Source organism: Varanus komodoensis, unplaced genomic scaffold, assembly GCF_004798865.1.
Source record: "Varanus komodoensis strain SLA01 unplaced genomic scaffold, ASM479886v1 scaffold4, whole genome shotgun sequence".
Classification (NCBI taxonomy): Eukaryota; Metazoa; Chordata; class Lepidosauria; order Squamata; family Varanidae; genus Varanus; species Varanus komodoensis.
The window spans coordinates 7,119,820-7,263,998 of NW_025335941.1; the positions used below are offsets into that span (position 1 = coordinate 7,119,820).

The window sequence follows — 144,179 nt, forward strand, 5'->3', positions numbered from 1 at the left end:
CAAGCAGACTTTCAGATTGTTAAGAAGGTTAAATATTTGGGAATTTATCTTACAGCTAAGTGTACCACTCCGAAAGAAGACAATTATGATAAATTATTTAAGGATATTAAGAGTGATTTGGAAAAATGGGCTAATTTGCAATTATCCTTGCTGGGAAGAATAGCACTAGCTAAAATGAATATATTACCAAAGCTTTTGTTTCTATTCCAAATGAATCCCATAAAAATTGATAGAATTTTTTTGATGATTTAAATTTTCAAATCTCAAGATTTACATGGAGAAAGAAGAAACCAAGGATTAAACTAAAAATACTTCAGGAGGCTAAAGAGAATGGGGGCTTTGGTCTCCCTGATTGGATGCTGTACTATCAAGCTTCTGTTTTAACGTGGTTAAAAGAAGGGATAACTTTAAGAAATAAGAGAATCTTGTATCTTGAAGGGCATGATTTGCAAATAGGTTGGCATGCATATATGTGCTATGAAAAGGCTAAGCTACATGGCTCTTTTTTAAGTCACTATATTAGGAATTCATTAATGTTGATGTGGGAAAAGTTAAATACAAAATTGTATAATAAATTACCAAGATGGCTTTCACCTATGGAAGCTCTTGTATATCCAAATGCATTGAACTTTGAAGGGTTCATAAGATATGACGATATTTTGGATAATGATGAAGGATTGAAATTGAATCAAGAAACACAAGAACAAGGATCTAATATTTCTTGGTGGCATAAGGTGCAGATACAATCAAGATATGCTAAAGACTATAACATGTGGGGCTTTTATAAAGATTTAACAGCATTTGATCAGGTGATGCTTAAATCAGATGAAAAATGATTAAAAGACTATATAATTTCTTACTCAATAGGAGAATGGAAGATGAACAGGTTAAGGAAACTACGATAACGTGGGTACAAAACTTTGGATATAATATTGAATTAGAAAAATGGCAAAAGCTGTGGGACAGAAATATTAAGGTAACATTAGCAACTTCGTATAATGAAAACCTGTATAAAATGTTTTATAGATGGTATCTGTCGCCAAATAGATTAGCTAAGATGTTTCCAAGTATGTCAAATGGATGTTGGAAATGTAAACATAAGTTGGGTACTTTTTATCATATGTGGTGGACTTGCGATAATGCAAAAAAGTATTGGATTAAAATACATAAATGGCTTGAGGAAATGTTACAAAAATCCTTAGCTTTTAAACCTGAAGTCTTCTTATTAGGCATTATACCTGTTGATATTAGTAAACAAGAAATGTACTTGATTTTACATGTAATTACTGCGGCGAGGATTGCATTTGCTCAACACTGGAAAAGTGAAGAACCACCCACCGACGAACTGATTCTAAAAAAGATCTTGGACTGTGCAGAAATGGATAGATTGACTTTGTCATTGAAGGAGAAAGAAGATACTGATTTCTATCAAACTTGGGACTCTTTTTGTTATTGGCTAGAGAAACGGGACTTCGCATAGATTTAAATATGTTTCTAAGTTATCATAAATGGAAAAAAAATGTGGGGACTGACTCAGCAGGTCTGATGTTTCTGATGATTGATGTTGTTTTTAGTTTTTCTTTGTTTTAGGATTATTTTGAATAAAACTTATTATAAAAAGAAATTGCTGTAAGACCTTTGTCTTGTATTTTTTGCTGTATTTTGTTGTTTTTAATGTGTTATTGGTTTTTTATTATCTTTTTATTGTGTTTTTATCTTGTGGTTGTGAACCACCCAGAGGTGCTGTGGCACAACTGGGTGGCATACAAATGTTTCAAATAAATAAATAAACAATTCTCTGAGGTAGGGTGAACTGAGAGTCTGTGACTGGCCCAAAGACACCCAGCTGGCTCCATGGCTGAGTGGAGACCTGAACCCAGATCGCCTGAGTCCCAGCCCCGTGCTCTTAACCACTACACCACACTGGCTCTCATTTGCCCTTCGGTGGGCAGATTCAGATGACACATCAACTCAGACTACAGCACAGACGCATACTGTGGTTAATGCCCCACAATATGCCTGACAGGTGATCAGGTGCACAGTGAGTTGTGAGCCTCCGCTTCCCCACTCAGTCCTCCTGTGGCTGCCGCATGGGACACTGTGGGAGAAACATGTCTCCCCACCATGCTCACAGCTTGCTTAGCTTACTAATTTTTTTATGTTGATCACCAAGCCCAGCTACTCAGCCAGCTACTGTTTTAGCAATCCCTGCTCCCACTTCTCCCTGCCATCATGAGGGCTTGCAGTAGTACCTTCCCCTTCCATCAGCTTGGCCACAGCCAACAGGTGGCTTAAGACAGATTTTATGACAGAAGTCCCTCCTAGTTATATTCATTGAAAGTCCATTTAAACACTAAAAAGGGGTTAGTTCTCCATGAGCAATAACAGAAGAGACTCTAATAATCAAGGGATGACTCTTCTGTTCAAGGAACAGTCTTCTATATTCTCAGTGGTACAAAGGTACCATGGAAAAAAGAAAGAATGGGCCCCACTCCTGTGACATTTACAAGAACACACCCACACCACCGAATATCTCAATGCATTCTTAGCACTGCTGTGCACATTAAAGATTCCCTACACAGATACCCTCCCATGCAGAATACCAATGGGAGAGCTGGCCCCCAGTCCACCAGTTACCAATCTGAGAACAAAAATGAAGATTGCAGTTTTTAAAGAAAAAGCATTCCCTATCATTCTTCACCCTACTTTATGTGTGTGTGTGTGGGGGGGGGTGTTAGGCATGAAACATCTGGCCCCTAATGCTCCCCTCCCCTCTCCAAACCACATGCTATAAATTACTCTGTATTCTGTGCAGGTGTAGTAATTTTAAGCCCAGAATTCCATAACAAGAAAAGCCCCGAAGGCCGCAAATAAGTTAACTTGCTAAGTCTGTTCTTCAGAAGGAGCCCACTGTTTCTGAAATTACATGTTTTAACTTGCTTTCAAGAGATTATCTATAAAAGTGAAATACCTTTCAAGCTGTCATAATTAAACTGCAACTGTAATGCAGAGCAGAATACCATGCAATTCATTACCTCAAAATAGTCTGGGGTGGGAGGAATGAGTGATCAATCAATCTCCAAGTAGGAGAGCATGTTCAGACACAGGAAACCATCATCCTTATCAAGTTTCATGGGAACTGTGAATTACAAATAGACGATGGGTGTGATTCAGAGTTCAGTTTCACATCTGAAAACATTTCTGCATCTGCCTTACTGATAAACAAAATTGAAAATTATAAAGAAATTCTGCACCTAGCTTTTGATCAAAGATATGTTATGTGACTAGATAAGGTATTAATGCCAGCAATCAATTGATTACTTGTATCAAAACAGCAAATCCTATATACTAATGTGTTTTTCTTGCTTAATAATTGACTTGTTATAGTTCTCTTTTATTGTGTAAAGTTCAGATTGTATTTGGGGGTGTTATCTACATCTATAGGTTTGCACTGCCTTCTTCTGGAGCAGACTGGGTATATATAAGGTTCTGTAGGGAACAGAACAACAAGAAAAGGTCCTAACAGCAGGTGTCCACTTGGACAGTGGGGGATTTCACCCAGGATCATATAGTTCACTGCAAACATTTCCATGTACCAAAAATACATCCAGAAACTCATGGATAACAGTCCCCACTCCAGAGACCTCCTCAAGATAAAAACTGTGGCATGCAGTCTATTCATTCCTCCCTTTGCTTGCTGTTGTTATGTGCTGACAAGTCATCTCCAGTGTATAGTGACCCTCTGAATGGAAGCTTCCCAAAATGTGGTGTCCACGCCAGTCATGTTCAGCTCTTCTAAATTCAAGGCTGAGGCTTCCTTTATGGAGTCAATCCATTTGTATGTGATCTTCCTTTTCTTCTTCTGCCTTCAACGTGCCCAAGTATGATTGTCTTCTCCAAAGTATGAGAGCCTCAGTTTTGTCATTTTTGCATCTAGGGAAAGCTTTGGCCTGATTTGATCTATGACCCACTTGTTCATCCTTCATCCAGCCCAGGGTATTCACAAAGCTCTCTTCCAGCACCACTTGTCATAGCATCCGTTTTCTTCCTTACATCTTTCTTCACTGTTCAGCTTTCATACCCATGCACAGTAATTGGGAATACAAAAGTGTCAGATGATCTGGAAAGGATAACTTTACATTACGTCTAAAATCTAAAGCTGGCTTAAGATCCTGGCTTGTCTGAGGGATTTAATCATAATCTTGGGTTGTGGCATAATGCAAAGCTATCCAGTGCTAGCTTGTTTACCTGCAAAATAAAAGTGAAATGACTCTGCGCACCAGAATGATCACATCTTGGCTTATCAACCAAGAATTCCTGGCTTAGCTTTATGAGTGAACATAGGTTACATACAAAGGGAGAAACTTAAGGGATCCCAATGGTGAACTACTTTCCTACCATTTCAAGTGTTAGCGTTTACCCAAAATATCAGTTCTTAATAAAGAGCACATGCAGAATGCACCCCTCTCATATTTAACAACCATCAGCCCACTCTACACATCTGTGGTTAGGAAGAAATATCTCCAGGAAGAAAGCAGTGCTACCTCCTAGATAACTATGTGAGCCCCACTGTAAAAGCACAAAATTCTGGACTTCAAGTACTACTTAGCTACATGTAACACCACACAGTAACATTTGTGAAAAATGGTTTTATGCAAGAAATACATAAAACTTTGGAAATGGAGTCTCTTGGGCCATATGCCATTGTTTAACGAATTTTGTGGTACTAGTTTAGGCACAGGAAAATACTAGGCGTGTAATACTAGACAGTTCCAGGCATGTCAGCAAAAAGATGAAATTAAGTACATAGTATTTATTGTGGCTATCAAGGAAATCTTCCAAATCATAATCCAAACTTTGCCATTATTTCTCCTTAAGAAATTATTCCAAATCTATTTTTAGCAATCTGGCACACATTAGTAGCCTGAGAATCCATTTGCTACATCAAAAGTTGCCAAATGGAAAATGTGCGCAGCCTCTATTAGCCATTTATTCAACAAAACTTTTGGAACAATGATGCTTGTATGCTACGGTTGAAGCCAGGCTATTTCAAAACTCTTACTTACACCATTTGGAAAAAAAGAATCAACTGCTATTAGGATTGTACAATTTCTCTTTCCAATTGCTCCCCTGCTGACATTTCTGCCTTCCCAAATAGTGACAATGCATATTTAGCACAATTTTCAGATATATAATTTTTGCTATTGTGAAATGCATTCAAAGTACTATGTACTAAATTGACTTTTCAATAGATTTGTCCTCAGTTGGATCCCCAACCAAGAAACCTAAAGTCCGAGTTAGCAAATGCTGTCTCTGGCTTCTAAAGGCAGAAAGCACAGAATGTGCCATCAAAACTACTCTTAACTGGAGTACTTAAAAAGCCAGTGGAAAGACCCTTACGTTGGAAAGATGAAAGTGATGATCATGGGATGCTGCATGGCATAAAGCCAAAGAAAGGTAAGACCTTTTCGTAAATTTATGATGACAAGCTGGGATCTAAAAAAATATTGCCATCATTCTTTATGAAGTCTTTTTAAGTCAATTGAGTGTAAACTCCAACATGTGTTTTCAGTTATGATGATACATTACAAATGCAATAGGAAAAATATATTTGGCAAACAAGCTGATTTTCAATTCTAGCTTATTTGCAAGAGAAGAATGAAATGATGCACAAGTCATACAGCAAGCAAGATGAAAAAAATTATTTGTGATACTCATTTTTAATGTTATTTGAACATTGTACCTTTTCCATTTTAAATGCCCATAGCTGCCAATACTTTCAGTGTAATCCATTAATATGAACAAACTATATTTTGAATACCACCTAGTTCCATATTAAGAAATTTGCACATGTGGAAACAAGCATTAGAATTTAATTGTAGTAGTTAATTGTAGTTTGCCCAGAGCAGTCCAACTTTTCATATTTCAAGGGCTGCATGAGTATTTCAACATGGAACATGGGGGTTGCACAATGAATTGCATTTACATATCACAAATTAAGGTGTTTTCAATATATTTATTTAATTTAATATACATAGTCAATATATTTAATTAACTATTAAATGAGGGAGAAAACCAATATATGGTCTCAGAGTTGGCTAACCTAACTGAACGAAAAAGAATGCTTTGTGGGCCTGTGATCTCTGGGGAGACCTCAGGCAGCTCCTTCTCCAACCACAGCCCAAGCACAATGACCACTCCTCTGGGATGGCCCATCCCTTTCTTCCCAGAAACCCTCCCATGTGAACCCCTGGCCCCTTCTTCTTTCTTGGAATTGGCACACTGAGCCTCTTGTTCTTGAGCCAACAAACTCCCCCCAGCATGCCCTACCTGCTCCTGAGCGCCTTTGCATTCATTAGCCGGAGCAGTGCAGGGAATGCTGGGGCAAGCTCTCCCGGGGCTGCCACAATTATGCCTGTTCCAGTGCTGTGCTTTAGAACAAGGTCCCACAGTAGATGGTGGCTCACCAAGTACAGCTAGTCTTGGAGGACACCAATTATTTAGATCCATTCCAATCTGGCTTCTGGTCTGAGTTTGCAAAAGAACCGAATCTGACCTTCTAGATAATGACTCAGAGCATAGAATGCAATCCTGTAAGAGAAGGTCTATTTCCTATTTAGGAGCAGAACAATTCTCTCCATGTCTACCCAAAGGTAAGCAGGGCTGGATTGCTCAGCAGTATTTCTCAAATAACAAGCCTCTGCATATCTACTCACAAGTAAGTAGGACAAATCTCAGACATAAACAGGGCTTAATCATGCTGCCACTTTCTTCCACGCCTTGCTCCCTTTCCTTTCCTTTCCTTTCCTTTCCTTTCCTTTCCTTTCCTTTCCCCAGAGCTCAACAGGCCCAAAGTCTTCTCTATGATCAGCCATTGACTGGAGAACTTTTCTTTGTCAGAAGAGGGCACAGAGCTTGCAGAGGAAGCCCGTGAGTTCTTCAGTCACCTTGGTCTTTAAGGTGACACAGGACCATGCTTTTTTTTTTTTTTTTTTGGCCTTGTGAGAAGATATACTTGGTCTCCTTACTTTCTTAGCCACTACACTCTGCATCTCTCTGATATCTGGGAAAAAGTTTCATCATACATGAGGCAGTTCTGAATCAGGACATTCATTTGGAGGAGTCTATATATACAGAACATTTAGAAACTCAATGATTTACACCCCATTTCAAAATAGAAGCTATGTTTCAAAGATAGTTCTCATGCAGAGAAGACCATTTCTCATCAGAAGTGGAAAGACAGTGGCAAAAAGATAGCCAAAAATCCTCTCAGAATTGCCAGCTTGTACTACAGTTCTCAGAAGGGTTGATCTTTGTGGTAAATCATAGAGGAGACATGCTGACTAACGCCAGTGTATGTCTTACCACCCCACATTGGCTAAAGTTTAGCCAGGCTTTCTGTAAATCCCTCAGAAGAACTGATGAAGTGTGTGGAAAAAGCCATAAACACACATAAAGAACTGTGACCTTGTTCTTAAGATGAATGTTCAAACGTTCTTTCCCAGTTAATTAACAAAAGATATGACTTTGTTTGCATGAATTACTTTAAGAAATTCTCTCTCTCAAAGAGGATAGAAGTATTCTGCCTTCTCCTCAAGCATTTTTCTTTAAGGAAGAGTCCTTACCCTTATCACTAAGCTATGTTTACATGGATGAAAAACTGTTTCTATTCCAGCAAACTTAAAAAAAACAAAACAAACTCTCTGACATTTCAAATCTGGTCAACAAATTCATCTTGAATCAGGAAAAAAAAATCAAATCCAACTGTCATGAAACAGGCTTTAGATACTTATTTTAAACAATAGTTATAATCATGTAAGGTGGGGAAAATGCACTCTGAAACAAAATTTAACTTATTGAAGTGGTACTGGTTTTGAAAATCAGAACAGGCTACTGCAGGAGTCCCCAACATGGACCACACCCCCATGGTACCCATGAGCACATTTCTTTAGCATAAATTTCCCATTAAATGTGCATAGATATATTTGTATGAAATGCATACTCTTTCTTGAAATTATGTAAAGATTCCAGCAAAAGCAGACCAACTATCTAAGCAAGTATCCATTTGAATTTGGAATCTATGTGTTAGTTTCTCAATTTATTGTGTTAGAGCAGGAGAGAATTTATCCTTATAATTTTGTAATGTCAGTCTTTTTCTTGTCAAAAGGGCACAGATAACTTCCCCTCTACTTGTTAATTTCCATGAAATAGGTAACTAACTTGGAAGATTCTGTACTTCAATAAATATTAAAGACTGTTCCAGTGCAAAATGCATTTGTGTAATAAACTCCTCCCAAGCAGAAGCAATTACTGGACGCTGCCAAAACATATGTTTAAGCATTAGCTGTACTGCACCACCAGCAATTTGTACATCAGACAAACCCTTATTAAAGAGACACCTTGGTGTCCAATAGACTTAAATATTTTTGCAGAATAAGATGCAGCCTAAGACACATAGACACAACAGATAGACACAAGAACAGCAATCCACTAACCAGGTATTACGTGATGTTGACTGCAGTTTCTCAAATTCCCAAATTGCTCACAGATCCAAAAAGGTTGAGGAGCTCTGTGTTATAGGGTAAATTTACATTAGGGCTCCTTTGACAGCATTTCTCAAATGCCTACTGGGGTGATAGAAGGATTAAGACAATACTGAACTTGCTTAACATTCTCAGCATGTCTATTCAGAAGCAGGTCAGAAGTTGGTACCGCTGAGTTCAGTTGGATTTAGAGCAGGTAAATGGGCATAGCAGCACTGATTGTGCATTAGTCACAATTAATTTCCATCTTTGGTACATGAGATGGCCACCAGACCATGTTTCCAAAAACTACAAAAAATGACCACTAGAATTATAGCACTTTCAAGATTGGGAAGCCTTTTCAAAATGATTCCATAAATATTCAACTAGCCATAATAAAATGTTTGGATGGCTGTGTAACATCTTTAAATGAATGAACTTCATATGCTATATGTTCGAGAGGGATGACCACGGTATTCCTCCAACTGTTAATTTGGATTAATTTCAACAACAGTGCTCCACCTTCCATTTTATGAAGAATAACATAGGAACAGAAGAATTTCTAGGAAATTGGCCAGCTGACCACTTTTACTTCTGAACATTTCTGGTAGTCATACTAACAGATGATAAATTTTGTTAGACAGGCTATTTCACCAGTCTTGGAGTGGTGTTTTGGAAGTGGAGGGAAGAAGGCTGGAATCACTTCATACCTGACCCCCTCAGTCTCCACCCCTCCTCCCCATTTTATCACTGTCCAAGGCTACTTTCCTCACCTCAGAGTGCAGCTGGTGCAACTTCAAGGGAAGGAGGATCATACCTCCAATTCCCAGCCCTGAGACTGGAGTACCATATCCAGCCTCAGAGCTGAGAATCTGAAAAATCCTATAGCCAATCAGGCAAGATCTAGAGGTCATAGGATTGCTCCATTAGTGGTTTTAATGAGTAGCTGAAGTATTCCTCAGATCAACCATGCAGTAGGAAGCACACTTCAGTGTGTGAAGCATGTGTAATTGCCAGTGGAAACTGAAACAAAACAAAGCACACATGCAAGAAACAAAGCCCAGCACGTTCAAAATAAAGTGATCTGACTGATGATGCTAGTTATATGTAAGCTGCTCAATACATACTGGAGTTCTGCATATTTGGTGTTCCACATTTTAAGTAAACCTCTGAGGCAAATTCAACAACTCAATCAGCCTCATGACAAAATACTATAACTACCTCATCAATAATACTAATCTCACAACACACAAAAATTGGTAAAATGCAATCCACCATATGTTCTGTGAATCCTAAAACTATTTCCACAGTGATTTCCAAGAAGTTCTTCTCGTTTTTACAGTAGCTCTTTTAGCAATCTGCATAAAGTTATCCAGGAACATAGTCCTATGCCTATTTAGACAGACAAATGTCCCAGAATTCTGCAGCCAGGTGAGCTAGCTGGGGGCTGCTGGGGGTTGCAGGACTTTCCTCTATCTAAACACCCACAGGATTGCATCCGAAATCACTTCCAAATGACCCACTTACCATGGCATACTCTGAGTGAGTCAAACCCTCACTTCCCACTGCAGGCTTCAGGAAAGAAAGCAATTGACCTTTTAAGGGAGGCACAAGATAAGTAGAGGGAAGAAGCTCAACAAAGACAACCTCAAAGACAAGGGCCAGTGAATTCAGACACAGAGGCATACATAGGTAGAACTCTGAAGCTGGTCAGCACCATGCATGGATGAGAACAATGCATCCATGATCTGTTCAGTAGCAACATTTTTTCTCAGCTGACTATTTCAGTGACCATGCAAAACATTTAGTATGTATTTCTATTCCACAAACCATATGTGTATTTAATATGGAATTGTCATGCTTTATTCACATACATTTTCTGGCAGGTTGAGGCAAGTAGCAATTATTCTTGCATGAGTTGGTGAATAATGGACCGATCTTTCAAGGTGGGAGAGCTAGGGAAGTCTTTTATCCGTACTCGTAGGTGCAGTATTGCCAGGGTACACCTTCCCCGACCAGAAGGGGACAACTAGCTTTTGCTGAATTTGCTTCTCCCAGCTGTTAGCGGTTGGGGAACACAGCTGCAATACCAGCACCAGAGTGAGGAAAAGACAACTGCAACAGAGTCCTGCTGTTTCTTTGGAATTTTAGTAATCTAACTACAAGGATTTTCAGGAGTGAGGCCAAACATTAGTATACAGCAAATTCCTATAAAAAGTCCCTACTGGCATTCAACTACAATGAATCATCAGTTATAAATTGAAGAAAAAGTGAGAGTTTTATGCTGTAAGTCAGTATAACCATCAATAATATCAAATACTATTGTCTTGAGTTTTCTGGGTGGGTTGAAGCATAAATATTAGTAAACAAACAGATTTAGTTATGAAACAATGTACATCTGTTTTCCAGCATCCTCGCTCTGGCAAGAAAGTAACTGAATCATTCCAACAAAAAATAAATAAAGAGCAAATTTTGGCCTGTGATCAGTTAACTGGCCAACTTTATGACCCCTGTGGGTAACTTTCCTTATGCAAGGTACATTTGCAAAGCCTAAACAACACAGTGTTCTGTCCAGTAAGCATTTGTTCTATGACAGTAGTGTAAGGCACTATAACATGAGTTCGATCTATCTGAATATTATATCTCTCTTTACAATTCAGTTGCAGGTACTCTTAACTGAACTGGTAATGCTCAATATCTTTTAAAACACTTTTTCCCTTTGGCAGGCATTCCATATTTGAAAAATATGCCATTTACATACACATTTGGAAAGGGTTTTTTTAATCAAATGAAGGCTGAAGCCTTCTAAATGAAACAAAGGTCAGTTATTTAAAAATTACGATGGTACTCTGGGTAGATTCACATTACTACTCCTATCCTCACACAAGGCAATTTATTTTAATCACCCAATGAAAGATGTGTAGAACATGATGTGGGAAAGGTGCAACATATGTTCAGCTTTTGGGTCTCTGTGCATTCAGAAAGCCTCAAAATCCGATTTGACCAGTAGATGGAGAGTTCAATATACATTGGGCCTTTCATATGTTTCTGTTCTACACAAACCACATGCCAGGTAGACTAAAAGTAATCACCTTCGGAAGGAGATTCCTTTAGTGTGATGTCATCCTGGCTGCTTTTAAGGAGAGAGAGGCCATATATAGGCACTAGTTTAGATTACTAGCTTCTCTCCTTCTAGTATGTGCGTGTGTGCACACACACCCTTAAAAGACAAAATTTAATAGATCATATTCATTCAGACACTAATTGGCAGCATTCCCTTAATGAACTTAAGGTGAAAGGCTAAAGGAGAAGAAATTACTAACAACACTTTCATATATTATAAATAACACACCTTTTTGTAAGCTACTATATACTATAAATGTTATCTTCAGAAACAGCAGTTCTTAAGTTGAGAACTGGCCTGACTGATCAAGAAGTTGGTGGCTCACTATAGACAGGAGAGGTTTGCTCACCTACTGAGGTAACTGAGAATATGGAGATGTTCCTCATCCTAGTTTTGTTCTTGGAACAAAATAGCAGACATATACTTCACTACCTCATTTTCATGTGCCAGCTTCGGCCAGACATGGAGAAGCATGACTTTGCCACCTGAGATACATGCCTTCAATTTGGATCAGCCTTTGAAAACTATTTGAACATTTCAGTTAGATGAATTCAGAACACAGTAACCTGCTTCTCAGCAAGCAAACGGAATACATAGGATTGATAATGAAATAACTCCAATACCTACCAATTTTTATCCATGTACAATTCTAGGTGCTATTTTAGCCACAATCTGGATCCAGATTAAGGATGTACAGATTTTGTTAAATCTGTGTTTCTGTCTTTTGTGACTTGTTGGATTTTTTGTTCTATATTCCATTCATTGATTGAATTGGTTTTTAGAAATGGACATGGATTTCATTCTTGATTATAAATGTGCATAGTGAAAATGCACATCTGCACAAATCCCCCCCCCAATAATAACAATGGTCAGCAAGTCTGTGCAAATTTGGAAAAAGATGGTTCACCATGAAATCTGCAGGTTGGTTTCACAAAACTTGCTAGCCCACACTAAAAGCACAGGAAGCATTTGGAAGCATCTTTCGTGTGAGCCTCCCTACTACTAAGAGCATCAGATGAAAGCTTACTCCAGATTCAATGTGTATCTGAAATTAGACAAGTAACAGGCCTGAGACAGTAGTAACACCAGTGCTACAGAACTCTCTCCCAGTGAAGTTCTTGTAGGGTCATTGCTATTTCAAGCAAGCAATTGTAAGTTATTATATGATTGGTTTTAAACTGCTGTATTACCTAATACTGAAAAGTGTTCTAGAATGCTTTATTTAATGTTTAAGATGATTTCTATTGTGTTTTATTGATTGCTGGTTCATGTGCTGGTTCATATGCAGAAAGCTATCATCAGATGAAGGATAAATCCTAAAACAATGTATGCTTTTTCCAGAAAATAAGGATAATTATAAAAATGCAGAGTCACCAATGTACGTAAAGGCAATAGAAAGTATGTGAAACAAGTGATGCAGCATTCATTTCTAGACCACATAATACCAAGCACTTTTGCAAATAAGGAGATACTGTGTTGACTTGCAATCCTCCCCCATCATTGCAGTTCCTTTAAAAAGAGCTGACTTGTCAGTGAAACAGAGAGAGCCACAGAACACTACTGGAAAGTGCTGAGGCCCCTCTCGCCATTCTGCTCTCAGGCTGCAGAGGGACACTTATAGACACTTCCTAGAGAGTAACTTCCACTTCTAAGTAGGCATGTGTAGGATTGCATTGCTACAAGTTACCCCAGCAAGAGAGAGGACGGCAAGCTGTTGGGCATCAGTTCAAGTCCCCGGTAAGCCTCTCAGTTTCCTGGAAGAGCTATGAAAGAGGAAGTTTCTCAGTTTGTGCCAGATTTATACAGCCTAGTCCCACGTCAACAACAAACAGAAATCTGAATAAGAGGAAAAGCCCCTTAGAATTGACCAGCAGAAAGGATATCAAAGCACACTGAATGCCCAATGCCCATCATGACTACAGAGGCTAATAAAAGCTTCATAGCCTACTTAGCACTTTTAACAGGCAAAGCATTTTACAGTTTTATTTTGTTCATCCTTATGGAAACCTTATGGAATTGTTTTTAATTGCTTTACCATTGTTCTATTTTTATTTAAAACTGCACTGGAGCTTCCCTTGTGCAAAAAGCAGGAATAAAGTTTAGTAAAGAAAAACAATTTGAAATTCTTCATTAGAATCCCAATTTTTCAACTACAGACACTTTCCTAGGCTTGTCCAAGGAGCCTGCTATTTGGCAGAGATCTGAACTCAGCATGTAATCCATTCAACCACACAGCACCAGACAAGATGTTTGGCCCAAGCAACCCTGCCTTTAGTGTGTGTGACCAACAGGATCCAAATGCACTGAATCAAGAAGAAGCTAATACCCTGGGCTTATTCACACATCTGGATACGCAGCAGCCACAGAAAAACCAACAGAACGCATTGGCACATGGAAATTTCTGAGCCTTGATTTAAAATGTGACCTTGGGAATCTTGAAAGTGGGAATCCTGAAGGGATTCCATGTGCACAGGGTGCTATGTGCAAACTGGGTTTCCACACCCTACACGTGCAACATAAAAGCGATCTGGCTAGCAGTATGCAGTGCTGGAGCACTAACACCTCACAGGTTGATGCAACAAGTTAATTTGGACACAGCACTGGTAATCAGGTATGCTTTTCACAACGGGCCTCACATTTAAAGTAAGGGCTAATACTTCAGCCAGGCAACAGGTGAAGATGGCCATGGGCAAAGCACTTGCCCACGCTAAGTGTTCCAGGTATGCTCTGCAATGTGTGGACACACACTAACAACATCCTGGGATCCGTGCCTGTTCAGAGGGAAAATGGCAGCAGCACACCCGCCTGGTACCGCAACTTTGCACGCCGATGCCCCTCTCCCCCCGACCTGCGTGTTACACCGACTCTGCCAAGCACTTCAGCCACGGCTATCAGCCACTCGCCACTAGCAGGGCGCCAACACACACAGATTTCAGCTTTACATCGTTTTCCTACAGTCTCCGTGCACTTTTGGGCACTCATGTTGCTCCTCGCACCAGGACTGCCAGATGCTCCTTAGTTGAAGCGATGCTCCCGATGCCGCACTATCACAACCCCACGGCGGATACGCTGTTTCCTCCATCCCGGCAGGTTCCGCGCCAGAGGCCGAGGGGGGCGCCGCTGCCGCCCGCCCCACAGCCACTCCACGCGCTTTACCAGGTTGCTGCCGTCGAGGACCTGCGGCTTCCTTCCTCTCCCTTGCTGGGCACCCGGAGCCGGAGGTGTCTCTCCTCCGCGCCCCGGAGAGACCCGCACACACAAGCACACGCACGCACGCACGCACCCCCATCGCCCCCTTCCCTTCCCTTCCCGCAGCCCCTACCTTCGTATGCGAGGCTGAAGCGGGCCCCCACCGCCAGCAGCAGAGCCAAGCCGACTGATGGGCTCCCCATGTTCCCCGCCGCCGCCGAGGCGTCCAGCTCGCGCCGGGAGGCTGCCGAAGTGCGAAGCGGGGGCAGGCAGGGCAGAGACCTGCGCCGAGCAGGCTCCGGGGCGCCCCTCGATGCTCCGCCCCTCCGCCTATTCCCGCCGGCGAAGCGCGGGGACGCTCCCCCGCTCCCTCCGGTTGCCCCGTCCGCCACCCGGGACGCCGGACGCCGAGCAGAGTCGCTGGGCAGGCTGCGAGGTGGCCTCTCCGCCGGGGCGGACGGGGTGCGTGGCTTCCTTCCTATCTATCGCGCAGACGGCCGGCTCCGTCCCTTCTCCGCTTTTGTGCGGGACTGGTTTGCCTCCCCCCTCCCCCCCGCTACCGCTTTCCAGGGAGGTTGCAAAGGTATTTTTCCTTCCAGGACTTTTCCTCCCTCTCCAAAGCCCGTTCCTTGATTTACGAGCGGAGCTGCCGAAGCGGAGGAGGAGAGAAAGCCTCGTCGAGCTGGGAGTGGAGGAGACCAGCAGCTCGCCGCCCGCCACCAAGGCACCGCTCGGGACCCGCTGCTCTTCCCTGCCTCTGCGATCCTCCTCCCCCCGCACCCGCCCGACTTGTAATCCAGACCGCGGCGGTCGCACACGACACCAGACAGAAAGGGGGACTGGGCGCTCCAGCGCAGGCTGTCTCCGAGAGACTTGGGGCCTTTCCAGACCAAAGGGAAAGGCCGCCTTTTCTCTCTCCAGTGCTTGCCCTGGCCCAGCAGGAGTTGCGCAGTATCCTGCCCCCGCGCTCTGGGTGCAGCTACCGGGAGAAAGGGCCCTTTAGCACCCCTGCCCTTTTCCAGAGGGATGCGCAGGCCAGTGCTAGGCAGAGGAGAGGAGGCAGCACTGCCCGAATGTGGACGCGGGAACAGGCAAGACATAGAGCCAGCTAGCTTTGTACTACTTGCAGTAGTAGTAGCAGTAGAAGTGTAGGTAATTTTCGTATGCATGCCTCGAAGTAATTCTGAGCTGCCTAGAGGTGCTAGGGCATGCTAGGTGGCATACCAGTGTTTTAAATAAATACCTGCCTATGTGGGTCAGTGCCCACATATCCTGCTTGTAGGGCCGTCTAGGTGGCTGCTATTGAAAAAACAATGCTGGGCGGTAGAGGCCTTTGGTCTTACCCAGCATCTCTTCTTATAGATGCTCCTGTCTTGGAGTACAAGGAACCTTTGAAAGAGAGTTATTTTAAAGGCACCAAATGGTAGTGGGTCTCTACTGCATATCAAAGGAAATTTGGAATCCCACACAGGTAATATCTCTGTTTCTGGATGAGAAATCCTGCTAACTAAGCACACTTCTGTGTTGTTTCTTCACCTTCATCAAGCCCATCGCCATTTCTAGGCTGCTTTAGAAACCTGCCTCCCTATGCAATACTTTAGAAATTTTCACTGCCTCCCTGGATTAAATTGGGAAAAAAAGAAAAGTGACTGTCACCAGCACCCTGATGACAGACTTCGCATCCCAAAATAATGTCCCCCAAAATTTTCAAGTAGTTGTTAAACAGCAGAATCTTGTGGGATGCCACAAAATGAAGGCAAAGTGACAAGCAGCTATATACTAAAGCACAATATACACTGATGGTACCATTGTCCTCATCACCATCCCAACAGTGACCAGGATACACAGCCACAATGTATGCAGCACTCCAAACCAAAAGATGTATTAATGGCATTCTAACACTTATTTCCTGCAAGAGAAGTGATTACTGTATGTGGCTTCTTCACAGAACTGTATGCATATGACTAATAAAATGCTGGTCTGGGAAAGACCTGAATAAATTCTTTCTAATTGCAGAATATGTTGTCAGAATGATCAAATATAAAGAGCATCTGACTGTAGGAAGAAATAATACATTGCCAGGGATGCTATGAGGGAGCTCAATTGGCTGGCATGGAGACTGCAAAAGGTATTGAAACCAAATGGATAACAATATTGGACTTCTAGAAATGCCTTAGGAATTCAGGTAGAGCTGAGAGCAACACATATCAGGGGCTAATAGTAACGTGCATTAAGTACGGAACTTTGAATTTCCACAGTACAGTATTGTTAAGGTTAAATTGATTTTTTGTAGGTCACAATACCTTGAGTCAAGCTAGTGTTACCACTGTTATCTTAGGGTTAGGGTTAGACAATACCTTTGCAAACTCAAAATGTGTTTTAGATTTTCCATGTCTAATGGACATAAAATATTACTTACACTTTCTAGCTCTTATTCACCAGTGAATATGAAGTACTTTGCCATGTTTGTAAAAACATCAGCAGTTGTGATTATGGAGGAAAGATGAGACCCAGGTAGTAATTAGGTCCAGTGAGTTCTGTGAAGGGTCTTAGTTGTTCTTCCTGTTGCCTAATAACAGTTGTATGGGGATTAGTCACAGATGGAGAATGCATTGTGGGAAGGAAAAGATCAGTTCTGTTTAGTAACTGCAGAACTCTACAATGATTTGGCAGTTTGAAGCTTTTCCCCGCAAGAAAGGACTCTCCGATTCTGTTTGCATCTATTTTAATGCACATATCTGATGGGAAATGACTTGGTGTGATTAGTGCACATTTGGGAGTCTTCTGCACGTGGGCTTCTGTTATTTTCCGAAGCAGCATGTGTGTTTGTGTACAGAAAGGATTATGTGGGCCGCAGCATAGGAAGTGCTGCACTAGGGCAGGCATCAAAAATGTTAGAGGTGGAAGTCTGTTTTCACAGCTGTCAGTGTTTGCAAGGACCACATTATAGATGACATGTTGCCTCCAAGACGATGGTATATGTGGAAGAAAATGCCATGTGTAAATCAGCCCAAAGAGACTGGAGCACGAGATTAAAGTGCTTAAGTAAACCATTAAGAGATATGTAGAAAATGTGCTTAAAAGTTTAGCAAAGCTTAGTAGTATTTCATACTTAAACACTATGAATAGTGTTTTCTTCATATTCTTCGTAAGTAGGATATTCTATCCATAAGTAGGATAGAAAATGAAGTGTTTTCTTCATTTTCTTCTTAAGTAGGATATTCTTCTGTGTATATATATTCCTATTTTGCCCAGGTGTCTAGCTGGTTTCTATAGCACTTTTAAAGTAGTACATTCAAACTGCCAAACCAAATTCCAGCAGCCGCAGCAACAGTTATGCAACACATCTGTGATATCAAGGATGACAAGTAACACTTTCTCATAGATGCCTCAGGGCACAATTCTATTCATGTTTAGACAGAAACAACTCCTATAACTCCCAGCATATGCTATCTGGCATGGCTGACTGGAACATGCTCAGGGTTGTAGAATTTTTTTCATAAACATACACATGATAGTCCCCTTAAGGATTTTTTAAAAGTTTCTTGAACTGCATTTTAAAGAACAGAGAAGGATATTCACAAGTATATGTGGAGCTCATGAAATCAAAGACACTGTGCAAGACTAGGTTCTCCAGCACCACTAAGGGTTCTTAGTACTACCTTTTTAAAAGCTAAAAACCATCAAAGTCAGAAGCAACAGCACTTCCAGTCTTACTGCCCACCATCCTCTCTGGCTTGCCATGTAGAAGTCCTGCTTGCTATAATATATGAGAGATATATGAGGACAAAAGGCAGGAAAGTGCAGGGCTTTTAAAGGGACACATATCTGAGGAAGTACCCAGCATCTGTATCTCCAAAGCAGCACTCTGCCATTCAAATAACAATTACATTTCTAAAAATTGATTGGCTTTACTAGTATGCCTTCCATACAGTGCATTCAAAGATTTCCTACCAACAGCAATGTTAATATTTTTTCTTATATAGGAATCTTGTACTGTACTTTAAAAAAAGGAAACTCCTTTATGAGAGTTTCTTGCTCACTTATTGTCCACTTGAAGATTGCAATGATTAGACTAAGAGCTAGTGCCAGAATTATGAAAGCAGAAGTTAGTACTACTTTTTCACTTCAGTGAACTCCTTTCCTCCTACTGGACTCAGCTAATACAGGGATAGTTGTAGGCCAGGAGTGGCCAAACCAAGGCTCAGGAGCCGCATGTGGCTCTTTGAGCTTATTTCGCGGCTTGCCGCTTGCCACCCAGGGTGCCCGCAGGCACCTGCTTGCCATCACCCACTGGCAGCCACTTGTGGCTTTCAAACATCTGACATTTACCATATGTGGCCCTTCGGTTGAGCAAGTCTAGCCACCCATTATAGGCTATCCAAACTAGTTCAGAGATAGAGTCATAGTAGCACTAACCATCCAATTACACTTACAGAAACAATATGCTAAGTTACCTTGCTAAAGAGACACAGAACATTCAAATACTTGAACTTTGGCTCTGAAAGTCAAAACAAGCCAGACAATAAGCATTCTAAATAAACTTTCTTCTGGCTCTCTTCCTGAATCAAAAGAACATTTACAGAGTATGCTAGCAGTTGTAGAAGTGCTTAGGAAACAATAACATGCCTTTCCCAACTTTTCATGTATAAAAATATATTTTTATTAAAACACTTAAGAGTTAAGGCCACAACACTTCAGTGAGACTGTGATAGCCATAGCTATTGCAATAACTAGAGTTACAAATACAAATAAATACTAGGAAGTTGGTCCCAAATTGAAATAAATCAGTCCAAACATGCTAATTTTGCAACCCCCATCATTATAATCATTACATATATGCCATTATTGTTTTCAAGTATAAACTGCAATATTTGCTTGCAAATTGCCAACTGTGGCATTGTATATATACAAGCATCATATATTTCAATATTAAAGTATTACACAAGTAGAGGATGCTTTTCTGTCCCTATTTCCTCGTGGTGGCTCATTTTGATTTTCGCTGGTGTGGTTCTGGTTTTCATCTTTACTCTTTTCCTCAGATATACCTGTTTGATTTCCAGTTTCTTTCTCACTGTGAGGTAGCTTTTCAAGTTTGTTTTCATCACCGCTGGGTGCATTCTTCTGCTTTGAAGATTTTCGTTTAAAGAAAGAAAACTAAGAGAAACCAAAAACACCACTCATAAATTATAACCAACCCTAAATATAGTACATTAAAACTTCTTAAAAATATGCAATAGCCAAAAAGGAAACAGTCTGATAGGAAAGATAATAGGAAACAAGAATGTAACAGTTTCTCAGCATTAAGTCCAACTGATTTAAATAGGACAAACTTCCAAAGAAGTTTGCATATTATTGCATACCAAAGTGATTTAACTACCATGACTGTAGCCAAGAGAAGTAGGCTAAAGAAGTAACATTCCTAATGAGTTATTGTAGAACAAACAAAGCATTATGCAACAGTATGATAACTGATAACAGATGTGTATTTATATCATCTGAGTAGACTGCAAATGGCTATTCTCACAAAATAAACAAACTTATTTTGCCTACCAACAACTTATTCTGCTTTCAATATGAAAAACATATTTGGTATATAGTAATATTGGTTGTAAAATTATCCTACCTAAACAAATTATTGCCATTGTTTTTCACCTCAGTGAAGCTGGCTAACTGTCATCCTAAGCACACACAGCTGGAAAAAAAAATCAGCTTTGTACATCTGTAAAGTTTTCTAAAGGTTTGCCAGGATTACAGTATCTTGTACATTCACAGATCACACACCTGGTCATATAATTCTTTTAACTTCAAACATATACTAATATAAATCAGACATTCCAATGTATCGTGTGTGTGTAAATGTACTTCAGGGAAAGTTCCAGGCCTAAACTTTTCTTCCTAACATCTGTTTCCCACCTTTCTTTCAAATAAAATAAAACAAAACAAGGAAACAAACAAGAAAAGTAAAAGAACATCCAAATAAGAAATCTCCCCACTGGAAGTCAGAAGTTATATGATCCAGAAAGTGTTGTACTATACTGTTTCTACATGTTTGGACTGGCTCCAAGTGAAGAGAATGTAGCAAGGAACAATCATTTTAAACAAGCCAAAAGTGATAATAGCTTGTATTGAAATAAATAACAATGCTCCTATATCATGTAATACTTTCATTAGATTCATTCATATTATCATTCAACTGCTTAGGGCCAACATAATGCAAGGTACTATATAAGCAACCATTGTTTCTTGGAAAACTATAAGTTGTACACTGGCAATAACACCAAGTTATAAAAAATTGAGAATGGAAGCAGATTTCTCACTGCACTTATCCAGAATTTATGTGCACCAGAAAGAGATACAAAGTACACAGATACATAAGGTATGCCCCTTCCTAACCTCCCTACTCAGTGACTATACCAGATCTTTTTCCTTGCCCTGTGTGTGATTGCAAGATCTTCTATATGAACTAGCAATGCACATATTTAATACCTTTAACATACTACCTTGCTTCTATCATTTGATATAATGAATATATCAAATAATACAAAATACTTTACCTTTCAGTAAAATATGGTAACATGCATAGTTTATGGTAGATAATTGGATAATGTGTACAGTGATCTTAGTTTACCCAATATAATGGCTCCGTCCTTTCATATGGAGAAAGTAATCCTATGGCTTTCTATGGATCCTAAATAGAACCCTAACCATCATGGGGCGGGGCAGAGCGGGGGCATAGAATATGCTGTATTCCCACATCTGACCTCTGAAACAGAGATCCAGCCTTGGAGCTTGGGATCTGTAGTCCAACCCTCCTCACTGCACTGGGATCTGTAATTCAACCCTAAATTCCCAAGCATCACATCCTGTGTGTTTGGGAATTTAACTTCCAAGAGTGGGGGCATCTAGTGGGTAGGGAGAGGAAGAGACCATCAAGGTCAGGATATGAACTATCCTGCATCCTCTGTAGTGTCTCTCTCTCCCCTTCTGAAATCCATTTTCAGCCATCCAGCAAAAATGCAGAGTCGGAGGTGCAAAAAGGCACCAATTGTCTCTGCCTCTTGCTCTGCACAGGATGTTTCTACGACTCTGAGTTTCTACCCTATTAATACTCTTGTTTCAATATGATTTTTACAATGATTCATGACAAAATGTGCACATTAAAAAAAAGTTCACACAAAACTACATTACAGCAAGAAAAATAGTTGAGGTAATGTATATATTTGAAAAATGTGCACAGGAATGCACATATTTGGAAAAATGCACATAAAATGTGCCAAGTTCCTTTCAATTTAAAATAAAATTTGGAAACCTGTACAGAAACAGGACAGTACAAGCTTAAACCTGAAAATTTGTCAGTCCCAGAGGGAATTAATAGGTCCATCTGTCCTTAATTATAGTCCAGAAAAAGTGATTTTAGTTTGAACATGCAAAACCCCATAAAAAGGGGACAGTCAAACACCCTGGGTCATGACTGCTATGGCCTATATACAGTTGTGCTACTAATAATTCACAAGTACAGATTAATGGCTGTTGAGGTGCTGACCCACTGCTACATGATGTTGTATATGACTCTCAGGAAGCGGTCTTGGTCAGTCATTAACTCAGGCATGCTTACTATTGGGCAGCGAGGTGCCCTTCACCAAATAGTACCTGAATGTCAGTGAGCAGCCTTGCTAAACTCCCCAGGACTGAGTGAAAGAGACATTTTGGTTAACTGCATCTGTCCTTGCATGCCACTTCTCTAGTCTGCACTATGGAGCCAGAATGCATGCCAGTAGGAATCATATTTGTGTTTGCCCTTCTTATTTCTCAGAGTTTCTACTTTCATGAGCCAGCCTCTCACACATTTTAGCAACAATGCACCAGAAAGGAATGAATGAATGAAGGAAGGAAGGAAGGAAGGAAGGAAGGAAGGAAGGAAGGAAGGAAGGAAAAGGAAGGAAGGAAAAGGAAGGAAGGAAGGTGTCCAATGAAGAAGATGAAACAGTATGGAGAGTTGTTTACATGATTCCAGGTATGTGTCAGATGTACTAATAATAGTTTGCTTCTGTGTCAATCTGTACAGGATTTAATTCTATTATTACTTTTTTTTTACCCTTTTTGCCTTCTCAAGGAGTCGTCCAGATGATCTGTCATGAGTGTCTGTAACGGCTTGTGAAGAATTGCTTGCAGTATGGACTTCAGCCTTCTTATTCTCTAAAAATAACATAAGTTAGCCACCATTTTTAGAAGTTCTCTTTTCAACAATCTTAAAAACCATGAGCCCGTCTTCTTAAATGTGGAGGTAAATAGGATTCAGTTAAGCTGAAATTATGCAGCAAAACCTCAAGAATTGTAGCTTTATTTAGCTCATGCCTATTTTCAGTTATTTTTATTGGACTCCAGATGCTAAGACAGAAGAATAGGTTTAATATTGATAGGCATGTAAAATGTTTTGTCTAAAAAACTTACAGGCGACAGAAGGCAGGATATACTTTACATAAAAGCAAGACAATAGGAAATAACCCACCCAATAAGGTTCTTTGAGGTTTCTGAGCTTTCTCCTAGCAGAGGACTATTCTGCAATACTAGGAGCACCTCCACACAGCACAGTCCTCCTCTAGTTTTCTGGCTGCCTGACCAAGTAAGTAAAAATAGTGTCTAGGAAAGAAGTCCCTGGCTCAACCCTTAGAATTTGAGAATTGTCTGATCAAAAATAAGAAAGCTCATCCTTGTTTCCTATAACAACTCTCATCCTGGATTTATATAATGATTTGGAACCCAGTATGGACAGAATAGTAAGCTGCGGTTTAAACTTTAAAGTAAAGTAACCACTGTTGAAGTGGGGAGGGCCAAAGGAGAGTGTGCTTGGCCTGATGCTCATTCCTAGATTAATAAACAATTGCTTATAAAGCTAGGATTGCTACAGCCAAACCAGACCTATCTGTGCACATGGCAGGGATCAGGTGCACCGGAACAGCATACCCAATGCAAAACCTGCATGGGCACTCTCCCAAGATTGTGTTGGTTTATCACAGCTTTTATGAGCGACACGTTGCCTTCTCTTGCTAATGCAGCACTTTCTGTGCAGTGCCTCTTTGTAAGGAAGCATACAGTACAAGTAGAACAGAAACAACCAATGACGTGTACTTGCTCACTGTGCAACAATACTATGTACAGTGGTACCTCAGCTCACAAACTTAATCCGTTCCACAACTCTGGTGGGAGCCAAGTCAAATTTCCCCATAAGGTTCAATGTAAATAAGGTTAATCCATTCTGCCCCTTATGAACGTGGTCGTGAGCCGATTTTGGTCACGAACCATGTCAAATTTGCCCATAAGGTTCAATGTAAATCAATGTAAATAAGGTTAATCCATTCTGTAAATATTTTTCTAATCACAAAAATTTGAAACAAAGTAACGAAGAACAACGAAGTACAGTACAGTAGAGAACACTAACCTAGGTGGGTGGGAGGTTATTGTTTGGAGGGAGAGTCCCCCTCCATAAGGGCATCGGGGAGATCTCCTTCAGGGGTTTCCTCTGTTCTTTGTCTCTTAGCTGCAGGGTCAAGTTTGGTGAAAAATCTGCACGTTCTGGACACCTCCATTACCGCTCTGCACATTCTTTTTATCCCCATGCTTGCTCTGCACTTTCTTTGGAGCCATTATTCAATAAGCTTCACAGCAAGTGATCACAAGTCTGTCTGCGACCGTGAGCGAGGAAGATGGCCATGATTGTGATTGTGTTCTTGCGGGAACATGGTGGTGACTGTGGTCATCACCCGATGTGGAGTTTGTGACCTGAGGCAATTATTTTAAAATTTCTGTTTGCAACCTGATTTGGTCATGAACTGAGGTGTTCGTGAGCCAAGGTACCACTGTACTTGCTTTCATGTGCATCAATGGAAGGACATAACTTGTCCGCAAGGAAAACTCAATGCAATTAGGAAGACACTGGGGCTGGAGGCAAAATATGCTCCCTTACATTGGGATCACCAGAACCTGGGAAAGGGCAAACTTTTCCCCCATCTCAATTGTATCCCAAATTACAGTAGGTTATCTTGTTGCACATCTTTTCCTGCCTCATTCACAGAACTTTACCAGATGATGTTTTCATCATGTTATGCCTCCTATTACTTCTTCTGTCTTTTTATTTAAATACCTCCCCAAAAAATATCAGAGAGGAAAAGACTGAAAGACTGCATTTTTTGGATAGAAATGCAAGATGCCCTCTATCTGGAAACACATCAATAATCAATGGCTAGTCTCTACACTCTTTCCTTGGCTCACAAGTCACTGAATGTAGCTTTTGGATTCTACTGGCTGGTCTGTAGCACAGATAGGCACATCTTAGAATGGCACGTGCCTGGAGCTGGCTTGTTGACTGCACGGACAAAATGGTTCCCTCTTATCCATTAATCTTGCTGTTCCTTCATACTTTCTTTACCACAAGGGAAACAGTTTTCAAAGACTGATAGCTCCGCAAACTGACACTAGAAGGATCTTTGATATATAACCCCACTGCTCTGCTCCAAAGATTCCACAGTTCCACATTTGGAGGATAAAGACTTTAGTGTATTCTTTGATGTTGATGTTTGTCATCAACCAGGACAGATATAGTGCTAGTGCACTAAAAAAAGTGACAAGAAGATCCCAAGAGTTAATGGGGATCAAAGCTTGATGATTCAAGGGTCACATCATCTTCCTTTCTACAATCCCCTGTCCCCAGGATTTATGGATTTATTTCAAGCCTAGATTGTATTCTGTGTTCAGTCTTTGATTTTATTTGTAAGATGAAAAACAGCAAATGAGATATTTCTTTCCTACATAGGAACAGGTAAAACAATGTCAAGGCACTTCTGTTATACAGCTTTTCTTCCATTTTAAAATTACAGCTGTGAAGAATGAAATAAGATCTAAGACAACTCTGCTATTTACAGAACGTTTCCTGCAACTGGCCTAGAATTTTATGTTGTTAATATAGTTGGCATTAACAGTGTTTTGTCTCTCTTTCTAAAATTGGCAGACCTCAGTTCTTTTTCTAGCTGACACAAAGCAGACCACAATGACAGCGTGGCAAGGGCAGAGGGGCATGTAAATCTTCTACAGTAACTGTAATATTAAGGGTAAAGCAGAGTCCCCTAGAAGGAAAAAAAAATGCTAATCTGATCCAACAAGGCTACCTATCTTAATGCATCCAAAATATTAATGTATCACCAGCTGGACAGGTACCAAAAAAAAAAAAAAGGGAGGTGTGAAATACCAAGCAAATGGTTCATATGCACTACATGGAAAAGGGCTTTTCTACTGAATTATCCATCAGTACAGAGTTAACAATCAGCAAACATAACATTGGACCAATTGACACAAGGCAAGGACATGTACCTACAATAGACCAGGAGCAGCAGTCTGCACTTCTCATCTTATTATTGCATAAACAATATATTGTAGGAAGCTTAAAACACAACCGCACAAGGAAAGACAACGGGTAAGTTGGAACAACAAACTACAGCACCCTGCAAATAAGCTACATAATGTGAGTTGTTTGTCTAACAAACCACAGCACACCCAACAGATGATCAGACTCACCTTGGCTTGTTTTTCCCCTCCTTCCTTCTCAGTCCTCTAATCAATATTTCAGGGTTCTTCATGGCAGAACCCATCTTGTCTCCCCCACCCCACCAATTTGATAACCTCCCCTTTTCATTCACTACTATTTCTTAAAAAGAAAATTAGACAGTTCAAACATGCAACTGGGATTAATATTTTGGCAACTATGTTAGTATTTTTAAAAATTACTATTTTTGTTGGTCTGTCACAGCTGGGCAAGTACACATTCATGGCTGTATAGTCTCACCTTCTCAATAGGATTGTGTGGTGCAGTAGGTAATGTAGAAGGAAACTGACAAAGTAAAACTTCATGTAGCTGTAAACTGAAGAAAGGAAAAAGAGAACGCAAGTGCACCAAAAGTGGGTAGGACAGTATCAGCCCTGAAGCAATGTAATCCTCTGGCTTTTAAGTGTTAAACTGGGAGTTTTCAGTGGCTTCCACCTCTTCAACACTTCTCTGGGTTTCTAGCTACTCCAAAAAAGGGACTAATTAAGGAACTAATATGAGAACCCATGGTGGGTTAAACAACACCTAGAAAAAGACATGGGTTGGTCAGGATGGTTTGTTGCCCCAAAATAACCTGTGGGGAGTGGCTCATTATGGGTTATTAGCCATACTGGCTTGTTGTGACATGTGAATGTAGTCAGTGTGGTCCAGTGGTTAGAGTGTTACACTTTGGAGAATTGGAATCTAGTCCCCATGAAGCTCACTGGGTGTCTTTGGGCCATTCGCCAATTCACAGCTTAACTACCTCACAGGGTTGTTGGAGGTATCACTTTATCCGAAAAGCTGTGCTTTGAGAAAAGAACTGCAGCTGAGCCATGGAAGCCCAGAAGAAAAGGTAGAACATTACACTTAACAATCAACAAAGGGCTGGAACTCCTTTTAGAAACAGAATTCTGATTTCTGAACAGAAGCCAACATTTCTCAATATCATTTCTCAAGAAACAGGTGAAAATGTTAAATGTAGAAAATAAACTGGCACATTTGTTCCCACCTTGCTTAGTTGTGTCATCCTCTGGAATAGCCTCTTCTTTCTAAAAGTGGAAGGAAGGAAGGAAGGAAGGAAGGAAGGAAGGAAGGAAGGAAGGAAGGGTGGGGAGAAAGAAGGAAATCGTAATGTTAAAACATATAAAACAAAATGCTTAGGAATATAAGAAAAGACATGCTGGATCAGAGTGAGTCTCTGTCTCAGCATTTTATTCACACAGTGGCTAACTAATTACCACTGGGGAACCCACAGGCAGGCAGGGCTGCCTGCAGAATGCTCAGAGTATCTTTTAAAAAATCAGATTTGACAAGCAGTTAATTTTGTTTATTGAACATATCAAGAATTCCGGAGCAATTATAAAGCACAGGATGGCAGGGTGCATTGAAGAGGCAGGAGAAGTAAAGAAATGTGAGTCACCTGATTCACAACTGGAAGCACTACATATGCATGACTCTAAATCCCTGCCCCAGTAAGACATCAAGTCCAGGGTCTGCACCACTCTTCTTGCCTCCGAGTCCTCCTCTTTCTCCCTCCCCACCCTGTCCTTATATCCTCATACATGAAGATCTTCACACTGTCAGCTTCACTGTCCTCCAAGGATCAAAGATCTTGCTGCACCTCAATAGGCTTCACCTTTCTCCCTTGCCACCCCGGCATGCATGAAACTGCTTCCCAGGGCACCCACAGGGCACCACCTCTTTCCTTCCTTCTGAAGTCTCTTCAAAGCTTCCTAGGTTCTCATGCCTTAATGAAATGTAGCCTGCAACCACGCCTACAGGCATGCCACTGAAACAACTGCATGCTGCTTCCTTGTTAACCCATCTTCCCAACCTCTGTTAAGTTACTGATGGATCATAGATAAGCGGAGGGCTGTTGCCCCTCTGTTCTGATGCTGCTAAATAAATAAATAAATAAATAAATAAATAAATGTGGTAAAGTCTACATTGCACCTCTTGAATTTGTATGTTTAATGTTCTATTGAGCAAATTATGCCAGAGCAAATACGTGGCTCCATTCTGGCATTTTATTAACAGTATGATATGATAGGATATAAACTACTGCATGCCCAAGAGATACCAACCTGAAAACAGAAAAATGGTTTACCTCTATTGTTTCTGTAGTCATAGGATTCTTTTCCTCATTCTCACATAATTTTCTGCTGTGTCCCTCATCCTCAGAAGTTTGATCATCATGTTTTGCTTTATCCTTTTCTTCCTGTTTGTCTGTATCCTTTTTTTCACAATAGTAATCATCAATGCCATCTTCCTCCTCCTCGTCCTCAACCTCTTCCTCGTCCTCATTAGATGACTTTTGATCCTGTTGTTGAAGAAAAAAATTTATAACCTTTGTTCAGGTGAATTAATTAAAGCTTCCTAGCCCTATATCAAACTTTCAGATACTGCAATCCAGAACTCCAGTATTTAAATCAGTTCTTTAAAAGAAGTCTAAGAAGTTTGTTTACAGAAAAATCTGAAAATGTAGCACATACATTGCAAAACTATCTTCAGGACTATTGACTAACACTGATATGGATAATAAGATATTTACCATTACATTCCCAAGAAACTTGATATGAATTAATGGTTTACCTCTATTGTTTCTACAGCCGTCAGATTATTTTCCTCACTCTCAAATGATTTATTGCTCTGTTCCTTATTTTCAGTTGCTTGATTATCAACATGCTCTGCTTCATCTTGTTCTTTCCTGTCTTCATTGCCAATGCATTCTTTTTCTTCATGGTCTTCTTCTTCAGCAGCATCACTATCACTCTCTTCCTCATCAGATGATTTCTGATTCTGTGATATCATTGAATACATGTTTTACAGCCCATGATCATCAGAATGAACAACAACTTCCTAATTATGTAGCAGTCTTTCATACCAGCCAGACAATGCAGTCCAGAATTTCAAAATTTAAAGAATTTTTCTAAAGGGACTGAAAACCATTTACAGAGATTTCTGAGAAGTGATGGAGCAGCAGAAATATTGCAAAACTGTCCTAACCAATGACCTCAACTGAGTTCCAGCTCAGACTGCAGACTGCCACATTAGTGAGTCTCGAATTCATCTCCTTATCTCCCAGCGAGCATCTCATATTGCAGCAACTCCTCTATATTTTACAGGAATTTTGCAAATGCTATTGTAAAATATGCAAGTCATTAAATTAGGGCAGGTTTATACAAAATTCCATAAACATTGCAGTCAAGCCAAGTTAAATCCTCTCTGTGACTCTAAAATACAATGCATACTCTGACATTTGCTCTTGAAAGAAAGTAGTCCTTTAACTCAATACAAAAAGGTTTCAACTTTTTAAAAAAATAGATACCAGCTTGGAGATAACATGAAAACGTCTATGAAAAAATGAAATCTCTTGCTGTGAAATATCAGGAAAATGTAAAGAAACCATTCAAGAAGCACAATAATAACTGCATGTCCTGCAGTTATAACAACTCAAACGAAATTAAGTCTGAACTGGAGGCAACAACAGAATCCCAATGGATTTGCCAGAGAATGGACTCTCCTTTAGTATAAGAAATACGTATGACATTTTCAAAACTATTCTTCCTCATACAATGATGCAGATATTAGGATCCTTTTTTAATCTAATCTAAATATATGTCAATATTTAAATTCAACAATGCTATAAAACAAGTTTTGCGGAATGAGGAAATATACTTTGAAATGGGTTAAATGGCACAGCTTAGGGATAGAACAAACATCTGAAGGTATTTTAATCTGAGCAAGATTGCCATGGTAATTATTTGCAAGAAACCTGTGTAACGATTTTAAGGCTTGTAGTGCTGTACACTGGGAGCACTGAACGTTTTTTAGCCTGAAGGCCACACTCCATTTTGGAGAACTTCTCTGGGGCTACATTTCAGTGCAGCATCAGACCAAAAACACAAGTGCATGTGGTCACAAAATACCAACATATTTTACCTAAAAGCTCTTACAGCCTGTAATTAAACCATAGGACAGGTGTTGCAATTTTACTATGCTTGTACAGGACTGTGCTGTAAGTTTCGTAAATGTTTCCCTCCAGGTAGTCACCTTTATTTACAATTATATGTGCATGAATTAAAGACAGTAATATTAATTGACATGAACAAATACCTTTCAGTGACAATTGTATTAGTCTTCAGAATAGATACCATTCATTTGTGATAGTTGAGATATAAAGAAAAGCTAATCCAGATTTAGGGCTTTAATACGTTAAAGTATTAAGTCATATCTGTTACATCTGCTTTGAATTAATTAACAATCTCGCATAACCCCCCATATACTCAATATACTTTTAAATGTTACATGATTATCAGAGTAACCACATGCTATTAATACAAGTAGAAGATCTCTTTACTTTTGACTGTCGGGGGAGATGAAGAGGATTATTGCGTAAAATCAAAAGCTAGTTTATCTTTCCTGATTAAAACAGAAACTAGATCCAGTTTTTCAAACTGGAGGATTTCTACTTTAAACAATAATGACAGCAAGTAATGACAGAAAGCAAACTAGATGTGCTTGTTTCCAAGAGTCCTGTTATGAATACAATACCATTACAGTTTTTCAGTGGTGTGCTGTAATGCAGTTGCTAAATTGTCACAAAAATGTCAGTGACACACATTACCCACTGTTATTCTTTGAGATAGTAAGTTTCGGACTATTTACTCTCCACAAAATTGCAGGACTGCTGTTGCTACTGTGTTTCCACTGTGTTGCACCAGCAGGGCCCATCATTAGTATGACAAGAAGCTAGCACTTCTTAGCCAGCACAATCCTGTAAATAAGCTGGAACACTCTTTTCAGAATGAAACATGTCAGCAAAACTCTATTCTGAGGGCTCTGCTGACCTGTTTCTTTCTGGAAATGAGCTGTACAACTCGTCTCCACTTCCTTTACAAAGCACTAGCTTCTTGTTGTACTAGTGGCCATGTGGGCAGCACTGAATACTGTCCATGGAATTGATCACTAACTATCCAAAAGAACAATGTGAGAAATTTAAAAAAATAAATGAAAGTTCTAAGTTTGTATTGAGGCAATTTCCAAAAGGGCAACTGCTTTTGAATTTCAAAAACTTAGAACAGTTTCTGAGGTCTGTAGATAGAAATTCTGCTTTCCTCAGAGTGCACACATATGCTCTTTTATCCTAGTTTGTATGGATTCTGTCCCTAAATTCAAGTCTTTAGCAGGATGAACACACTCCCAATTTTTTTCACTTCTAAAATAAAGACAAAATATAAGCCAACACAACTATTAATACCACAACAAACTCTTTCTAGTTGTTTAAAATCTCACTATAAGCAATTCAAATAAAATGCCCTGAAATTGTACACTTTTCTTTTTCTCTTTCAATTTAAAAGGAACTATAATCTATATTTTGCCATATACCATTTTAGCAGCCTCTCAGCAAACAAATAAAAGCATATGGTTCTTCCCCTCACTCCAATTCCCTTCAACTGCCCAAACATTACACTGTATTTACTAAATAGGGATGCCTTAATTCTAAACACATTCACATACAAGACCCATTAGCAGCAATGAACCAGATGCACCCATCAGTGCATACGTATAAAATGTTTAAGATTAGAATAATTGCCTATTTTTCAAAATATCAAGAAAATATACGGTTTGTCTCTTCAAAGATGTTGCTACATGAAGAAAAACATTTACTTTTGTTAATTTTTGTTATTTAGTCATGTTTACGCACCTTTTTAATTATTTATATATTTTGCAATATTAACTACCCTCCCTTCCTATCACTTTAATAGTCCCTCTTTGACCCTGTTACCAATTTGCAGAGGCAACTTCTTCAGTCCCCTGCGATATGGAAGCAAAAAAAAGACGAACAAAAAGAGACAGTACCTGCAGCAAGAACTTGAGTTAGTAAGATATGTTTGGAAAGGAGATTTCACTTACTATTCCGGACTTATTTTTCTGGATGAATAGACCAACAAGATCTGTCAAGCAGTATTAACATTCACTTAATTCTTTTAACTATGTAAGAGCACTTTGGCTTAATGGCCAGTTCATACATCCCTTTTCCTTAACTTGGGCACGCCAGCCCAGGTTGTTGATTTTTTTATTCCAGTGGATTTTAAAAGGTAACCCAATTTTGGAAATATCCAGACCAAGAAACATCACTCCGTAATTCAACTCATACTTCAAACACTTTTAAGACATTGAGTATTGTGACCTGAACAGAGGCAGCAGCTGCCTTAAACAACATGACAGAAGTTTGTGGCAATGTCATTGAGTGGTTAAGCATCAGTGAAATGGGATCCTGAGAACAGAGGAGCAAGAACAGAATCAGGGGCACTAGTTTACTGCAAGATGATGGCTGTACTTTAATATGGAATTCATATTTCAGTGACACAATCGGTATGCTTATCCAGGGCAAGAAATTCCATTTTAGTTAAAAATAGCATAAGGCCTCAATGCTTATGGTGGGATAATAGCTTTCAAAAATAAAGTGTCTAGAAGGGATCTGTAAAACCAAAAGGGCTTCATTTTAATCCTCTTTTTCCCATTAACCCAAGCTTTAGCAGAATGAACAGAATAGGTCCTAGTATGCCCCCTCTTAGAAATTATTAAATTTGGGACTGCAGGTGGCGCAGTGGTTTAAACCGCTGTGCTGCTGGGCTGGTTGATCGAAAGGTCGCCAGTTTGAATCTGCACAACGGGGTGAGTTCCCGTTGCTCCGTCCCAGCTCCTGCCAACCTTGCAGTTCGAAAGCATGCAAATGCAAGTAGATAAAAAGGTACTACTTTGGTGGGCAGGTAACAGCATTCCGTGCACTTCGGTGTTTAGTCATGCTGGCCACATGACCACGGAGACTGTCTGCGGAAAAATGCTGGCTCCCTCGGCTAGGAAACAGAGATGAGCACCGCCCCCTACAGTCAGGCATGACTGGACTTAACGTCAAGGGGAAACCTTTACCTTTACCTTTACCTTTATTGTGTCTTACTAGCCAATGGTATGTGGTGAGATGTTGGAATAAGGTTCCACTTGATACAGGCACACCACTGAAGGAGGGTCATAAAATCCTGACTTCCCCAAGGAACTCAGCAGCAAAAATGCTCCAGTGAAATAGACGGAAGTTTCTGTAGGAAGAGGGAGCCGTTCCATTTGCGGAAGGAGGACTCTGGATCCAAGCCACCGATTCTAAGGCACTGAACTCTAGCTCAGTAATGAAGATGCCATTATTCTCTTAGATCTTTGTTCCTAACAATATGGCAATGATTACACGGAGTTATCTTACAAAGCTGCTGTAGGGATTACAAGTCAAACATATCAAGGATATTAAACACTTTGAAACACTGCATGAAAGTGCTATTGCAGTCATACCTGTGGCCAGTAACAAACATGAGCTAGTCAGGTTCTCTGCATACACTGGATCTAAAGTAGGAAGACATGGGTGATATGCAGGAGGGGTGTGACATGCAAAAAATCCTGCACCAATTCTGTTTCTCTGGCAATGCAGGCAGCAATGCTCCAAATAGTTACACTGTGATTGCACTAATGTGCAAGGCAGACACTGGGAATGAAGCCACATCACATCACTTGGTTTGGATTCACAGCGTGTGATACGACAATTGTTTTTCACAGGCAGAATTTAAGACAGAAATTTCCAAGTGTGTTAAGAAAGTGTAGTAAACTCTGAGCCTTTCTGAGGGTTACTTTAGTGTCAAATAATGGGGAAGCACATTGTTCCAAAACTGTTGCGAATGTTGTAGGCCATTTGCCACACATTGTTTAGATGTCACTCTTTGTTTAGAGCTTTTAATTTTACTGTTTATCTCCTGTTTTCTTCTTTTATTATTTTCTTGATGTTTATGACTTAGGGTTTTCCTGTGCACTTCCTGCCTTTCCTCTTCCTCTTCCGCTTCTTCATCTTGCTCCTCTTTAGAACCTGATGTGGTTTCCATCCCTTCCTCCTCTTCTGACTCATTTTCATTTTCCTCCTCCCCCTCTTCAATATTTTTTTCTTCCTCTTCTCCTGCTTCTTCCATCTCTTTCTCTTGCCCTCTCCTCTCCTCCTCCTGCTCTGCTTCTTCCTCCTCTTCTTCCTCATTCTCGTTTTTCTCCTCTCTCTCTTCTTCGGCAGCATTATCTTCCCCTTCTCCTTCCCCCTCCTCCTCTTCCTCACCCTCTTCCTCACTCTCTTCCTCACCCTCTTCCTCTTCCTCACCCTCTTCCTCCTCTTCCCCTTCTTCTCCCTCTTCTACTTCCTCCCCTTCTTCCTGTTCTTCCTCTTCCTCACCCTCTTCCTCCTCTTCCCCTTCTTCTCCCTCCTCTTCTACTTCCTGTTCTCCTTCTTCCTGTTCCACCTCCTCCTCCTGTTCTTCTGCTTCTTCCTCCCCTTCTTCCTGTTCCTCCACCTCCTCTTCCTGGTCTTCCCCTTCCTCTTTTTCTTGTTCCTCCTCCTCCTCCTCCCCTTCCTCCCCCTCTTCCTGGTCTTCTCTTTCTTGTTCTTCCTCCCCCTCCTCCTCCTCTCCTTCCCATTCTTCTCCCTCACCATCCCCTTCTTCCCCCTTCCTCTCTTCCTCCCCTTCCTCTTCCCCTTCTTCATCTACCTCCTCTCCATCTCCTCCTCCCTTCTCATCTTCCCTTTCTTCATCCTTCTCTTCCTTTTCATTCTTATTCCCCTCCTTTTCTTTTTCATTCACCCAATCATTCTCCTCTTGTTCCTTCTCTACTATACCAATTTCCTCCACAACTTCACCCTTCTCTGCATTTTCAGATTTTTCTTCCTTTTCAACCTCATCTATAATTTCCTCTTCTCCTTCTTGCAGTTCAGCACCTGTGTCATCTTTCTCTTCAGTATGTCTTATTTCGAGATTCTGTTCCAATACATCTTCCATCCTATCACCATTTTCTACTTCAGAGTGTAATTCATGATTTTCATTTTCTTCATCATCTACAGCACCATCTTCTTTATAGTCCTTATCAGTTTCATTTTCATCTTCCTCTCCTACAGATTTTAATTCATTGTCAGTGTTTTCATCTTGCATTCCACCTTCACTTTCCACTTCTTCCCCAATCATTTCCTCATTGCCTGGATCACTTTCAATATTCTCTTCTTCCACCTGAGCATCCTTCCCTGATATATTGTCTATATTTGCCACCTCTTCACTCTGACTTTGCATACTGATTTCTTCAAAGACCTTCCTTTCTTTATAGGCATCTTGATCTTCTTCCCACTTAATAATTTGGTCTTCTGTATCCATTGCTCTTGTTGCCATATTTCCATAATTAGACTGGTTTATCTGAATAATATAGTTTGCTGAGCCATTATCTGTTTCCTCACTTGAAGATGATGACACAGTTACTGCCATTTGTTTCATGAATTTTTCTTTATGTTTAAATTCTCTCTGTTCTTCAGTGCTTTCTTTACCTTGCCCATATTTCCCATATTTGTCAGGTTTCACTTCTTTAGCCTCTGCTTTATTTTCCTGATGAGCCAAATGTAGTTTTTCTACCTGATTATTATTTGGAAGGCTGCATGGCATTGTTTGCTGAATTGATCTAGAATGTATGTGATCCACTTTTCTCCTTTTTGGTATTTTAAATTTTCCTTTAATAGTCTGTTCAGTGCCAGACTGCACTGGACCACCAGTAAATGCCTGTTCAGGTTTGCTTTTTGAATACTTTCTGCCAGCCTTAATTTTCCTCATGAAAGCATGATAGCAGCTTTTTTCTGCATGAGGATCGTTTCCAATATACTCTGAATGTATAGGCTCCACCTGAGGAGACATTTCATTTGATTCCAAGCCCTCCTGAAGTTGGATAAGACCAGACTCTTTCATTCCACCGTTACCATGAATATTCAGTCTCACATTTTTATTTTTCTTCTAGTCCACATGAGAAGCAAGAAAGAAAAGAAAGAAAGGGAAAAAAGTATTAAGAAAAAAATGAGAATGAATGAGAATACAAAAACTAACACATAAACAAAGAAGAACATGAAAAGGAAGGTAAGTAACTTGTCAGATGGAAAAGAGACTTAAATATAGAAAACTTAAAAGATAACAGAATATGGGCCAGATTCAGATAAGCATGACTAGCCCTCCACTTGTCCAACAGATTCTCAGCACCCTTCCCTCCGTTACAACCCTCCATGCCCCATAAAAGACTGCTCCTGAGGATCAGAGGTCCATCTGCAATGGGGCAGAATTTGCCACAGGAGATCACAATGGGAGGGAGAAGTTGGGGTACTTGATGTGGGGAAGCCATTGCCTTTCAGCAAGTGGAAGTGTATTTTCACTTGTACAAGGCACTTTTGGATATAGCTGAGTAATTCCCATGCTATACTAAATATGTTCCTATTGTTTCTGTAGCCATAAAATTTGTTATAGTAATATGCAAATTGTTTGTGAAATTCACTTTTTCTTGCTATTTGATATTACACACCCCAACATGTGTATACAACCATCCACTTCTGAGCATGTACACTACCATCCTGTAACTCCCACTTTTTTCAAAATTTCTTTTCTATATATATACTGTGTACTTCTCACAGCCCCAGTACAGATTTCTCATGTGCACACCCACTGCACACAGTTCTGTCCACACATTCTGTTGCTCATAGATGCAATGGTGAAGCTCTTTTAGGTGGAAGAAGTCCAGAACCATAAGAAAAGAATGAACTGTAGATTTTAATCTAGGATTAGTGGCCACGTCCCCCCTCCAAAAGAAGCTATGTTATTAATCATCCTTTTGTCCTGCACATTTACAAACTGCATTTAAACTTTAAAATCACAACACAATATTCTGGACACAAACCAGCCATATATACAGATGTTTAAGCCTCATTAATATTCACTAGGAAATAATGATGTGCTTTGCTTTGCCATTGATATGAATAAGGCTCTTTTTAGGCTAGATCATGGCCATTGTTCTTTAGGATTTTTCCCAAATAAAATAATACAAATTACACTTTCCTTCAGTGATAAAGAAATCTTTATAATGCGTAGGAACTCTACTTGAGAAAAGTATAAAAAAGATTCTCTTGATTTGTCCCACTTTCCCAGCATTACTTAAATACTTTTTGTTCCATTGGAGTACATTCAAGAGTCATTATTTTAATACCTAATGCACAACCCCTTTCTTCACTAAAAGGAATAAAAATGAAGTCCTATAATACACTGACTGTGCCCCCATCATTCCATATAAGTTTGTATAAACTGAAGCAACTGTTTTGTATATAAGCCTAAATGCATTGCTTGAATCAAAGGTTGTCTATTATTTGTTTCATGCAACTACTATTAAATGCAGTGAAAATTCAGCTGTTTCAAAACGGCATTTAATGGATCAGCTGGTCTACTATTTATTGTCCAGTTAACATTTTTGGCCATAGAAAAATTACACATTTTTAAATAAAAGTCATATATAGAGGGACAGTACCTTTTGTTTTTGAACTGGTACCAGTTCTAAAGATTGGTCATTGGGATTCAATCTCATCACATGAGTCTGAAAAATGTTTTGATAGTAAGTCAGTAACAGCAATTAACTAGTGGTTATGAATTACATACGAACAGCTTGTTGTTTCTAATTGAAAGATCTCAAAGTACTTTTCAAATAATTAGCTTTTAGTCTGAAGTACCAGAATCACAGAAGAATAGGAAGCTGCTTGATGCCAGGTTAGACAATTGGTCTGTCTAGCTCACTACGGTCTACCCAGAACTAGAAACAGCTCTGCAGGATCTCAGGAAGAAGCCTTTCCCCCTTGTCTGCTAACCAAACTCTTCCACTGGAGAAAATTATTTATGCTATGGTATGCTATGCATATACCAACTTTTTCCTGCAGGGAACCCATGGTAATTTATATACTTGTGCTCCTCTCCAATTTATCCTCACAACAACCCTGTGTTGGAGATTAGGCTGAGAGTCAGTGGCTGGCCCAAAGTCACCCAGTGAGCTTCACGGACATGTGGAGACTAGAATCTTAGATCTGCTGGGTCCCACTTCAACAGTCTAGTACAATTCACTGTCTCTTTTACAAGAGATGTGGAGCAATTTACGCTAATCCAGAATTAAACAAATTGGGCATTTTTCATGCCACTTAAGCCAAGAAGACCCAGTAGAACCACAGTGGAGTCACTAACCTCATTGAGATACAATGCTAATTTACTGTATTTCTGTGAGGCTGCAACGTGAATGGAAACCTTACATTCTGTTTTAAATTAATCTCAGTTTAGTGCTGTATCCAAACCTGGCCCAATTATGTGTAGTTAGTTTACGTCACCAATTTTGTCACAGGGTTTACAAGGTTGGGTTTTTTCAACAAACATAATTAAGTTTAGCTGCAGTTTAGGGGTTGGGCACAATGCAAACTGTTGCTAATCGAAAATGCATGTGAAAGTTTCTGATCTCCCTATAGCAGCAGCAGAGGAGAAAGGGAGAAATGCATGAACCTGAGGACACTAGTGTCAAAATAAGGCTTTGCTGGTAACAAATATAAAGAAACCAGTTGAGATGCAACACTTATGAAAACAAACAGAACAAAAAAAAAAAGATACCTATTAAATGTATGCATGTCTGATAAGCTTACATGTGGAACTTCCTATCCAAAGCTTACATGTGGAACTTCCTATCCTATTCCTTTCTACCAACTGTCTTTCAGATCACATTATTATTCCTTCAGAGCATTTATATCTTTGGTTATCCTGAAGTATAAAAATAATCACAGAGGATTCTTCTTTTTAAAATTAATGTGGGCCATCTCATACTGAGGAAGTTCTGGATCCTGAACAGAATTCTGGCACAGAAGCTGTAAACAGATCATATATCTGTGTAAATGAATTTTTAATTTGTTAATTTTTCAAAACTGCTTCCAATATTGAACAAATGTTAATAGTAACTTTTTAAATCTCTCAGGAACAAGGAACTGTAACTCAGTGGCAGAACATGTGCTTTGCTCACAAAAAACACTCAAATTCAACCACAAGCATTTCCAGATACAGCTGAAAAAGACCCTTGTCTGAAATTTGGAGAATCACTTCCAGTCATGATATTAATAGCAGGCTAGATGGACCAGGGTCTGACACTGGATAAAGCAGCTTCCAATGTCACTCATTATTTGACTAAAGGCACTGAAACGATTATTACTGTTAGCAGAAAACCCATATATTGGTAATTTTAATGAACACAGAATAAGATGGCTTGAGGAGAGGAATGTTGGGAACAACTACCGATGCATATGTTAACATAACTTGAGCTGGGACATTATTGTAGAGAATATGCTTCACTTGGAAAAATTAAACAAGATAGACTGTCCTACACTTTGAACATTACAAGCAATGTATGCCGTGACAATGTTTCAGATATCAAGAGGAGGCATCTGATACCAGCCTATAAAGCCAAGGCCCGGAGACTTTCATTGTCCTAACAGTGTCCATAAATTGAGACTGATACAGCAGACTCCTGTGGATGTTACACGGGTAATGAATCAGTATGCCAGCCATGCTACAAGAAAGCACCTCTTCCACAAATCTATGGAAATCATAAAATTACTAATAGATGAGTTACCATATTCAAGACATCTGTGGTGTCCCCAAGAGTTTTGCCCTCGTGTTCATCTGAATCATCCTCTGTTGAACTCTCCTCTTCAACATTCTCCTCTTTCTTATCTCCTTTAAAACAAAGCATAAGGTATACAGTAAAAAATGGTTTATTTTCTGTAAAAAGCAAGCCTAAAGAGTCATATAACGACTGAAACTGAAATGAAGCATGAAGACTCTTGTCAGTTCTAACTGCTGTGAGAAGTAATTTAGTTTCAGTAAGTACAATGTATACAAATGAGTGCAGAGTTCCATAAGGGGTACCTGTTTATTTGGCTTGCCCCATGTGATCAGCAGTGGACCGAGAAAATGGGGGTGCAACTTTGATCATGACAACTCCACGTCTTATCTGCTGTGCTCCTAACATATAACTTAACCCATAACCATTTGGGTAGCTCTGCCCAGGATTTAGGGAAGTACAGAAAAACTTACTGAACTTATCCTGTCTTTGTGTTAACTAGTATCACAGTTAATTCATCAAGCAGCAGTCCACTATTCAGCCATTACCTCATAGCTTTAAGGACCCTTAATGTTCTGTAAGCACAACCAATTCAGAGGGACAAAGCAGAAAATCAGTGAACAAAATGTAGCTCACCTGTTTCATCATCCAAAGCAGATTCAGTGTCTTTCTTTCCATCAGCTGCATCAGGATCTGGACTTTTGGCTCTGTGTATTTCAAGGGGAAGAGTGTTGCTGCTGACACATGGTACAGGTTTTGGGGAACTTTCTCCCAGTGGAGGAAGTGTTCGTACCAGTCGGTTGAACTTTTCTGGTGATTTTTCCTTGTGAAAGAGTTCAAAGAAAAGAGAGCAACTTTTAAGTCACTTCAACAGTTAGCCAACAAAAGACTGTGCACATTGGCTGGTAGGATGAGACAGCATCTGCTTTTCAAAATTAAATAGTTATGGCCCAGTAATCAACCAGGCTGTGTAAACATGTCAAACTAGGAACATACAGCAAGAAAGATGCAAAGAATCAGCATACAAGGGGAGCACCCAGAGTAAATACAGTAATAGGAAAATAAGTAATGATTTAACAGACTGTTAGCAACTGAGAGTATATTTTAAAAAGTTTTTAAGACAGCTAAAATAGCTCAGTGGCCTATGTTGTCATCTGCTGAGATAAAAGACTACTACTTCCCTAGAGCCAATGTAATATAATAAGCAGTGAGGCATGACAGAAAATAATCAGTCCCTGCCAATAAGAAAATGGTTTTGTTTATACAGGAGTTATCCCTGATACTAGATAAAGGGGATAAAGGTACTAGATATTTAGGTTTTGATATAAAGGATATGTCAAAGAAAGCGAACAAGATCCTCTACCTACTGGCACCCCACTGGACTATGTAGTTACATCCTAACTTGGCAACTATACCAGCCTTTAATTTCCATTAACTGCAGGGAGGTTTAATCTGCATTTGGTATGGGCCATCTAAACTCTATGCCTCTAAATTGCAGATTATTTAGTCTTTGTTTAGTTGGAACAGTTTTCCCAAATCTGGTGCCTTCCAGATGTTTTGAACCCCCGGAGGCATAGCTAAGTGTCAGAAACATGACGAATGACAGTCCAAAACAACTGGAGAGCACCAGGTTAGATATGGAGAAGTTAGAGAAAGCTAGAAAGGAGAAATATCAGTCAACCATAGGCAGCAGAAAGGAAAACTGACTATTTTATTTTAGGTACTTCTTTACCCCTTCAATAAAAATTCCCAGAGACTTACAAAGTCAAATCTTGAATCTCTTTACTCAAAACCTCTGTGCAGGTACAGCTGTCTGGAGATTTTAATTTTTTAAGTAAAGTAGGGATACTCCAAGGGTTTCACCTTAGCTCTTTCTCTACATAGGTCTATAGTGGGAGGAACAATCAGGCTGTACCTGTTCTGGTGCATACAGAACCTAAACTACACCTGACAGAGATGTGCAAATGTGTGTGATCACTATGTCACCATGGCAGGCAGAGAGGCAGTGGAGTTTATTCCCATCACTCCTGTTTACAAGGTTAGAATTCATTAAATGCCTACTTTTCAGTGAAGTATTTTTTATTAAATGGAAGCATTATAAAACAGGAAAATAACTATTTATTTTAAAATAAAAAAAGAATCCTGCTCTCCACTTTCCTTCAGCTAGTGTTCTGCTTAAATTCAAATCACACTTCAAGTCCAGAAAGGTACAAACATCCCCCTAAATTTCATCAGAAAATTTTCTGAGACTTTTTAAAAATTGCTAAGGCATATACTTGATTTTTCCAAACACTTACTTTCTCTCTCCGTCGCAAACGTGCTGATAACGTTTGATGAAAAGTATCGATCACTAATGCATCTCCAGCCATTTCAGAGGCTGCAGCAGACAAACTGTTTTCATTTTGGGGTAATTGTATTGTTCCTGATTCTTTAGGCCTTGGTGTGGCAAAAACTAGCATGTGACAACCACCACAGGCAACCTGTAACACAAACCCAATGGAAGTATCCATCTCTGTAGGTAAATAGTATGAGGTAAGGTGAGCACTAAGCAGAGAATGTTTATGAATAGGTTCTTCAGAACTTTCTGAATTACGGAAGTTTTATAAAGCATTCATACATACCATTTTTCAACACATGCAATAAGTAAATGATTTTCAAGGCAATTTTTGCATAGCATTCTGAGCAAAGTCAACATGGAAAATATATGATAAGAAGATAAATAAACCACCAAGCAGTGTAAAATTAAAATCTTAGTTTTAAATTTAAGGGTTTTTTTTAAACCAATGGTACAGCTACGTAATTGAAATCCAGTGTAGAGCAGTGGTTAGAGTGTTGGACCTGGGACTCCATGAGATGGATTGACTCCATAAACGAATTGGAATTTAGAAGAGTTGAACAGGGCTGTCCTAGACAGGGTATTCTGAAGAGCTTTTATTCATAGGGTTACCAGAAGTCAAAGACAACCTGTCAGCACATAGCAACAACAAATAAAAGGAAATAGCCAGACTAATTGTTACTTAAGCAAATTTGGTGGCAGCTTTTATTTGAACTGCATACATGGAGATTTTATCAATGATTACAATGAGTATATGATTACATCACAGAGTGTATGGATACTGGCCTACTGTTCCTACTGTTCAGGAAAACTTTGGTGGTTTGCTTTGTCAGAGTAATTGTTTCAGGGGTTCTTAACTCATTCAGCCTTGCTCTGTCCCTACAGCAACCATGGAAAATCAAATCAGGATTGGAATCCATGGTGTACTTGGGTGAAATGAAACAAGAAGTGAACAGGTGCTCCATCCTGCCCTCCACAACTCTATAGATTCTCTCTTGTTAAGTCTTACAGCAAAATCCTGTCCAAGTCTATTCAAAAGTAAGTCCCACTGAGTTCAGTGAGATTTACTTCAGTACATCAAGGATGCCGCCTCAGAGTTAAACAGTCATCAAGCAGGATAGGTCTTAAAGCCTGAGTAATAAGAACATTACTGTATGGAACAGAATATTATGCATCCTAGAAATTTGCTTAAAGACACATTGTTTTGAACTGTTCTCAGCTCAACACACTGCAGCATTTTCACACAGAACATCTCATACAAATCTATTTGATGATCCAAATAAAATAAAAGAAAGAAATGATAAACTAGTAACCAAAAGAATTTCAGATTTCTTTAGTGCTTATCTAAAGTTACAGTATAATAATGCTGTCCCTTGCATGGATAAACTTTAAACAATTGTGGTTTCTCTAAATGCGACTTAAGACATACTGAACAAGTATTTCAAAGCACATAAAAGAAGTCTTACCGAATGTACAGTGAATTTTAAAAAATTAGAACATAATGTAGGTACAAATTGATTTGTATAATTTTCTTCCCCAAGTCCTAATTTGCCATGCCGTCCATCTCCAAAGGTGTACATAAGACCATTCTCTAAGTGTGAAGAGAAATGTTTATTTACTAATGTGCAAAGCAGCAGAGTGTTAAAAGTAACAAATAAAGGAATCATCCAAATAACAACTAAGTTAGCAAAGAAATCAGTTCATTTCCAAGATCCGAAATTCTGAATTATATAATTTCAACATGCAAGACAATGTTTCACTAAATTGCAAAAGAAGCAAGTTAATCAGAATAATATAAAAAACATGAGAAAGGTCTTTATAACATTCTTAAAATATTTATAAATTAGAAACACTCCATGTAAGCTATCCCTACTGGGGACAGCAGAAACTTGGATTCACATCTTCAATACTCCAAGTTTACCCTAAAGTTCTAATTTCCATTTAAGAAGCCAGAGCTAACCCTTCAGTACTAAATACCCCGTGGCACCTAGGTTTATTAAACTAGGACAACCGTTAGAGAAAAATATATTTCTAGTAAACCAAATCCAGTCTGGTAACTAACGTAAGTGGCATTCTGAACTCTATTGAAAGATACTTCTATTAACTAAGACTGATTAAGATTCTTGTTTAGTTCACATTTTTAGAATAGTTTCTCCTCAAATCAGAAGGACTCAATGGCCTAGTTCATGCAAGTACTTTGTGAACTAATTTCAAACTGAGGCTTCTGTGTCTGTTATGGAAGGAAACCATGATTTGATTGAACCAGGAACTGAAGGAAGGAATCAGATCTGGAGAAACACTATCCATGGTTTTGTCATTGCACAGAGACTAAACCACTAGACAGATTCTGTTTGCTTTTCTAAATGGTGTATATTTAAGGATTGTACTGAAATCTGTTCAAAACTATCATACGCCAAAAAGTTCACATGGACTATCACCTCAAATACTATTTAGTCTTTGGTACTGACTAAGATTCATATTACCCTCACCCGAGCAAAAAGACACATTTTCCCACTTCCTGGAGCAAGCACAAAAGCAAAGCCATTCAGTCAAATAGTAGAAACTTTCCTCAATTTTCTCCACAGAGTTCCAGATTAGGTAATCTGCCCTCACTTCAGATCACCTCCTTCAGGATGGGAATCCAGAGCCCTTCTTGGAGAAAATTTAATGGATCTTGTCAAGTTTAACTAATTTAAGTCCTTTTTTCATTTCAATGGGAGTATTCTAAATTACAATGAATATAACCCAGAGTTTCATATTAGAAGATCTGCACAACTCTCCTGCCCCCAGCAGATTTAGAATCTATACCTTATACCTGAAAGTACATTAATACTACTGCAGCTGTATGCCATAGCTAACACGTACATACCTGTTATTACAGCTGTATGATTTTCCCCACTTGCAATATTACAAATTTTATACTTCCCCAAATGATCCACAACCTTTGGTTCAAAGGTTTCAAAAGTAAATGTGCCATGTCCAAGCTGCCCATATTGGCCAAGACCAAAAGTATAGACTTTCCCTTCTGAAAAAAAGGGACATGAAGTTAACTTTCTGTATTCAGCCAGCAATAGTCCAATGATTCATTCAGGGATAAGGGAAGACTTCACATGAAAATTTGGCCTGAAGAACTGTGCATTAGAAACAAAATGAAACATAAAATGACAAATGAGATTATTGCTGCCATTGAAAAACAGACATAAACACATTTGCATGAGATAGGAAACAATCAGCTATATAGCTTATTCATGAAATTTCAGAGGACAAAAATAAACAGACTGATTGCCCTCCTCACATGTGAGTTAATAGAAGTCCCATCACTGCTCCACATATGTGAGGAGGGCAATTCTAAAGTCTCCATTTGGAAATGTCCCTGTCATAGTATTGAGTAGCTTTCCCCAGTTTGGTCCCCTCCAGATGCCTTGGACTTCAACTTCCATCAGCCCTGCTCACATGGCCAATGATCAAGAATGCTAGGAGTTGTAGTCTAATGCATCTGAAATTGAAGGCTGTTCCTGAAGATGATCATATTTCAATGCATCCATTATTTATTGCAAAAAGAGAACATTAGATCGCTTAAGGATGCAGAATTCTGAGCATGGTGTAAGTAAAAAACATTTAACTGCTACTTTCATTCTAATTATTTAACTTGCTGGGTTCAAAGAATCAGAGGAACAATTTACGCTGGCAAGTGCTGACCCCTGTTGTGCATCATTGTGAAGCACTGTTGTTTGAATTTTACAGCAAGACTTTTTAAAGTTCTCCAACAATTTTACTAACTAGCACTTTAAAGTGCTGGCTTAACCATGTACATTAATATAGCCTTTAAAAGTTGCTTTTTAAAGAAATGATGTATTTTAACCCAGGATATAATAGTCATTTCATTTAAATTTAATATTAAAGCTCCCTCTGCTGGAAAGTGCAGGAGCAAAGTAAAACCTGCATATTGGGAAGTCTTGGTGAGAAGGCGAGGTGTTACACTAAACGCCTTTACCTGCACTCACTTTTGCAAAGTGTCATGGAACTCCCAGATTGGTTCAGGCAAGACTGGAGCCTCCTCCCCCTCCCTAGTTTGAGCTAGAGGCCCTTCCAAAATAAAAGCACTTGCTACACAAAAAATATCAATGGGAAGCTTTATTATTTTGCATACAGGAAGTGGATACCTTTATGTGTTTATTAGATTTCTACCTCACCTTTTTCTTTTTTAAAGAATTCAAAGCAACTTACATCATTCACCTCCCGCTGCTCTCAATCTACCCCCACAACAACAACCCTCTGAGGGAGGTTGGGGAGAGGGTCTGTGACTGGCCCAGAGTCACCCAGTTGGCTCACTGGCTGAACAGAGAACGAAACATGGATTGCCTGAATCCCAGTCCTGCCTCTTAAGAAGTAATAATAAAGAACAGTGTGAAATAAAATGTTCATTATACTCCTTGGCATGCCAACTTACCCTGATTGGCTAATAGTTTAACTACTGATGCAATTTATTTCGCTTACTAGGGTAAGGAAAGGATATTTACTTTCTTGCAGTGGAAGGCAAGGAACATATACATTGTTGCTTTGGAACACAAGGAATATTTACATTTGCTGATACCTACTTACTGGTTATCAACAAGTATACTTTATAACTCCTTCTTATCTATAGGTCACAGTAACCAGTACATTCTTTAGCATTTCCTCTGTTAATGCTTACATTCTCTTGTTAACCCTTTCTTTAACCTCCTAGATGGTCTTTTACTTGACACAGAGCATATTCTTACTGTCTCAGCCCTAGCAAAGTAGTAGTAATGAAAACTGACCTCCATATTGTATTTTTATATCCACAAATACAGTCTTCAATGGTGAAAAGGAGTTTTATTTATTTCAGAAATTGGACAGAAAAAAGGTCTAATTCAGAAAAAAGGTCTAATTCTGTTCAAAATTCATTTGTTTCAGCTCAGCAAGAATCTGAAAATCATCTGTAAGTCTATGGGATAAGCAAAACAGGCATAACATGCCTTACTATGGCATAGTAAGAATTCTGATTCGTCTTATGATTTTACTCCCTCCACCCAAGCCACCAATTTGTTTCAAATTTCAATTTCCTTCCACAATCCTCTATAGGAATCAGAGAATGGAAGAAATTTGTTGTGGGATTAGCAGCTATAAGTAATCAACTATTTCAGCAAGACCTCTTTCCCCATCTCCCTATGATCGACCCTTATTTTGGAATAAGGAAAGTAGTACGTGTTTACAGATTCAACTTTTCTGCAGCTGTACTACATTTTTGTTGTGCTAATATTAAATGCTCATTTGTCTTACATTCTCCCTCACTGGAAAGTTTCCGTATTTCCATATTTAGCCATTAACACAATTCTGATGTTCACATCAAGTAGGAAGTGAATATATAACAGGATATTATCAAGACTCAAGATCATGGCAGATCCCGATCTTAGGATTTTCTGAATGCCTAGGGATTCAGTCAATGCATCTCCCCTTTCTGGCAAGAGGAAGGAACTGAAGAATCTTCAGATAAAGACGTATGACAAAATTGTAATGTCCAGGTCAGTCCCCTTTCTTTGACAGAACAAAGTCTATTTCTACTCTCACACACTTTGTTCATAACAGTGCTGAAAGAGACATACACCCAGTTAACTGTGCACTGGCTTTTGCTGCAAATTGTAATAACCATCTCTCTGAAATTATATATGAAAGAAATGTTTGCCAAAAGCTATTCATTTCCCACTCCTTTATCCTTCTGAGTAAATCCAGAGAAGAGGCCTCTAACTACAGTCTTTATTCTGTTAAAGTGGGCCACCCAGGCTGGCATTATAAACAAAAGGAATATTGAAGAAGCCCCTATTTATTTATTTGTTTGTTTGTTTGTTTGTTTGTTTAAAATTTTTCTATGCCATCCATTACTAAAAGTACTTACAAGGAACAGAAAACCAAGAACAAAACCATAACACAACACACAGCACACTGCATCTAAAATAGTAGTAAATCAACCATCAAGTGAGGAAGGCAGCTAATTAGAAAAGATACCACTCATACCAAGAAGTTGATTCCAAATGAATCCTTCTCCTCACCGAATGGTGTTTCTTCCACCTTGTGTGCCCAAAGGTGGGGATGCAAGACACTACTCAATCAGTCTGCCCTCTTGAACTGGCACTAGATGATGGGGCTGATTATGTTACATCGCTCCTTCTCTGGCCCTGCCTGTTCAATAGCATCCTCTCCAAAATCAGAGATGATCTGGTTCTCACCGACCACTGGGTTTATTTGGGGTCATTTCAGGCATTTCAGTCATGAATTTCAACACTGCCTCTTCTCCCAGAATGAAATATTTTGGGAAAAGTGAGTCTAGCCCCTACAATGATTTGAATGAGTTCTACATCAAATACATCAAATATCAACATAGGTTCCCATTTAGACTGAAGCTCAGACCAGTCTGGTTGGTAGATTTTCACATGATCTGCTACATGAATGAGTGGTATAAACTCAGCACATGCAATCATCCACCACACATGTTTACAGTGTTCTACCTGTTCCTCATCCCCATTGCTAAAACTTATAACCCACTTAATATGAGAAAGCTATAATTGATTCTGGCAAATTGTGTCTGTTCCTTAACTAATCTTACCCCTTCTACTATAGGAAGAGCTGTACTGGATCAGACCAAAATCAAATCTACTCCAGCACCCCATTTCCCACAATGGTCAGTCAGATATCTACAAGAAGCCCATTACAGGACATGAGGGTAATAGCTAAGTGAGCTATTTATCATCTCTTCTAAAGCTCCCCCATCCTTTTTAACACAATGCATTTAACACAAAGAGGTACGTGGGTATACACTATGTTAGCATGGTGGGGATAAACACATGAGCCCACAAGTGGAAGAGAAGGAACTTCTGAATAAAAGATCAAAATAGAAGCTCCACTTGAATACCTGCAAGTGCTACTGTATGCCCTCCTCCACAGGCAACCTTATTAACTCTGCCAGAAATGCCAGAAACAAGTTGTGGAATCTTGTTGTTCTGCAGCTTCTCAGGGGACAAACCAAGCTTTCCATTCTCGGGCTCCCCAAAGGTATAAAGCTCCCCTTCACCTGCAGAAAACAAAGCAGTAAGTTGGGCACCAATACCAGAAGCAGCAAGGTTTCTTTGAAATATATCACATTTCCTTCATGACAAGCATATTGTGGCACTGTATGTAAAAGGTTTTTTCAAATTAACGATGTCATCCTAACCCCAGATCCATTGTTTGGAAGCAAGGGTGGTGCATGCATGCCCCTTCACTGGCAAGAAACAGCTCTGCCACAGAGACCCTCACTGTACCAGAGAGCTCTACAGATGTGATTCTCTCATGGGCATTAGCTGGAAATCTCCAAACTGGGTGGACTTGGGGCAAAGCAGGGGTACCCATGGAACTGCTGAATCTAACACCACTTCATTTACTGGGGTTGAAATTGTCACTCCCATTTATGACAGCCTAGAAATGGTGCTATTAATTTATCTCCCTTGGAAGAGGAGCAAAGGTTCATAAGACAAGGAGGGGAAAAAACCTTCCTGCTACGTTGTGTCCTAGCTGGTAAGTGGTGGACAATACAGCATTTCATTCCCCCTCCTCTTCAGTCCCTCTTATAATTGCTGTGCAAGTCATGGACTGAAGATCAAATTTAATAAAGGAAAACACGAAGCTGCCTTACACTTAGTCAGACCATGGATCCATCCAGCTCAGTATTCTGAGCCCAATTTAAAGTGTTGCTTTTGACCACTAAAGTCTTAAACAGTTTGGGACCAAATTACTTGAAGGATGGCCTTCACCCATATGAACTGGCCCACATTTTAAGATCAGCAAGACATGCCCTTCTCATTTGTCCAATTGTGAGGATAATTAGGTAGCTGGAAACACAAGAGAGGGCCTTTTCTGTAGTGGCTTAATACCTCAGAACTAAGTTGTCACTGGGAGTCTGCCAGGTCCCTAATTGTGGGCTTTTAGGAAGGCCTAGAAAGATCGTACTTTACTCTGGCTTTCCCTTGATTAGGTTTTATCAGAATGGGTTGCAGCTGCAGTTTTATGTGGTCTGTGTTGATTTTGTGGTGGTGTTTTAAGCAGCTGATTTTAGGATGTTGCTGCTGTTGTTCTTTCTACTGTTTTTAATTACCATACTGCTTTTAGTTAGTTTCATCATTTTATAACACCATAGGAGGGTTCCTGTCCTGAACAGCAGCTAAGGAATATTTGAAATAATAAATAAAATGTTATGGACAGTGACTGGCAGAAGCTGTTAGATTTCATGGAGGAGCTTTTCCAGCCCTACCTGGAGATGCTGGGAACTGAACATGCCAATCGGAAGTCTCAGCTAGTAATGATGTTTCAGCACTGGGGCCCTTCATTTGACTGATGGTCTGTCTACATCTATTTATATCTCTAGACTTCCGCACTTACGTGTTATTAAGGCAGAGTGGTAATATCCACAAGAGATCCAGGAAATAGGTTTTCCAACATCCACTTGATGAGGCACAAATGCATTAGCTTCATTGGCCAAGCCAATCTGTCCTTCAGAATTGTCTCCCCACATAAAAAGCTGTCCACCCTCTGAAAACAAAGAGTTTATAAATGGAACCAAGGTCAAATTATTGCAAGTTTTTTAAAAAACACAGCAAATATGATTCAGTGGCTATATAGTATAACTATAGCCTTCAACTGCATGGTCAGACTTTTTAAACTTGAGGAGATTAGAGGAATTATAAAATCCTCCTTTTAACACAGCATCCACCTCCATCCTGGTGCCCTCCAGATGTATTGGACTGCAAATAATCAATGTCCATGCTGGATGGAAAAGATGGGAATTACACTCCAAGCACATCTGGAGGGGCACCAGGATGGGAATGACTGCAATACAGGTTGGAAGTGGGGTAGGGTGAAGAGGCCTAAAGTTCAGAGAAAAATAGCCAAAGCTCTATTTCATGCATGATACTTCTCTCTGTGCTTTTCAACCAGTGAGCTTGATTTAGAAGCAGACTAATAACTGTGTTGTCCCTGTATTTAAAATATTTTCTTCCTCCTTAAGCCAGACAGCAAAAGAAACTAGACTACAACAAAGAGAGATTTACAAGCATTTCTCACTGAAAACTAGGACTATCAAATTGCTAATGCCCTGTAAGGACAAGGTTAGGGTAAATATAAATATAAAGTTGCTATAAGCCTTAGTAAATTGAAATTGTGAAAGATTGTGTATACCTTGGTCCAGTTATCAATTCAAACAGATACTGTAGCCAAGAAATTAGAAGGCTGAGATTTAGAGGGACAGCAATGAGGAACCAGAAAGGATGTTTCACTTGAGAGAAAGGCCAAGAACATCCACACTATTCTTTCCCAATCATTATGAATAGGTGTAAAAGCTAAATAGTGAAGAAAGGAATGGATATATTTGAAATATGGTGCTGGAGGAGAGCTTTGAAAAGACCCAGGAGAGACAGAAAGATGAACAAGTGGATCTTAGATCAAATCAAGCCAGAACTTTTCCCAGAAGCAAAAGGGACAACACTGATTAAGGATGTTGCTGAAACCTTGTATCACATGGTTGAGAGTTAGCATTTTTACACCATTCTTAAAACATATTGTCATAAATATGTGGCCTTGGAAATGAAAGGCAATTTGATTTCAGACTGCCGCAAGTGCCAAATATGAACTATCAAAGCCAAAATAAATCCCATTTGCCATAACATGTGTTAGCGCCCAGACTCACCAGTTAATGCTGCCGATGTGTAGGATCCAGCTGCCAGCTGTATGATCTTGTGCTGGTTGGTAAAAAAACTAACTAGATGAAACTTGCTTCTTTCCTCTGTGTCACCTAATCCCAACTGCCCTTCACTGTTACCTCCAGCAGCATACACATTCCCTTGTTCTGCACACAGAAGAGCACATACAGAGTAAAGCATTTGAAGCAACAGCAAAAATAAAACAAGCCCTCTCGCTCAAACTCAAGCTAACTCATGTTTATTATGTACAAAGCATCAATCTCTGTTGTCCTCAGTATTCCAAAACCTGTCCGTAAAAATGACTAACTCCTCAGGAATCTTTGCTGTACAATGGAATACTACTTTGCAAAGGTGTGAGACTAGAACATGGATAAAAATAGTAAAAGCAATTTTTGATCAAAGATGAAAGTAAATATTTCAAAATTAGAGTAATTTGTGTTATTACTCCTTCACTTTTACATCAAAAAAAGAGGATTTTGGGCGTACTTACTGAAAGGTGCTTATAGAGTAAATAGCTTCAAACATTAGCCTGCCTGTGTACATTTGCATGTGCATATGTACACACATATTCTAGTATCAAGAAATTAAGTTAGAAACCTGCTTTGTGCAGGTACACTGACTTCCTGCCCCCGACTCCATGGAACTTTGTTTTGTAATAGCAAAGTCACTTCAGTAGTTTGCTAGACGTAAACGAAGAAGGAAAATAACTCATAATATTATTAACAAAAATGGTGGATTAGTAATTTCTGATCATTTATTACACCCTGGATAGACAGATATCCTCCCTTATTTGCAGTACTGTGTGTGCACAGGTTACGTCTGTCATCCACGGAGCACTCCCACTCTAGCACCAGGAAACCTGGATGCTTTTGCACCTCATTATACAAGGTTTCTACTAGAGAAGTTCCTATTCATCTATGCAAGACAAAAATAAGATTGTCCTCCAGTGTTGAGGATTTGATAAAGAAGGGAGTGGCTGGTCTTAGTTTACCAGATCCCCACTTTACTCAATGAAGACATAATGCTGATTTCCTAAGAAAGTGAGGTTTGCAAGAGATGGTCTTGCGAATACAGACTCCATTTCCCGTTCTCAGGGGAAAAGATGAAAACCTCAAGAATATAAATCCTATCCTTTGCACTTATGTGCACTGATCATTCAGGATCATGACCACAGGTTGGAGTCCTATCAAGTTATATAGGATTTGCAGAAGATACATGCAGACACATACTAGACAAGATACTATAGTACTATTTTTTTCCCCTGAATATTTACTTTCTTTCAAGGTACCTGAGCTGTATTACAATCCTCCTCCTCTCCATTTTATTTATATGTCATTGAAGTAAAAGGGTTGGGTAGCAATTAGAGTCAATTAGCATGTGTGGTCAGGTCAGGTTTAATTAACTATAATATTGTTCAAACAAGCAAAGCACAAATGTTAATGACGACCATAAAATTAATTAGCTACAACATGTTTAACCTGACACCCTAAACCCACTTTAAAATCCATTTATAATCTAATGACAATGGCTTATAATTTTCAAGGGAATGCAGACATAAGAATACTAAGGCAGGTAACTCATTTAAACATCTTCAAATTCATTCATTTCATGACTTTATTGAAAAGATTCAAGCTTTCTCTGATAAGGCAACACATTCAACACATATTAAGAGCATTGCAAGAATGTATCTATAAAGACCTCTTGCATGTTCCCATTTTCATTTTTGCTTCCTGAACGTATAAAGCTACCAATGTCTCCACCAATTTATATAGATTAACTACACTGAACAGGTTGGCTACTGCTATCAAGATCTTGGTCATTATGCATTTTTTAGATATTCTGCTCTAAAGAGGATATTTGAAAATATATCCAGTGAACAGAAGGGGATGGACATAGCTCAGTGATAGATACTGAATGCAATCCCAGGCCTCCTAGGTTAGGGCACAATACTATGTATTTTTAGGCAGGAAAAACTAAACTCTGACAACTCCCAGCATGCCCCAGTTGGGCATGCTGGCTGAGAATACTTGGGAGTTGTAGGACTTCCTTGCTGTCTAAACATGCATAAGATTGCACCCTTAAAGGACCTCAGGGAGTACAGCAGGGAAAACCCTTCTGAGAGCAAAAAGTGACTAAGGGCAAGGATAAAAACAATTAAAAATTCTTACAATAATACAAAACAGGTGCACTACTTTGCATGCTTAAACAGAAAAAGGTCCTACAACCTCCAGAATCCCCCAGTCAGCATGGGAACATAAGGATTGAATTCCAGAGTCACCAAAAAGGCCATCTCCCTAATCCCTACAATGATGATGATTAAAATTAAATACATCTCAGATTTTGGGCAGCAGCTGCCAATCAGAGCAGACAATTTCTGAGCAGAGAGACAAATAGCCTGGTGACCCGAGGCGGATTCTGACCAGATCTGCATCTGGGTGTGACTCCGTACACTGAAGAAGACCGAGAAAGGGACCCAAGAAATCCAGGACTGGATTCTGGCCCGGATCTGGATCTGGCTAGCATCTCTGCTCAAAAGAGGACCTTGCTAAGGACTGTGGCACCCCAAAATTGAGAAAGACAGGACACCCTGAGGGGATTCTGACCGGATCTGCATCTGGGTGTGCCTCCCTACACTTAAGAAGATGGAGAAAGGGGCCCAAAAAACCCGGGAGGGCAGAAATGTAGGAAAACCCGGGCCTGGATTCTGGCCTGCATATGGATCCAGCTAGCACCTGTGCTCTGAAGAGGACGTTGCCAAGGACCCTGCAACCCAGCAGCATAATATGTTTATAGTGTTAATTTTGTTTTGTTTTGTTTTATATCCTGCCTATTCCTTAGGATACCTAGAAAAATCTGTCATACGGGGGAAATGGTGCAACAGATGTTACATAAATTACATACCTGTATAAATCACAGTATGATTTCTCCCACAGGCAGCTAGTTTTACTTTTTCTGGTTTTAAAGCTATAGATGAAAGACACAGTGGTTACCATTTTAGAAGATATTGCTGTTGTATGTATTCAGTGCTAGCTTTACAATGATCATGGACTGATTAGATGACTTGCAGAGAGAATATGCTGGCTTTTCAAATTATACCTCGATCATAAAAATTGAACATATTCAAACAATACCATACACACCTACTTGAGAAAAGGTCCCATTGAACCAAATAAGATTTTGCTCTAAGGTCTAAATCCAACATACTTTTACTTGAAGAAAGCTAACTAGGGGAGCTTTGCTGCCTTTCCCATTGCACAAACCCAGCAAACAATTTTGTAAAGCAAAGACCTGCAAGTGATTGCTCAAGTGGAACTTTAGTTAGATTCTTTTTGTGTGCATACCTTGGAACACTTTCTTTGTACTAGAGGAATGACACTGTTGGATACCCTCTTTTGGATACACACTGTTGAATATACCCTTCTTTTACTGTCTTCAAAACAAAGCTAACACATTTCACGTAAGTCTTCACTGTAAAAATAACAACACCCTATCCTAAACTTACTCTTTTTCACAGCTCATCCTCTGAGTTTAAATTGTAGAAAATAGCAAGTGCCCCTATATAAAGGATAGACATAGAAGTTATCTTCAAATACATCTTTTTCTACAGTTCTTGGAAAATAAATCTTGGTTTGGCAAATACCTGAAAGGTCAATATAAGGAGAAATCTAAATATAAATGAGAAATCTAAATCTTCATTTTCTTTAGAAACCTAGATTGAGATTGGAAAGATTTAGAACAATTATTATAAAGGCAAATATATAAGACAAACCTTTTACACAAGTTGGCTTGTTTACAGTGTTCTTTGTTCCAAATCCTAGTTGTCCCCAGTTGTTGCTTCCAAACATGTAAAGTTTTCCATTTTCTACAAAATGCAGATAGAAAAGAAAACAAGCAATCACTACTGTATTCATTTTAAGATAGTCTGGAACACTGCAATTACTTTAACTGGTTATTTGTCATGCCACCAAATATACGTTGCAGTGAACAGCCAATTACAAACAAAATCAAAATGCTACTGAAGCACAGAAGAATTATAGATAAAATGGCTACTCTGAGAAGTACTGATGGGAGAAAGTATGGAATATTTTTTTTCCAAAGGGATGCATATAAAGCTTATGCATCTCAGCACAGGGTGATATCTGAAGCTTTCACCTCATATAAACAGGAAGCACAAGTCACCATGCCTCATCTATTGCAGCATCCATATAATATCAACATTCTCAGGACTGAGCCTTGTCATGAGACCTCCAGCCTTTACCAGGTCAATTTCACAACGACTATTTACTAACTTCTGCAAATGAATCCATACACCTTCCTGCAAAGCTACTACAGCTACATCCTGCTTTAGAAAATTGGATATTGGAAGATCATGGTCCTTAAATGATTAATACTAACCTGTTACAACAGAGGTATGTTCATCTCCACATGATACTTGCAAAGGCTTGTCATTTTTAAACCAAAACTTGCTAGGCACATTTTCTGCAAATTTGCTTCTCCCAAATGTGAATACAGCACCTGTTTCTAAAAAGAAATAGCTTAAATATTAGCTTGTGTTCCATTGGTAGCATCCTTTTGCAACAAACATCTCCAGAATTCTTGGAACATTTTCCCCTGCAATGGCCTAACTTCTGCTAAGATATACAAGCAAATATTCTTAAGCTATGTATCTGATAGCATCATCAATAGACAATACATCAGTAAAGGTGGACTTCCCTATCTCAGATTCAAAACACAAGCAGCAAAACAAATAGAGTTGGAATGCATGTTACGCATGTCTAGACAGAGGAAAAAAAGATTACACTTGCCTAGCTGAGTAATGTTGGGTGTTGTAGGGCTTGTTTTAGTCAAAAGATGCAGCCTTAAAAGCTCACCCCAACAGCATGCGGCAATAAAAGGAAAACAGTAGTATCACACTGGGTTCTCAGGCTATATATTTGCTCTAACAATTGATTATCTTTTCCTAGAAATTGGCCACAACATGCTATTTCTGTTAAGACATATAAACCTATCCTCACAACAAATCCTTCCCATTTGAAAGCAAGATCTGAGTGCATTGCATTTACAATTGCAACTTTTAAAACATTCTGTTTTTATTTAACACTTTACTTAGCCACCTTCACAATTACATTATATCCCACATTAGCTCCCTAAAATGTCCAATGAGAATCAAGACACGTCTTCAAAAAAAAAAAAAAAAAGGACTGCAGGATCTGTGCAGTCTCCTTCCACACATTTATCTTTACAGCTTTTTCTAAAATCAATTTCCACGTATGTATTACACAGTTATCATGCTCTGCTCATTTCATCCCAAGGTGTGTAAGATAACATCTTGTTTTTCAAGCAAATCAAGTGATCAAAACATGCACAATCCACCTCATGTTGGAACTGTACACCTTGTAAGCCCTACTGCCCCTCTTCAGGTTCCTTGTCTTAAAACAAGCCATTTCTTCCAACTGTATGGATAAATAAAGATGCTTTCATAAGCTTATCTATGCATGCAACAATCACTGCCTATTTATTTACAATGGCACTCCTAGAAGCATAACAAGGGCAATTCTGAACTCATTTTTTCCAAAGAGGTCCGCAAATGGCCACCATGGTACAAAATGACATATATGCCTCTCAGTCTGTATGTGACTGTGACTGTGACTGTGTGTGTGTGTGTGTGTGTGTGTGACAGAGAGCGAGCGAGCGAGCGAGCCCGCCCAAAGAGGTTACTGGTGTAATATAGCCCTCCCCAGCCTGGTGCCCTACAGATGCAGTGGACTGCAACTCCCATAATCCCATGGTTGAGTTGCAGTCCAACACACCTGGAGGACACCGGGTTGGTGGAGGCTTAACACACGCCACTGTCCTTTGTGTTGTCGGGCTCAAAAGCCCGAAATCCTCAAGCGCCCGTTCATTGGCGGCAAGTCCCACGGAAAACAAGGGGATTTACTTCCGAGGAGCACGATTCGGTCGACACTCCGCTAAGCGTGAAGAGGGCGCGCCAGTTCTTCCCGACCTACATTGATCGATGCAAGGTGTGGGGAAGGAGACGAGAACAAACGGGGGTGGGAACCGCGCCACGCGGAGACCGCGGAAGACAACAGGGGCACGAGCGGGGCGCCGGCACCAACCAAGCGACCTCCCGAGACGGGGGGCGACGGGACTCACCGGGCACCTGCTCCTCGGCCTCCCCCATGACAGGCCGGAGGGAGGAGGGGGAGGTGCCTGGCACGCAGATGGAGCCCCGAGCTGCCTCGAGCCCGGAAGTAAACAAACCGCCTGCCACTAGCAACGGAGGCTAGCTCCACCATAGAGAGCGCTGTACAAGCGGGGTAGAGCGCACGCGCTGGGCACCATAGAGACTACCGACAGGCCTCGGCCCGCAACGGCCCGTCTCAGGGTTAGGTCAGGACAAAGCCTTAAGACGCTCTTAGTCGGCGCGGGGCAGCTGTGTCGTGCGTTGCACCGAGAACGGCCTGAGATGTGTTGTTCTTTTAATCTCTTTTCCTCCCAATAGCCGAAGCTCCCCGGCCAGTTTACAACAGTTCATAAAACAGGCAATAGAACAAAACACCCGTATTTTCCAAAAGGAAAAATTAAAAAGAAAGCTAAAGCACCTTAGGATGCAGCGTAGGCCTGTGAAACGCCTGCGATTGATAGCCCGTGAATATGTTTAAATGCCTTCGCACAGAGGGCCGTCTTAACCTGACACTGAAAGGTCCAACACGTTTATTCCACCATAAACTTTCCTGGACACTGAAAGCTCCTCTGCACACTCAGAGGCACATACATTTTTTAAAATATTTATTTATTTATAAAATTTGTACGCCATCCAACTACTAATGTCTCTGGACAGCTAACAGCATAAATAAATTGATGACCCACTCTGGCTGCAATTAATAAAATACAATAATTCGATATTACAACTTATTAAAATATTGATTAAATTAAAAGGTCTGAGATCTTGTGTTAAAAGAACTGAAATGCAAAAAGCACAGACCTTGCGTTAAGTTGCCAGAAATCACTGAATCATATTCTAACAGAGCTTATGCACAAAGTTGTAAATTCCCTCATTAGCTTATGTAGTCAGAATGGAGATGTGAAGTGCAAACTCAAAGCAGGAAGGTGACTTGCACTTGCAGAAAGCATCATGCCCATGGCACACTTGGGTTGCCGGATTTAATGGGGGGAGGGAGTGGAAGGGCTTTAACTCGAACTTCCCCAATTTGGGCCCTTCCTTGTGTGTTGGTATATAGCTCTTATCATGCCTTGGCCAAATTGGCCAATTGCTGATGGAGTTGGGGAAGGCAGCAGCACACACCTTTTTGTCAGCTGACAACATTCCTTTGATCCTCTCCATAACAGCCACAAATGAATTTTGCTGCTTGAAATGGAGGCCCAACCACCCCCCACAAAAAAATTGCATTACAATATATTACAAGAGATTACAATATATACAGTCTTCTCTCTCTCTCTCTCTCTCTCTCTCTCTCTCTCTCTCTCTCTCACTCAGTTCAGAATATTGCAAACAATAACCAATGAGATGCGATCGCAAATGTAATAATCACAAATTCAATCACAAATTTAATACCAGATTAATGATATTTGCTATATTTTTATCCTGAGGCCAACCTCTTGTTCTGCTGCAAATACCAGAGCACCTTAGAGATAAATAAATTTATTCTGATATGAATTCTACAGACCAGTGACAACGTCTTTGATAAAGTGGACTCTAATCCATGAAAACATATGCAATAATAAATATGTCAATCTTTATTAAGCTGCTATGAGATTGTTTTTATTTTCTGTTCTTGCTTATCCCTCAAGGAGTTAAAGGCAATATACTTGTACATCCTTTACTGTGTCAATTCCTTTGATAAAGAAATAGCAGTTTCCAAAAGGTTATTTTTAATTTTTAATATACAAAATATTTTCACGTGCTAAATATCAGGTATAAACTTCTCTGTTGCCTGATTTCTTTCAACATACCAACAGATTAATTATTCTTCCCTCCACTCATTCTGAAAAACTAGAACTTCAGTCTAATAGCCAGGGAGACTGCAGACTCATCTAGTGTAATTGGTAGAAACGACAGAAAAATCTTATTTGAAAACACTGCCAGAGATCCTCTAGGCTTGCCTGTTCTGCCCTATTTTTTGGCGTTATTTTCTTCGTGCTTCCACCATGAAGGATTCTACCTAGCACAGGAGAAGCTCTCTAACTGGACAGGGTAACTCTGCAAATTGAGAAGGGTAAATCCCCGGTGCGACCCTATTCCACAGGCCTTAGAGCGCCTCCTACCGGTTAAATTGTGCACACCAGGGAATGGAACACACTGTCTCCGCTTCCGTAAGGTGCGTGCCCCTTACGAAGCTCTTGGGCATTCGTGGTTCGCTTAGAGCCATTTCCCAGGGCTCAAGCCTTGCTCTGTTAATTTTTGAATAGCGGGGATCCTTTATGTGCAGTAATAAGGAAGAGAATGACGCTTCTCTGTTTGTAGAAATTGCTTTCTTCTCTCTACTGTGCTACTAAACCCAATGGGGTTTCTTTTGTTGCTATTTAGCAGAGATCTTGTGCAACGAATTGGGTAAGAAGCTGAGCTGGGAATCAGGAATTCCCTGGTTTTAATCTCAGCAACGTCCTCATTAGATGACCTTAGCCTAGACACACTGTTCTGCTCATTCACACACACACACCCTATTTGCAACTCAGTTAAGTCAGTTAATAATAGTAACTTAATTTATAAGGTTGTTGCAAGAATTTTAGCTAGATACAGTATGTGCAATGCTTTGAACACTTAAAAGTGCTATATGAATGTTTATTATTATTGTTTTCAAATTGCCAGTTTCACGGTAGCAGATAGCTTTATAACAAACATTAAAGCATTTCCACAGATGATTTTAAGCTTCTATTAGTGCCTAAATCAGGATGTTTACATACTATAGATTTTTACTTCCAAACACACAGCTCCTAGCATAACAAATCAGAAGACAATGTGCAGTTTTTTCCATCTCTGACTCCAAGATTTTAGTTTTGCTTTGTTTTTTGGTGGTTAAAAAAAAAGATGGGAAAACTATAGGGAAAATGTGGGACATTTACAATGGAAAATGGTGAGCAGCTTCCAGGCAAGACTTTTATGGCATTATTGTTATAGCACATTCACAGAGATTTTATGGGTTTCTCCCCAACACATACAGGCACACACACATCATTTCTTCCATCTTTACTCTTCTTGCAAAACATCTATCAAGAAAGAAAAAGATTTAATAGCGGTGCATGCCTTCTCATCCGCAGCACTTCCATATGGAAGCATCTGTTGCTTAGATGCACATACATGCAATAGAATGTCCCCCATGAACAAGGCCATGTCCAAGTAAGGAACCTTTTCTTAGCTGGAAGATGATCTTTTTTACTTACCATTTTTTGGGGGGCAAACTGAGTCGGAAAGTAAAGTGAGCTTTTGCAAAATTAGCTTAATCCAGAGTCTATTACAGGAATGTAAAGTGACAGTTCCTAGGATGTAGATTTTTTTCTCCCCCAGAGTCAGTCTTACAATCACAGTATTCCTGTGTAGCACGAACAGAATGCAAGAGGCACGTGCCTGCTTTTCAGTGTCAGATATGAACAGGGCTTACAGAGGCTTCCTCAGTTTCTCGGGGTCTGAGGAACGGACATACAACTTTCTCACTCCAGAGAGAGCCATGTAGCAGCTGCCACTGTATCATGCGGTGGAGTCATGGAGTCAGGGCAAGGTCAGATTACCATTTTACACAAGGGCACCATTGTGTTAGCACTGGGGCTTTGCTGCCTGATCTAATGAGCTGCTAAACCTATGCAGCTGCTCCACAGGATGAGACCATTTATTATAATAATCTCTGCTGTTATTGAGTTTGATTACCTGATTGCTTTTAACTGTGCTCTTTTAACATGCTATATTTTATATATTTTAATTCATGGCTAAGTTGTGCATTAGTCACCCTGAGAGCATTTAGCTGGAGGGCAATATATAAATATTTAAATTAGATAAAAATGTGGCATGTTCACAATGATTTCTACGGCTCAATGATTTACAGCATCCCCCAAGCTTTTTGGGTTGATGGGCACATGTGGGATTTTGAGAGAGAGTCCTGGGTGCACTCACAAAACTGCTGAAACAGAAGCCTGGTAGGTGCCAAGAGAGGTATCCACAGACACATTAGAGATCCCAGCCTTAAAATAATGTTACGTTGTACACCTGATTCAGTCATTTGCTGCTATGACAAGTCTTTGCTATAGTAGATGTGTGAGTGCATCACATATAAACTGAACAACAGATCACATGTGTGCCTGATTCGTGTGAGGAGGGAAGAATGCATGAATGAGTGTTTTGCGTAATCCTGTGTCTGTGTGGCGAAATGGCATTGCACAAATTTATCTGTGTGGTGGAAAGGAAAAGATGTCCTTGCTCTGTCACCATACAAGACCCTGGGCAGCCAGGCAAGGGCCTGGACTAAGCCATAGATATTGCTATAGTGTTTCAACCTTGTCTCACATGCTTAAGGTTTATAGGTTTTGCAACTCACCTAACTAATGACCTTTACCTATAGTGTTTGCATAAGGACAGATACCATGGGAGGCCTGAGTTGGTCTCACAACTGCTCTGTCTCATGACTGTATTACCTTTGCTCTTTCACCGAAAGCCAGCACATACCTTGGTTCATCCACGTTTCATGAGCTGACTTTTCTTCTACAAATATATTTTAGCATTAGATATGCTTTTTAATTTTAGGTTGCTATTCAGTGCTGCGAGTGCAAACAAGACCCGCAAACATCTCATACAATGTATTCGGTAAGTGTTTAATCTAAATACCTCAAGAGAGCTAGATGGGAGGTCCGGAACCACCTAGTTCAATTCTTAGCAGCTGCTGCAAGATTTCTGAGAAGGCAAATCTATGCCCGTTCTTGTTGCTTAGCAGCATCCATTCATAAGCCAAGAAACTAAAGCAAACAACCCCTATAGGAAATTCTCTTTGTAGATGTCGTCTGACGATTTCATGTACAATTTTATGTATTTTTGTGTCTTATTAATTACAAATGGCTTTGTCTTTTCCCTCTCTAATTTAGCTGAAATCAGGTGAGGACTGTTTTCACTAGTGGGTGTATTAATGGCAGCAAAGGTGACATTAACTAGATTCTGATACACAGCAGTTTCTAACTGGTGTTTTGAAAATCTTTAGATATAACAGATGTGGGAAAATCGATGGATATGATATGAAAGAGAAAAGGTGTGTGTGTGCAAATTAATTTAATGAATACCTGACTCTCTTTTTATTATGTAAATGTGCATTGTAGAAATCTGGATTACACACACACACCTTAACGGAAATAGAGGAGGAAATAATTTTCAGATGATTAGCAGCCCATTATTAATGTGTTAACACAATACCTACAATTACTATAAGTGGTATACTGGGGGGTGGCAATAGAAACAAGGTAAGGTTTTATTATCATTCTATCATTCTTTTATTGTATGCTGCCATTGTTGCAGTTCTTGTATGATACTTTCCCCTAAAAGACTTGTAAATCTTGAAGGCAGCAGTCCTAGGCAGCATCTCAGCAGGCCTAGCATATTCTGCATTCCCAGTTCTGAGACTGGAGATGATGCCCCAAACTCAGAACTGGAAATCAGAGGGCAAACCCCTCTCTCTTCTCCTCAGAACCAGCACGGAAACAACCCACACTAGCAGCTTCTCTGAGGTCACAGAGAGAGGGAAAAGGGAGTGTTTCAGTGGCCAGGTTGGGGGTGAGACTGGAGAAGCCAAGATATGAACTGTTCTGAAGCTTCTCCAGCCTGCTTCTCATCCTCTCTGAGACACTTCTGCCAAACAAGAAGAAAAATTGAGCAAATATTTGGGGCAAGAGGACAGGAAGCTGAAAATGTCCTTCACTGTTTCTCCTTTCATGCATAGGATGCTTGTAAACTTCCAAGTTAAACAGTTTACAAGCATTGATGGTACAGATGATAGAATTGCATCTTTAATTAGATAAATACAATATTGCAAAGGCCATTGGCACGGGTGGGGGTGGACAGAGTCCATCTCTATATTTCTAATATGACCCTACATTGGCATTTCGCACCTTGTGTGGCATCTCTTGAATGAATACTTGGCACATCCAGTTGCAGAAGGAGGGCAGAATCTGCTTCACCCCCTCATGATGTCTCCAAATGTAGTTACTTATATTTTTTCTACAGCGGTCATTCACAGATACAAGAAAAAGTAAAAGGTTACCATGTGTAGAACAGGAGAGGGTTTCACCCTCCCCAACATCTTTGCCAGTTGAATTTCATTTGCTTTGCCCCATATAAACCACTGAGAGCCTTTGACTTATCTGGGGAAAAGTTTAAGAACATGGCCACAGAATTCTGATACCAGTTGGTATCAGAATCAAAATATTCTTCTAAAATATGTCTAATTATTAAATATTTGTGCACTGGTTCATACAAAAGAACAATATGTTGGTTTATTATTCCTAATACTAGTATTATTTACCACCACTTCTGTCCTGGTGCCATGCACTAGAGTGTGATGCCTCTTGATTCTGTCTTGACTGGGGGTTGCAGCCTCACTGCGAATTTGTCAAACCCTTGAGCCATGAATTCCATGCTAGGATTAAGTTTAGCTTTTTGCATTCATAAGATAATGAGGAACAAACTAATCTCAAGCTCTGTTTCCTGTAGCGTATCTTCATTTATTGTGCATTCATGATTACTTCCTCGTGCTTATTTATGGATTCCTTAGGCAACATTGTGATCCTCCAGTATTTCTAAGCACTTTGGCAGTGGTCAAAATAGAGGAAATGGGCTCATATATTTGAATGGGGAAAATGGCACCATTGCTCCATGTGTACTTGAGCAATGCCCTTATAGCCCAGCTCCAACTAGAGGTCATGTAGTTGCAAAGCACAGTTCAGAGCGTGATGCAATGAAACCAGAAGTGGCTACTGAACAGTTTCATGTAGAAAAGTCATCAGTGAGGAGTGCATTGGTGTTCGTGGCAGGGATGTTCAACATGGTGCCCACAGGCACTTTCTGACACACAAGGATCCCTGGGCCTCCCTATTTCTCATTTCTTGTTTAATAAGAAAAATACCTGGGAGGCTGCAAAGTGAAGTGCTGGCCTCCAATGTCAAATGCACTGGAATTCAAAAGTGTGCTTTGTGTTTCAGTGCTCAAACCCTAACTCTGCCTTGTAGTTAAGTTTTAGGGCAAGTTGCAATTGCATTTGTTTCACTAGTAAGCCTTCTGGGAAATCAGAATTTTCTGACCAGCCATGCTTATCACAGCAGCCATTTTATGAATGGCCAAACCTTTGGTGAGAACCATTTTGGGAGATAACTTGCTTTTGAAAATTCCAACTTTTTGGTACCAACTCAGCCCAAAAGTTCAGGGACTCCTGACTTATGCTATTATCTTTCTTACCATCCTTAACTTGTTTTCCCTGAAGGAAATTTGAAAACAGGCAGACTTTTGTAAACTAAAAACTTATTTCCAGACTTTTGTAAACTAAAAATTCCACCCACCCTCTCCTCAAGTCTAGACTAACCCTTTCAAATGACCAATCCCATGAATTCCTTCTCCAATTTCTGCCCTTGAGTCACCTGTCATTTGCTTCTTACCTTCCCATACCTCCTTCAAGCAATCCCGCTGCCCTGCCCCTGTCAAGTTATATGCTAGAATCCCTTTCACTGTCCTGAACTGATTACTCAACAGTGATTATTTTGGAAGTCCATATTCACAATTTTGTCATTTTCCTTGGAGTTCTAGACATGGGCAACCTACTAAGTCTCCCATCCTATTGAAAGGCTGTGACCTTCTGACTCTTCAAAATTATACTACTGAAGAAATCAAGTATTTACTTTGGGTTGCAATGGATCTGAAGGAAAGAATCAAATGCAGAGGGGAGGTATGCAACATTTTCACTATGAATGCTCTTCTCTTCATGTCTTGTATGGCTTTCTTCCCTGTAAAGATGTGTGTGACGAAGCCAGCTTCCTCTGTGTTGAGAGATGGCATCCATCTCATCTAAGGTGGTGAGTGCCGGGAGAAATAGAACCAAAGTGCAGCCACTGAAAATACAAGAGGATGATGCTGGCATGCCTGAGGGACCCTGGGATTTGCAGAAGAATTTAACCTGCCCCCTCCCTCACTGAATTAGGATTGAACATGCTGAGTAGCCAGGGAATGCTGAATGTCCGTTGAGGGCAGGGGAATGGAAAACTGGGTTCCTGGTGGTGGAATGTCCTTTGAACTCCTTTTAGTTTAGAGCATCTTTGAAGAGGATGTGACTGCATGGCAGGAACTCTGAACAGGGGCACTCCAGCTATGAGGGGAGCATGTAATTTGTTGCCACTCCCACTTGCTTCACAGATTGGCAACCATGGATGGCATAATGGTTGCAGCATCTTTTGTTTCAGCAAGCCAGATGATTATATGAGGGCCTTACTTTTTCCATGCTTCAACAACTGTATAGCTTTGTCCCAGTGCCACGTGCGAAACCATGAATGATATAATGGAATGTGATGCTCTGGAATGCTCTGAGCATCATGGAGAGTAGGTTGGGATGTAACTTCTGACAGGAGAAAAGAGAAGGGGCCAGGTGATCTGCCGGATAAAGTGAGGCTGTGTCTCCCAGATGGACAGCACTGTGTTTGAGATGTTCCTGGAGTTATTCGCTGTTAAATTAATGAATGCATGATGTGTTCCAGAAATAACTGGAGCTGGAATAAATGATAAGAAAAAACAGCCTAAGCATTTGCTCCTCAGAAGTAAATGGGTAAACGAATCGAACAGATATCCTAAACCAAACATATGTCAACATTCCCAGTTATAGATTCTGTTGAATTTAGGCAGACAGAAAAAAGTAAGGGCAATTGTGCCACATTTATGCCAATGCACACCTGTGGCCTCCATGGAAGCACAGCTCTCAGCATGTGGGAGTCAGTAAGCTGCAGCAAAGGGCAATCTCACGTGCAGGGTGATTATAGAGGGATGGGAAAAAGCAGCGGCTGGATCATCCCCAAAGCACATAGGTACTTAATGTGTCCTCGCCCAAGCAGGTGTCCCAAGGTTGCGCTGGCCTGCAACTCCCATATTCCCCAGGAGCATAGCCATTGGCCACACTGAAATATGAAGCTATAGACAAACACATCTAGAGAGCATCATGTTAGCGAAGGCTGACTGAATGTAACCATGGTATGGAGAGAACAATCCTGTGCTTCTGAGAGAGCATCCCAGGGACCAGGGGACTCCTCACAGTCCCTGCTGCTGATGCCGTAGAAACTGCTCCGACCTGGAAAAAGGTTCCAGAACCCAGTCCTGTCCCACCTGCTTGCACCCATCCTGGCAAGAGCAGTGCCAACCTCCTTCTGAGGCTGCGGAAGGTGCCTGGGAGGACCTTGGAGAGGTCTGAAAGGGGATGTTGCAGCAAGCAGGTAGTAGAGGGAAGAGGAAAGTATGGAACATGGGGTTCCCTATGGTCTCCAGCCCCACTCCGATTCCCAGCTGTGTAACCACTCTAAATGGTCCATCTAAAGAAATACTTTTCCTTTCCTTTTTCCTTTTTCAAGGTTTATATGGAGATGAAAATTGCCTCCTTTGCTCCTTCTTCTCTGTCATCAGCTACTGTTTGCAGCATCCCTCAAGGCAAGCTGTAGCATTGCACCCTGATTTATTTAATCCATTTATAGACCACTTACCATAGCTAGAAAAAAAATCTCAATACACTTTATAATACATGATCGAGAAACCAGACATCAAAATACAAAACCTTATGACAATATAAACAACTGATGAGTATTTTAAACATACAAAAATGAGAAAGTCAAAGTATATTGTTATTGCCTTAGAATTAAGCAAGTTAAAAGTAAGATTTTTTTAAAAAATGAACTCATTAAAGTAAAATATAAAACAAAATGTGAACATTTTCAATATTTTACCAGATCTTGAATATATACAGATTTTTGTTTCAGTTGTGTAATATTGTCTAGAGGGTCTAAGAGTCTGGGTCCAAGAAAGATATGCTTCCTTGAGTACATTTTAAGCAGTGTTATGAACTAGTAATTTAGAACCTAAATGCTACCTTTCTGTCTAAGGGCATAACTGATCATGAATAAATAACCCCCTAAATAGCAACCATCTGAAAATGGCACCGTAGCAAAATTATTCTTTCAAACATAAAGCAAATATTCATTGTGCTTAACAATGTGACAAAAGTTCTTTTCCATCCTGCTTTTTCAGTATTTGCCTTTGCTACAAGGAAAATCTTTAGCCATGATTTTTGAAAAAAGGAGCACGAGGACAAGATTATCTACAGAGACAGGTGAATTTAAGGTCAACCTCATGAGAGTAAATACATTTCCATCGGTGTACTGTATATTTGTCTGATGAAATCACGATGTAATTTGAATCCAGAGTAGTAAAGAGAGGGCAGGACAAAAAGAAAAAGAAAAGTTTGAAACCAGGCACCATTGACTTAAGTGTTCTTGTTGCTTATTTTAGCCATTCATAACTTTCTTATCCTTTTGACAAAGGTATAAGGACCATTATCCTTTTACTTGATCAAGTAAAATGGAATTTATAACTGGAGGCAATCTGACCATAGTTAGATCAGTAAAGTTTACTTTTGACTTGATCATATCTGATATGTTTATCTATTTACCCAAATGTTACCCATTTAGGTACTATAATATCTCATTCTGCACATAAATTCTGTGTTTTATTAGTGTCTAGAATGTAAGGTAAATTGGTTTGGCAAATGGATTTCTGTGGGTTTGTGGATATCTAAGCTTTCTGTTCCACAAAATATCATCAGCCAGTTGAGAATGGTGGCAAATAATAAAGTTTTGTTCTGTTTTAGCAGATAAAAAAAAGTTGTCTGTTACTGAAATGCTTTCTAGCATTAACACAAGCAGGAGTTAGTCTAATCTGTTGTCAGCTAATGAAGTAACTGTGCCACCTGTTATTAGAAAAGTCCTATCTGAGCTGCCCATCACCAAGGAATCTGTCAGGAGTTTGCCAGCCCTCCTCCCCCTTGTTTGCAGGCCTGGGAAGGCTCTGAAGACCTGCTGATTTTCATGGTCCTTTCCATGATCTGTGAGCTACAGCTTTTACTGGTGTTATCTCTTAAAATAGCATTTTATTGAATATATATTTCTTGGTTTTACATATTGTTTTGTGTGCATGCCATCTTGAGAGGATTCCACAGTTAAAGGTGGCCTGATTTCTAAAATTAATTTACTAATTTAAAAAAAAAAAACATTTTTGAGCTTAAATCCAGCAATCTTGTAAACTAGTTTAAAAGGCAGAAGAAAGAGATCTGTTTTGAATGCAATACTTGAGAGTCCAGGGATTAATAATTCAGATGTAAGAACATATGCTTCATTGTCATCACAAAACAACTGAATCTTGAACACACATTATACATTATTATATAATATGTGTGTACTTTAGGTAGGAACCTACTATTGCACTGGGTCAGACCACTGCTCCATTCAGCCTAGGATGCTTGCTGTAGCTAATATCAGTCCTCCAGCTACTCGGGCAGAAGTCTTTCCTGGCTCCGTCCCCTGAATACTTTTAACTGCAGGTAACAGGAACTGAACTGGGGGACTTCTGTATGCAGAACTAGTGCCCTGCCGCTCAGTTGTCACTCTCTCTTTCCCTCCAAAGTCAGCAGCATTTACCAAGTGACTGTGCTTATGGAGACACCCATGTCTGCAGCTTGCAACAGCATAGCACCACCTTCTTCAGCCTGGTGTCCTCCAGATGTGAGGGACTACAGCTCCCATCACCTCCAGCAAGAAAGGCCACAGCACACTTGGAGAACACTACGATGGAGAAGGCAGGCATAGCACCTCAGTAGCCAAAGAGAAGGAAATCCCTTTTTGATTACAGCATGTTAGTTCTGTCCTCTGTTGCACCTGCTCACTGGAACATGTCACTGAAGGAACAGGAGTTTGCATTTACAAAGCAGGTTTAATTATTTCCAATATTCATGAAAGCCTCTGGAAATATTGGCTTGCATAGCGATTCCTCCTCGCTGTCTCTATACCTTTTCTTATTGGCAGTACTTTAGGAACTTTAGTCACTGAATATACACAGGACCATTGTAGCTGCCTCAACTGTTGAGGCAATAATAGTAGCCATAACGTTTATAGCATAAACTTACTTCCTGCTGCTTTTATAGCTTTGCAGACTCTCAAAACATTAAGTTTATGGCAATGGCTCTTGCGCCATCTGCTGGTGAGAGTTAAGCAGATTGCATATGATGAGGGCCATTGCCAAGACTACTTTTATCACATAGTTTGGCATTGCAGAACCATTTTTCTTTAACTAATGGGGTGGGGTGCTGAGATGAGCCAGATCAGGAGCAGGCTGTGAGAACTGGGAGGCTATAACCCTTTGTACCCTGCTGCCGTTCTTCCTGATCAAGAACATTCCCTTTGCCTGCCCTTTGCATGGTGAGGAGCTCCCATTCGGAGCTTTTCTATGAAGGGTATTTATTGTGTCCTTGTCATTCAATATTCATTAGTCCCTTAGATGATGCTATGACTCTCTAGTTTTGTTCCTGTTTTTAAAGAGCACTTCTGAGAGCAAAATTTTAAAATTTTGAGCAGGAAGAACACAGTGTTTTTGTGTGATTCTGCTATTCTCTGTTGCCCCCTAGAGATCATGTAGCAGAAAATCAGGAAAGTGCTCTTCTGGTAGTACTATCATCTCAGTTCTGCAAAGAAACTGAAAGTCAACAGCCTTGTGTAGAAAAACCTTTACTCTCTGTACAGGTGATGGAGTTTGCATTGTTCTCCCATCTCTTTCTCTCGCTCCCTTCCACCTCCCGCTCTCTTGCTGCTGCATCAACAGCAGTAGCAGCACCCTAAAACAATGACTGCTCACAACTCATAGTTCAGGAAGAGAAGACTAATGGTACTAGCATAGTGAGAATGTGACATTAAAGTGGAATAAACTTTGAAACTTGACCATAGTCTTTTTTTTCCCCTTTTAGAGCCAGAAATAATACACAGGTCCTGTTTGTTAATTTATTTATTTTACGGAAACTATTTATATCCCACCCCTTTTCCTGCAAGAAATAAAAGGCAGACACATAGTCTTTTCCCTATTTTATCCTCACAACAACCCTTTGAGGTAGTTAGGCTGGGAGTCAGTGACTGGCCCAACGTTGTCCAGTGGACTACATGGCCGGCTTGGACCTAGAAGCCAGATCTCCCAGTTTCTAGTCTAAGACTCTACCCATGTGTGACACTGACTCTCGTGTCCCACAATTTGCCATGTTTTTCTGGGAGAGCTCCAATACTCTGCTAACAGCAATATGACAGTTTTAAAAAGCAACTACTCGAACTACCTTCTATGCTAGAGTCTTGATATGTAGAATTCTGACTTTAATGGGACAACAAATTATTTTTCAAAACATTTTGGAACACCTAACTTGCACAGTTAATATTCTTAACAATTTTGTATGTATCTTTTAGGATTTGCTCTTCTCGGAGGACATCCTTGTTTCCTCACAGTTCAGGATATTCACCTGGGCATCAATGAAAACATCACCGACACAGCACGGTTTGTAGTTTATCCTGGAATTGTTCTGCTTCCTTTGTATTTTAGGGTCTAAAACACTAGAAGTGCTTGCATTACTCAGTGTTAAACTTTAGGCTGCATGAAGATGAACATAATTAGAGTGGTGAGCTCACTCTGGAAGCACACCCACTGCAAGGGGTATTTTTTAATCATTCCTTTAGATAGAACCTTAATTATAATGAGTCATTGGATACAGAGGAAACCAAGCACAACTTCCAGAATTAGGCTTTCCTGGTTCTGACACACACAAACACGCATGCACACCACAATACCCTGCAATACCCCCCCCCCCAAAAAAAAAGAAAGCTCTTCCTGGAGCTCAGGGGATCTTCTGGAACAATGTGTGATAGCCAACAAAACAGCGGTCAGTCCTGAAGTGCATTATGATAATCTGTGTAGCAACAGCCCCAAGCAAAGTCCAAAAATGGAAGAAACTTCATTATCTACAACAATGGTCCAGTGTGCACAAAACCCACAGTCCAGGATTGTTTAAACAGGTGAGTTGCAGGATGTGCAGGTGGCCATTTTTAATATTCAACCCAGGCAGGATACTCGTATTGCCATGGTTTGGTTTGGTGGGTCATCCAAAACAGGGTGGCAGGTGTTATTTAAGGGTTAAACAGACTATGGATTATTCAAAGGCTATTCAGCCTCAAACAATCCTTCCCACATGTATTTGCAGGACATGACATGTTGGTACCTGTGGGTGCTGCAGTTTATCATGACTTAAACCATGGTGGCCTGCAGTGATGGTGTGAACCATGTCAATACATTCTTAGTGGGAAATATCCATGTATCCTCAGCTACTGTGAGCACTTTAGCCAATGCTCAGAGGCCTTGAAGACAGGTGTGGGATGGGTGATATCATTGGCCCTGATAATCAGTAAGTCCTGGGGCTCTGACACTGCTGAGAATGAGGCACGAAGAGCTGCAACCAGGCAGGGTAGTCAAAGGATTCCGGTAAAGCTGCCTTGCTCATTATATAATAATGTGTACTGTGGTTGATTGATCGATCGATCGATTGAATTGGTGGTGATTCATTTCATGAAGGTCTGATGAAGGTGTTTATCCAAATACACTCGGCTTTTTGACTATTTTATTTCATTTCATGATTTTTCATTATTTGAGGCTTTGCCTCTTTTTTCCTTTTTTAAATTCAAAAAAGCATATGTTTCAAAGTACACTGAAGGTGGACGCATGAGAAATATCTTAGAGATTATTGAGCTGTATAAATAGATGAGGTAAGATATGGGAAAGTAGAAGGCTTTATGCTTCTACTTTCCCATATCTTAGGAGGCTTTATGCTTAAGTCTAGATCTTCAGGCCTGATTAAGAAGTAATGGGAAAACTTTGATACTGAATTTAAGATTTTAGTGCAGTCTATTTTCTAAGAGAAAACTGACATTTGATGAGTCAGTGCTAACCACAAGATGAGCTTCCTCCACAAATGTTAAATTTATCTTTAAAAGGTGTTATTTCTAGTCTCTATTTTGAAGCTATGAGCCATCAGTAGGGATTTCCATTGACTTTTTCATTGACTCTGTGGAAGTTAAATGAAACTTCCATACACAAATTGTTTAAAGGAAATAATCAAGGGAAATTGTATTAAATAAGTTTAATGAAAGGAAGGTTTGCATTAAATAATCTGAATTGCAAGAACAGTTATTTTCTGCTTTGTAGACTGTAGATTATGCAACAAAGAATCTATTTATTTAGGTTCTTTGGGCATGTTTAATAATGACACCAGCTGCTTTTCCATTTGGATAGAATACTTTACCTGTATACTGATTAGCTTGTGCCATTTAAAGAGTGTGTGTGTGTATTCTCCAAGGGGTTAACTATTTTTAATAAATAAATAAATTTGTGCAAGCCCTGGCAATTATTCAGGCAGCACAAAATGATTGAGCATGATTGTACTAATGTTAATGATATATCAAGTAGACTTGTACACTTAGTAGACACTAAGTAGACACTTATTTTACTTTTTTCCTAGGGTGTTGTCAACCATGACAGATGTGATCCTGGCACGTGTGTATAAACAGGCTGATCTAGAGGTGTTGGCCCAAGAGGCCACAATTCCAGTGATAAATGGACTGTCTGATTCTGACCACCCTATCCAGATTTTAGCTGATTACCTTACACTTCAGGTAATATCGCTTTATTCATTATTTGCTTTTAGAAAACTGTGTCATTGTAACAGTTAAAATGTAAATCCTAACCATCTCAGATGTGGAAGCCTGCAAATCTGTACAGAGCATGGTATAGAATTTGAGTTGTAAGATAAGAAATCCTTGATTTAAATGTCTCTCCAGCCACAGTTTGACTGAAGGCAATATTCTATGCAAATCTAGACATAAAAGGGGTTTGCAATTCCTAGGGTGCCCCTGCCAGCGTGCTGAGAGATGTAGGCCTTTCTTCTATCTAACCTTACACACAATTGTGCCCCACATGACCTTCTGCAAGCAGATATTTCTAGCTTATACCTGCTACCTAGGTGTGGGTGAGATGACAAATCATGGAAACCCCTCATTGGGCACTAAATATCCAAAATGACTACCTGCACATGCTGCAAATCACATGCTGTGATTTTGCAAACCAGCTCAATGATTCCAACAGTGAAGGGAAGACCACCTGTTGTTTTCTGAGAGAGAGTCTGAGAATGGTTATGCAACCTTCCTAGGCCAGACAGGTCCTGGCAAGTTTGGGCTCTCTTGTGCAGAATCTTTGATCCTAGTGAAGATGTTTAGATCTGGGTTTGTAGACTAACCCCTCACACTCTCCCGTACTTCCTCCAAATTCCCAGCTTCACTCCCCAACATTTCATCAGACCCTGAAGGCATGTGAGCTGAGCTAGTTTGAGATGCCGACCTCCCTGGAGCAGGGCTTATCCTCCATTGCCCACAATCTGCAGCTACCATCTAGAGTCTACCATGCCTCATTGTCCCACCTTAGCTCCTGAACATCAGAGTCTTTCCATATGTGCCCTCACTCTTGTCCAGTATGGTGGACACCCATTTCTTTGACTTTATTTATTCACATCAATAGCAAGCAAGAGACTCTGTGGTGGTGTGTGAGTTCAACTCTTTGCCTGTAAGCAGCTCCACGTTATTCATGCTAACTGTGTTTATGCCCAAGAGCACTGCGTGCACCTTTGATACAGAAACAATGTAAATCAAGTGTTGGCAACTTGTGACTGTCTAAATATTTTGACTGAGAAGCCCTATCAACTCTGCCAATGAAAAGGGATCATGGGAGTTGTAGGCCAAAGTTTTGCACACTTTAGATCAGGAGTTGACAAAGATATTCATCCTTCCTTAAAAACTCATGTACATGCACACCAGCACTCTGACTGGGTTGCCCCTCCCCAGCTTGTGTGCACAGGAAGTTAAGGATAAACATTGATCATTCAAACTTCCTTCATTTGCTGTGAGGAAACAAACGTATTCTCATAGCATAATCATGTACCATATATGCTTCTTCTTCTTTGACTATATGTATCCTACAGGTTAAGCTTTGAGTGGGTGTTTTTCACTGCACGTCAAAGAAATGCAAAACTATCCATGTAGGCACCGTAAAAAGTTTTGTGGGAGCCATGCATTGTGCCTAAATGACTCTTCTCCTACATTTTATTTCATGGTTTTTTGTCTTTCTACTCAAGAGCTAGCAGAAGAACTGCACAGAAATGGCCAATCTCTGTCTGAAGATGTGAAACTCTTAAAAGGCTGGTGGTCGGTCAGTCTTTGTAAGCGGCTTTCGAAGATGTAGCACCAGGAGTCCTAATCAGAAAATGAAATCATGGTTCCATTACAGTGCAGAGTGAAACAAATCACTGTTGTCTGTCTTTCTGTCTGATAGCAACCCCCTGACCAACTGCTTTTACCTTCAGAATGCATGTTATCACAAAGAATGGAAAAGTTTTCAGTAACCACAAATGACTCACGGTTCTTATATAATAGCTCACTGCCTGCTTGCCAGATACCTCATGGGATACTTGCTTAGAATACTTTGTTATCATCCCTATTTCTTTCTTTCTTGGCTTCTGTGGTTCAGAAAGACAAGGCAACAGATGGGAGTTAATACGTGGCTTCTGTCATTTAATGAGCTATGTCTATTCTCTCTGCAAAGATTCAAGATACTTAGTTGATAATAAATACTTTATAGTCTGGATAGCAGGTTATTACCACGGGGCTTCTTCAGGGCTATTCTACCCAGTGCTTAGAAAAGAAAACATTCCAGTCAATGCCGAGAAAAGCCATATTTTGTAGTCTGAATATATTATGCAATTGAAAACAAATGTATTAGCTTATTTTGCCTAGTTTATTCTATTTCTAGTAGACAAAAGCACAAAGAACTATGAAAAGTCTAAGAGACCCTATCCTGTTTATTGGAAATAAATAAGCCCCATTATTTTTGTTGTTTTGGTTTTTGAGACTTTGTTGCACCTTTTCAGGTTTATCCTCAAAAATATTAGAATGTTAGAAACCTGCTTAAAACATGTCACAACTTATGCCAGGGTACATTCCTCATCTGAAGGCATTTTGTCGGTAGTGCTCTATGATTACACGTGTGGAATACACAACTGCCCTGCCATAGTTCTCAAATATATAGATGCACAAACATGTCCCCCTTGTCTGTAACAAGGATAATGCATTGACAGTGATGTTAACATCCTGAAATGTTAACATCAGATTCAGTTAACAGGAGACAGATTTGTACAGGTGACTCATGGATCAGGAACAATCCTTGCTGCTAAATCCTAGAGGACCAAGTTACAGACAAAGAAACTCTTCAAAGGTGGCAAATACTGATTGTTATGCAATTGTGATAGTACCGCTGGCCCTGTCAGCCATTGCCTTTTAACCTCATGCTCCCTGTCTGTCATCACATTGTGATAGAGGTGTGTATCTATCTATATTGGCTAGGAGCACTACGGGTCTCTGAATGGATTGACCCTCAGCTGGATAGGTGATGGAAATAATGTCCTGAACTCCATTTTGCTGAGTGCTGCTAAATTTGGGATGAATCTTCACGTTGCTACTCCAAAGGTAAGACAATCTTGTTGCTGAGCTGAAAGGAGCTCTCATTCTTTACAGGTTCAGTGTTGTTGTTCCATATTTTTGCAAACTTTAAAGTGGCCTGATATAATGTAGGATATTGATGTGGCCCTGATTAAATCCAATGTAATGAGTCAGCAGCTTTGACAAAGTTACAAAATAGCAGCCTTACTATTTGCTAAACAGAGTTGCCTCTTATATGAGAATCCAAAGCCAGATTGACTTTGCCTTAGAAGTCCATGTCTCCATAAAGTCATTCTTATTGGAAACACAGTTTAATGCAGAGATGGGGAGCCTCAGGCCTGTGGGCCAAAACTGGCCCTTCTGGGGTCACTCTGGAGTTCTCCAGAAGTCTACTTACTCATCCCCTTGCCCATCCCTTTTCTTCCAACCACTCATTTTTGCAATGTTCCAGATTCCCCTTCTGAAAGGTTGAATGCCTCTCCTGATGCTTAGTTATCAACTGAAGCTGAAGCTGAATATGCTGGATATTTTTGTGGCTTTGACCCCACTCCTTTTGTGTCCCCCTCCCCAAGCATCTCCAAAATAAATATGACCCTCCAACTGAAAGAAAATTTCCACCCCTGGTTTAGTGGTATAAAATGTCAACAAAACTAGTCTGCTTTCACCCAGAAGGAATTTGCTTAACAGTAAGGGAATGGTTCTGTGGAAGAGATTCTTGGAAGGAGGAGGGAGAAAGTTAGCCTGAAGACAAAAGCTGATGGGTCATTTTGCCTAGGAGAATAACATGCTAGAGAGAAATCTCTATCTGCAATATAGACTCCACAAGCAAAAAGATCCCTTCTTAGGAGAGGCCAAAATGTAGCCTCATGAAGGGTCCCTGAACACAAGAAATGTCTTTTCTGAGGATGAGGAGTGACTGTACCATACAGAGAGCAAAAGTGAAGAGTGTTAACTGTTGGTTTGGCACAGGAGGTGATGGGTTGTTGGGGCATTTGACCTATCCCATGTTTTGATCCCCTTTTTAAAGTTTGAACCATTGGATTATAGCCTAGTTAGAGAAGACACATTGAAATAACTGGGATGTAAGTTAGCCTAATGGTGGACACAACCCTCTGAGTTATTTTGGTTGGTGTTTACCTAGTGGTGGAGGCCACAGCTAAATCTGACAGTATCTAGACTTAACTCAGGTCCTGCTGATTCCTTGTTAAGTGTAGAACTGTTCTGGAGAAAGATTCCAAGTGCAGCAGGAACAGGTGGGAAGGGGGACCTGGACCCTTCATCACCCACTCTTTTCTCCTCCAGAACTGCTTCTCCCCAGCAATTTTTCTCCCAGCAGGGATTACAGCTTATCAGGGAGCCTTGCTAAGAGATGCACAACTAGGAAAGAAAAAAAATTCTGAGTGGGGGGAGAGCTTCAACTCTTCCTTCCTGTTGCACTTTCAGTCTTCCTTTTCCATCTACTTCTATTTCATAGGCAACTGTCACTACCTAATATTAACTCAGTGCAGACATGTAATCTGCTTCCATTTTGACCAGTTTGGCCCAAGTGTTTGGTCCTAATCATACAAGCCCCACCTCAGTGTCTGCTTTTTAAACTCTAATGCAGCCTTCTTCATCGGGGGCCCTCCAGATAGTTTCTTTTGTACACCACCCTGTGAAGAACTGTTGCACTAGCTCCCAGGAGTGACGTGTCCACCTTGGCCTGAGCCAGGGGAATCTCAGACTTCACAAGACACTGGTGGGGCATTGAAGCAGCAGCCCAAAACACAACTCTCTGCTTCAAAATCCTGGTCCCAAAACTTTCAACAATAACAACCCAGCAGAAAGCACTAGACTGAGTACCAGAACTTACTTGGAAGGAAGTCCCCACAATACCTGGGGGGACTTTTAAGTTTATTTATTTCTAAAAGGAGAATAAAACCAGAGCAACATTTGAAAACTTACTTGAAGCAGAAAGTAAAACAAACAAACAAACCAAAATCCCAGGCAGTGATCCCTGCAAAGCAGCAAAGTATCACCTCCTGATGATACACTTGAACCCCAGAGAACTCCAAGGTGGTCTTTCTTAGCGATTCACGGGCTGGCTGGCATAGTTTTACCAGGCTCCAAGGGAGGGAGAGTAAGAGTTCCTACAGCCAAGATCACTCCATCTGATTAACTACTTTTGCTTTGAGCCTGGGGCTAGAGACAACCTCCGACTGACACACCTGCAGCCTCACTTTCTACTATGTGCAGCTTCAGCCTGGCAAAATGGAAATTTACAATCAACTAGGATGTGGCAAAAGAATTGGCGCTCTTGACACACCTCATAGGGTGGTTCACAAAGTAAGACCTAAAATCATACATGCTCATGCTTGCCTATGCTGGGTATGATGGGAGTACTGCATTGACACATCTGGAGCATGCCGAGTCGAGGAAGGCTGTTCTAGGGATGGTTTCCAAAGCACGCGCTTAATCCAGGTTAGCACCAGTTGCCAACACAGGCACTGTGCTGTAATCGCAGGATGGCCAAATGGTGGTCCCTTCTGAGGAAATCTGGGGAGGAACTTGAGAATTACGCCCCTTCCATGCCCTTCTGTGTATCTCCATGGTCTCTTTACAGGTATCTGCTATCACTTGATCTGAATGAGGATCCCAGACCTGTTTGGTTTTTTTTAATTTAGTTGAGCAGAGACAGAAGCAACTCCTCTCATAGCACAATCTGTTGTTCCCTCCCTCCTTTCCTTTGGTCAAACATGTAGCATGGACACAAAAGAGTGGGCCATCCTCGGACAATTTGTTATTAGCTATCCAGTCAACACTCAGTTCCTCCAGATGTGCTGAACTGCAACTCCCCAGCCAGCCACTGATGTAGAGGAACAGATGTTAAAGGCACAGATGTTGTATGGTCAGCATGGCTTCACAGTAATTAATGTCCTAGCAAGGACAGAATACATTTTAATACTGTTTGTCTCCTTTGACAGGGTTTTGAGCCAGATCCCATGGTAACCAAATTAGCTCAAGAATATTCCCTAAAGGTATGAAAATGAGGTTTTAAAATGTGCTTTCTACAATCTGCTCAGCATGAATTTAGCTCCCTTTTTCTCCTTTGTTCATATTAGTACCACACCAAATTGTTTCTTACAACTGATCCTTTTGAAGCTGCCCAAGGAGCCAATGTTTTAATCACGGACACATGGATAAGCATGGGGCAAGAAGAAGAAAAACTAAAGAGACTGAGTGCTTTCCAGGGTTATCAGATCACAATGAAGGTAAAATACAAGGGGTTTCTTTTCATTCTATGATCAGGAAGTTCAGGAAGTTTTATTCTAGATTCTGTCAGGAAGTTTCAAAAATATATTAGGCCCATGTATATTAGTTTTCCTGGGGGGTTTATGGTACTTGTTCATAAATTCTTTAAAGGACAGATATTTCAGAATATTATAGCAACTCAGAAGTAACTGTTAATCCTAATGGAAGGCACCAAGGACAATCCCTTTCTTATGATGAAGACCGTAAGAGTCATGACAGGCCAAGGGTCTTTGTAGTCCAGCATTATGTTCCCAAAGTGGCCATCCAGATGCTTGTAACAAGCCCAAGAGCAGAACATGAGTGCAACAGCCTCTCACCCATGTTCCCCAACAACGGGCATACACAGGCAATCCTCCTCTGATACTGGAGGTAATATGTAACCCTCATGACTAGAAGACATCGTAGTCATATGTGCTGTGTGAAGGCGTACTTTTATCTGTTCTGAATCTCCCACCATTCAACTTCACTGGAAGAATTTGAGTTCTGGTATTATGAGAAAGGAAGCAAAACATCATCTTATCCACTTGCTCTCCAATGTGAATATTTTTATATACTTCTACCATGTCATGCCCATGCTGGCCTTTTTTCTAAGTGCCCCAAATGGAGGTACAGTGGCCTGAACTGTGCACAGTATCTCCATACCACATTTTAGATTTGTATACTGGCATTATGGCATTGGCAGCTTTATTTTTGATTCGATAATTATGCTTAACATGGAATTTGCCTTTTTCACAGCAGCAGATCACTTGGTCTACCAGCACCAATTTGGATCCCGTCAGTGGGATCCAAAATGGGAAGTTATGATTTCTTCCCCACTCCCGTTGTCCCCACATTGAGTGGTATGATAGTTGTTGAAGAGTCGCACTCAGGATTCTGACCCTGTTCCTGTCAACTTTACTTTCACTGCTCACCTGTCCTCAGCAATTGTGCATGTTCCTTCTTCACCCATCTTTTTTTATCACAGGAATTGCCTTGTTGCTTTCTTCCTTAACAATGTCTCTGATTTCAGTCCACAGTTCCTCTGCTTCATGGTCAATTGAGTTCAGTAATGAAAATCTGGTATGTGGACTTTAAATTCCTTAGAAATGTTATTTGAGTTGTATTTTTTCACTCAGAGATCTTTTCAGTGATACTTTCAGCTTTATTCTATTTTGATCTGAGTAGCTTATGGTCACTGCCACAATCCACTCATGGTTTTGTTTTGGCATTGAGACTACAGTTTCTCAGCCTGTTACTTCCAGTTGCATAGTCTAATTGATTTCTGTATTGGCTATCTGTTGACATCCATGATGTGTATAATGGTCTGATTGGTTGCCTGAAGTATTTATTTGCAATAAACAGATCGTTGGCCCCACATAATTCTATGGCTCATTCGCCTGCTTCATTTCTGACCCTAGGCTAAATTCTCCCACAGCATTTGATTCTGCTTTGTATCCTACTTTTGTGTCCCAGTCAGCTATGATTCATATGTCTCACATTCCATATTCCAATGGTATGCACTAGGTAGCATTGGACTTTCACATCGTCAGCATTGTTAGCTTTCCTTTCAGCTTTGATCTAGTTGTCTCATTAGAGACTGTGCTGTTCATCCTTGTCTTGTTCTCTTCTCCGGTAGCTAATTGAGTGCCTTCAGAACTGGGAGTCTCATCTTCTGGTGCTATCTCTTGTATCATCTTGGTTTTTTTCATCATACAAAGAAATAATAGTCAGAAGCTTTTACCAGACAAGGTTATACAAATCTAGGGCTCTCGGCTGAACTATTTTTAGTATAGTACCTGTAGTTATCTTTTAAATGTCTCAGGTCTTCTGTTATCCTCTAAAAGGAGATAACTGAGAAAAAGAGATTGTTTGCAAGCCATATAACTGATTGTGGACCTATTAGGAGAAGTATCCTATTCACAAAGCAGACACAATATGGGGAAAATGTCTTAGTAAGATCAGTAAGTAGATGGGTGTGTGGAAAGCATAGAGGGGGGCACAGACTTCTATTGCAAAGAGAGGGAAAAGAACACGGATAGCAAATTTCATCCCTAACCCACTGCAAAAGCAAAATGTTCTTCACTTCAGAAGCTTCAGTTTAGTTTTAGCATCATTGAAACCCAGACAAAAATTATATTTTACATATTCATTTCTACATGAAGCCCAAGTTAACTTCTTTTCCTTATTTTATGCCATCCTACTGCTCATCTTCTTTAATGAGGTTGTGTTTGCTGTCTAGTCACTGGACTTCTGTTACAGGTTTAGGGATGTTTGTTTTGATATGTACTTTATCAGTTTATGAAATGGTCTGCAATGAAATTTTCTGCTCTCCTTTGCTAAGTTATCAAATATTTCTTTGACTAAGCCATGCTAATGTGCTTACCAAAAATAATAAAAAGTTTCACATTTATGTATGGAAAAATCTGAAAAAAGATGAAGCCATTTGCTGAACTATTTCTGATGGGAACTTCTTTTTAAAAAGAAAATAGAATCTAATAAAATATTTAAAAATAGGTATATAAAAATCCCATTAAAATTAATTAAGGATGCACAGATTTTGTAAAATCTGTTCCATCTGTGTTTTGCAGATTGTCAAGGATGTTTCATTCTGTCATCTGCTGACAGATTTTTTTAAAGAAATGTACAAGAATCTTATAACACTTGTACCAGGTAGCATTAGTGCAAGTACAAATCTGTGTTAATGTGCATTTGCACAAATATGATTTTGTGCAAATACCCCCACCCACAAAAAAGTAAAGAACAAATTCATGTGACTTGGAAATAACTGTTTCGCTATGAAATATGAAGGTCAGATTCATAGAATTCTGAACTCATTTGAATCCCTTGTAGACTTTTCTGACATCCCTAGAATCAATACATTAATTTTCCTTATTTTAACTTCCTTTCCCAGAACAGTAGCAACAGACATGTTCGAAACTGCTTATAGTGCTATGAAGCTTTGTTCATATATTAGATTAATATATTATGAGTTATTGATATAGAATACTCGATTGTGGCCTTTCAAGGCATGATTTAATAGGCAATTATTACCATTATAAAAGCAGTGCCTGGGCATACACCAAAGCAGTGCAGGATGTATCAACATCTTACCGTGATTCACTAACATTTTTAGTCTGATGCCAAAGATTAAAAGCCATATCCAATACTCTTGATTACACTGCCATATATTTAGAGCAACTCCAGACGTCAAGTCTGCCATTGGTTGAATGACTTATTGGTCCCAGCTGCCCACCATAAGGGAAGTGCTGATCAACAATTGTTTGACTGTGATGGTGTAAAGGAGAGTCTGGGGAGGGAGGAATGTGCAACAGGAAGAAAGTGCAAAGCTAGATGTACATTCAGGGCACTAGATGCAGGAATGCCCTGGCAAATTTACTGGAGAAGGCTGCATTCCAATGACACCCAAAGGGATGAATGTTTAACTCAAATATTGATCCGTGATTAGACAGGTCATCATCAAGGATTATGATAGTACTGGCCTGTAGCATATGGAATATTCTTTAGCTTACCTATTTGCACAACAGGTTTGCTTTCCCTTTCTGCAATGATTTATTTGACAAAGGAGCCTGCAAACTTCACTGTATAACTAGATAAAAAGAGGAGGGGGAATACTTTGTTGCAGCTATATTATTTTATTATTTTATTTTATTATTTTTATTATTTGCATCTATATACCACCCTAATAGCCCAGAGGCTATATGAAGTAAGTGGAAGTCAGTGAATGAAAGTAAGAGAAAATGAGTGGGTAAAAAGACTGATAAAACCAAGTCTATATATTAAAAGTTGTAAGGATACATACATACATGCTGATGTTCACTGATGTCTTGTTTTAAGTGCTTTACATGTGCACTTTTTTGTGCATGGGGCAGGAAGAACATTTTTTATAGTAAACTCGATAGACCTATAGCGTAGCAACGACTTGCATATTAATACATTAATGTGCTTAATACATACAAGGTGAATGTGTTATCTGTTTATTAAAGTTCTTGTCAATATCATCAAGACTACTAACACATTTTTTAAATCTCACATGCCCCATATAAATCTATATTTTCTTAATAACACCACCAGTGTTATTTACAAGCCCCATACAATTAATCCTATCCTCTCTTAATATACTCATATTTGCTGCTTAAAACAGAAGCATGGCAGGCACCACAAAACATGCTTCAGGGTGTTACTTTCTCACGTGTGGATGAGGATACATGGCTGTCAAGCCATGTAATTCCTTCCAAAGCATTAGGGATGCAGGCATGGTAGATGAGTAGCACTCACCTGGGAAGTCATGACACAATCCGGTGTAATATGGTCTATTAATAAGGTAGGGTTAAAGTAAGACTATCTTTTGTTGTTTCTTGATGGAACATTAATATATGAATTGGGCCCAAGAGAATGAGTTATATGAATTTAATTTTCCCCTTACCTGCACTAACTTTGCATGTGCAGGAATTTTATAAGACAGTATATGTATACCTAATGCTTTTTTAAATGGGATTTTGGGATTCTTTTTGGCACTTAGAGAAAATAAGTGAAAGCTGAGTACAGAAAAGCAGAATAAATGCTCCCTAGCACCTAATTAGTCTGCAAAGCACACAGTTTAAAGCAGGCTGCTCAGAACTCATACAGTGGTGAGCCAGAGAGCAATTATATAAGAAGATGGAGGATAAAAGAACCAGAAGGCTTACACAATTCTTTCAGCTTATTAGACCTTTCCACATTAACATGACCCAAGCAACATTGCCAAAATTGAAAACAAATCTTACAAATGCAGTTGGTTGTACATCGTTTCAATTGTCAGCTTTGTGTACGGCCTTTAGTTCATCAAGCAGCAGAGCCTCCCATTCAGTTTCTCATGCATATGTTTCTTTTCAATCTTTTAGATGGCAAAAGTGGCTGCTCCTGATTGGACATTTTTACACTGCTTACCCAGAAAGCCAGAAGAAGTTGATGATGAAGTGTTTTATTCTCCAAAATCACTGGTTTTTCAAGAGGCTGAAAACAGGAAATGGACCATTATGGTATGGGCATGCTAACCCGACAGATATATAGCTCTGATGACACAAGAACAGTTACCAAAATGCCTTTGGGATGACACATAAATTACCTCTAGTCCTGCCCCCATCCCAGCCTTCCACTCAACTCTGTTCACATAATGGTTCAGCAGACTTCCACAGAGCTGTGTCAGGCAATGCTGGCTGATTCTGCTGTTGTGTCACCAACACATCCTTCTCTGCTAGCAAATACAACATAGCAAGTTGTATAATAATCGCGAGTTGCAATGCTGAACTAACGCCATGCTTCTTGCACCTGATCCCTTCAAAGAACTGATCAATTATGAAAGACAAGCATTACTCATTATGTGTGCATATATATTTGATTGGTTAATAAATGGCACTCTCATGAGTGGTTAGAGTTGGACAATGTCAAGGCTCAAAGAAATGTACTGCCATAGTCCCTGTTTGTGATTATGTGTGTGCAGAGATCACCCCATGGGTGCTCCTGGCAGGACATTTGTGCCAAGGATGTAAGAAATATATGAAATAAGAGAGATGCTGCTTGGAAATAAGGACCATTGTGCTGAAAACTGTTACTTTTTAATCAGATATTTTGAGGCTGGCTGTAGCTATGCAGTAGCCAAGGAAAGCACTTGGGAATTCTCCAGCTCATCATCTCCTTTCACTATACCTCTATACACTTAGAGTCAAAATGGGCCAGGAAGGAGCCACTGACAGGCTCTTGCCCAAAGGGCCACAGAACCTGTTGCCATCTCTGAACTTGGAACTACCTCCTTGTGTGTGGGAGTGGACAATATAAGACAGAATATCAATGTGTAGTTCTCAAACTGTGCGGTGAGCCACCCGTGGAAGGCAGAGCTGCCTCTACTATTAGGCAGAATGGCTTGCAGAATTAGGGTGCAGTAAATTGTTAGTAACATCATTGTATTTTTACTGCCAGGGATAGGAAGAGGTGTTTGTCTGCCTCATGTGCCAATACCACACGAGTGTCTTTAGGCACTGTCAGCTTGACTAGGTTGATGATGGTATGGATGTCATTTGCTGTTCAGGCCAGGCAGCAAAATGTCATGGCCTATCCATGTTAGTGGGACTGAGACACCTGAACCGCAGTATTTATTTATTTACAAAATTTGTATGCTGTCCAATTATTAACGTCTCTGGACGGCTAACAGAATAAATAAATTGATGACCCACTCTGGCTGAAAGTTAATAAAATACAATAATAAAATTCAATATTAAAACATATTAAAATATTGATTAATTAAAAAGGTCTTAACCTGGTGCCAAAAAACATATAATGACGGCGCCAGGCGGACTTCTCTGGGGAGCGCATTCCATAGACGGGGCGCCACCGCAGAGAAGGCCCTCCTCCAGGTACTCTGTCTCCTAATATCTTTCACAGAGGATTCCCGGAGGAGGGCTTCTGTTGCCGATCTGGGGTGGGAGGGCAAATAGGGAAAAAGGCGTTCCTTTAGGTATCCTGGTCCCAAGCCATTTAGGGCTTTATAGGTAATAACTAGCACCTTGAATTGAGCCCGAACTTTGATGGGAAACCAATGGAACTGGTAGAGGACTGGGGTTATATGAGAATAATGCCCAGTCCCTGACAGCATCCTGGCAGCTCTATTTTGAGCCATCTGAAGTATCCAGAATGTCTTCAAGGGCAGCCCCATGTAAAGTGTGTTACAGAAATCCAACCAGGAAGTAACCAATGCATGTGTTACTGTTGCTAGTCAATTTTCCTCCAGGTAGGGATGCAGCTGATAGATTAGCCAAAGCTGAAGGAAAGCACTCCTTGCCACCACTGTCACCTGGGCTTCGAAGGACAGCTCCAGGTCGAGGAGCACTCCCAAGCTGTGGACCCTGTCCTTTAGAGGGAGTCCAACCCTGTCCAGGGCAAGGCCCAAGTCACTTACCCAGGAGCTCGAATCACCCACCAACAGAACCTCCATCTTATCTGGATTGAGCTTCAGTTTATTGGCCCTCATCCAGCCTATTACCTCGGCCAGGCACCAGTTCAGTACAGCCACTGCCTCACCTGGACTAGTTGAAAAGGAGAGGTAGAGCTGGGTGTCATCAGCATACTGATGACTCCGCAGCCCAAATCTCCTGATAACCTCCCCCAGCGGTTTCATGTAGATGTTAAATAGCAAGGGGGACAAAATGGAACCCTGCAGTACTCCATGGCGAAGTTGCCATGGTGCAGAGCCAAAGTCCCCCAGCACCAGCTTCTGGAATCGGCCGTCAAGGTAGGAGCGGAACCACTGCCAAGCAGTGCCTCCTACTCCCAATCCCAACATCCTATCCAGAAGAATACCATGACTGATGGTATCGAAAGCTGCTGAGAGGTCCAGGAGAACCAACAGGGACGCACTCCCCCTGTCTCCCTGCATAGGTCATTGTACAGGGCAACCAAGGCAGATTCAGTACCGTACCCAGGTCTGAAGCCAGACTGAAATGGGTCCAGATAATCAGTTTCATCCAAGAGTACCTGGAGTTGTCCCGCCACTGCCCGTTCCAACACCTTGCCCAAAAACGGGATGTTGGCCACCAGTTTATAATTCACAAGGAACTCAGACGCAAATTCTTCACCCTCAAATCACCCTCTTCCTGCCCTGTAAAGAAAACCAGATCCAGTGTGTGACCATGTTCCTGGGTTGGGCCTATGACAGTTGAAAGAGCCCCATGGCTGTCATGGGAGGCCATGAATTCCTGAGCCGCCCTGGTCAGAACAGTCTCGGCATGGAGATTGAAGTTCCCCAGGACCAACATCCTTGGGGTCTTCAGCAGCAGGTCCGAGATGATCTCCGTGAGCTCAGGCAGGAAGTCTGATAGGCAGAAGGGTGCACAGTACACCAGCAGAATCTCCAATCTATCTCGATCACCCAGTGCCAGGTATAAGCACTCTAGACCTGGTCTTGAGGGAACAGGAAGCCTCGTGAGGGAAATAGAGGCTCAATAAATTAAAGCAACCCCCCTCCCCTCCCCTCCCCTCCTGGCATGACTGGTGCTAAACTAGATACCCGGGCGAGCACAGCTGAGTGAGGGCTACATCCTCACCCTCTCCTGCCCAGGTATCTGTAATGCAAGCTAGGTCGGCTCCCTCATCCACAATTAAGTCGTGGATGAGGGATGTTTTATTATGGACTGACCTGGCATTAAGCAGCAGCACCGTCAGGCCCGAGGGGCGGTTGATAAGCTTACTCAGAATCTTCCAGTTGGAGGAATAACCAGAAGGGGGAACAGGTATCAACCATCTGGCCCTCCTTCTTCTATGCCATGTTAATCCCCCAACACCATATCTTCCCTTGCCCAACACCAACCCAATGGTGGCGCCCATGCACTCCACAGGCAACCCCATAAAAGCAGCAGCCAGACGTGGAGTCACTAAAACAAATACAATAAAATACAATTTAAAACCCTTCTGGGCAAACACAGGATCCTGCAGCAGGGAGGGACTTGCTGCTGTCAGGCTTTCTCTTATAGATCCCCTGCTTCCCTGCTCTATTTCTTGCTATTAGTATACAGTGCTTAATTTTTCTAAGAATATGCCTGCCTTTTGACCTAGGCTCCTATTCCCTCCTGCCTGATGTTTAAGGCTTGGAAATAAATTCATTATCACAGGGATCCACTCACTTTTAGCTAGTTTACTGTCTATTCCTCTTCCAAGGACTGGAAGGATGCAAGAGGCAACTACTGGGGCTCCAAAGCTCTTGCCTTTCCTTCCCACATCTGCAAAGTTGGACATGATTTCTTCAAGGCTCTGCTTGGCAGTGTCTTTTGCCCACTCATGGATAAGAAGGAAGGGATGGGGTATCACTAGCTGCTCGTCAGGGTTGCATCATGCTACCTCCAGGATCAGAAGCAGCATGCCTCTGCTTCCCAGTTCCTGGAACAATGGTGGGAAAGGAACGTTGCTTTCCTATCTTGCTTTGGGAGGTCTATGGGCATCTGAGTGGCCACTGTGCAAAATGGGATGCTGAACTCAGTAGACTTTAAGTGTGATCCAGCATGACTCTTTATTTTTTGAATGGAATGATTACTCAGTAGTGAGAAAAACACACTCCTCATGTGCATTCTTCTTTCTTAGTTGTTTATATATTCCTTGCTATTGGAATATTGAGCTGGCTGCATTATTTGAACTTAGGCTTACTGAAATCAATGGGGTAACTCGATAAATGACTTAACCTGAGCTCCAGTGATTTCAGAAAGGACCAAGTTCAACTTTACTTAGTGTGGCTAGTTATTTCATAATTTATTCATTTTCTTTTCTAGGCTGTCATGGTTTCACTGCTGACAGATTACTTGCCACAGCTGCAAAAGCCTATGTTTTGATTTGGGAGCTTTTGCCAAGAGAAAATATTCCTCACCAGCAAAATGTTCTGCTCCATGAAATCTTTCTCTTTCTCTCTCAGAAATGCTATCAAAGCAATGATAATTATTTAACAAGACTCTGGAAGCTTGTAGCATAGTTTTATTCTGCATCTGTTCCATTGCTTACGAATTGCAGCTGCATTTTTTCTAGTTGTGCTGCAGCAGGCATATTGATTAGTCTCTAAATAGTCACCATTTAACAAATGGATCAGTGAGAAACATAGGCAATGGTTTGACATTTCAATAGTAGAACTGATCTCATGAATGTGTCCTGGAGCTCTGTTTTGTGAGAATCACTGCAGTTTTCTCAAAAGCTGTTTTCCTGCTGACCTTGGTTCGCTCTCTCCCTCTCCCTCTCTCTCTCTGTGAGAGAGAGAGGGAGAGTGCACATATGCCTTTTCTCTGCATATCCCATGCACACTTCAAATTCAGCTGCAATAAATCTGAAATATTTTGTTTCACTATAAGTTTTGAGTTATCTGCTTACTTATTTATATTTGATATTTCTTTACTGCTTAAACATACTAAAATCTCTATGCACTTCACATACAATTGTTAAAGTCAGATCTAGAATACAGTTAAGAAACAATGTTAAAATGAAGTCCATTGCAAAGGCACCGAGCAATACATGAGCCAGAGTTGACGCATTATGCCTCCTTTCACACTGGCCTTTCCAGGACAGAGCAATTTCTCTGGTGTGACTAAGAAATTCAGTTCAGGGAAGGTTACAGAATCTGAACTTCGGGAAGGTTGCAGAATTTGAACTTCGGTGATTTTTATGACCTAATCTGCTCTTCCCAGAATAATGTTTAGATCAAAATATAGTTACTCCTTGAATTCCATGCTTCCCTGAGGTTTGTAATACATCACTTGGCTCAAAGATATAACATATGCTTTTAAATGTAAATTAAAGCCCTCTATAAAGGTAGCATTTAGATAAAATACCTCAAATTTTTTTTTTTGAGAAAATGCATTCCAAAGTACATATATAAATAAATATAAATGAACCTTCATGTACAGTCTTATATACCAATGTTTAACTTATCTCTGCTTTCAGGTTTATGGCAGTCTCCTTGCATAGTGCTTTACCTGAAACAAAATACATGATTAGCTCTTTGTATGTGTATCCCAACTAGGCAGAACCTTAATGTGAGTAAACGTTATTGCACACAGCAAAGGCCTTTACAAAATCTCTCACATTTTGTCCATGTATGATTTTATCCATTGACAAAATACCATGTACACTGTGGTATCCATAACATATATCACAATCAAAATTCACACAAGCAGAATATCAGTGGAATATCAGTGCACCTATACAACAATTCACTAAAATCAAATGTTTTCCTTTCCTAGCAAATAGACTCTATAAGTAAATAATTACCTCAAAATCTTAGGCTGTTTCACCTAACTACTTTTAATTTTTTCTTTGGTTCTGCATATAAATGGATAGTATACAATATGTTCAGCCAGTTTACATCCAAACTGTAGTATATGTATAGCATCCTTCAATAAATGTGGAAGGCATTACTTGGAACCTGAGTTCTGGGGGAAAAAAAACCTTCTTAAAAGGAGAGAAAGTAAGGCAATGAAGTTACGGTGTCCTTTTATCCCATTCCATGATCTTAAGATACTATTTAGAGTGAGGAACCCATATATGTTTAAGTACCCCATGCTTCTGGACATCATGACCACAAACCCCGTCCCTCTGGATACGGTCATGGTGTATTACCCTTAATAATCCTTAGACAGCTAAGTTAGTTCCAGTTGCTCTAGCCAGCTACCCTTAGGGCACAACACTGCATGTTTAGGCAGAAAACAGTTCTGCAGCAGTCCTAGCCTGTATGGTTGGTTGAGAATGCTGGGAATGCCAGAACTTTTTTCAGTGTAAGCAAGCATAAGATTGTACCCTTAGAAATTAGTTTTCTTCATTCCATGTATTCTCTACAGGTCTCTTATCTTAGGTAAGCAGACTCCACCCCCTCACAGATATCAGGAAGCATCTGTGGAGGAAACCCAAGGAGCGTCCTTAAAAATATATCCTAACTGGACATGTCCCCATATCTGACTTCCAAGACTTTCCCTCACTATTTTGCTTTTATCATGCTTGTATCAAGACTTCTCTCGAGCGGTAGTAATAAATTTTAACAGCCATGAAAGAGAAGAAAAATAGTTACTTTTTAATTCTAATGTTCAGATTTTAATAACACAGATACAGTAACCCATTGGGTGATACGAGACTTTCAGAAAGAGAAGAGGTTCCAAAAATAATGAAATAATATCTTTGTGCCCCTGAAGAATTGTTGAAATGCCAGTTTTCTCTCTTTAGTCAAATAAGTGTAAAGAACAAGATAGGAAAGCAAGTGTGGGTAAGGAGATGATGGGAATAAGTTTTTGTGTGTCAACCAAAGAAGGAGTCAAAGTGTCAAATGCTGCAGTTTGGAAGCTATTGTTATGACCAAAGTTCACCTGAAAACCATCCCATATACAAGGCACAGGCAAACATTTTGGGTCTGAAGGCACATTCATGGTTTTTGTCCAGACTGGAATCATATAATTTGAAATACTGTCCATTTTCTTCAGGAGTGCCTCACCCCGTCCCCAATTCTCTGTTTCCCCATTTATCCTTCTCCATCATCTTCCTTCTTGACACTCACCCCTAATGAGTGAGTTGTTGACTCAAGCCAAAGCCACTTCTGCCAGCAACAAAAACAGACCAAGTTTTGTTCACACTGTAGAAAAGAATTGTAAGTAATGCTTAAGGTTACAAAGCGATTGGTGAACACTAAATGGAAATTGTGAAAGGCCTTATTGTGCCCTGCAGGACTGTCATGAATTCATTACATGAAATAAACAAGGGATGAATAGAGAGCAATAGAGAAACAATAAAATAAAAAATGGGGGGTAATAAAGAAGAGCTCCCAGGGGTCAGTGCTTTGAGAAGCAAAAAATAAAAATATGGTTGATGGGAATCTTGAACAGCTGAACAGTATCCTCCATTATTCTGATGTTTCTCTCAATAAAAGTGTGATTATCATTGTTGAGTGTGTTTTAATTATAATAGCAGTAACGTTTTTCCTGAGTGCTTGAAGCACTTGACATTCATTATCTGAGTAATTCTCTCAACAGAACTATATTCATATGCCCATGTCTGGAGAGCTAACATGCATGCATTTATTTACTCTGGTAAGATGACTCCACACAGACATGCCTGTAACATACAGAGATACGTATGAATATATGCAAGGCAGAATGACAGCCATGATTCCCCAGCAGTTCTACCAGCTGTTTATATAAACAGGTGTTCTTTTCAAATGTTTCATTAGTTCCCTGGGAGACAAGTGGGGATTTTGGCAGTGAGCAAAAACAGGCTGAGGCAAACCGGGTTAGCTGATTTTTCCTAATGATTGACTGTGCATTGGCTGCAGCGAGCTAAATGTTGCCTTTGTGGAGACATAATCTTTTTTAAAAAAAAAATCTATCTTTTTGCCTAGATGATTGAGTAATCATGTTTCTAATTCAGAGAGATAAAGCAAGCTGATCACCTGCAGGCCTCCCTATCTGACCTGCCAAGACTTTGGCTGAGACTGTGTTCCTCTTCAAAGCCCTTACCCCATCAGACCCTAAGAGAATGAAAAATATACACTAGAGACTGGGAACACATGGCCATATATGGCCAGCAGAGGTTTCCTGTCTGGTTTACAGAGTTCTCCTCTCCCTCCATAGGGCCCGCTCCAGAGATTGCAAATGGCAGAGAGCAAAAATAAAGTTTAAACTGTTCACTGTTATAATGCAGCTCCATCTCTCTTTCCACCAGAGGTCAAAACTGAGGCTCTTTAAACGGCTTTTGGTGCTTTAAAGACAATCAAATATACCAGTATTAAAATTCTAAGCCACTTAGAGTACTAAGTTGTTACAATTGGTGCTAAGGGAACCACAGCTCTGCCAAGATGAAAGCCTGAAACTGACTGTATTGCATTTCCATCTTGCTAAACAAATAACTACTTGCCAGTCTCCTGATTGACACCTTGTTAAGAAAGTAACAATTTTATCAGTTTGATTTCCCTGTTTTAGCTACATTTTCATATGCAGATATTTGTCTACTCTGAATGTTTCTTTTCTTTTCTTTGTTCTTTCTACTTAATAAGAGTTTCAAGTCTTCGGTGACTCCCGCAACCGTCTATATGACTGAAATCCATCTTGTATAGTTACATTCTTTTTTTTTTCTTGCAGACGATCTGCATGCATGTATCCTATATGTCTGAATAAACTGTATATAGTCTTTAATTCTACCACTCCAATGTGCCTTCTTTTTCTGAGTCCTGATAATACAAAGGTTTGTATTTACTCATTTGGCAAGCAATACCTTTTTTCAAAACTAAAAAAAGCTTCATCTGCTATGAATAGCTCAGGGACACGCTCTTCCCTTCTGCATTCCTGCAATCTACACATTCCCAGAGTGTGTGCAGCCATTACCATGACACTGAGTTCCAAGAGACTGCAAAGCCATTGTCACAGTGGAAATGTTGACTTTATTGTGGCTCAGTATTTTTTCTTCTGGTGTGGCCTGTGAGGCAGATTCCCTTGACAGGTTTAATTTTCTGGCAGCCTGCAGCAATGTGTATACAAAGTTAAACTTGCTTTTGCCATATGCTGAAAAATGCATCACAGAAGGCTCATTTGCTCTTTTGAAAATAAGGGAGACTTACCCATGAGTTCAATTTTTTTTAATTTATTTATCACAATCTTCTCCTCCTCCAGACTGCTCAGTGGAACTTGATAATGCTTAATATCACAGTAATCAGCAGCAGCTGTATTTGACGAATGAGGTTCAAATGGTCGCTGCAGGGCTATTTCACCAACCCGACTGACAGGCCTCCCTGTCATGAAGGACCCTCCTCCCTCAGATGTTACCACAAGCAGGTATTCCAGCAGGTTGCAGCAGCAGGAAGATGAGAGCAGCAGCAGGAGCCAGTTCATCAGCGCTGCTTAAAAACTTAATGCTTCCTTTCTTTCCTCCCTATTCCCTTTTCCTCGTGTGTTGTCTTGCTACTCTGTAAGCCTGCAGGCTGATTCTGCCTTGTTCATTGATTACATGTAAGGTGCTTGGGAAGACCTTCTGGATGACAGGTGGGATGAAAATACAATTGCTTAATTAATTAATTAATTAATTAATGAGATGGATGAATGCATCAGGTAGTGAGAAGCAGGCACTGCACAAGGTGCTTATTCTTCTCAGTGTAGATCAGCCTTCCTTTGGCTGTTGCCCTCCTGATGCAATACACTGGAGTTCCTCTCCGTACCAGCCAGCTTGGCTATGCTGGCTAGGGATTACGAGAGCTGCAGCCAAACACATCTGGAGGATACTAGGTCAGAGAAGTCCAGTTTAAACTGCCCATTCTCCGGAGTTGTGCAGCCCTGCATAGAAGCTAGTCTCCCAGGCTATTTCTTTTCTGAGTTAGCTGTGGTTTCACCAAGTGTGGGCATTCCCTACCCTACCGCGGAGGATGCAACCTTCATGCCTCCTCCTCTGCCTCTCCATCTAAGTAGCAGGTACTTCCCAGGTGCATTTCTCAGTCTCACACATTTTCACTCTTAGTTCCTTCAATTCCTGCTCAGTGTTGGTTCCCAGTGTTTCTGCCAGAGTTTGCTGGCCTACATTCTTATAATCAAATTTGTGTTTAAATCACCTGATTGTATGTTTAGAAGTACATGTACCCTATTTCTTTTGCACTGCCCCCCATCTTTTTCCAAATGGCCACTGGTATGTACTAAGAAGAATGTACCTTGGATCTAATTACTTCTTGCTCTGTATCTCACACAGAAGTGCGTGGGCAATGCACTCTTCAGTCAGTGCCAAACATATTTAACCTCAGTTCTAGCTATAGCAGTGATTCCTGCTTTTCAGCTCATCCTCACATCATACAGGAACTGCTCCATAGCCCTGTTTATTCATGATATTCACCTCCTTGCCTTCCCCTTAAACAATGGAATAAATGGCTTATTTACGAGTATACAGTCATGCAGGCATAACACACATTATTATTAGCCAGAGAACACTTGCTTGCCTACACTACTTTTCCCCCATTCTATCTCTCCTTTCACATGACTAAATGGTCAAAGAGACGGGAGTCGAGGCCCTTCTGGCATATGGGAGTTGTATTTTTTGGTGCTGTGCCATGGAAAAGGTGTTTTTCCAAGTGCTGCTTCTCTTCTGCTGTGAGACCCTGAGACAGTAGCTCAGACCTGGGCATTGTATGGCCCACCCGATGGCTGACCCTGACTGGCCTGCATGAGGTCACTGGCAAATATATATCATCGTAATATAGATGCAAGCAATACAACTGCACCGCTTTTATTTTGAAGGATCTGCTAAACTGAATTGAATTTATTGCTTTTCATGTAACGTTAATGTTTTTGTGAATATTCATTAAATAGTGTTGTTCTGTGCTCCACATTTTCATTGTATCATTGTAATGTTTCATTTACTGTTTTTATAGAGAAATATATTGAGCAGAGCTGTAAGTGTATTGCTTCGGCCCTTAACAACTGTCAAAGTTTCTCATGTGGCCCCATAGGAAAATTAATTGCCCACCCCTGCATTAGCTTCTTCTGCCTGTAGGGGACAAAACGAGATAGAAAAGAGTTCAAACAGAGATGGACCAGGTTCACCCTGCCTCACAACCATGCCCTTTTATGGAATGCTGGTTAGAATCTAGTGGCAGAGTCATTATGATATATTTTATTGTGCTAACTTAAATATACAGGCTTATATGTTTCAGAAAAGTCATGCATTGCAATCCTTTGTATGTTTACTTGGCAGTAAGACTTTGTGTTCAGTGAGACTTACTCCTAGATAAGTGAGCATAGGAATGCAGCTTTACTCAGGAACAAGGGCTACAGTTGGATTTAATCTGATCTATTGAAATACATTTTATTTAATATTAATATTCTCTTACTACTGCAGTGTCTACTGCCATCTATCAAATGTTCATTATTTCACAAAAGACCACATTACACACACACACATACAAACACATAATATTTGGATACTGGAGGAATGTTGTCCATGGGGTTGTGATGAGTCGGACACAACTTCACAAGTAACAACAACACAAACAGTTTAATGAACACCTCCTATATCTTATTTCGAACTTGGTCACCTATATCTATTGATTTGGCTATTCCAGGCATGTAGAAGTATATTAGTTTGTAAACTAAAAGAAAAAGCAATTAAAAACAGCAACCAATGCAGCCTGACAATGGCTTCCAGGACCTACAGAGTGTTTAACATATTTGAGCTACAAATGGTAGAGAATGTTAGTTGAATACAGAATCAGAAAAAAGAAAATGCAGGTAGGCTGGTGGGGTGGAGAGAACTGGCCTGCTCGAGCTCCAAACAGTTTATAAAGAAGTGGGTAACCTAAGCCCTTCCAGATGTTGTTGGACTACACCCCCATCATCCTGACCATTGAACATGCTTATTAGGGCTCATAAGAGTCCATCCAACAAAATCTGAAGAGCCACAGCTTCCCAATCCATAGCTTACAGTATACTGGAGGGAGAATTATGGTTCAGGGATGTTAAAAAAAATCTCAGGAGACTGGGAAAGCCCCCCTCCCCTCTAGAAAACACTCTCCAGACTATAAAGCAATAAAACATGCTTTAGTTCAGGCTTGAGCCTTTTAGTTCCTTACAGTGCGTCAGAGGATATGTTTTCCCCTTTCTGAAAGCTTAGGTATTATCAAGATACATATATGTTGTTCTTCTGGTTGATCAAAGAGGTTTACAAATATTGAAAGCAATATAAGCAAAAGAGACAGCTTCAAGGACACCCAGTACTGAAACTAAATAGCTACTGAAAATGACAACCAAAAGCCAATGTTAAAAAAGGGGGGATAACTAAGTAGCTATCCCAAACTCTTCTAGGAAATGCCAAGGAATTTCTGTGCTATTGTGTCTCCAGAAAATGAATGAAATTACTTATGAAGCAAGAAGAGTGAAGCAAGCACAGTGAAATGAGGGTTCACAAAAGAGGACTTGCAAGTCTATGTTTACTGATTTTTAAAAATGTATGGAAATTAGAGAATTCTAGCATGTCAGCAGAAAGACATCTAGTGATCCAAGAGACTGTTCCAAATGAGCAAATTGTAGCAGGCTCTGGCTTCTGGGCCTGGCTTCTGGGGAATGGAAGAAGGTCAGCAACAGCTGCCTGCAGGATTAATGTGGTTTGCCCTTCTCTAAGATGCTGCTTCTGACCGGTGCCTGGAAATCCTATGAGTCCTGGGAAACCCATAACTGCACAAATAATATTTACATGGTGGAATATGTTAGATAAACATCATTGAGCATAATTTACTACTGTCAAGCCCTCTGCTTTTTATGATAGGTTTACAACAGCCCTTTCAGGCTTCCCCTGCCCATTTCACTTCCTCCTCGAGTCTTTCCATCTTTGGTGACACTCAGACTCTGTCCTTCCTCCCTCCCTAAGCAGGAACTGAGAGGAAGATGAACACTACAGCCCTCAATTCTGTGGCTAAACCCAGGCATCGCATATGTGCTGGGACCTGAACCTTGCAAATGGTCTTGTAGTGAGTCAGGGTGAGGGTCCTTCTAGCCTGTTGCTGTTGACACTGGCTGGGGTAGCTGTCCGAATTATAGCTCTCAGACTTGGATAGGATCATAAAGCTCCAGATCCAAACTGTCAGGGGATGAGGATACACTGCAACATTTTATGACAGATCTCTTGGTACCTAATAGCAATGCCTTGGCCACCTTCATCTCCTGCTCTTGCCTGAAACAACCCCTTCTCCAGCTTCAGAAATCCTTGAGCTTGAACACAATAATCACCATCCTTTCCTCCATTATCCCCCCTTTTTATAATATTTCAGCAAAACAAAACCATAAATAAGGAAAAATGTAACTACATAGATCTGAAGATATTTATTTCAATACATGTATGTGCATATATGTATACGTGTGTGTGTGTGTGTGTGTGTGTGTGTGTGTGTGTGTGTGTATGAATTACACCTAAACTTCAACAAAGGCAGGTCACATATTAGTAGCATATTGCACCTCTATCTGTATATGTACCCATTCATCCATTTAGAGTTGCTGTTTCTATACCATCTGTTCAAACGCAGAAAGTGCTTTTGGGTCTTCAATGCTTTGCACTGCATTGTAGAAGGTGAGTGTTTATCTTTCCTTTGTTGTAATACCAGTCATTTAGCTGTTGAAAAGGCATGCTGAATCCATTTTCACTGACTATACATTGATTTTGATGGTGCAGGTAGATAATTTAAGGGGACATGTGCATCAGTAAATATTTAAAAAGGGTTCCAATACAAAGTTTATCCATATACTAACTTTTTCCACAAAAGAGGCAACAATTAGGTATTGCCAAAACGTATGGTTAAAACAAGTAATACACCTCCAGTAATTAGCCAACACAGACAAGCCTCTATTGAGGAGATACTGTGGCATTCAATAAACACAGAACAACAGTGAGAGCTGAGTAAGACATAACCTGAAATCCAAATTTCAGGTATGGATCCTAAAGTGATAATCCATTGATTAGGCAAAATGTGACAGTCCAATTTCATATTCCATTCTTTCTTAAGATCTTGTGTATCATATTCACTAAGTATTTATAAGCATGGATCATGGACCAATATATAATCCTCAATAAGTACTTCCAATAGAGAAGGAGGCTCTGAGACTGTAAAATTAGCAAGGCCAGAAATAAATTCTAACAAGTGTTGCAATTTATTTATCCTCACAACAGCAACAACCCTATTGTTTTCCATAGCAGGTTAATCATTTTTGCACACAAAGCTGAGAATGACAAAAATTCATCAGCATGTACAAATTGATCTAAATCAACTTATACATTTAAGTCTCACACAAAAACATTTTCTTACCAATTTTTAAATCCAGCTTACCCCATTAGAGTCAATTTAGCATAAGGAAATAGATCAACATGTAACTGACATTACATAATATTCCACATGTGTTTAATACCTGTAAGTGTGGGTAGAGCCCTATCCATATCAATGTACCAAGACCCTAATGCCATTCATTTAGACAGAAGACACGGAGAGAATTCCAGACTGATCAATACATCAAAAATGTAATGTTCATGGAAAAGGCAAAATGTAGGTCAACAAATAGGCTCAGTCATATAAAGCAAGGTCCAGACAGCCAAACCTATCCCTTTTGAAGAAAGTCATGAGAAGGAAGACACCCACCCACCATATAATTAAGAAACACAGGAACAGAAAATTCCATGTATAATGTAAACAATCTGAAGTATAATATTCTCTTTGAATGTATTACCCCCTCCAAAAAAACCCCCCTCAAGTTTAAAGGTACTCATCTTTGCCACATAAGATCTCTTTAATCAACATATTCAAATGTAGTTCCATCACTTGCAATATGTCTCTGGGAATAAGTCTTCCCAAATGAATAATAAAAGAATAACCCAGCATAAATAATAATGATTCATTCTAAACAATCATGCACAAAGCCCTGAATACTACTATCTGCCCAATAGCATACATCAAAGATCCCCAAATTAGCTATCAAGAAAGAAAATGGGCGACCCTGTCTGTACCTCTCCCATGTGCTATGAAGAGCACAGTCAGACGATCATACAAAGGCACCACAACTGGGAGGCCGACATATTGCTAAAGGAAGCACAGGTCTCCAGCACCATCTTTATTTCCGAGAATGCCTCTGGGTCATGCACGCCATTCTTGCCAAGTTACTGAGCAGGGTTCAAAACATTTAACTGAAGCTCTGAACCCACCCCCATGTTGTACTTGTTGAATAAGTAGCTTTTCTTTTGGCCTCATCAGCTGCCTTCCAGGAAATGGGTGTTTAGTGACTGAGTGCACTTGCCATGACAGCCATTATGTGAATGGCCAGCTCCATGCACCACGGCTACAATTGTATAAGAGCATCCATTACACTCCAAAAGTATCCACTGAACTAAAAAGGTTAGGGGCTCCTGTACAATCACCAGGGCACACGAAACAAAAGTCCCAGGCAGTAACACATTCTTGTAAAAGAAAAGTTTTGCAACTCTTTTACCTGTTGTACTTCTCCCACAGGTAGTCCTGTCTGATTCTATAGATCCCCAAAATCACAAATAAGTCTTGACTCAGTGAACTGTGGAAGAGACAGCAAACACGAAGATAGGCATATTCTGACGCTGCCACTGTATGCTGCACATATCTGACCCTTCCGGGAGTAAATAGGACCCAGGCGGCAGGATACGCCGCCATCTGTGGGATCCACCTGTGGGATCTTCCCCTGGGATGGGAACCATGTAAGGGTTGAGGCTCCCTCTTGGTCCGTTTGGCAGTGTTCTGAAAGGAGTACACGGTACATTTGCGCAGTACTGAAACACCCAGTAACCTTGTATTAAGCCCCACTGACTATAGTGAAATCTACTTCTGAGTTTGCATGCAAAAGATTGTGCTGCAAACTACTAAATGTGGGACAGTCTTTAAGCCATGTAAAGAAAGAGGTAAATTATGTCCAGAGAAATCACAAAGGGGCGGCAGTGTGGCCAAGCCAGATTATCAGCAGATGCCACATGGGTTCCAATTCTCTCTCAGCCATGTACTCACTGAATGCCCTTGGACAAGTAAATAACATAGAACTGTAATATCCCATTTGGTAGAACAGGCCAGGTGCCTTTTCTGCTCCTGCTTCACAGGCTTTATCTAGTTCTGCTTGCAGTAAAGCTGAGCAAGATAAGAACAAAAGTCAGTTTGCATATTGACAGGTGTTATGTAATAACTGGCAGTGACACACAGCAGGACCTCCATTATTTGCATAACTGGGGCATATACTTGGGGACTGGGGAGGTTGATGCTGGCAGCGGGGGGGGGGGGGGGGGGGAAGAGGGACTAACCTTGAAACACAAAGCTTGTTCTAGGACTACTGGATAGTTTGTAAATCACCCAAGCTGGGTTTGGATTTGGATGTCAGGACAACACATTCCCAGTGAAGGAAATTATGTTAATTAGGCCACTTACAACCATCCTACAAAGGGAGGGAAATAAGCTGCCATGGCTTATTTTTCCATCGTGATCATGCAAACTCAGTCTAAATGTAAGGAAGCCTGAGAAGAGGCCCACTAATTATCACAAGACTTTGAAAGTGTTAATTGTACAAACAAATCACAGTCAGAAAAGATCAGATTCATCTTTGTTTGGAATAGCTTGAAGGGCTTCCACACAGGAGATATAGAGAAACATAGCACTGTTGCATCTTTTTAAAAAATTGGAATTCTTTACTTGCTGCACTTAAGGAGATTGTTCATAATCATGGTTTCCCAAATTGTATCAGTGCACTGCTGATTAACAAGTTGCTTGGAAGACTTCCAATTACATGGTAAACAATACTTTGCTACTGTATATAATTGCTGGAGAAGCTCTTCATGCAGACATTTAGGGTCAAAATAAAGAAGCTTGGAGTTAGGAGCTACTAGTAGTCTCATGCGGAAAATTCTTAGTATCTCTTTTCTTTATTTATTGTGGAAATTTCTGCAACAAAGGAAGTGCCACTTACTTATGCTATGAAATTGCCAATTAAGTGGTGATTTCTCCATTTAACTAGAAAGGCTGGTAAATGGCATGATAAGTATCATTGGAGAGCCGTATTGAAATACTGTTGTTAAAAATGTCTCAGGTGGAAATACTTACCTTAGGAACAGCACCATCTGAGTGAGTGTGCAGTAAACTGGCTGTGCTTGAATGGAATACACTTGTGTCTCCACACTCGTGTGAATGAAATTATTCAGATCTATAGAATGAAGCTTGCCTTCCCAAGTGAAACTGTAGTTTGGCAAGGCCTTATCACAAGCCTTAATAATTTCACTGCTGATTGTCTAACCAGAGAAAAGAAGAGGGGAAAGCAATATAATCAGAGAAGAGTGGAATTGTATAGTAGGAAGTGAATAAGGAAACATTTTCTCCCTTCCTCCCTCAATGAGGTACCTTCTAGGTGTATGGCCATATGGACTGGGGATGGTAGGAGTTGTAAATTACACCTGGAGGCCACCAAATTGTGGATGATCTAGACTTTCCAGAGGTAAGCAATGCTCATGTCCAGAGAAAATAAATTTATGTCTTTCCAGTACACTTGTCCCAAACTCAGAGGTATGTCCCAGCACAAATCCCCCATTTTAAGAGTTCTAAAGTTTTGACAGCAACCCATCAATTTCAAAATCATGAAAAAAGATGGTGGGGGACTCAATTTCGTACTTTATCAAGGCCCTAGAAGGTAGGAGGAAAATGGAAAAGTGGATCCCATGTGGGACTAAAGGGATAGGTGGAAAAAGTTGAGGCAATTGTTGTTTGGTTGTTGTGTTGTGTGAACCAGGTCACAGTATTCTAATAAGATGTCCATTTCTACCTCTGTGCTTCTCTTGTGTGGAATGTCATCCCTCCTTTCCTCACCTCCTCACCATTGGATATTCCTTCCACGGTGAGCCTTCATAGTAAAATACATGCCATATGGTATGCAGTGCACAATTTTGTTGAGGATCATGGCTATTAGAAAGATACTGTATCTTGCAATAAGGACCAAATAGGTACATTGTCATGAACTGAAATCTGACTTTTCCTTTTGATCCATCCCTATGGAAGGAAAAACAACTTTTAGAAGTTACTTTCAAATGTATATGAATGTCTTGCTCCTTCACCCACAAAGCAGAGCAAATAGTTCATTCTGAAAAGAAACTGAGCAAGGAGACAATTTACCCATCACCAATAAATTCTGTGCCTCACATTAAGAGGTGTTGTGACAGAACTTGATATATACAGTATATATTGATGTTTTAGAACTGTGAAAAAATGGGATTTGGTTGCTCTTCTACAACAGTTTAAATTCAGCTTGCAGCTTTGGATTGTTTTGATTATTTTTTTTAATAGACATTTTATTAGGATTTTAAAACTAAAACTACAAACAACAATCATTGCACACACCGGATTTACTGGATCAGCCCCCTATTAGATATCTTTTAACATTCTATGATCATACTAGAATTCATTTATAATAACTTGAAAGCATTGTTGGATCAAAACCAGGTCCTGTTTCTCCAGCCAATAAAATAATAATGATAATAATCCAAATTTGATAGTCACTATCTTCCTCTTCTTCATCCATGAAATCAGTCTCATTATTTCCTACAAAGTCCTGTTTCTCTTGAGCAATGTCAAAGCGAAGCATCTCCAAGTTAAATGAAATTGCAATATTCTCTTTCTCCTTCAGTAGTAAGTTTGATCCAAACATTTCTGGACAACTCAAAATATTTTCAATTTTCTAATAATAACTTCCTCACTACCACAATTACACATAAACATCAAAAATATCCATTTAACATCTCTACAACTGTCTTAACTACTTGGTGATAAGTAATACTTATAGTATCTTTTAGAACATTTTTCTTTAAGCTAAGTTACTAGTGTTTCATCTCACTTAAACACCATTTAATCAAATATAGTTAGCTCCATATAAAGCCCAGGTGTTTACAGTCTAACATATCATCAACAACAGTAGCTTATCAGAAATACAGTCAAAGATATCCATTTAACAATAATACCTTTTAAACAGGATTTCATTAAGCTAAATTGCTACTATTTCACTAGCAATAATAGCTTAGCCTTTCTACATCACATGCAAGCATATCAAGCTACATAAATCACCTTTTTTTTTAGAATAGAAAGAAAGAAATTCCCCTTATCTTCCCTTTGCACCCCTGCCATGTTTACTTTCTTTTTCTTTACCCCTCTACCAGACCTTTCTGTTTTTTTCCCATTAAACCACCATAATGTCTGTAATGGAGTCTTCAGTTGCAGCCACATAAACATAACCTCTTTTAAGTGGTCAGCTAAATTGTCCCTCTCTAAGATGACACACAGATCCCATGGAAGCTTACTTCGTAATGTCTGCAATAGATCATGTGTCTTGAGTTGTGGCCAAGCTGTCTTCTCCTTCTCCATTATAACATGCAGATCAGTTGCACTTATTTTCTTTCCAGTTTCAGATTTTCCTTCTGTTTGTTGGATATTTTGCATATTCTGTTCAGGTGCGAGTTGCTCATCTAAAGCCTGATCAATTGAAGTGACTAATTTATCAAAACCACTTTTTTGTTCAGTTAAAAAACAATCAAGTTGCTCTAGAACCATCTTCTGTCGTACTATAATCGCCTGTTGGGATAGTTGCACAGCTGTTAAAGAAGCCTGTATTTTGAGAAATGCCTTCCGTATTTCTTCCATAGTAGCGGTAGATTAGCAAATTTTGGCAGGTGTCCAAGGATCCCAGGAACAAAGAGAAAGATGGTCTCCAATTCTTGGCAGTAGTCCACCACACATGAATAAAAGAAAGATTCTCTATTACTCAGTTTCACAGCACAATTATTCGCCCTTGGAGAGATAAAAGATAAATCTTTTCCTTACTTACAAAAAGTTCTGTCTTTCTCTCCGTTATGCAATTTGCCGCTTTTCAGCTCTGTGTGTGGGGGGGGGGGGTTCATTCTCCCTCCATCTGAAGGGCTTCTTAATAAGAAATACAGCTTATTCCACGGGTATCATTGCAGAGAAAAGAAACAAAAATACATTCCAATAGATCCGGTGTGTTCACAAAAGCTAAAACAAAACTAAAAAAAAGGTAGTATGTCGAGAATTTAAGAGGGCAGCTCTCCTTCCGGTACTACCCAGCTGAGAAGGCTTAATTTCGTCCCACTAAATGTGGAATTGCCATTCCACATCATCTGGGGGATTTGCCAAGCAATCTATCTGAGCTCCTACAGAACTTAGATTGAGCCCCACGGCCCACCACAGGGCAGTTACCAGCGTGATAACGGAGGTTTGTTAATCACGTCTGTATCATTCCGACGCCATACTTCTTCCTGTTTTGATTGGTACAACATTGTGACTTCTCTGTTTTATAGTATGCCTGCATAGGACTATCTGCATATTCCTGAAACTGATCCAAAATAATTGGGTGAACTCCTGGTACTGTTCCAAAAGACATGCCAAAATTTCCCCCTAAACTCCCATTCATCAGAGAAGCATTGCATCACAACAACCCCGTTGTGTTTCAAATGAGTGACATGCTTAAGGCCACCCAGTGAAATTCTGAGCCCAGCAGGATTTGCCCGTGTTACCCTTGTTCACCCCAATGTATGACCGAACACCTACATATGAACCAATCTAGCCACTGCATTAGCTCACAACTGGACTAAAGCCCCAAAATGCATTGGCCTTTTGTCTCTTGTATACTCTTCCTCTCACTTTACCTGCTACCAGTGATGTTCACTCCAGGAGAACCTTTACCTGCTAAATTTCTGCACATGAGATAGCTGCTAAAGACACAGAAGCCCTGTTGGTGGCCCTATGCATATTGGGAAAAAGTAGGGAATTCCATGCCCAAGTATCTTGGGAAATGACAACTTAGCTTTTCCCTGGCCCCAACCACTGTTCATGGTATCCATGAACACCAATATGCACCCCAATATCTCCCTTGGTGTCCACCCCCAATTTTGATGTAAGACAATGTTTATATTGAAAATATTTTTAACTGAGAAGGAGGCATGATGTAAAGCAAGGTGGTTCCCTCCAGTGCCATCCTTGTTTGGGTTCAAAGGACTGGTTTTGTGTTTGGCAACCCAGACTCCACCTCTGCCTTGTGCATTTGGATTTTTAGGTAAGTTATTGCACATTCAGTATCTCTAGCTTGCCTTCTGGAAAATGAGTGCTTAGTGATGAAAGGTCAAGATCCCAATGGCAGCCATTTTGTGAAAGTGCCCACAACACTCTATCAAAATCCCAAATGTGCCCTCTGACCCAGTGGGACTGGGGACTCCTGATCTAAGTTATTGAGGCTGGCTGGACTTAGAAGCACCACGTTTGAAGAGCAACCCCTCTCTTTTGTTCTTAGTGTCTCCACTGTCAAGCAAGGCAATGTCTCTGGGTAATGAAATTGTCACTCTGAATATATTGTGTTGTATTGTGGACTTCGCATTTGGTTCAGAAAAGTCAGTGTTACAATAACTGACTCCCCTCCAGCACTCCTGCTTCCCATATCTCAAGTTGATAAACCAAAGACTTACTAAAGTGTTAATACTTCATTTTTAAATAAAAACAGCACAGGACACTGAAGGATTTCAGTTACTCAGCAGTCTCCTGGTGGACTCAGTAATGTCCACATCTTGATCCCTGATGTGAGTAGATGAAATCAGATTTGTGTTAGATTCTGAGTTAGTGCTCCTTAATATTGTTGTGAGTTTGGCCATTGGAGAACTATGTCTGGGCCTATCACAAAAGGAATGAAGTGATCTTGGGCTTAAAACATAACATTCTGTGATGGCCCCTCTCCCTCACCTTGGGAAGGTGACACTCTTCAGGCAGTGGGAGGGGACACAGAAATAATTTGGTGCCTCTTTTGTGGTTTGGGAGAAGCAGATAGCTGAGAGTTTCTAGCTGGAAACATGAAACAGGGTGCTAGTATTGTGATGCAGTAGTTGTGATCTGGGAATTTACTGAAGAATCAAGCAGCCATGCTGCCTGCTGTAGGAATGCCAATTTTCTTCTACTCTGCTTCAATATTTGTAAATAAAACAAGCATATAAAAATACCATCACTCTTCAGGGCTTTCTCATTCAAAGCAAACTGCAGCAGTGCCCATGAAACGTCTTGCTAGTCAGGGTAGTAGAGAAAGCATAACAATAAGGAAATGAATGAGCTACTCCCGAGGTTTTGCATCCAAAAGTGCTTGGCAACGCTGGAGGATCCTGCAGCTATGCACCTAAGCAGGAGGGCACAAATACATCCTTTAAGAAACATCAAGAAGAAAATTATTGTAAAGTGGCTTTCAATATTTCTAACTGACAGGTTTGTAGGATTGGGCTGTCAAGCACAGTATAGTAATACTGTAATCGTTACAGTATAGTAATACTTCACACTGGCTGTCAACAGATTGTGGATATGGAGAAATAATTCTTTGCAATTTCATGCATGGTTTTACAATTCCTTGAAAACAAATGAAATCTAGGGCTCCCCTGAACTATAGCCTTGGAGACATGATCAGAAAACTTGGTTTACCAAAAAGACAAAGAAAGTTGGATGCAGATTTGTATGAGTTGTACAAATGTAATATCCACAACTTCATTGTGCAAGGGGGTAATTATCTAACACAAGGTGAAGAACCTCCTGAGAGCCAAATCCAGTCCTTTAGAATTTTCCAGATGGCTGTATCTGCTGTCATCATTGGTGTTTTTTCCCTTCATTCCATGACCTTCCTATAGAAATTAAGCCCATCAACAAGCTCCTTGTACATCCACAATACTTTTGAGACACCTCCTGTTTTTCTGGCTTATCTGTGATCATGGCTGCTCCTCCCCTCCCCACAGTCCACTGGGAATGCCACCAGGGAATGATGGAAAGAAACATTAAGCAGCAAAGCACCCACAATGAGCCCAATTTTCTCTTGAGCTTACTGTGAGGTTTTTTCAGGGGGTGTTCCACCAACCTATCATGGTGAATCACCCTGATGGGTTGGGATTACGTGTGAATTTGCCCACTGAAATCAGCATTCCTAAATTCAGGGTTCATATCTGACTATGCTTCTCTTTCTCTATACTGAGTTTCCCCTAAGTGTGGAAACAATCATCTGAGAAATAATCATTCCTCGGATGGGTCTATATAAGGCCTGCAGATCCCATTTTCTACTAGTGGTTTCTTGGGAAAACTCCAGCTACCCATTGTTTGCAGATGTTCCTTACCCATCTAAGGATTCCTGTTAGCCATCCACTAGTAGTAAGAAACCCCTGAAGTGAGTTCCCTTCCACTCTGCCAAGGCAGTGTCAGACATTCTAGGCCAAGAGGGAGAGCCCAAAGCTGGGGCTCCAATTTGAAGGGCAATGTCGGAAAAGTTAGGAGTAGCAGCGGCATGCCTGTGCTCATACTATCTTTTTCAATGTAACCCCAACCAGGTAAGGAGGTGGTGTAAAGCCTTGTCGACTGCCCTTAGAGGGGGACAGCACTGCTGTGTCTCAGTGGATTGAGAAAAGGAGAGGTGGCTAACAGAGAAAGGGGTTCAGAGTGTCTTTTTTGTGGTGGAAAGAAAGAAGAGAGCACTGCATGAAATACTGGCTGCAAAGAAAAATATAAAGTTAGAACTGTAGCAATGATCGGGGGTTGTGGTTAATACAGTAAGGGAGCTTTCTTGCATTAATAAAAATGTAGCCTTCAGAAAAGTTTGAATGGTGCCCCTGCTTGCCTTTGGCAGAGTAGAGACCAAGAACATTCTGAGCTCAAGGGAAGTTGACTGAAATGCAAATTTGACCACCTAGTCAAGAACAATGGAGATTATACTCTCTTTAGCTTAAATAATGCAAGAGGAACTATGATGAGGTCTAATGAGTGATAAAAGATAGTTTCATAGCCTGAGAGGAGCTAAGTTTTACTACAGTTTCTGGTGGATGGAGTGGAAAAGAGTGATAGTCCTCAAGCACAAGGAATATCCCATGCTTAAAAAAAATCTTACCTTTCATTTTAAGGGCAATTGCTCCAATTCTGAACGTCTTTTTAAAAACATGTCTGCTTAAGAGTTGAGTTTTCTTTAAATGTGCCTACTCTCTTTCTGAGTAGTACAATTCTATGATAGTACAAAGAAAAGCAAAAACAGCAGGATGGGGGGAATTGACAGCACAAGGTGTTGAAGGCATATAACCAAGGTGGCTTGTTAATTATATTCTTTCAAGAAACCTTAAATTAAATGTTAAAATGATATTGTTTAGAATTCCCTATATAATAATTACAGTCAGATTTACTGTGACCATTGAGGACCAATATTCTAATGATAATATACTAGAATCTGTTTTGTACAGAGGACAAAACAACTGTGAATTAATGTTGCTGATATCAAAGGATTGCACAGTCCCTGGGCTGCAGTCTTATGGCCCCAAAGTACAGCATTGCAGAGGCCATAAGACAGATTGAGTCTCCCCTTGTGAGGATGGAGACAGAGCTCTGATCTCCCCTTAAATGCCTTGACCTTAGTCCTCAGTGCTTCTGTGGAAATATCTGTAAACACCAAATAAATGCATTGGAAGTTGAAATATGGGAAATTCTCATAATCCACACAGGAAACAATTCTAATCTGTATGTCACTGATAAAGGTGAAAGAGGAATCAGGCAGGTACCCCTGGATGTGCACAGAAAATCAGCACAACACTCACAATAGCCTATATACAGTTGGAGAGTAGAAATAATTGGATCATTCCTCAATCTTTTTAACAATGCCAAATGCATAAAAAAACCTTTACATTTTCAATGTGAGCCAAACTCAGAGCAGTTATTATATCTTAGCACACATGACCTTGTCGGTATTGCAATTGCAAAAAAATCCTACATAAGACATAAAGTCCCCCAATGTCCATGGTTACTAAAGGTATGGGAGCCTAGCACATAAAAATCTTGGGCAGATACCACAGAAAGAAGAGTGATAGTATCTATATGGGATCAGAGAACTCACCTGGTGGTGAAGAGTAATAAGCAAGAGAAGGAAAAAGATAAAGCCTTTATCTTTATCAGTTATTTCCTTCTCAAAGAAATAACTACCCTCAAAGAAGTCTTGTTAAATCTGAGTATGGCCCTAGAGAAGAGTGATGATGCCACAATTGCAAGACAGGTCAATTTGGTCAAAGAAACATCTGAACTATCCCAAATTGTGCTAGACAACAGAGAAGTATTAGATATGCTCACTTTGACACAGGCAGGAGTCTATGAGCTGTTAAATCATACCTGTGGTGCATACATAGATTGCATTGGAGAAATCATGACCACTGTACAACATCACAGAGATGAAGTAAGTCAGATTGCAAGCAACTAGAGGTTACCTCAACATATGCATGGGATCTTACTGGCTGGTTGGCAAGTTTGTTCCCTGACTGATGTGGCACAACCAAGTCCCTACTTAAAAGCTTAGTCATGACTTCCATATATTTCAGTGCAGCTAGTACTGTAACAGAACTCAGGAGCCTAGTCCATGAGAAATTCAAGAGCAACTCATGCCTGTGGAGAAAGCGGAAAGGCTCCTGAGTGTAAACGAAAATTGATTGTAGGCGAGGCCAAAAGGGCCTTGAAGAGGACATATCAGTAGTCCCCCACCCTTTTTTTTTTTTTACATGAGAGGTGCCATCTTAGAACCAGTGACAGTCAGGGTAGAATGGGCACCACCACTAGAAAATGAGTTCAAACAATAAAAGTCAACAACTAGACAAAAACTACAGCCACAGGGTATGCAGTTTTAGATGCCTGGTCCACAGGAAACAACCAAACCACAAGATGTTCTAGGAAGGCTTAAAAAGTGCATATGTATGCATGGATTTATATAAAGATGTAAAGCTATAGAATGTCAGCACTTCTGTAACTAGGTAGAGTGTTTCCACCTCAGTTCAGGTGGTCTCTCATCTCCTAAATAAAGCTGTGTTGTATCTGAGAGCACCTCTAAGTAATTGACAGCCACAACAGTGTAAAGTGGAATTTGACAGGCACAATCCATATAAAAGCTGTGCAGCTGAGGAATACCTGGTAAACCCAACCAGCCTCTCAGGCTATTTCATATCTCTTCCATGAGATACTTGCCAGCAGCTCCTGATTACTTATACTGTTGATTGTTGTCAGTAAGGAACCATAGTAGTCTTCAGAAGTTTTGCAGACATTGTATTTTCAGCCACTGTGATTTGGGGCTAGTTCAGAACATAAAGTAAGCCAAAAGGTATTTATTTTCATGTGGACTGCATGTATTTTAAATTTAATTCTGTATTCCAAAGTAATCCTCTTGATCATGTCCTTTGAGGAGCTTTTTGTGCTGGTTTCTCCACAGATCTCTCATTATGGGAGAAAATTGTTGAGTTGCATCTGGATTTAAAAAATTCTCTAGTCTGAGAAAAAAAATTAATTGCAAATAAATTAATGTAGAAATGGTCCTATTTGAAATAATAACCTAGTTTCCTTTATCCTCAAAGTAACAATATTTAGGCTTCTGCTTTGGCTTTGATGACAAGGCAGAAATCATTCAATTGATTTTTGTGGTGATTAAGTAGTTCATTAACTGCAGATCAATAGTGTTGATTTTAACCAGGTTTTACCTGTACCTGTACATTTCCTAGTGATTCTCATGCTGTTCTGGAATACTGCTAGTAGAATCAGTTGAACTAATCTGTACGAAGTGGTTTTAGGAAAGCACTCAAAAGCTTTAATAGGATCGTTTGTATGACGAATGACATTGCCTCCCCCGCAAGTGATCGTGCCCTCCCTAATGGCGGGGGAAGCAGAGTTAGAGCTTTCAGGTCAGAAGGAATGACTTTAGGACTGATTCGAGCCACACCGGGCCTCTTTCACCTTGGAAAGCAACCCACTGGCTTTTCAAGAATCTGCGTTCTCCCTTTACCCTGCACGGCCAGCTATCCATGCACCCCCTTCAAGGTGTGGCAGCTGTGAAGTGATGAGAATCGTGCACAAGCTGAGCCTCCACTGCTCGAGCCAAATGGCCCCGCTGTGATGCAGGAGAGAGTCGAGCGTTTGCAGTGACATGTTCCACAGTGGAAGCCTGAGTGTGGCAGATGGGGTTTGCTCGATCAGCTCTTTTCCAAGCGCTTGCTTCTCCTGCAGCCATATGCCCACGCCGTGCGTGAACAGGCTCCATGAAACACGAAGCCTCGCCTCCCTGTGCCATGTTAGCCTGGCTTTTTCGGACATTTCTCCATGTTCATCCTCACGGGCGCGTTTTACATCATCCCCCTTCTCTCCGCCGGGTCCATCTGCTTTAACTCCCTTCAGCCAGAAACGCCTTCCTTCTCGCACTGCACCGCGGTGCATTTTTCGCTAACGGCACAGCATCCCCCTTCCCGCGTGCCCTCTGGGCTCCTGCCTCTGTCAGCACCCTTCCCATCGACAGCTGGAGAAAGGGTGTGCGGTGTGTGTCCCCGGCGGTGGGAGGGAGCCAAGCCCCCGTCCTTCTCCCGTCCTGGCCCTTCTGCAGGAGGGCGCAGAGAGAAGGACCGTGTCCCTGCCGCCGCCTTCTCCGCCGCTGTGACTGCACAATGGTGCCGCGGCGGCGGCAGGAGGCGGGACAGGCGGCGGAGCGGCCCGGTCCTGTGCACGAGCTCCCAGGAGCGGCTGCCCTTAAAGCCCTCGCGGCGGCAGCGGTGGCGGCGGCAGAAGGGCAGGCGGCGCCGATCAGCCACTCGGCGGCGGAGTGAGCGCAGCTCCGAGCGCCCCCTCCCCGGCCCCGCCTCCGCCCCCTCCCTCGCCTCCTCCCTCGCGCGCGCGCGCGCGCTCCCTCCCTCCTCCCCTGCCCGAAGCCAGCAGCCGGGATTTCAGTATTATGGCATCGAGGAGAATGGAGACCAAACCCGTGATAACGTGTCTGAAAACCCTGCTCATCATCTACTCCTTCGTTTTCTGGGTGAGTCCCCCCAAAACAGCCCCGGAAACAGCCCTGCGCAGGGACAAAGGGTGAAGGGACTTGGGGGGGCAATTAATCCCCCGACTCACCCCGGGAGGGCGAGGCTTTGCGTGGGCACCGAGGATGATAACGGCGCGTTGCAATGGGAGCTGCAGCGGCGAATGGTTGCTGCGCAAACGCCTGCTTGCTCGGCGATATTGCCGCAGCAGAAACCCCGCTTTCCTCCATTCTCAGCTTCGTCTCGCAATTTACCATTGACGGGCTAGTTAAAGGGGGAGGGATCTGAGGCTTGTGCCTGATTTTCCCCCCACTCGGTGGCCCTCTCTTAAAAATAGCCCTCCATGGAGGCAGCCCGGGGAAGAAAGTTGCCGCTGCCTCGGGCAGATTCGTTGCACCCCTCCCCCCTTTTTTCTTGCCGTGATGGGATATATTCCTTTGCCGTTCTTTCAGGGTCTTGTACGTTCTGCGCCACTTCCCGCTTTGTAATGGCAATTCCTAATCAATTTGCTTTCTTATCGGAGGGTCGTTAGCACTGCCATGTCTTTGCAGCGAGGAAACATTGTATGGATTCCTGTGCGGATTCCCAAGCACGGTTTTGCTCGCACTGCTTCGCAGTACTCCGTTTCTTGCGAGGTGTATGTGCAGATACTCGAGGAAGCAAGATTCCACCTAAAAATGACTGTTCAGTTGCAGCCTTCGTCCCAGATAGACGGAACTGGCTGCAGGGGCTTGTCCAATAAAGAGATCTGTGGTGTTTATGAATGAGGAGATTGGCGCATCATGCATCAACGCACTAATTCAGTAGTTTGAAGCACAGCCTTGTTTTATTTTATCTTTGCTAGTCAGTACCTCTGGGAAGTGTGGTGGACAGCTCACTGATGAAGGATGATGTATAGACAATTTAAAACTAAACAAAGCAACCTTCCTCGTAACATTTTATTTTAAGTGTTAGAATAAATAGCAGTGCATACCTCTGTCCAGAGACGCTTTCTCTCTGAATGGGTTCTGCTTTGTACAAGTGGCTGCCCAGTCCCAAGATTATATTTGGATAAATGCCATGTGCATTTAATAAGATCAACTTTTATTGGACAGAGGGGTGCTCTTGTTAGTGTGGCTGTTGGCACAGAAGGGTTATGCAAATAGGACAATTAATCTCATATGTTTCAGAAAGTGGGCTTTGTTTTCTAGAACATTTTACTTGAAACTGTCACATTGTTCTTCTGATTGCTGCCTGAGTCTCCCCCTGTTGAAACAATACTGCTAGGCATAGACATAAATAATTGAAATGCACCTTTTCATTGTTCTTAATGAAAACTGCTGTAACAGTAATAAAGATAGACACTCTGATTCATAATACAGTTAAGCTGAAATAGTAGTACATTTCCAAGAAAGTGAGCTTAAAGATTTAGACAGTTGTGCTTTGGAACAAACATGTGCAAACAAGTGCCACTGAAGTCAATCATACTTACTTATATATAAATTAGTTTACAATCAAGCTTTTAAATGCATTTAACTCATAAAGCATTGGATCAGTTTTAGATTGTGCATCTGATCCTGAGTGTGTGATGGTTACTGAATACTGTTTTTAAGAGTCTGGTAACTGACTTTCTATACTGCATACCACATCTACTGAGAATATTTTTGAATGCATAATGTCTGTTTATTATTTTAAGGGTTGATGATCATGGTTCTAATTTTTCAAGCTTTCATAAGGATATGCTTGCAGGTGCTTTGGAGGGAAAAAAAGCTTCTTCCCTCGTTTATTGTTAGTGTAATAATTCTACTACATTACGATTATGGTTTGTGACCCAAATACATTTAAGAGTTACTGGATAACAGGGACTCTGGATTTTTGATCAGCCTCTGGGGAATGACATTTTCTTGTATCCTGTCCTGTCGTTCATCAGATTAGAGACGTAAATGACACATCATGTTGTGACAATGAATTGCTGATTAAAGACTCTTTGGTGATGTATAATGACAGTACAGTATCATGCCCCCACTGTGTTAGGCCTTAATCTGCAGGTAAACTATGCAATATATTGTAACAATCTAGCCACTTCATACTGAGGGAAACTGTACATTATCATTTTAATAGCTCTTTGATGTGAAATGCAATAACAAGATTTTAAACATCCTTCTGCAGAAGCTTTGCTCAACAAATATTTTTTTCAGAACTGCAGTATTATTTAACCAGGAGGATAGCTCCTGGGGCACACACTCTGCTTTTATAAATTTTGTTTCATTTTTAACGCTCTTAATTTTCTAGGGCTGCTTTTTCATGCAGACTTTTCTTGGGAATAAGCATCACTGAATACAGTGAGATTTCTAAGTGTGCATAGGATTCAGTGTTATGTACGTCTAAAAACAATGTCCAATTCAGTTCTTTCCTTAGGAAAAGAATTCTCTCTCCCCCTCCATCAATGGTACTGGACAACCAATATTTGTATTGCTTCCAGAAGAAATGTCAGATGATTGATTGGGATGGAATTCTCATGCTATCTTCGGTTTATGCCTACAAGTGTTTATTTTTGAGCAAGGCTGATGTGTAGAAATCAGGAACTTGGCATTGTTTTTACCATTTGCAAACCAACAAAACCCAAATGTTTACCATCATTCTTTCTTCAACATTATTAGGAAATAGCTTAGCAAGTGTTAAATTCCATGAATGATTTGAGAATATTGAGGGTTTATTCATCCAAGGATAATCAATGATATGCACAAATTATGGCCCACAGCCAAACTCTACGAGCATTTTATACGTAAGATGCCAGTATAGTTGTAGCAAAATAAGTTCATGTGCTAAATTGTATATGTGATGAAATGTAATCTCTGTCTTCAAGAGATGTACATATAAAGCACATTTAAATCACTAGAATTATAAGGAACCAAAGTGATTCAGAAAACTGTGTCTAGACAATATATAGTGCTCCATCTTGGGTTCTAGGCTTAGGACTTTCTTAGGAATCATAACTACTTTTTTATGGCCTACTATATTACAGGTGTAATGTAGGTGCATCTTCTCCATAGTTGGATCTCAATTCTTATGGACAATGTTTGACTGTTAAAAGCACATGAAATGGATGGCCCATACAGGAAATACTCATGTAAGTGCCATTGGCTTATGGGATTCTATCATTTGAAGTTTAAACATTAAGCATTATTAATGTTAGATAGGATCCTTTGGGGAAGCAGTGACCACATGATACACATCTAATCAGCCAATAAATACACAGAAAATTTGCTTTAAGTAATAAACCAAAGTCCTAATAAAATAAGGTAATGATACATTTTAAAAATAGAAGAATTTTTAAAGTGTTGTCTTTATCTTATTCAATAGAAATAGCTTATGGAGAAGTAAAGAAGACAATGTATTTTTCTTCTGTGTATTTTTTTCACAGTCCATGTAGTCATTTAATCAGTTCAGTGGTTGTAATGATAATTCTTGCACTGAATGACATGTAGGTTGAGGGGAACTTGACCAAAAATATCTGAGTCGGCTGGGCAAAAGGCAGTTCTTTACATTGACCTAAATCAAATAGTTCCTTTGGGTTGGGCCACATTAGAATCAATGAGACAACTTTTTATGACTTGTCACTTTGATTTCAAAAGGAAATTAAAGGTGCAGTTCTGTGCATGTATAAACAGAAAAGTTAGCTGTGGAATACTGAGCCATATAGGAGATTTTTCTATGTAAGCATGCATATGACTGCACTTTTAAGTTCAGGTCCATCCCCATACTGTTCTTGATCCTTATCACTTGGTTGCTAAAAATGTGTGAGCTAGGCTAAGAATAGAAGTGGCTTACTTGTCTGTAATGGTCCTGTTTATGGTACAGTTTGAATACCTTGAGTAAATCTTTGAGCAAAGTAGTAATAAATATTGAGCAACTATTTCTTTTGTCATTAAACTTGGAACAAATATGATAGAAAGCTAGCAAACTCTTATTGCCCAATGCCACCTTCCCCACCACAAAAGTAGTTGCAAAGTGATCTGACTCCTTATCTGGCTTTACCCTTCAAGGGTGTGGATTAAAATTTAAAGTGAGCTGAACATAGACTCTGTGCCATAGGACGGGGGTTGGTGGAACGTAAATCTACAGGTGCTTTAGACTTTAACTTGTGGCATGCCTGATAAAGAGCTTCTCAGACCTGAACTTCAAAACATCTAGAAATCTACTTTCTGTCCTCCCATACAGAAATGATGCATAGGTGCTTCTCTTTAGTTTGGAGCTCAAGCTCTTGTATATTTTGATGTTGAATATAGCTATGCTTTCTTCTAAAGGCATCTTGAAGCATGCTGTTTATAACAGTTGATAAATAACATTTATGGACAGGGACTGTCCTGTTTTGCTCAGTATGTATAAGATGTGCCAGGAGCCGTTTTGGATATAAATAAATGCTTTTATTTAATTTGCTTATTTATTTAATTCATATTCCAACCTTCCACAGCCTGGTGCTCTCTGAGTGTGTTAGACTGCAACTTTTAGATGTGGACATAATAGTCTTATTACGGGACACATGTGAATCACCGAACTAACCTTTCTCTTTCTCTCCTGCCATCTCATGCCTTAAAACTGCTTCTATGTTCCTGATCTATTAGAACAACAACAACATAAATGTCAACCATATGCAAAAATAAATGAATGAAATGAAATGAAATGAAATGAAATACTGTGAACATGGACAGTTTTGTATTTTAAGCTCAATTAAATCACAGCACCCCTTGTAACTGCAGGAAAGGAAGGAAGTTTGCTTCTCTTGCCCTGGTGCCCTCAACACCACCTACTTCTGAGGGAGCCACTAGGTTGTGGAGCCCGGGACTTTGACCTCACTGTGTACTACTAGATGTACCACTGTCACCAACCAACAGAGCCATTGGTCATGCCGGGGATAATAGAAATTGCAGTCGAACACATTTGGTGGGTACCTGGATGGGGAAGGCTGGTATAGTTATGTGATCAGATATTAGCTACACTTTTCCCTGTTTAGGACTACTTTTTAAAAGAGTGGAAGTTTTCCTTCTATTTCCTCTGCTGTGTTTAAACATACCTCAGGTCATAAATAGAGGATCATTCACAATAAATTAAGTTATCTGAATCTTCTTGAGGCAAAATTCAGTTCTGTGTCCTTGATCCCAAATGGATCTCAAATTTTGCATTTTGGCTTAAATTTATATGAAAATCAATCAATGAATTACACAAGCAGAAGTCTCTAAAGATGCCATGTGTTCATACTGGCTGGGGAAATTGGGAATTACAGCCAAATAGATCTGGAAAGGCCAGATTTTGGAAGGTGATACATGCATACCTCTCAGAATCTGAGAGCCATTCACATTATTTCATTTAGAATTGCCATTGTTTACTTCCTATGTAAGGAGATGGCATTTTTCATTAACTGTTGTGCAATGTTTTCTTCGTGATTATTCCCCTGGAGGTTGTTTGTGGCAATTTTTCAGCCACAGACTTCCCTGTGTGGGTAGTTGGTATGGCAACTATTTCACCACTTATGGGGGAATAGCCAGCGATGGATATGGGGTCTGCTCTGCTGCCTTGCTTGCCACTGTTCGTTATGAATCCTGACCAGTGCTTTCTGCTGTCGTATCTTAGCATAACACCTTGCAAGTGCCTTGTGGATCAATATGAAGATTACTACATCAAAGGGGAAGGCCAGGATCTCTTCTTGATCATCTCAAAGTGCAGGACGTGAAATAATGGGCTCAAGCTACAGGAAGTCGCATTCTCGCTGAACATCAGGAAGAATTTCCTGCCTGTTAGTATGACAATGGAACCAATTACTTAGGGAGGTTGAGGGCACTCCCGAACTAAAGGCACTCAAGATGCAACTGGACAGCCATCTTGGAATCCTGCAGTAAGCAGAGGGTTGGACCCAATGGCTTTTTTTGGCCCCTTCCAACTCTAGTGTTCTATGAATGTAAACCCAAATAGGTCTCAAATTAACTTTAAGGTAGTGGTGCATGGAATCCTTAGTGAGCCTTTCAAATTTTAGTATTGTGAGGTTGCTGTGAAGCTTTTGCACTTCTACATAGTTTCTTGGTGTATAGGATTGTAGGTTTTATCACAGTCAGTAGTATTCTGCTACCATTTCCCTGTTTTATTAAGTCCTTGTTGATACATAGTGTTAGCAATATAAGAGTACTTTCCCATCTTGAACCCTGTACTTTCAATATTTCTATTAATGACTTGGAGGAAGATGTGAGTAAAGCTTATCAAATTTTTTGATGACACAACATTGGATGAGATAACTGATGCCTTAAAAGACAGAAACAAAATTCAAAATTATCCTGATAACTTAGAAAACTGACAGAAAGTAGCAGAATGAAATTATTATTATTATTATTATTATTATTATTATTATTATTATTATTATTATAACATTTCTATGCCGCCCCTTGCTGAAACCTCGGGGCGGCTTACAACATGATAAAATACATTGAAATACAATAGTACATAATAAATTACCATTAAATACAAAAATACAAAAAAATACATTGATTTACAAATATAAAATTAGAATTATCAGTATAAAATAAAAATATAGGAGGAGAAAGAGAAGGAAGAAGAAGTTGCCCTGGCCAGATCATATGTTTTAACAATTGAAATGATGTTTAAATAAAAAGGTCTTTACCTGGTGCCGAAAAACCAGTAACAACGGAGCCAGGCGGACCTCTTTGGGGAGTGAATTCCATAGGTTGGGCGCCACCGCAGAGAAAGCCCTCCTCCGGGTACTTACTCTCCTAATTTCTTTCATGGAGGGTTCCCGGAGAAGGGCCTCTCCCGCAGATCTCAAAGGGCGGTTGGGCATATACGGACGTAAGCGCTCGTTCAGGTAGCCAGGTCCCAAGCCGTTTAGGGCATTATAGGTCATAATCAACACCTTGAATTGGGCCCGGGCTTCAATGGGAAGCCAGTGAAGCTGACGGAGGACTGGAGTCATGTGAGCATAACGCCCCGTCCCCGTCAGCAACCTGGCAGCTCTATTTTGCACCAATTGAAGTGTTCGGACTGTCTTCAGGGGAAGCCCCACATAAAGCGCGTTATAGAAGTCTAGGCGGGAAGTCACCAGCGCGTGTGTCACCGTCGCCAGGCAGTCGTACTCCAGGTAGGGGCGCAGCTGATTAATCAGCCGAAGCTGAAGGAAGGCGTTCCTTGCTACCGCTGTCACCTGAGCTTCCAAAGAAAGCTCCGGGTCGAGGAGTACTCCTAAGCTGCGGACCTTATCCCTAAGAGGGAGTGTTGCACCATTCAGGACCAGGTCAAATCCACCCTCTCCGAAACCCGATCCGCCAACCAACAGGACCTCCGTCTTGAATGCAAAGTTCTTTATTTTGGGAAAAGAAATAAATTGCAGTGCTATAGCATTGTGGATACCTGGCTTGTCAGTATTTGTGAAAAGGATCTTGGTCTTGACAGCAAGCTGAATATAACTCAGCAGTGTATTATGACAGTAAAAAAGGCAAATTCAATTTTATGTTGCATCAGTAGAGGTGTAATTTCTAAATCATGGAAGTAGTAGGGTACTTTACTTGGTGCTGGTCAGACCTCACCTCAAGTACTATATGCAGTTCAGATTTTGGTGCCCTTTCAGGGAAAATACCTGCTCATGGAAGCAGTCAGACAGTGGAACCAGCTGCCTAGGGAGGTTGTGGGCTTTCCATCAAGTGGAACCGGGACAGCTATTTGTCATGAATGCACTGGCCAAACAGTTGGACTCAAAGGATTAAATGGCCCCTTACAACTTTATGGTCCCATGAAAGTGTTGCTCAGCTCCTCTTGGTGTTTGGGAATGGGGCTTGATTTGCAATCAGTGCTGCATCAGAGCTAAACAACATGTTACTCCAGCTGAGCTGTGGTTGACACTTTTAAACAATAATTATTTGATGATTTTAAACAATTTCATACACTTGTATAGAGAGGTTGTTATGTTGAACCTGGAAACTTCACGGGTGGGCATGTTTAATCCTTGTGCCTGTTCCATTTTCCCTTTCCCTGCTGCTATTTGTTCTGTGAAAAAAGGTAGGTATCTGTATCATGCTTGTATTTTCCCCTCTGGAGGCGAAAGAGCAAGTTCAGAGAGCGGTTTAGATCACAAAGATGATGTGGGCAGAATGCCCTTTGCTGTCTTCCCATCAAATTAATAGCTATCCCTTTGTTGCCTTAAGTTAAAAAGATGCAGGGAGATCAGTCACAGATTTCCTGACGTAATATAGCACAGAAATATTCAGTGAAAATCAGCCTGTGATGGCTTCATTACCACAGCCGTTTACCATAATTAATCTACGATGTGGACTTTGACTCCAGAGAAGTAGCACTGGTTTATTACAGCAGAACAACAAAGGGTGTTATGGTACCTTAAGGACTAACAAATCTATTACAGCATCAGATTTCATGGATTGTAGTACTCTTCATCAGAGATAATCCCTCTAGGCTGTGCAGAAAACCTGAGTTCTCTTCAGTCTAAAACAAAAAAGTGTGAGGTCAGATGGGGCAGAACTGATAGCACATTGGAAGAAGGACATTTTCTGTGCTTTGATTTTTGTGGGGATGGGAGTATATGGCCTCTTTGTCTGTTTTATTATACGTATGTGTTGCTGTTAGGAATGAAATAATATGTTCATCGTCTTGTCGCAAATTGCTTTTGCTTACCACATGAACCCCTACTGTTGTGCACTCAGAACAGTGGCAAATATGCTTGTAATAGGACTGAAGGCTGAAGTATAAATGTTCTGCAAAAAACAATTTAGACATAAAATAGCTGTGAACATTCTATTTCACTCCTAGCAATGGAATTGCTGACCCAACTTCCAAACAACATTAGGACAGTGAATTTACTCTGTTCTTGTAATACTGCATGTTTTTGAATTATTGGTAGCATCAATCATTCCCAGAGTGAATGTCTAAGTGGGTCATTGGCATCAGCACTTCCACCAACCCATATATTCCTTGGATTGCATCTGTTTATTGCTCACCAAGTTAGCTTTGCTTTTATACCTGTCAGCAGATTGCTTTGAGAAGATTAGTTAATAGTACTATTCATTGTCTTTCTTAAGTTAGTTTCATTTTGGACCTTATAGTTTGAGCAGAAGAATTGTTTGCCATTATTTCACAGAGAAGTCATGATGCGGAAAGTACTCCATTGGTTTTCTGAGTTCTATTTAAATATCCTTAAAGTGAAATTTGTGAACCGTTATTTTTAAACCCACATCTTACATGGTTATTTCTTAGATGATGTTCTTAATGTGCCATTTATGAAAGATTAAAGACAAAGAGCTTTTGGAGAACATCTAAGAAATAAACCTTAAATGTTGACTGTGGTCAAACTACATTGATTATTTCAAGAAAAGGAAACATGGAAATAAAAAAAATGCCCATGTTTTCTGTAATGCAGACAAGAATTACCCTTGAACGCATGGGAAGCATGTCAGCTCTTAGTAGTGCTGCAGCAAATAGTCTTAGTGTTCAGTCTTTGTTTCAAGGGTGTGAAATGGGAAACATTGTTTGTACAGTGTGAAATGGTAAGTGAAAAACTACCCACATCTCATTGTTTTGCAGTTTTTTTCTGTATGCCTGTTTGCAGTAATTGTTTTTCCTGTTCTGCTGCAGTCTCAGTGTCATACATTTTAATTTGTATGGAGACTCTCTGGACCCCCCCCCCCCCCCCCGCCAGAATGATGCACATGCTAAAAACTGTTTTTCTGTACAGTGTTGCATATAAATGCCAGGCATTAAGAACAATGGCAAAGGCTTTAAAACGTTGTATGTTAATGTGCATTGAATAACTTTTCAAGTCCCATTCCTGGCACCAGGCATTCTCTCCACTAGCATTTTCATAACTTTTGATTGAAAATATGGAAACTACAAAAACAGCCAAAATGGACAAACTTTCAATTTTGAGCAATTGAGCTTTTTTCAAATTGATAATTGGATTCAATTTTGGACAGTCTCTGGAGGGTTGCAGTTTAGTGATGTTCAGGGCTGAAAGCAAATGGGGTGGGGCCAAAAATACTGAAGATATTAGCATACTCTAGTTTATAGCTGTTATTGCTAGTAAGCAAGTCTTAGAGGAACCATTCAGAATGGAGGAACACTGCCAAGGCAAAGGAAATGGAGCCAAAAAAGGGAGTATTACCTTCTGGGGAATTCCCCAGAAGGCAGATAGAAACCCCAGGTGGGCTGGATTTGTGCTTGTGCTTGAGGCTCCCAATCTCTGTGTTGAAAGGATATGAACATGTTCACAAAACTCACTCTGTTTTTCCAGTTCAGCTTAAATCTTAGTCACTTGGAATGTAGTTAGAAGGTGTAGAATTCTTCAGAGGCTGATAATTTAGTTTGGGATCAGTTCACATGCACAGTAGTGCCACTGAAGCTTCCTACTTGATCATACGGAGTTTGCTTGTTTATCTCCATCTTTATATAGTGAGAAATACTGGAAAGACTAACATACCAGTACATATTAGCATGGTAATTCCTATGATCATTGCAATCCATTCTGAACTAATTGTGATTGCCAGAATCATTGCTACCCCATGCACAATTGCTTATATGTAGTTTGAGTTTGCATGATGTTTTGTCTAAATAATTAAGATTGCAAGTGAGCCATACAGTGGCTGGAATGGTATATTCATTTAGCTTTGGTCCCTTTGGTACTTCATACAACTAGGCCAAAATTGATACTGTAGAGAAAACTTGCAGCATTATACAAAGTGTTAGGAAAATCCAGTCAGAAAATTACTAAGGGCCAAAAGGATGTGTTTACTTTTACGCTGTAGCAGAATGCTATCCTGATCTGCTTCCATTTCCTAAAACTAATAAGCACCATTGTGAAATGTTGCTAGCATTCCATTTATTTATTTATTTATTTATGCATGCATGCATGCATGTATGCATGCATGCAACTGTATGTGTCAGAAATAGCTAATGCCAGAACATAGAGCTGACTTGTATCTTTTATTATTATGCACTGTGGACAGGGAGATACAGAATAATGCAGTTTAACAAGGCAAATGGGAAAATTTGCAGGCAGCATGGTAAGCGCCATAGCGTTTTTGGTTTAAGATCTATGAATGCAAGTGCTAAAAGGACTTCTTAAATGTCTGGACACAGAACCCTAAATTTAAAATGTCAAATTTGCTGTGTCAGCTAGGGAAGTGGGGGAGTTCTGCTCTTATAGACTCTTATAGACTTTTAGACTTTATCAGAGATACCAGTGGAATAGAGAGAAAAAGCAGGCTTCTTGGTATCTTGGAGCTTAATCTCACAGCACGTGTGTTAAGGTAGAGTGAATAACCTCTAACCTCCAAGGATGCTTGAAATGTTCTGTAAAGAAGTAGATGTGCTTTAAAAATGTGGTGTTTCCTCTAATTTTTAGCATTCAAGAATGTGTGATATGGGCACCTGTCACAGAGAATCTATCACTATTATAATTGTTCTGTACTTCATGGAGTATATTGGATATGTTTTGAGATTGAAATAAATGTAAGTGACACAATTCTGCCTATTTCAAGACTACTATGCTTTGAGGAGATTATGTGGGAACACATGATGTAGCCACCTTGTTGGAGCTCAGCAGGTTTCTGTCTGGCCAGTACCCAGCCTACCTGAGTACCCCAAGAGCTGCCTCAAATGTCATGAAGGAAGAAAGGTGGGGTATAGATGCATTATGCAAATTAAACCAAACCCTTTTTGTTTTATATATTTTAATCTACCCCATGCTTTTTGGACTGTGAGTGCTTTCTTATATATTGGGTAACTGGAAACTATCATTGATACCCTAGTATAGGGCTATGTTTTTTACATAATAATTAATACTTATCAGTGTGTCATATTACACATCTGAAAAATAATTTGGAGATACCTTATTTAGAGAGGAGGGGGAAGAAGAAGAACATTTTTTGGTAAGATCAAATTGGGTAGCAAAAGTGATGGTCCTTTTTCTTTTGTTATGAACCTTCATGTAAGGTAGCAAGGTCATGGCAGTGCTGAGAAGGAGAAGCATTTTTCTGCAGCTCTGAAGTTCACTTAACAGGAAGCTCTTCCCAGGCCACAGGCAGCTGACTGCAATTCCTGATCAACCATGTGTTTGCCTATGATTGCACAGGAAAAGTCAGCATGATATGAGTGGTACACAAATGCAGGTTATAGTTCCTGTTTTCACAGCAGCTGGGGAAAAGTATCACCTGCTTCATAAAAATCACCATTGTTGATTGTGCCTGTATGTGGTCCAGTCTAGTCCACAGTATGTTTTCCTCAAAGAGATGTGTATGGCCAAGGACTGGCTGTAGCTTCTCTGCTGTAACAGAAAGTGTCCCAGTATGTTTGTGAATGGATATATTGCTAGCAGGATAGAGAGAAGGTGCTTCTGGACTGCATTTGGATTTCTGTCTACAGCCGCTTGCCAATTTTGATTCCACTTTCTCCTTTTATCCTTGGCTACAATGATTAGTTGACCTTTGTTCTCCTTTCACGACTGAATCTTGGACATAGCAAGTCTGATTTCGATAATTTACAGAGTATTAGGCTAACTATCACTACTATTGATGTTGCCTCATTTCTATAGTATCGAATAACTGAAGTTCTCTAAATGCTAAACTACTCAGTGCATGTTTATTCAAAATGTCTCATTCAACAAAACATATTCCTGAACAAGTATGCCTATGACTTCAGTTTAAATGGTAATATCTTTGTTCAGCAGCATTTGTATGATCTGATTTAAAGAGAAATATCTTTGGACAGATCATGGATTATTTTTTTGTGTAATTGGGACTATTACATTGGTGACAGCTATGTAGCATGTTATGGGAGAAATTGGCTGGACTGGAAATAAGGGACCAGAAGGCAGAGGTGGGTAACCTGTGGCCCTCTAGATGTTGTTGGCCTCCAACTTCCATCTCTCCTGACCACTGGCCTTGTTGACCAGGACTGGGTGGGAGCTGGCATCCAACATCTAGGTTGGACTTACTTTTCAGAAACACCCAAAGGACTCTCCAGGCTTCCCCAACTTTGTGCCTTCCTGACACATTTGGACTGCAACACCAGTTGCCCTGCTGGATGGGAATTCTGGGATTTGTGGTTGGGAAAGACTGGACTATACTATAGTAGACTATCTAACAAATCCCTGTGCTTGGGACTACCTTCTGTGTACTCTGTCAGAAATAATCCATTAAGAGTGGCATTTGTGGTGGTGGTTCTCTATTTCTAGGCTGCCTTTATGGTTTTATTAGGCAGGAGTGGGGATTGGGCATGCAGCAACAAATTGCCAGAGACTGTTCTGTCTTAGTTTGGCTCAGTATTCTCATGGGGGCCAGTTCAAAGCAGTGGTAGATGCTGGGTGGTCATTGGTAAGACTTGTTTGTTAGGACTTTGCTAGTCAAAGAGGAGCAACATGTAGAGGCCTTTGAAGCTTTATGAAGGCTGGTTGATCAAGACCTGCTAGCCCCAACCCAGCAGAAGAAATGGTTGCTTCTTAAAGGGCCATTACCTGATTCTGTGGCTGCTGGCTCTGCAGTGTGGGGACAGGGAGACTGCATTGGTGTGTGTGTGGGGGGGGGGGTGCTCTTTAAGTTTAAAGAGTTCTGTAAAGCTCTATCCCAGCCTGGAAAATTCTGAAGTAGCAAACATTAACTGATTGGATATTGCATCCCACACCTTTGAGCGCAAGGAGGGATTGATACCAGAGAACATGACAAAGTGTAAGTGTGAAGAGCTGATTGGGTGAATTAGTATTGTCAAGCAAAGTCCTTTTGCTGGATGAGAAACTGCCTGTTAAAAATGCATATTAATGTTTATCTGAGATTCTCGTATGGCTAAGGTCTAAGGCTGAGAGAGCCTTTTTTTGGCTAATGGGGTAGGATAGAAAATCAATCAATCAATTGATCAATAAAATGAATGAATGAATGAATGAATGAATAAAATAAGGTATGCTCCAGTACTTAATAGCCAAAAAGGACATGATATAGGGATAGTAAGAAAAAGGGGGAAAAGAGTATGTGGAGAAATGCAACCATTTACTACACCTATTTGATGTTTAAATAAGCATGCCCAAAGCTGTAAATTTCCAAGCCAGTTTTTGCCGTTTTTTTGGCTGTTAGTGAAATGTCTGAGATGGAAGAGTTTGAAATATAGGGAACATTCATGAGGTACCTCTCTAATTTAGATTTGTTTTAATGCAGCAGTTGGGGGTGTATATACTTGAAACCCATTAAAAGTATTAAAAGGTAGTGGAAGTGGAAATTAGACTTGGATTGCCCGATTTTCTTATTACAGTATTGATCGTCTTTTCAGCTCAAGATCAATATACTCTCAACCTTGCCCAACCTTGCATTTTGAAAATACAATTGCTTTGTACTGTGATATATGCTCAAAATATTGGTGAACAAATTGAACAAATATGAAAGAATAAGTCTATCAAAAATGGAAATAACAATAGTGCATTTGCTTTTCTTTCTATTCAGAATCACCCCATGGCAAATATGAACATGAATTTTCGTTTTTCCTAATTTACATTGTTTGCTTCATGAAGTAGATCCTTAATGTTTATTAACTTTGTTCAGAATGAACTAAGTAACTATTAAACTTCTTAAAACAAGTGACAAAGCAAATCACATAACATCAAGTTGTTCAGTTGTGCCTCTACAGTGATGTTTTGTAGGAGATGGCAATAACTTAATTAGTAACATATACTTGCTTTACCCATAACTTTGCCAACTGCTAGTTAAAAATATTTTGAATTTATGCAGGATTGACTCCCTGCCTGGTATATTTACCAAACAATTCTCCAGTTTTGGTAACAATTTCTGTTTTGCAACAACTGTTCTTAGTCTTAGAAGAGGTAACTGAGACCTGAATGGAATTCGAAAAGGATAAAACATTTTACTCTTTTACATGCACGTTATTCACCTGAAGTGTTCTCTGAAGAAAATTAGTCTCTTCCATCCCCTCACTTTTGTGCTTCTTTACACAAAATCCATCTGCAACATACTCACCACGACTTACTGTTATACCTTCTCAATTTTGCAGATTTGTGCCTCATTCAGCCATTTTCTGAGCAGTGTGGCTGTTGCCAGACATCACATTTGTGCCCTCAAAGGGCAATGGCTGCTCCTTTCACAGCACTTCCGCTGTTTGTGTTGCACCAGCAGGATCCACTGCTGAGGCAGCAGCCAAATAGCACTTCCTGGAAATGACCTGAAATGCCTGTTTCTGGAATGGAACAGGTCAGCAGAGCTTCCTTCTGCTAACTCTGCTGACCGGATTTGTTCTGGAAATAAGTGTTGCAGCCCATTTCCAGTAGTTTCTTGAAGCACTAGGTTCCCATTGCTCTAGCCATGGTGGGTTTCACTGTCATATGGGTAGCATTGTATGCAGAGTTCTAGGTGGTTGTGAGAAAGCTTTGCTCACTGGCCTCCATAGGCTCCTAGATCAATTGCAAAGGAAATTCAGGTGCAAATGCTGTTGACCCCAGAGCGATGCCACACTTTCCTCTCATCCTGTGAAACTCATGGGAGAGGGGTTCAAACTTTCTCAGCCTCATGGAGCCCTGGCTGCAACAAAGATTTTTAGCAGCACATTCGTGGCTTCCTAAATATTGAACCTGCTTTGTGTCTTTATTTTTCCCTTTATCTTGTACACTTTGCTTATAGGGCACAAGAGTAATAACCTTTGTAAAATTTTGGATATTTGGATTACTTTCAGTACTTAATTAGATCAAATTTAAATCACTGAGTGCTGTGATTAATTGAGATGTTTTATGATGCTTTATGGCTGGCAGTGGAGATGGTGAATGTAATCAGAGCTGTTTCTGGAATGCAGACCTGAAATATGATTTAACTCTATGAGCATCAAAACCACTTGGAAATGGATCATCTCAATATTGCAGCTCTCTTGCTGATGCCAAACTGCAATTTGATATGGCTGTAACACTAGCCTGCAGTCATTGAATTGGAAGGTTCCTAGAGGTCATCTAATCCAATTCTCTACTCAACACGACATGTATGGCAGGATGCAACCATGGCTTCCCTTCACACCCTCAAGAGTATGTTGGAGACAGGGTAGAATGGTTGCCAAACCAGTTCTTCAAGGTGAACCACTGCCCATGATCTGCACAAAGCTTCTCCATATTGAAATCACCATGGTCTTTTGAATGTGTTAAAGAAAGAAAGAACCCCATCGCAAGCCAGGTTTACACAGAAGCAGTAATTATGGGAGTACAATCATGTTGGCAAGCACCTCCTGTGCCCCATAAGTGACTCAGATGCTGCAGAAGTGGGCAAAGAGTCTAATGTAGTTTGGAGCCAGGGTAGTTTATTATTCTTTGTTATGGTCCCAAAATAATTGTTGTTTATATATGGTGGCTTTGTATTATTGTCCAGAAATGATAGCTTAAAAACAGCAAGAACTCTAAGTAGGAGCTGACATTTTATCTCAGAGGCATTTGGGGTCTCGATATCAAGAACAATATGTATGATTTCTTTACAGTAAAATATGGTTAGCATTAAAGTTCTGGGCTATTATTGAGAAATGCTTAGATAAATTCTTAACATTCTAATTCTCAACGTATAATATTATCCAGTAAAATGATACTGATTGTGTGTGTAGCTTATATTGGGTTGAATAACTTTAAAATTATAGTTCTTTTGGTTAAAATTGCTGAATTTGCTGCTGTTCTTCCCGCTTTCTTCACCCTATAATCATAGTAATATTTGTGACATTCATTGCATTGAGCAGATCAGCCAATTCCTTCTTCCAATACCACAAAATAACTTTAAGAAATTACAACAAATGGAAAGACTGAAAAGGAAATGTGAATCTATCCTAAGAAATATGAATCTGATTTTTCCATGTGAATTATATAGTAGGTGGAGGGTTTAAGATCACATCAAAACTGGATGTGATATTAAAACTATCTTTGCATGTAATGGCCAGTTTTTTTTTAAGCAAGTGGGAGACTTTCTAGTCCAAATGCCAGCTTCACATGATAGATTCTCTGTAGAACTCTAGAGGTTGCTTTCCCTCTCCTTTCCTGTTGATTTCCTAATAATTATCCAGCTCCCTCACAGACACACACACACAACAACAACAAACAACAGTAAGCCCCACAAGTTAAACCAAAATGCATGTGACTTGACATCTAGTTTTGCCCAAAGATGAGATGCTTTCTGGGTAAGGACAGTGAAGTATTAATGGAAATGCATAGGCTTAGCAGGGGCCACCGTTGTAGTTCTGTAGTGTGTGCTTCCTAGGCCATAGTCAAGAGTGTGGCTCAGTTACATCTTAACATGCCTTTATTATCCTTTCTTCTTTGTGTAAATCCATAGTGGTTAATATATAGTTAAACAGTTGGGTTGATCCTCACTTCTTTAGTGCATGGGGTTTTTTTTTGGAGTAATGATTTTAAATATTGCTAATGCTTATGCTCAAAAGCACATGATGATTTTAAGCATGTGATTTTAAACACCTGAGAGTAAGCTGCATGCAACACAGCGAGATTTGCTAAGTGCATGTATCCTGCAGTGGAAGCAGGTCTCACAAGGATTGAGCTCTGGCACTTCCATTAGGAAGGATGCTAAAGTCTTCAGCCCTTCCCCTGCCTGCAGAATTCCCTCTTCCCTTGAAGCATAGCTGCAGTCCTAAAAGGGAGGAGGAAGACATTTTCCCAGCAGCAGAATATTGTTCCTTGTTACCATGCAAAATATTTTGGAGTCAAGCTACTCCAAAATGCTTCACATGACAACAAATAGACCATTAAGAATTATTCTCCAGCTTTCATACAAATATAGCAGTTTGCATTAAACCAGAATTTTGCATTACGACCAAACTCTAGCAAAATGATGATTAGGAAAGCAAGAAAATAAGGCTTATGAAAACCTGGCTACCTTACTGTACCTCATAATACCATCTTGCTTCCCTTCCATGCTGAAAAAACACAAAAAACAAAACCCGAACTTTGGAATATTTCTACTGCAGCAATCTGTATGCATAAGTACGCTTTGTTCAAATCAGCACTGGAGCAAAGTTACTGCTGTAACTTGCATGGCAGAATTGGCACTCTCTATTTAAAGCTAGTTGTCTTATGCTCTGTTGGGACTCATGTCTAGGGGGCAGGCAGATTAATAGTATATTCATTTTAAATTCATCTGGTACCAGCTGTAAATTAGAGCTTCTTAAAGCTCTTATAATGAAGCCTTAGCTCTTAATTTTGTGTATATATATAATATGACAAGCGAAGTTATTTTAGAGCTCTCATTGAATGGTCGTTGTGCAGCATGCACAGGCTAGAGCTGGGAAGCATTTGGGGATTCTTTAGAGGGTTTTAAAAATCTCTTCAATTTTCTATTGCCCTGGCAATGCATTTCTACCAATTAGTGAACCACTCAGCTGGTGGAAGAAAAAGCTACACGTAATGTGTTTGTGGGGGATGGGAATTATTTGTAATTTATGACACTTTGATTTTTTAAAAAAATAGGGCATAGAAGCAAAGGATTAAGCAGAGAAGTGTGCCTTACTAAAATGCCCTTCTCAAGGCCCCAGATGATGCTCTCACTGAGCTCCGGTGTGCCCGGACATCTGTCGCTGCTTGAGCAGGGCAGGAACATCATTTGCATCGCTTCAGGATGCAGCTTCCTCTGTTGCAGGTGTAAAGGAAAGCAGATTCCCAAGCCGTCCCTCAGTATTTGATGTGTTGCTTCCCTTCGAAGTTCTGTCTTCCTTTTAAAAGAACGAATACTATATAGCATTTTATTATGTATAATAGAGTTGTATGGGATGGGCTGTAGCTCAGTTGTAGAGCAGTTTTTCAGGATAAAGGTGGTTTTATTTTTTAATTTGCTGTGGCATCCTATTGAGAGAGGTGGACCTGCTGCTAGCTGAGGGCTGCCATCTCTTTTGGTCAGTCAGATGGTGTGTCACAAACAAAACACACATTTTAACAGATGATCCCCGGCACATCAAACCCTATTTTGTGCAACAGCTTTGTATCTAGGTTACTGGGCTGCAAGGGCAAATGCAGAGGCTTTTGTAATATATTTATCCCCTTTACACAGTAGGTAACAAGGTCTGTTCCTGTTGTTTCCCGGTGAGGCTGGAAAACTGACAGCAGCCAGTCAACTAGGACAAGACTAAACTAGCTGGACCAGTGGTTTGGCTCAGTAGAAGGCTGTTTTCTGTGTTTCCTCCAAGCAAAACTTCAAAAGGACAGGGACTGTGATCTCATTTTTGCATCGTTCAGTGTGATGGCAAATCAAAGTGCAGCCTCTGTCTTTAGACACTGGCTTCATATGCAACAGTTTTAATGTATTTGGAAATGATGGTGTGTCAGAAAGACAGAGCAAGGCAGCCCTGATTGGGAGTACTTACACTGCCTTCTGGATGACTTGTTCCACAGCCAATTATAGCAACATCTTCTCCTGTCACTCATGGGGAAAGCAGGTCGCACTGCTGTTTATATAAACATATAAAGCCTAGCACATACCAGGCTATTTACTAGTCTGTAATGTGGGCTGTTGCTTAATACTGTGCTTCTAAAGGTTGTTCAGCAAGTGCTGAGTAGGTGGGGAAGTTTATGTAATACCAAAAGTGCTGAGCCCAAGCCTTCCAATTTCACAAAGCTGGTCTCCAGGCCACATCATTTGTGGTTTTAGTTTTGATACTGCCTCTGTGCTAGCCTCATTGCTTTGCAGTCCCCTTTTAAATTGCACAGTGAACATGATTTTATTTTTAAACAATGTTCTTAAGAATCTTCTGAACCTGAACCTTCTTTTTAATGTTTAGAAGCAACACTAATCATCATCATCATCATTTTTGCAAATTGACTTGAAATTGCTTTTTGAGAATTATGAGCTGCTGATTGATTTTTGGATCTTGAACATGGTAAAACACTAACTTCACTTACTGATTTTGCTGACATCTAGCATGAATATGATGTTTCTATGGCCACTGCTTTTTTACTTCCAAACAGTTGAAGATTTTCCTTTGTCCTCCAAATAATAAAAGGGACTTCTGCTCAGTTTATGACCAATTTGATCCCTAGTTCTCTCTAAAGTAAATAATACTTCTATTTTTAAAATATGGCGACTGTGTATATGAAGAAAAGAAAAACAAACTGTTGTAGAGCTGTTGCTTTGCATTCATTATTAAAGTCATTTTTAGACTCTGGCATATAAAGAGTTTCTTGGTATTTTCTCCTATGCTGTGATTCTCATCAAAAGGGACTTTTCCATCGTTTAACACGGCTGCGTTTTTCTTTGAAGCTAAGATAACTGGAGTCTATTCACATACATTCTAAAAGAGCAAACTCATCATTTTCCATATAAAAAATGTTAAACTGTGTCTTGATCCTGAAATTGATTGCAGATAGAGGTCTAGAAAGCCTGATAACTAACAGTGCTAATTAGATAGCACTTTTTAAGGGTCCAATTTTGTAAAGTAGTCTGTTTCAATACAATTGCCATTTGGGACAGCTTTGTTTTATTATTTCTAGGTTGGTTCTTAAATGAATTAACCAGTGTAGCTTCATTTATTTGCATATTTTAACATTTTAGCTGTTCACTCATTCTAAATTCAAATCAAGCCCATATTTTAGTTTCATTAAAAATAGACTGCTGTTAAATTTCATACTGCTTAATGAAGCCGTAGGGCAGGACCTTCTCATTATGAAAGTCAAATCAATGCTTTCAAAAGAACCTGAGATTATGATTTCAGTCCCAAGTAAAGCAAGTTCAAATGCAGCACTTGCATTTTATTATGACACACAAGAAATGCCAATGGAAAGAACAGCTAAAGGAAGATTTAATAAGGGAAGTTCATGCCAAATTTGTCAAAAAAATTTCTAGAAGCAAGAAATCCGCATGGCTCTTGTTCTCATGTTGTGAGAAGCCACTGTGGGTTAATTTACCCAAAGTGGTTGTTGTGTGCAGGCCAACATTTTAAAAAATGCAAGCCACAGTGTGACCTCACCGCAGCTTGTTGAGTCAGGTGAACCTGGCCATGGCAGGGTCTCTGGCATGGTTAACAAACAGGTCACAAGCTCAAAGCAACCCATGAGTTCTGGGTGCTTATTAATCATAGCAACTGCTTGAACCCAATTCCTGTTTGGGTTCTCAGGACTCGGCAAGCCATAGTATTCCCTTGCTGTGCCTTGCATTTTAAAAATGTTACCCAACATGTGGTGACATGCCCTGAGGGTTATTAACCCATGGTAGCTTGTTGTGAACTGTCAATCAGGTCATTTTCTTGGGAGTTTACTAAAAGGCAAATACCTTACAACAGCTTTCCCCAAGCTGGTACCTTTCAGATGTGTTGGAACAATTCCCAGGAACAGAAATTAGGGGACTACAGCCTTCAGCAACAGTGTCACCTGAGGAAATGCCAGAATCAGTTCTTGATCATTCTGAACTGGGGCCTAGTGACTTAGATCCCATATCCTTTCCCCACAACCCCTAGGAGACTGCCCCTTGACTCTTAGTGCTGGCCCTCAGACTTGTCTAGTGAACAGGGAGACCTTGAGGAATACTCCCTAACTTAATCATTCAAACCTTCAGCTCCCAGCTGAAATCAACCTGCAGGAAAAGGGTGCTGACCCTTTAAGCAACAGATACAGCTCAGAGAGGGGAGAGGTTAGAATTTAAATCCCTGCCTTTGCTCCCAGTGGCTTGTCATACTCTAGATCCACAGCTGCTGTCTGTGGTGCTGAAATTAATTCAAGTCTCACACAGCCACCTTTCATATATCATGTACCCTCACCATATCCATAGCTCAAAGCAGATGATGGAATTGTAGATGGATCAGGTCAGTGGGAAACTACAAGATTAGACAGAGCGAATGAGTAGTGTTCCTTTGATCAGTTGGTTCCTTCCTCCCCAAATAGCCTTGTTAAAGTGCATAAGGGAATTAGAAAGTACTAGGAGAAATTGTGAATGACATCAGACTCAGAGGAATTGCTTATATTAAGAAGGATCATGACAATATGAAAGAACATCTAGATGACCTTTTGAAATGGAGTAGAAGAACAGAAATAAAATTAAGTCCCGAAGCATAAAATATAAGATCATGCATTTAGGGGCAAGGTTCTTTCCGTTTCTTTCAGCTAGAAATGTAATTATTCAGGGGGAAACAGAATTCAAAGAATGGCATGATTCATATATAATGGGAAGCACTGGTTTTGTGCTGTATGAATGAAGTGCAGTGAGCTTCACGCTCACTCTTCGCTTGTCTTTTTTGCAAGCCACAGGAGAACGTTCAAAGCTTCCACTCCTCATGTCAAACTAACACATGATGCCTGAACTTGGGAAAGTGTGGCCTGTTTAAACTATGGTTTTAGAAACAGCTGTGATCAGAAACAATAGTTTGATCCAGGTCTGCTCCCATAAACCACAGCTTAAGCAAACAATATCTTGGAGGCCAGTGGCATGTTTAAAATCTGCTACATCTATGTACATCTTCAGTTATAGCCTCTGAATCCTGCCTGGCCTCTTGTCATATAATAACGATGATGGGCCTAAGTTGGGATCTTAGCTTGAGCATCACTGATGTTCTCTGCCTCCTAGCCAGCTGATCTTTAAGATTTATCAGGTCTCCCTGCCTGGTATACCACTTTCCCTACCTCCCTGTTTCCTCTCTAGCAATTCCTAAGGAGACACTTCGCTTTGTTTGCCTGGAAAAGAGAAGGATGCATTAATGTTAGGTAAAAGGCTTCTGGAGTCAGTGACATCTGCAGTGTACTTTCCACTGAGCAAATGGAAACTGTGGTAAAACAGAAACCAAGCAAAAAGGGATCTAGGGGGAATTAAATAATAAGTCAACTGAGTATAAACAGAGCTACTGCTCTGGGAATGGAAACTTTACAGCCTTCTCCTCCAAACAGGGAATGCTAATATTGGGAATAAAAGGAAAAGACTGCATTGCAAACCTGTGTACTGTAGATAATTGGATGTGCTCTTTATATAGACATAATACTGCATACAAACTCAAGATTTTATTTGAATGTTGAAATAATAGTTTTTTGCATGGTAGTGATCTGAATTTTTACCAAAAAAAAGGGAGGGAGGCACTTAAAATTTTTTGACTGAACATTCAATTTTTGCCATGCTTTTTTCATCTTAAGCATTAATGAGATGAAGTTCTAGTCAATTGACATGACTTCTTTTCATCACTTCAGCAGCTTTCCTATTTGCTTTAAATACTATATAGTGAAATGTTCATCTTCAAACATTTATTTACTATATCTTAGTACTTTTGTTTCAATCATTGTGTGTGTGTGTGTGTTCAGCTTATTTCTATCCACATATATGAGAATAGTTCTAGTAAGCAAGTAAAGTATAAAATACTTGTGTTAAAAGTAGCTTTCTGATTACCCATTGGAGTTCCTAAGGTGGTTATTACCATTAATATATTAAAAACATTTTAAAAAATCAAAAAGAATAAAGATGAAAGCAAAGTGGTAAGTGGCAGCAACAGCATTAAGAACAGCAGCCAGCCAGCATACATGTGGAAAGTGTGTGTACAGGAAAAATTACATGCTTATAAAAGCAGAGAGTGGGCTACCTGAATTTCTTGAGGTGTGGTTATTGTTTCCCCAGGCTCTGTTTCTTCTTCCTTTGAACTGTGCCTCAGACAGAGCTGGGACATGGAGCAGAGCCTCCTTCTGAAGGCTGAAATGTGCAGGAAGGTGTAGGTATCCAGATCACAAACTCTTTTTTGTCATGGATCAGACTGGGAGCTGAAGCTGGTATGATTTACATGTTCCATCGCAGTCACAAAAGTAGGCTTCAGTAAGCAATGTAGCTTTAATTTTCCTGACTCTAAAAATGTAGCCCCACATATGGCATGTTGTAGTTCCCTAAAGTTGACCATGGCCATATGAATATGCACCTGTACGAGGAAATGACACAGTGGCACACCAGCTGGAGTGCTGGAAAGCATTCCTGGTATATCCTGGAGCAAAGCTTGCCTCCTAACTCAGCAACCTGCTCATTAAGAGGGAGTGCCTCTCCACAGCACCTTCAAATTGCTGTACAGCCTCACAGCGCTTTTATGCAGGTGTTAAGCAAAGAATAGAGAGCAAGATAAAACTTAGTGGAACCACATGGTGTGCAAGCCTGCAGCCACAGGAAAGAGAAACCCTTCTCCAGTCCTGCCTTCTAGGACTTGCTTTCCAAGTATGAGTGGAGACTTACAGCTAGACCTCCAAGACCCATTCCTGGTAGGCACCCAAAAGGGATGCTGTAGTTGATGCCATTGAAAGTTTCAGGCTCAGCAGAGACATACTAAGCCTGTTTGCTTCATAGCATAGGTTCGTTTGACAGCACCCAAGAAATAATCAAATTTCAGAATAAGACACCACTAAATACATACGCAGATGGAACAAAATCAGCACATCAAAGTCAACATTACAGTAAAATGATATGATTAAATATAAAAGCTTGATCAACCTTAATTGTAGAAAATAGATGGCTAAACCTAACCCTACTGCTAATATTGGTCTTACTACAGTCCACCTGCCACAGCGTCTCAGTTGAAATAACAGTTTGGGTATCTTGGGGTCCAGGTGAGAAGGTTTGCAACCAGCCTTCTTATCGTTCTTCTAAAGTCTCAAAGTCAGATTTGAAACCAGAATGAAAGGGGTACAAATAATCTAGTAATCCTTGGAGCTGAGATGTTATGCCATGTTCTAAAACTTGCTCCAATGGTAGGCTGTTGGAAACGAAGCTGCTAGCCAACAGTATTCAGGGTGAGTTGTCAGGTTATTTGCCTGATACATACCATTAATTAATCCATGGTTAGTTGCAGCTGTATGGTGATGAGTGTGTGCATTGCTTCATCACTCCTTAGCACTTCAGCTTGGTTTCTGGTTTAGCAAACAACCCTGCGACATCCCTGGGGTGCTTACTGCCATGTCTAAACCCAGCTCTTGTTGGGGAGGGTGTCAAATGGTATAGTTTTTATTCCAGCAACAAACCATGTAGAGTTATTTGTGTACTAAAGTCTCTATGCCAGACCAGAATCCTTTTGCAGCCCATAGTTTAGCTGTTAAGCCCCACTAACATCTACCAGGAGCAAGGATTAAGGGCAGCAAGAGGCTTAGATCATGGACACCCTGACACTGGCAAGTGGCAGCAGTGCTGGGGCAAATCTAAGGTAGTTGTGACCCAGTAAACTGCTCTGAAATGCTCTGTATGAGCACAAGTGCAAGAACATGAGTACAGTGTGTGTGATGGTGTGAGGAGGCAGGGGGGGCTCACCCCTTCTCCTGGGGCCTTCCACAGAGCAGGGTCGAAGATAACAGGGCAAGGCTGGGAATCTGTGTGGGAGAGCAACTCGCGAGGAGACAACCGCCAGGAGACGCACGCGGGCGCACAGCTGTATGGGATTGCGGACTGAGACAGGAACACCTGGGTTGAGTGGAGTGGTGCAAGAGGGTGGATAAAAGAGAAGAGAGGGGGGTGAGCAAGGGTCAGATGGAAGAGAGGAGAGAAAGCTGAGACACGCATGTGGTTGAAGGAGAGCGGGCAAGGCAGTTGCTGGCAGGAGAGCCAGTGCAAACTCAGAGCGGAGACTGGGGAGCAGGGCGACTCCATTTGCTGCCCTAGCAACAGGAGGGAAGGGAGCCAGAGCAGGCCAGGACAAGGCGCTGTGGGAAACGAGCCGGTGAAAGTGTAAAGAGGCAATAAAGACCCTGTGAGTGCACTGTCCTTCTGGTGTTGCTCTTCATGGAACTTCCAAGGAAGAGGCAGCTTTATCCAGCACCCCTCTCCTGACACAGTCACAGATGGGTTTTCCCCCCGCTTAGCTACTCTAAATAAAACTTTTCTGCTGAACATATAATCATTTTGACTGCTTCAGCTGCCTTGACATGCATCAGGAGAGAGCTGATACTTCGCTTCAATAGGGGTAATTTCTGAAATTACAAGCTTGGGCTCGCTTAAAACATGCAATTGACACTTCATCCTGTGTTTTCTCCATGACTCCAGGTTGCATATTGTTAGACTGCATTAAAATGGTGGGCAGTAACTATACAGCTTTAGAGCAGAGTATAATGTACAGGATGCTATTTTTAACAGTGATTATGGAATCCTGGGAACAGGATCAACGAAATGAATATCTGTTCTGTCCTAGCCATAAGAATTAAATTGCATTTTCTTGTGGAATTAGTACATTGGTAAAGGTGAATAAGGACAGATACAAGAGTCAGTCTTGTCAGACTGAATGAGCTCTATGGATTCACAGATTTCTTCCCACCCTTGTCCTTATATCCTTGCCTTGCCTCCTCCATTAATTTACATGGAAGAAACATATCCATATTGTATTGCATTATGCCTGTATTTCTGTGTTCATTGTTGAAATACATGTTGACTCTGATTTGTGCCAAGAAGTAAGTATATACAGATTTTTGCAGTTTGAGCACACACTGTCAAATGGAGGAAAATTACTTTTTTTGTTATTTACTTATAAATACTTGTACTTTTATTTATTAAAATTGTTTACTTTTTGTGTGTGGGAAAAGCACTGGAGGGAGAGTTCATTTGGACTGGTGAAACTGGAATTGTCAAGCACCTCTTGGCTATGGGTTCTGCTTCCCCTTGTCTCTTCTAAAAGTGTCTTGAGCTTTTGTTCCACATAACATGTAACATATACTTTGGCTCTTAGTTTGGCCCAAGTTTTGGCTGGATTGCAGTTTGACTGGGTAGCCAATTTCCTTCTGTTATTATCCGGTAAACACATGGGAGGGTGAGAATCAGGTGCCGAGGCTGTTGCTGCTAAAATTCTGGTGTTGAATTGCCCCATCAGAGCATGGCTCTTTCATTGGGTCTTCAGCTTATTGAATTTCTAGGCCGTAGTTCTTTTCACTCTAACAATGAATGCGCTCTCTCTGTGCTGCTGAGTAGTCATGAAAGGGAACAAAACACTGAGCTGGACTGGAAATGAAAATCTGTGTTTGTATGTGAATCAGGTAGCAAAGTATTTGTGGAAAAGCTGGTGTCAAACTACAATTAAAAATATAAATTGCCCCCTCTTTATCTTTAGTAACTAGCCTGCTTTGGAGGTCTACAGGTTGTCTTGCTTAATATGATCTATTTATTTGGGCAAAAGAAGAGTAGTAATGCACTGGTTAATAATTTCATTATTACCATAAATATAAAAACAGGAAATAAGGTGTTAGACAAGCACACACACATTCATGAACACCTAATAAAATTTCCAGGCTCAGTTGCTTAAGCCACTCAATAAGCATTAAACAAAAGGTGCTTCATATATTTGCAGCAATGTAGGAGCTTCTAGCCTATTGAGAATAAAAGCATTAAATGTTATTGGACTTGAACTAAAAAAGGCAGATTTCCATTCAAGGTTTAATGTAGAAAACTGTGTTATATAGCATTTCTGAACTTTTAGCCTTTGCCTATAATAAGTAATTTCTCCCCTGAAATATCTAACTTTCTGTTTTGTCATTTTCTGTGCAGCAGCCACAGAATTAATGGAAAAAACAAAGTTGGCACTTCTAGTACTATCATCAGTTGGCCAGTGCAAGGGGTCCCTTGGGCTTTTGGAAGTGGGAATTGCATATAGAGAATGAGAGAGAGAATCATCGTCCTACGAGCTGGTCCTGCCCATTTTGCTGTGCTTAATGCCCATGAATTGGAGTATAAATGTGCATTGTCCCCAGCACATATTGTCTCTAATTGTGTGATTTGTATAATGCAACAATTGGGTGTCCAGAACACACAACTAGAGCCAGTCCATTTTGGGGTTTATGTGCATAAGCTGTAATGTACACACCGTCTTTAACTAATGGGCACTGGATGAATACAGGGGATTGGGTGAGCCAGCATAATCACAATCTCCTGCCACTACACATAGGAAAGTGCCACTAACCCATAAGAAAGGATGACTGAATAGGAGGAGAGAGAGTTGTCAGAAATAATGACCACTTTGCCCGTAAATTGTAGATAACCATCTTGTTGAAAGCTTTTGCTGAATTTTTGTTTTGCAAAGGGAGTTAAAGGATAAGAGGGAATGCCTGTCCTCATGTATTTAAAACTCCAGTCATGTCAGTGCATAATTTGTCTTCCATGACAGATGGATATACATTAAGCAGCATCTGCTGAGCTCTGCTGATGTGGTAATATTTCTCCCTTTGAAGTTGATAAAGGGATTCCTGAACTGATACTAATTTGATCGGTGAGATATTCTGAGATATTCAGGAAATACTTTAGCAGTTTGATTTGAAAGAGAAAGAATTAGAAATATGACTTTTTTAAGCTTTCAGCAAGTATTTTGTGCCCATGGATTTGGTAGAGGTCAGTGTCTATTTCGCTGCAATGTGCCTGGATGGAAAGAAGGAAAGCAGTGGTGCATTTAGCTTGGTGCAGTCAGTGGACGTTTAGCTTGGTTCTTGTGAACTATCAGAAAGCTGCAGTATTCACTCATGAACCAATTGCAGGTGTAATATTCAGGTGTAATCAGTTATAGCACTGCTCTTCATAGTCTCTGAGCTGTGCCTGAGCAGAGCAACCTCTTAATAATTTGTGAGCTTTTAAAAACGGTGGGAGTGGGAGATTGCACACAGGAGTACGGAAGCACCTTGAGGCTCACTTTCTGGCTGCCACCGAGGCTCATCATTGTGAATGCCTTTCTTAGCTTCTTGCACTTCTGTACGATTTAAAAGTAGGTGGCTTCAGACATGGCTAGTTTTCTCCTACTGTTCCCAGTCTTCCTATCTTGTATTTTCATTGGCTTTTTGGATTCCTTCCAAAACTAATGGGGTTGCCAGGGAAGAGGATGGGGGAAGCTCTTTTGTGGCTTGGGAGGAGCATAAAATTAGTTCCTATTCCTTTCCCTTGAAGTTCATTAAGCAGACGCAAAGACAGCGGGAGGTCTTAGGACTTGGTTGTGTGAGTGGGCACTACAAGATATTGACGTGGCATTCACCAGTGAGTCTATCAGTAGAAGACTGTCCCATGTTGAGTTTATCCAGCACTCTCCTTTACAATCCAGGTGCTGAAAGTTCTCTTGCTAGCCACTGACCATCCCTGGTGTGTTGTGTTCAGTAGATTTGGCTTCTCTGTCACCACTAGCATAGGCCCTGAGCACCAAGCTGAGCATCTCAACAGATTTTCTTGTGGCATCTTTGATGAAAGACTTGATGCCTTATTCCTGTGGGACATTGTAGCACTATATTCTTGAGCAAAAGGGAAGTTGTGAGCTGTCCCTCACCAGAGACATTCAAAAAGAGTTTGAACAGTCATCTAAATGGGGTGGTGTAACTTGGTGTCCTGCAATACCAGTGGTTTGGACCTGATGGTTCCTGGCCCCTTCCAACACTACTATTCTATGGTTCTATGAATGTCTATCACATAGAATACCTAAGTGGTTCAAGTTGTAAAGCTAAGTGTATTAGTATTAGTGATACTACATTGTCTTTAGATTCCTTTATCTTTGTCCATATGTAACCTCTGCATATTATTACTCTTATGAAAATGGTTCCACTCCCTCCCTTCTGCACAAAGAGATGGGAAGGAAGGATGGGTGGATGGACGGAAGGAAGGAAGCAAGGGGAGAGATAAAATATCAAGTGTAAATTCTTAAGCAAAAGGTCAGAGCCTTGGAATGGATATCTGTGGCACATGAGCTTGGCCTTACAGGTATTGAATGTTCTAATCATAACACTGCAGAATGCCCGATCATTCAGCTTGACTGCTTAAGTTAAATCATATGGTTTAGCACTTGCAGATCTCCCTATTCTAAATCAAATCATTTTGTGGTAATCTGTCTAAAAGTTAACCTTTGACATTTCATATATCATGAAGCAGCTCAGGATTGTTATTAGCCTAATCACAAACTGGCCCCAGATGGTGCTCTTAAATAAAGCCTTCCTTAGTTGTTGTTCTTACTGTGGTGAAAGAATATCTGAGGAGAGGATCACTTTGGCCCTGCCCTCTGCCCCTTGTCACCTCTTGCTTGGCATGCATGGAGGCGACTGTTTGAAGCGGAGAGCCTCCTCTGTTCATGGGAACTCCCCACAAAATGAAGAATCCTCCAGACAGTCACCCTCTATTTAACTGTGATGAGAAAAGGGGGCAGGGCTGAAGTGCAGCTCTCCTTGCTCCTTCTGTCACCACAGTAAGAAGAATGACATAAGAGGGCTTTAGTGGTTTTGATGCTTTGGTGGATTATTGCTCCAACACACCTAAAGTCAGGTTGCAGTCCTAAATGCATTGATGGGACTTACCTCTCAGTAAACATGTTTAGGATAGCACTGCAATTTGAATTAAAATGGATTGAACAGCTAAGCAGTAACTCATTCAAGTCTCATTGTTGGTTGAGGTTGGCTGGATTGAGGCCCATATATTTTGTGTTACTATTGTGTTATTATTTGGGAAATCTCTTTATATTATTATTGTCTGTGCATGCATATTATTTCTGGGACTGTCTAGATCATGTTGTTTTTTAAAAGAAAGGATTTTCTTTAACAATTATCTTTATTGAAGTCATTCACAGTCCACAGGAACAAATGGCTTTTATATTTTGGGTTATTCTCTGAGTGAACATGTTACCTGATCATTGCCTGCATGGCATACCACTTAGGAATCTTACATATTCTGTCTTCTTGACAGCCACAATGGAAGAAAGTTAGAGAGTGTGTGTGTGTGATAAATAAATACATTGCAGAACTCTGTTGCTACCTAGAATCCTTCACATTTCAGTGAAGAAATGTAAAACTCTGAAGTGTCTTTTCTTTTCAAAAAAATCCTGTCTGGCAATCCTTTTTGCTTCCTGTTCTAAATTTGGGAACAGTATTGTAACTCTTCTTTTGTCCTTTCTTAGCAAAAACCAAGTGGCTGCAAAAATCTTACATAAGATCAGTTTTGTCAGGAACTCTGGTGCTATTATTAGTATGTCCTCTACTCTCCATGTGGAGGAGAAAGGAACAAGGAGGTTTAAAATGCCTTATTTTGCATGTTAGTGTTTTCATTCTGCATAAGTTAAAATACTAAATTTTGTATTGTGGCCTTGTCCCACATTCCACCTTTTAAAGTGAGGCATATTTAAAAGAGATTCAACAAACACAAGCTACAACTTAGGCACTTCCGTGAGGGGCATGCATTGGGGTGTGTGTGACTCTGCTTTGGAGGTCAAATGACGTGCAGCACACAAAATTACCCCTCTCGCTGCTGGTTTTGAGGTCTGACTCTGCTTCTAGTGCATCATTCCAAATCTGCATACATAGAGTATATCTAGTGCCAATTGTCAAAGTCTTCCTTCAGGGGTGGTTCATTTATTTGGAAAAATACTTGAGGCTACTTCACACATGCATATTTGTTGCTTCTCAGGTAAGGGATGGTTTCTCTGATACATG

At 40.3% G+C, this 144,179-nt stretch overlaps 3 protein-coding genes across 6 annotated transcripts in view; 2 read left to right on the top strand and 1 right to left on the bottom strand.

Annotated features, from left to right (window-relative positions):
* Positions 1-19,474: 19,474 nt before the first annotated feature.
* Positions 19,475-58,239, bottom strand: RPGR (retinitis pigmentosa GTPase regulator). 2 transcript variants are annotated; one of them, XM_044441888.1, is made up of 18 exons: positions 58,169-58,239; positions 56,408-56,533; positions 55,782-55,874; positions 54,914-54,976; positions 52,000-52,158; positions 50,697-50,846; positions 49,195-49,353; positions 45,136-45,291; positions 43,733-43,857; positions 42,229-42,411; positions 40,568-40,754; positions 39,941-40,044; positions 37,817-37,882; positions 29,009-29,215; positions 28,524-28,736; positions 27,426-27,465; positions 22,934-23,034; positions 19,475-19,992 (listed from the first exon to the last, which is right to left on the bottom strand). In XM_044441888.1, exons 1-18 carry the CDS (start codon positions 58,194-58,196, stop codon positions 19,768-19,770), a joined length of 2,385 nt encoding a protein of 794 aa, XP_044297823.1. In that variant the 5' UTR covers positions 58,197-58,239; the 3' UTR covers positions 19,475-19,767. The 2 variants fall into 2 exon arrangements, with proteins under 2 accessions (XP_044297823.1, XP_044297824.1); XM_044441889.1 differs by lacking the exon at positions 19,475-19,992 and adding an exon at positions 26,675-26,750 and having other exon boundaries at positions 22,984-23,034.
* Positions 58,240-62,751: 4,512 nt separating this feature from the next.
* On the top strand, positions 62,752-89,316 carry OTC (ornithine transcarbamylase). Of its 2 annotated transcripts, none has more exons than XM_044441896.1 (10): positions 62,752-62,828; positions 65,799-65,943; positions 68,277-68,358; positions 71,525-71,612; positions 73,624-73,777; positions 76,553-76,675; positions 79,612-79,665; positions 79,750-79,899; positions 84,820-84,957; positions 89,230-89,316. In XM_044441896.1, exons 1-10 carry the CDS (start codon positions 62,752-62,754, stop codon positions 89,287-89,289), a joined length of 1,071 nt encoding a protein of 356 aa, XP_044297831.1. In that variant the 3' UTR covers positions 89,290-89,316. The 2 variants fall into 2 exon arrangements, with proteins under 2 accessions (XP_044297831.1, XP_044297832.1); XM_044441897.1 differs by having other exon boundaries at positions 65,805-65,943.
* A 17,957-nt stretch (positions 89,317-107,273) lies between these two features.
* The window catches only part of TSPAN7 (tetraspanin 7), a 106,216-nt gene continuing 69,310 nt past the window's right edge, over positions 107,274-144,179 (top strand). Inside the window, exons 1-2 of one of the 2 annotated variants that reach the window (XM_044441899.1) lie at positions 107,274-107,280; positions 112,712-112,815. In XM_044441899.1, coding sequence (XP_044297834.1) covers positions 112,735-112,815 — 81 coding nt within the window. In that variant the 5' untranslated portion in view covers positions 107,274-107,280; positions 112,712-112,734. Of the gene's footprint in view, positions 107,281-112,697; positions 112,816-144,179 lie in introns of those variants that run through there. The other variant, XM_044441898.1, reaches the window with a different exon arrangement.

Coding starts and splice junctions, on each gene's coding strand:
- OTC (XM_044441896.1), top strand. CDS start 62,752: ATGCTTTTTAATTTTAGGTTGCTATTCAGTGCTGCGAGTGCAAACAAG. Junction 68,359..71,524: donor AAGATTATCTACAGAGACAG/GTGAATTTAAGG, acceptor TGTATCTTTTAG/GATTTGCTCTTCTCGGAGGA. Junction 73,778..76,552: donor CTGATTACCTTACACTTCAG/GTAATATCGCTT, acceptor TATATTGGCTAG/GAGCACTACGGGTCTCTGAA.
- RPGR (XM_044441888.1), bottom strand. CDS start 58,196: ATGGGGGAGGCCGAGGAGCAGGTGCCCG. Junction 49,354..50,696: donor CCACTCTGCCTTAATAACAC/GTAAGTGCGGAA, acceptor TGTTTTCTGCAG/GTGAAGGGGAGCTTTATACC. Junction 45,292..49,194: donor GCATACAGTAGCACTTGCAG/GTATTCAAGTGG, acceptor CCTTTTTTTCAG/AAGGGAAAGTCTATACTTTT.